Source organism: Paramisgurnus dabryanus, chromosome 4 (genome assembly GCF_030506205.2).
Source record: "Paramisgurnus dabryanus chromosome 4, PD_genome_1.1, whole genome shotgun sequence".
Lineage (NCBI taxonomy): Eukaryota > Metazoa > Chordata > Actinopteri > Cypriniformes > Cobitidae > Paramisgurnus > Paramisgurnus dabryanus.
In genome coordinates this window covers 29,591,303-29,735,481 of record NC_133340.1, presented here as the reverse complement: position 1 = coordinate 29,735,481, position 144,179 = coordinate 29,591,303, and the positions used below count along the sequence as shown (strand labels likewise).

Genomic DNA, 144,179 nt, shown 5'->3' with positions numbered 1-144,179 from the left:
AGCTCCGAGAGGAAAGAGAGATAATGTAAATATGAGTAAGAGCAGAACCTGTTCACCGCTCCAACAGAGCTCAGACACACAAACTGAACGACTGGCTGTGACTTTCCACCAAAAGACGATTGTGATAATGAATCTGGATCTATCTATACAGATCATCTATATCTATGCTTGAATGTAGGAGTCGCAAATGTGTTCGGACACCTAAAAACATCTGAATGTCATTGCATGAAGTGATTTGTGTTTGTTTGTCTGAGCGGCGAGAAATAGCAACACCTGCTTAACCAATGAAGTAGTGTGTTAACATGAATCAAGCTGTCATTTTGACTGGTTCAATAGGAGACAGTGAGTAAAAGACATAATGAAAAAGGCCTTTTTTATAACACAATTATAACATGTGGTCTAAATTAGACTAGTTTTTTCCACATGATCTCTGTAATTCAGGCCGGCTCATTCTCAGAATGAAGTCTTTAAGAAGTACAATTCAGTTTCCCCAAAGCAACAACTTTACAACAACCCTACATGTGCTCACAAAATCTCACTTCACAGTAACGTCCACTTCTTATTATAAAGAAATGTCAGTCATTTTTAATACAGGCACACACACAAGCTCGCTATCTAGATTGTATAAAATGGATCTCGCTCGTTTCCATCGGAGCGAGACTTTATAACGCCATAAAACAGCAGAGCACATGTATGAAGTCTTTGATAGCACAGCAGAGGACTTGAGCGCGCTCCAAATTCTCACAAAAGCCAAAATGGCAGAGCCTGGAGAAGACGTGCTGGTTGAGTGATAGGATCTCAGTGTGCTCCATTGGACTTTCGTAAGGCAGCAGTTATTGGGGTTATCGTGACTCATTGGTCGTCACATCAGTGTTCTTGTGAATTGCCCTGACGTTCATGTGGGAGTTTAATCTTGCCAGATCCATCGGCCCTGCAGGCGCCATGAGATGTGTGAACGTGCTGCGTTGAGAGGTAGACCGCTCTCGTTAGACTTGACCGCAATACACCAGAAAACAAATGGCAAACACACCTGATGTTATGTGCCAGAACCCAAGGGTGATGCTTGCTGAAGAATTTGCTTGGGTCTCACACCAAGCTAGATTCTGTACTTTTTGAGGGCCTGCAACTGATTTGACCATACGAGATGCTTTGTGAAATAGTCTCCCAAAAACACTGTGGTCTTGTTTTTCTTCATAGGCCTTTCTCTTCTTGTCATAATACAATTTGTAGACACTTTTTCTCTTGCGACCCTCAGACATTTTGACAAAACATGATGAGAATGCGAGCTTCAATGAATGGCTGAAACCGTAGCCTACACACATATACACCTGAAAGTGCGCATGTGCAGAAAGCTAACCTATGGACGAGCACATACGACAGCCTTACGTCAACATAACACCGGAATGATTGACAACTGGGATGACCAATAGTCTTGATGATCCACCCGGAAAAAGAAAATCTTCGACTATACCTTTAAGGCTTTCCCTTCTTCTTAGATATTGTAGAAATGTTACGGTGAATGCATCCTTTCAACTAGAATCCTTTTCTTAATTATGCTACAAGTTATGACGCTACAATTGCCTTTAGTGTGCCCACTTGTGATGTTGTTTGCATGATATTATTATTTATTTTTCCTGTGCTGAAGTGTCTCCTGTAAAGCTGCTTTGAAGCAGCACACTTTGGGAAATGCACTGTAGAAATGAAATGAAAGACAAGGGCGATCAAGAATCAGTCCCCACATGTGGCTTCCCAGAAAACCAGCTACAAGCCTCAAGATGTTGTTAAGCGGTGATGTGGCAGAGGAAAAGCCCACAACTGTGTTTGCCTGACCGCTGCGCTCTGAGTCAAGTTGATTCGTCTGCTGGAGGCATATAAAAAACACTGTTGCTATTCTTGCTGTGTAAGCAATTAAATTTTGAATTAAGTTTTGTGAAACACCTTCTCTGATTTGCTTAGAAACTGCGCCTGCAACCTCTTTCACTTCATGGGATACACTGATAGACCACCCAAGTCAACAGATACAGGATGAGGAGTCCCAGTGCCTGGGAGCTGAAGGTGGACGGGGTCTGGCATCTACAGGAAGGAAGCATTCACTGCTGTCTAATTACAGCTCTCCAGGCTCCTAACAGAAATGATGCATATGCTCATTCGCTTTTTACATAACATAGGCTACTAATCCTTAAAGAGCATTTTCTCCTTAAGGAACCAGGAGGTTATGGGATACTGCTATGACATTATCTTCAATATCTATAACTGTAGGGGCCAGTGGGATCCATTTGGTTTGTTGTGTGCATGGTGCACTAAGAAAGAGGCTGATGATGGTTGCTATGATTTGGACGATGGATGGGGGTTGAGGGGTTCCACTGTTGTCAGCACCTCCTCTTGTGTCCATTAGGGTGATAAGGCCTCCATTGAAGTCTTGCCAGAGGAAGATAATGGCAGCTCTGACAGGGCCGCTCTGTGCCTGCAGTGTTGCCCCTCTAATGGCAGCTGCCACCCCCACCCACTGCTCTTTATCTCTAACAGGCGCCCCACGTTTGGGCCGATGCCTTTCATCACCTGCCAGAACCGGTTGGAGGTCCACAGGGTTTGGGTCCGCATCCCGTTGCCAGTCGAAGCCCTTCAGGTCAGTGTGCAGCTACTGCGGCCCCGCAAAGGGAAACCCAAATGTGTTGTCCGAGAGGATGCGGAGCTATCTGTAAACAAGAACATGCTCTTGTAAACAAGAAGCACACACGAGTAAACAAATGAGTGGTTGATGTATACATTCCCCTTTTTCCTTCAGTCTTCTGCATAGATTTGTCTCATATACGACTGAACCTCACCACCCCTTTCTCCCTCCCATCACAAAACACAACACAATACACACACACACAGGCACGCACGCATCAGCTCGTGCTCATTTCCCTGAGTCAGCTGACAGTAAGCATTTTATCTGCTGTGGTGTTAAGCATGGTTTCCAGGCCTCAGTGGGTAGTGTTTCTGCATCTACTCTCCATTGTGAGCTATACTGGAGCGTATTCCTGGATCCCTTGAGGCAGCTCTGTTCACAATATTTAATATTAAAATGATGCAGTTTAACCATCATTCTATTTACTATGTCAATCATAAACCCACAAGAAAACACAGAGGCGCCACGAGTCCAGTGCAGTTAAACAAAAGATTTGGCCTGCATTTTTACTTTGTTTGAGTAGAAATAGAGTTCAGAAGAAATAAGCATTTGGACTCTTTCCCATCCTAGGAAACTACCACTCTTTTTCTCTTAAGCTACAGGAAATTTCTCTGATGGCTTTACTAAAGAGGTCACCTGATAGGCCAACCTTTAGTAACCAGGTAACTCACTAACTTTGCTGAATTTTAATATCAATCTGATTAAATCTGATCAGTGGTTGCTCCTTAAAAGCTAACTAGATATTTTAACATTCTCAGTTGTTTTTATCAGTTATCATCTTGAATCTCTCAAGCTGGGTTTCCATCACTCCGATTTTATGCCCATTTTGAAGTATCGCATAAGAAACGAGTGATGGAAACGCAAAATTTGAATAAAATGTTTTACACTCGCTTGAGTTGGTTTTTCACTTATAGGGAAATGGAAACACATTTTCCGAATAAATTTTGATGTGGCGAACATTAAACCCACGCGACTGATCATCTAGCTGTTTTCGCTGATGTTGTCTTTACCATAGATGGGGCTTGACGTCATCGCAATGCCCTTTCTGCTGGTGCCTTCATCAAAAATGCTGCAATCCTTCTTCTGTGCACAACTAGTAAAGCTGCACTGCTAATAATTTTTTAACTTGCACAGTCATAAATAAATCCAGTCCTGTCTTAAATAGTGTACCTTGTTCTATTTACAGTTGGTTGATTAGCTTGAACAACTTTGCATTTGTGTTGTTTTTTTCACATTTGGATGAAAACCCAACTTCAGATGTTTCTCCTACCCTAAGGGGGCGTGCACACAAAAACTTTTACACCCGCGGCCGACGCATGTTTTCAATTGTTTTCAATGGAAGTGTTTCAAATAAGCCAGCAGCTAGCGGTTTTCTTCCACGCTGAAAACCGGCGTTCAGCGTTTTTCCGCATTCGGCGGATTCAACTTTGGGTGAAAAGCTCCGCTCATCAATGTCAGTTCTCACACGGCCGTCTAATCACAGTTGAGGAGGGGCGGGACATTACCACAGCAACCAACCGGCTCACAGCTGAAGTATCAGAACTACCATAGCGCTGAGCTAAGGAAAGCTGGCACTCAGCTGAGAAACAGCTGGCATTTGGCGTTCTCCAGGCGTTTTCAGCTGCGTTTAAAAGTTTTGGTGTGCACAACCACTAATTGTACGTTCACACCCCCGCCAGCAAGATCATTAAAAAATGCTCTGGCTGCCCTGCCAACGACGCTATTGATAAAGATTAGTTGACGCTCTGACTAAATGGATTCTCTGGAATCCTCTCAAGTGAGGATTTCTATTGGTTTCCACCTTCCGATTGGACGCTGAATCGGGTCATAGCTCATTACCATAAAGTTAACCTGATTTCAACTCTTCTCAATGCTCAAACCGTCCAAAATACACCACAGCGGTGCTCGCCGGAGCTTATTGCCGGGTCTCATGAAAAATTAATGACTTCCGGCCACTTACTTGACGCTCTTGCTGGCGGCGATGTGAATGTCCAGTAAGAGTAAAATGACATAGATTTAATGTAAAGAGTTTATTGTGCATGGATAAGAAGTGTTTTATTATGACCTTTTTTATGACCATGTACAGAGTTTGATGGGTCAATGGATGGATATTGAATAGAAACTTTAGTGGACTAATTCTGACCTAGTTTCATTTCTGCCAACCTAACAGCCTGTGGTTTGGGTTTATTTGGTATGGTAAGTGAGTGTAAGTAATTCTGCATGGCTCCACAGTCTCTTTATGACTACAGAGTTTAGGATGCCAGATTTATAAACACGGAACATTTTTGGCAGTGTTGTGGATTTGAGAAGGATACATTTGGAGGGATATATTGTTGGGAACAGGACCTAACAGCATTTACAGCATTTATTGAAGCTAGCATTTTCTGATCTAATGGCGGATTCATCTGATATATGCTTTTCTGACCTATCCTCACCTGAGCGGGAAGCTGTGGAGGAGTTGTTTCCCGGTTTTAGCAGATCCAAGGCGAGGTACAGCGCCCACTTCACCCTGCCTTCCGACGTACACAAGCGAGCAACAAACATGCATTCCACGCGATGCAGCTTCACGGACCGTGAACGACATGAAAGCGATCGGGAAGCTGTGGAGGAACCGCTGGCCGGCCTTCGCAGATTCGGCAAGCCAAACATCACCCTGGCCCCAGACGTTCGCAGGCGACCGAAGGGTGTCACAACCGAACACCCCACGCGATGCAGCTCCGGGGACCGCGTTCGGGTAAACGAAGACGCCATCGCCCAGCATGAAAGCGGTAAGACTCCGCTTGTTATTGTAACATGTACTACTTGCCACATGTATAGTTTAGCTTCTGCTGTTAGCATAGAGGGGTTTACATGCACTAAGTGTATTGAAGTATTAAGGTTAACTGAGAAGGTTGCTGAACTAGAATCGCGGATCCGAACGCTAGTTGAGGATAGCAAAACCGCTAATGTTACTGTCGCAAATAATCTATCGAGCGAAAAGACTAATGGCTCGGTTCCGACATCAGATGCTAATATAAATATTACAAATACTGTATCGAGCGCGCATAGTGTTTATCAAAATACACATGGCTCGGTTCCGTCATCAGAGTCAAGTCGGCGGTCAAACTGGGTGACTGTTAGGCGGCATAGTCATATAAGGCGTCCTTCTAAGACCCATAACGTAACGACAATTTCTAACAGATTCGATCCCCTAAGGAGTATACCAGCTGAAACACCTTTTAAAAGTGCCCTGGTCATTGGAGATTCTATACTCAGGAACACTAACATTGAGGCTCCAAACACCATAGTCGACTGTATACCGGGAGCCAGAACGTCTGACATTAGATCCAAACTTAAAGTGCTGGCTAATGCTAAGCGGAAGTTTTCTAAGATTGTTATTCACGCCGGCACGAATGACACTAGGCTCCGCCAGTCGGAAATCACCAAAGATAATATTAAGGAGATGTGTGAAATTGCAAAAACAATGTCAGACAATGTAATATGCTCTGGTCCCCTCCCCGCCTACCGGGGAGATGAAACACATAGTAGATTAGTGTCTCTCAATGGATGGATGTTAAAGTGGTGCCCTCAGCATAATGTAGGGTTTATAGACAATTGGAAGCATTTCTGGGGAAGACCATTTCTCCTAACCCGAGATGGCCTTCATCCGTCATCGGAAGGAAGTGCTATACTCACTAAAAATCTGATCAATAGCCTTAATTCTGATATAGTATGACTATCCAGGGCCCAGGTCAGGAAACAGACGGATCGGCTTAACCGTCCATCTGTTAGCTGCCGTGATATGTCAAGACCACTTATATCCCAGCACTTCGAGTCAATCTTACCGAAATATCAGCACATTTCAACTGTATCTGTTCCCCGAACAAATAAATACAGGGCACCGCTTGTTACATCTGGTACAAATCTGATTCAAATAAAATTAGAAAACAATACATTAACAGATGAATCTCGAATCTTAAAATTCGGCCTTCTTAACATTAGATCGCTTACCAATAAAGAACCTATTGTCAATGAAATAATTACAGACCAAAACTTAGATGTACTCTGTTTAACAGAAACCTGGCTTAAAGCAGACGACTACATTAGTTTAAATGAATCCACCCCACAAGACTATTATTATAAACACGAACCTCGATTAAAGGGGAGAGGGGGTGGTGTAGCTACAATATACAACACAATGTTTAAAGTAAACCAAAAATCTGAGCTAAAATTTAAATCATTTGAAGTAATGTTGTTAAATATGGAAATAACTGATCGTAACCACAAACAGCTTTCTTTTGCTTTAGCGACAATCTATAGACCACCGGGCCACCATGCAGATTTCCTTAATGAAATAGCAGATTTCCTATCTGAGCTTGTAGTCACTGTAGATAAAGCTCTTATTGTTGGTGATTTTAATGTCCATGTGGACAACCCAAAAGACGCATTAGGACGTGCGTTTATAGATGTTCTAAATTCTCTCAATATTAGACAAAACGTGACAGGGCCAACGCATACTCGTAATCACACATTAGACTTAATTCTGTCACTCGGACTCAATATTAATGACGTCGAAATATCACCTCAGAGTGATGCAGTTTCTGACCATTACCTTGTGTCATACACTGTACTTCTAGATAGGATCACTCAATCTACAACATGCTACCGACTAGCCAGAACAATAATTTCCACCACTAAAGATAGCTTTATTAGCACTCTTCCAGACCTGTCCCAAATGAAACATGTAGCAGATAACTGTGACGATCTAGATATTGAAATAGAAAACCTAAACAATGTCTGTTCTAACACATTGGATGCCGTTGCTCCCATTCGAAAAAAGAGATTCAAAGAAAAACCGCCAGCTCCATGGTATGACCATCACACAGCAGCCCTTAAAAAGGCAGCTAGAAAAATGGAAAGAAATTATAGAAGCACAAAGTTAGAAGTATGGCGTGCAGCATGGAAACAGAGTGTTAAACACTACAGACAGGCTATTAAAACCGCCAGATCTACATATCTTAGCAAGCTTATAAATGAGAATCATAATAACCCTCGTTTCCTCTTTAGCACAGTTGCGAAACTGACTAGAAACAAAGAACAAACAGAAACCAATAGTAAACTTCAACACAATAGTAACGACTTCATGAACTTCTTTTCTAACAAAATTTCGGCTATTAGGGAAAACATCGTAGCTACCCAGGCAGCCACCACTCTACCCATTAGTTCACTTAACACTAGACTACCATACGAACATCTTGATTCATTTAAACCTACTACAATAGATGAGCTCTCTAAACTAGTCACATCATCCAAATCATCGTCCTGTATATTAGACCCCGTTCCCACAAAACTACTTAAAGAAGTATTCCCTGTAGTGTCAACCCCGGTTCTAAACATCTTTAACTCATCGCTAGAAATAGGATACGTTCCAACAGCTTTCAAACTAGCAGTTATTAAACCGCTGATTAAAAAACCACAGCTTGACCAAGGAGAACTTAATAACTTTAGACCAATCTCAAATCTCCCTTTTCTTTCGAAAATATTAGAAAAGGTAGTGGCAAGCCAGTTACGCACATTCTTGACAAATAATAGTACATATGAAAAGTTCCAATCAGGATTCAGGCCCCACCATAGCACAGAGACAGCGTTGCTTAGAGTTACAAATGACCTCCTATTAACATCCGATCGTGGTGAAATCTCAATTCTTATATTACTAGACCTTAGTGCAGCATTTGACACAATAGATCACAGAATCCTACTCAATAGACTAGAAAACTATGTTGGTATCAGTGGTCAGGCGCTAGCCTGGTTTAGGTCATATCTAACCAATCGCTATCACTTTGTTTATGTAAATGAGGAAGAGTCATATCACTCCCTGGTTAAATACGGTGTACCGCAGGGATCAGTTTTAGGTCCTATCCTGTTCTCGTTATACATGTTACCCCTAGGAGACATTATCAGGAAACACAACATAAGTTTTCACTGCTATGCGGATGATACCCAGCTTTACATCTCCTCGCATCCCAGCGAAACACACACGTTTTCTAAGCTAAAAGACTGCATTAGCGATGTTAGTGACTGGATGGCACATAACTTTCTTAAGCTCAACTCCAATAAGACAGAGGTACTTATTATTGAACCAAATCGCTACAAACATAATATGTCAGATTACAAATTGCACATAGATGGCTGTACTGTGGTGCCATCTTCCACGGTTAGGAACTTAGGTGTGATGTTCGACAGCAACTTATCCTTTGATAGTCATATCGCCAACGTCTGCCGCACAGCATTCTTCCATCTTAGAAATATCTCAAAAATACGCCATATACTGTCTACATCTGACGCAGAGAAGCTTATTCATGCTTTTATGACCTCTAGAATAGACTATTGTAACTCGCTACTCGGGGGATGCCATTCAAATCAGGTCAACAAGCTTCAGCTAGTTCAAAACGCTTCTGCAAGGGTACTTACTCGATCTAAGAAGTATGACCACATAAGCCCAATTCTGGCATCTTTACACTGGCTACCAGTTAAATATCGCATCCAATTTAAAATATCATTAATCACCTACAAAGCTTTAAATGGCTTAGCACCCTCATATCTTAGAGAATTACTATCAGAATACAATCCATCACGCACACTACGGTCGCAAAATTCTGGCCTATTGATTATCCCTAGACTATCAAAAGTGTCTAAAAGTGGAAGATCCTTTTCCTACTTAGCCCCTAAGCTCTGGAATGATTTACCAACCGATGTCCGAGAATCAGACACAGTCGATCATTTTAAATCTAGACTTAAAACTTTTCTCTTCAACAAAGCATTCGCATAATTTGTCTAGTAAAGGTTCTTAACTCGCAATAGTTATTTTCACGGAACAAAGCACTCACGGTCATAACACAGACCAACCAAATAAATAAATAAAAACCTTTTCTACATGAACACTTAAAATGAATTGCATTAAATAGTTTGCCACCGTTTGCCACTGAACCTGCATTAACGACGACAGTGGGGCTTTCGGCCTTAGTCAAACGGTTTGGCACGTATGGTCGGGTTGCGATTTTGGTGCTTTCGTGTGTCTTGTGAATAGTATGCCATACAGACCCGTTTGCCACTGAACCTGCATTAACGACGACAGTGGGGCCTCCAGCCTTAGTCAAACGGGTTGGTATGTATGGTCGGGTTGCGTTTTTCGCGCTTTCGTGTGTCTTGTGAATAGTATGCCATACAGACCCGTTTGCCACTGAACCTGCATTAACGACGACAGTGGGGCCTCCAGCCTTAGTCAAACGGGTTGGTATGTATGGTCGGGTTGCGTTTTTCGCGCTTTCGTGTGTCTTGTGAATAGTATGCCATACAGACCCGTTTGCCACTGAACCTGCATTAACGACGACAGTGGGGCCTCCAGCCTTAGTCAAACGGGTTGCGTTTTTCGCGCTTTCGTGTGTCTTGTGAATAGTATGCCATACATACCCGTTTGCCACTGAACCTGCATTAACGACGACAGTGGGGCCTCCAGCCTTAGTCAAACGGGTTGGCACGTATGGTCGGGTTGCAATTTTGGCGCTATCGTAAGTCTTATGAATAGTATGCCATACAGACCCGTTTGCCACTGAACCTGCATTAACGACGACAGTGGGGCCTCCAGCCTTAGTCAAACGGGTTGGTATGTATGGTCGGGTTGCGTTTTTCGCGCTTTCGTGTGTCTTGTGAATAGTATGCCATACAGACCCGTTTGCCACTGAACCTGCATTAACGACGACAGTGGGGCCTCCAGCCTTAGTCAAACGGGTTGGCACGTATGGTCGGGTTGCGATTTTGGCGCTATCGTAAGTCTTATGAATAGTATGCCATACAGACCCGTTTGCCACTGAACCTGCATTAACGACGACAGTGGGGCTTCCGGCCTTAGTCAAACGGGTTAACACGTATGGTCGGGTTGCGATGTTTTTTTTTGGCGTCTTCTCCTGGTCCTGTAAATGGTATACAATATAGACCCGTTTGCCACTGAACCTGCATTAACGACGACAGTGGGGCTTTAGGCCTTAGTCAAACGGGTCGTCAGGTTTCATTTTCTCTTAAAGATCGGAAGGTGACCCTTATTTACCATATATACCCTCGCATTGGGCCCCCAATTTGCTAAATCCTCAACTGTGGATAACATAATTATGCCGCAATATTTAGTCTGTCTGGAACTAAGCTGAGTTAAACCACATCACTGTGTGACACTTCAATACATATGAACGGCTGCTACGCTAATACGATTTTGTTTTTCTCTCCCTGTCTCGTCCTCGACCCGAGGACGAGACAAACAGACCCAGTCCCGGTAGATGTGAAAGTCGGCACACCTCTGATCTACTGGCCGTCCTTCAACGTTATGCCCAGCTGATACCTGACCAACGATCACCAGCAGAACCGCTTAATCTCCGCTAAATCTCCATTTCCGTTCTCCCAAGGGTTTTTCCCTCCTAGGACTTATTTTTCCTCGGATAAAAGCCCGGGGTTTTTTTTCTCCTAGGGGGTTTTTCACCCCGGGGAGGCAGCCTTTTTGGGCTTTACCTAGCTTCCTCTTCTATACGTTGCTTTAGTAATACGTGCAATTATAATATTGAGTCATAGCCGCAGCAAATTTAACTGCTCATGCTATCATGTATTCTGTTGTGCTATCTGTCGTTTTCTGTGCTTTTCACTGCTTCTATTTATGTAAAGCTGCTTTGAAACAATTGACTTTTGTGAAAAGCGCTATATAAATAAAATTGAATTGAATTGAATTGAACTATACATCAGACTACTGCAGTGTGCTATAATTCCTGCACATGGCAAACAAACCTGGATCATCACTCCATCCAAGTGTGAAGAAAACTACATGAACTTCACAACAATTTGGCACAAATCATTTATTTGGACTCGACAGACTGGAGTCTGAGAGGTAGAACTGAACTGACCTAATTTTAGAAGTCTAACAATAACACACCAAATGTCAGGATGAGATCCACTAACAACATCACAGAAAAAGTTTTTTCTAAGTTGCTAAGGTTTTCAATGGTTTTAAATGTGTTTCTGTGTGGTTTCTCACTGACCCAAATCCCCAAATCTCTATGAGGTTGTAGTAGTTAAACACAAGTTTTCTTTATCTAACCCAGTTAAAGAGAGTCGTCCCTTGTTTTAATGCTTCCTCTGTTGTACACTGCTGAGTTAGATACACTTCCAAGACACCTGAAAATAGTGACAATTCCACTGATGTTGAAGATATGTGTCCCACAGGAACCACCAACAGCCTGACATCCTTAAGAGTCTGCCAAAAGTTTCTCTTCTGTTTTCATGAAAGGTGCCAAAGAATGCATTGTAATAATTTGTTAAATAGTTCTCTGATATTTACATAAAAGGTTTGTGAGACCGTTTAACATGTCCATTTACAACCCTAGGATTTGCCTTTAGAATGAAATGGTCTATTATTACCTTATTTGAAAGGGTCATGAATAATAATGTTGAGCTCTGCTCGGATTTACATAAGACGGAGGAAACAATCGTGTTTGAGGTTTATGATATGTCATTACCATGTACAGAGCTCTTATTATTCATCTATGACTACATAAATACAGTCTTACATTCTACGACACCTTTAAAGCAAATGATCCTTCATCCTAAAACTGTTTGATTATTTTGTCCTTATTCTTGCATCTCCAAAGATTGTTTTCCATGTGACCTTCATCTCTTGCAGTTTCAGTATTATAGTACGAATACTCGAGTAACGATGAGGTTAGTGGGTTTTTGTCCCGTGCACATGGCAGCTATCTGGTTAGCTGTATGGGGTCTCAATCTCTTATGCTGTAGCTTTTAATAATCTTGCTAAGCTCTTTTCGTGGAGATTTGCTGGAAACGATCTGTTTTCAATTAACTCACATTCTCTTTGCTCACAGTTGTGGATACCAAAATGAATTGCATTAACTAATAGTGCTGTTTATTATTATGTGCTGTCTGCATTTCATTGCTTTGCAGATCTGATCTAATTGTATTGCATCATTCCTGCAAAGACAACTGAAATGATGATACCATGCATCTGACATCATGTTGAAAGAAGCTGCACCTTGGTTACACCTGGACTGGATGTGTTTAGTAAACGGACTGAAGAACTTGTTAACTCAATCTTTGTTGTGTCTTGTGTAATAAGATGCCTCGAGCTGTTGGCCTGGTGAAAATCATAATTGTCCATCCGATGACAGCTCGCACACGGCCTCGGAGTTTAAAACACTGCGTTTCCCACAGTGCCAAGACCTCACGCTTTTCAAATGAGGAGAGAGATTGATGCCAAACTCTTGTACCCCAGCACGACTGGAGGTAATAAATGAATCTGTCCTTTAGTACAGAGGGGAAGAACTAACAAATGATCATAAACATTAATAGATCTCATGTGGCTTCAATCTGTGTTATTTTGGGGGGAGTTGGGATTGCGAGCCAAGCCGGTGATGTGCATTGAAATCTGGCAGTGATTTGTAGATTTGTACCTGTGAATGAAGAGTCAGAAATGATCCGTCACAACACCTGGGGTGATTGGCTGTACGTGTAAAGATCTTTTATGCCAAGTGTTTGATCTCAGTGAAACATATGTGCTTTTAATATATTACACATAGTTTATATGGAGAGGCTTCAGGCCATTTCTTCTCATTCTGTGATGTGCAACTGTTGTGATTTGTATGGGAGAGTTTATTCTTAAAAGTTTGGGATGTGTTCACACGATAGGTCCTTGTAATTAAATGACTTCATATTAGTTACGTTTACATGGACACATTTAGCCTCAATCAGAATGAAATCATAGCTTTCACTTAATAATGTGATGGGATTGATGTGCATGTTTATATGGCACAAGATTTAAATCAGATCTCATCATTTGACATGCACACATTGCACAAACAGAGTTTCAAAATAATGCACAAGTCATGCTCCTAAAATAGTTTTTTGTCTATTTCAGGTCATAATTAATAAACGATGAGCACACTGATTAGATTTTTAATTGGTTTGGCTTTTAATTCTGATTGAGGTGTTAACATGGAGCTTTTTCATGCGGATTGAACATTTAAACCGATTACAGTTGTCCATGCAAACCCAGCTATTGTTACTCTCCTGTGAGTCCAGTTTTTGAGAAAAAGTTGACCGCTTGTAAAGAGGATCTGCAAAATCCTACCCAATCTCATGTAGATGCGTATAAATAGCAAGAAGTGTGAAAATCGTGCAATACATACGCCAAATTCCAAGCATGCATATGACACACCAGTCCTTCACTTAAACGGCACATCTTTTTTGTTGTTTTATTTATTGGTTTCTCATTTGTTTTCTGATTTTAAACCATTTTCGCTTGGGTTTAGGGTTAGATTTCAGATTTGCTTAATTAATATACAGGTTTCTCCATGTTTTTGTCTATATTTAAGCCATGGTCGCTTGGAGTTGGGGTTAGAATTGGGGTTTGGGTTAGGATGTCATCTTTTATATAACAAAAACTTGTTCTAACCCTAAACCCAAGCGAAAATGGCAAAAAAATGTAGAAACCCATAAATAAAACGACAAAAAAAGATGCGCCTTTTAAGTGAATGGGAAAGACTGGCATATCATATGCATGCCAAATTGGAATTTGGCGTATGTATTGCACAATTTCACACTTTTTATATGCACGTCCATGAGACTGGGTTCGGAAAATCATCTTTTACCTTCAACTCATCACTCGTATGTTGCCTTGTGTTATGAACTGGACTGCACGGAGGGGTTTTATTCCCTCCAGGCTCCTGTAGTTTCTGTAATAAGTCCACATATTGTAGTGATTATTGTGTTGGGATGGGAAGATAATCATGCACACACAAACTCCAGCTCAACTTATATATTTACAGTCAAAATCAAATCAGTTTTGTCACATCACCAACAGTGAATGTGCAGCGATGAGTGAAATACAATAACACATAATATGCAAATTACTACACACGGTCATTAGCTTATTTTTATAACTTCCTCATTTTTATTAATAATTTTTTACAGTGCCGAACTTAATCATTGCTAACAAATGTACATTTGCCAATAAAGTTTTACCAATTCTGATAACCTTAATAAATAGTGAAAATCTTTTTAGAGATGCTACAGTAGTAAGTTGCTTCATATGAGAGTTTTTTTGTGTTTCTGAGACCCTTTGCATGGAGAATTGAGCACAAGAACTGTTTATGTCATTTGAAGTGCAACATGATGCAGTCTTGTGTAGCTGCTTGTTGAAAGACTATAATTTTGCAATACGAGTAGAAAATGTAATGAAACAGCATCTTAAAAAAAAACCTGAAATCTTATAACCACGATACACAAAAAGTCAGGCCATTATACACGAAGGACTTTAACCACTGAGGGGAATTCAGCCAAGTCGACATCTTTGTGTCTTTCTGCCCACATTCCTGCCTGTTAAAAACAACAGCGCTGGGAAATAATGATCACCATGTGTTCAGACCGACATACCACAGTCATCAATACACCAAAACAGAGCAATGTTAGAAATCTGTGCTCATCGACAGACTCTTCTTGTGTTGTCATTTATTTATTTCAAGCGTTTAGTTTTTGGAGTTGGGTGCCTGTATGAGGAATTCTGCTCGGTCAAATCTTTTTAAACGGAGAGCCAGTTGGCCTTCTCATTGTATGTTATTGTGTTACTAATGAAGAAAAGACCTCAACGTTTTGTGCGTCAGGTGTGTTTGAAAAAACAAATGACTCAGAGCTGAAAGAAAAAATACAGAAACTCAGTTTTAAAGAGCCGCTTCACAACATTATTTAGTGTATTTGGTATAATACAATGTGATTGTGTACATTATTCTTTCTAATTTAATCCCTGTCTTCCTAAATTGCTCTGATTTTGTACAAAGTTCATTTTTCTGAAAAGGGTAGTGTCCAGATAACCATGTTGTGATTGGCCTTTTACGTCAGTCGGAAATGTGACGTATTTGGAAGATTATTGCTCAATGCAAAACTGACAGGAGTTAAAATCGTCTTTACTACCTAATCAATATGAGCTGAATCTGATCCAGAGAATGCAGATGACCAAGCTGATCCATCAACTTTATCAGCGCGGCTTGAGCAGAACCGTTTTCCAAACAGATTGGTAAGTTAAAGGTGCAGTGTGTAAATTTGAGAAGGATCTTTTGACAGCAATGCAATATAATATAGATAACTGTGTTTTCAGTGGTGTATAAAGACCTTGCAAAATGACCTGTATTGTTTTTCTTACCTAGAATGAGACATTTTTATCTACATACCGTGGGTCCCCTTACATGGAAGCCGCCATTTTGTGCCATTATGTTTCTACAGTAGCCCTAAACTGACAAACTGCTCTACAGAGCGTGTTTGTCACTACGTTGTTTCAGACGATGACATGTTTTCCTGTGACGGCTACCATAACCTCTCTATGTGCTTCGAAAGGGAGGGGTGCAATACACAACCTCCCCTCTAGATGCCGCTAAAATCTACACACTGCGCCTTTAAGGATATTTGGTAAAATGTTATTGTAGAAACCACAAACAACAAGAGCTATGTTGTGGGTTTGATTTTAAGAGAACACACATACTGATATAATGGATGACTTCAATCCACAGTAAAGCCCTATTCTGAGGTAATTGTTTCTCATGAGGATGTCTGTTAAATATATTTGCATGCCTCCTCCATAATAAATCTCATGCATTCAGATAGATTTGCGGTGGATGTGTGAGTTTATCATTTGAAAAATCTGGAAATGCTTTGCTCATGTGGTTCATTACATGATCATATATGATATGAAATACGTTTGTGTAAATGAATACATTTAAAAATTGTTATTAGAACTTTTTAAAAGTTTCCATGATTTTCTTTATATCAGCTCCCACTCGCTGAAAAATTGTGCCCATACTTCTCATTATTTCAGTTATGAAGATATCAAAGTTTCAAATGTTTGCAAAGACGCTTTACAGATGCAAAATAAACGCAAAGCGTGTGACCATATGATGCTTTTTAGTGGTGTAAAAGAAAGTGTAGAATGACTTTTACATTGATCCTCTTTTGATCCACGACGTTGGTGTTTCTAAAAAAAAAGACATTTTTAAGCTGGTGGTCAGAAAGAAGCACTGACTTTCTGGATTTGGATGGCAATAAAATCTGACTACCCCTGTAAATGCTGAAAATACCTCACGTCCCCACGAGAAACAATTACCTTCTGAATAGGGCTTAAGTCACATTAGATAAAAGCATCCACTAAATGTTTGAAGTTTAGCACAAACACACATCTCTTCAGTTTTCTCCATAAATTATTCAAGTCAAGTTTCATTGTTAATGTATGCATACTTTGAGGGATTACTATTGGGAGTTATCCTGTGGGTTTCCTGGAAAAATCTGGAAGTGGAAAATCTAGACGGATGCATTTTTTATTACCTTCTGAAAGTGATTATTTTCCTTTTGATTTGGAAACTTTGGCGTGTTTTATTAAGTCACGTGTGTACCATCAGGTTCTGGTGAAGTTTCTGGTGAACGTCACTATCACCACATTTACATAATTTCACTTGATCTGATATATGATCTGTTTATAATTCAACCTTAGGTTCATCTGTTCCTCTGCGTTTGCTATTACGCAAAAGTGTTTTGAAATTTACTTTCCATTTAGTTTTCATCTTTTTTTATTTCATAGACTCTGAATTGTATTGTTTCAAAATGTTGTTCCTGCATAGCACAAAAGACTTTGAGTTCTTAGTTATATCTCAAGTGGGAAATTGACTTAGTATCTTGGCAGACTCAACCACAATGTTGAAATCACCTCTGAAACTCAATTTAATGTCATTGGTGTAAAGGAGAAACATTGTATTATAATAAAGCGATGTGATTTGTGATGTCAGGATGAGTTTGTGCAGGTGTTTCTCGCAAATCCACCATTTTATCCTGATGTTTCTGCACGTCTCACCACGTATGTTCTCTCTCTTTTTCCACTTGTCCAGCATCAGGTCCATTCAGTCCAATCACATGTTTTCTGTGTCTCTTCATCTGCTTTGTTTGTCTTCACTGTGTGTCAGTATGAGTCTCTTTACAGTATGGGTCAGAAAAACTCTCTCTGTTTATTTCTCTGTCCTCGCATCATTGACGCCTCACCATCGTGCACAGATGCTAATCATTTTTCCTCTTGTAGACTTCAGCTAAATGCAAATTTCTCGTTGGTTCAGAATTTGCTGTATTTCAAATAATTTTGCTTTCCTAACAACAAACTTCAAACACCTTATCACATGGTAGATAGACACAGCCTTACAATTAACTGGAAACAAACAAAGATGCTCTTCTAAAATCTTGCGTCTCATATTAAGTCCCGTTTGTTGTAGTAAATCTGTTTAGACAGTTTTGAATAGGCAAAGGACATTAACAGTTTATGTAAAATAACTTGTTTAATAATTTATTCAAAGTTAAATTAACATTAAACAAGTCTTTATCTTTACAGAATAAAACTATAAAATAACAAAAAAGCCTCATGAAAATCATTCTGGGAACCAGAAATCCTCATCAACCGTTTTCTGTTTTTTTCATGAGATTTTGTTTCCCAGAATGCTATGCATAAGGCTTTTTTGTTATTTTATAGTTTTATTCTATAAAGATAAAGACTTGTTCTTGTTCATTTAACTTTGAACAAACTGTTGCCAGTAAACAACATACATTTAAATCTACAGTAAGTTACTGGAAAACAGCTGCTAATAATACTGTGCTTTCTACAGAGATTTTTTACAGTGTTCTTCAAAATTTCTTCCTTAAAGGACAAGTTCGGTATTTTAGACTTAAAGCCCTGTTTTCAGATTGTTTATGGTCAAATAGAATGGTTTTGACTGAAATTTCGACATTTTCGGCTGCCCTGAGAATTTTCGCGTGTTTGTGTTTCAGCTCAGACCTCTACAATGGGTTTATAGGTGCACTGGAACAATCCTTCCTAAAATGCATTAAACTTTCGTTTACAAAGACGTGAAACTCACAGAGTGGTCAGGGGTGTTCACTGATATGCTCACACAAAAATCGCGTTAAAAGATGCTTTCCAACAGCTGTTTTAGCATTCGTTGTTAACTTGTGGACCTATTTCCCCAAACGCCTCACACCCGTACATTCTTCCGCTTAGAGCTTGAATAATAAACACTCCAGCCCAGGTGGTGGCGCTAATCCGCCTTTGCCAATTGCAAGAATAGAAACAAAGTTCCCGGCGCGGAGTAATACCGTACCTCACAGGACGTCTAATACAGTCAATGGAGTTGGTAAAAACTACGATAAAACCTGTTGGAATGCGTCTTTTGGAGCGATTTTTGTGTGAGCATATCAGTGAACACCCCTGACCACTCGGTGAGTTTCACGTCTTTGTAAACGAAAGTTTAATGCATTTTAGGAAGGATTGTTCCAGTGCACCATTAAACCCATTGTAGAGGTCTGAGCTGAAACACAAACACGCGAAAATTCTCAGGGCAGCCGAAAATGTCGAAATTTCAGTCAAAACCATTCTATTTGACCTTATTACACGGCTCTCTGGAATGCTTGATTCTGATTGGTCAGTTGAGACATTTGCAGGTTCGTTCTTTTCGAATAATAACCGCTCCAAAATAATAACGCATAGCCGGTACTACTTTTATGAGTAAGATCGCTCCGCGCCAATAAAGATCAATAAAGATTACTGTTTGTTTGGCGCCATCTTGTGACAAACACTGGACAACCACGACAAGACACAGAGAGCTTACTGAGACTGAACTTGACAAAATAGAGCATGACAGCTACGAAGCCAACACACAAAAAAATACAGAATGGGCATTAAAACTTCTCAAAGACTGGCTAAAAGAGAAAAAAATGAAGATAGACAAGTATGAAGCAGAGGATCTTAATAAGGTATTACGATCATTTTATGCATCTGTGCAAAGTTTCGCGGAAGGATAAAAAATGTTAATTTAAAACAAATATGCCAATAAAATGTTTCAAATTCATATTCATGTCCAGTTTTTTTTCTTATGTGACAAGTAGCCGTGTAATAAGCGGGATAATGTAGAGGCAGCCGGTAGTTATCGGGAAATAAGCCCCTTCAGTGTGATACAAGACCCTCCGCTTCGCGTCGGGTCCTGATCACACTGTCGGGGCTTATTTCCCGATAACTACCGGCTGCCTCTACATTATCCCTTACATAAACAATCTGAAAACAGGGCTTTAAGTCTAAAATACCGAACTTGTCCTTTAATTTTATTAAAGTATTACCCTTAAAATTTCTCAGTTTTGGTTTCATATTCAAAAAATTTTAACAAATAGTTTTACCATTTCCCTTCTGAAACAAGTCAAATGAAATGCATTCAGTTCTGCTTGTCAGAGGCATTTCTGCTACTAATACAAGCTCATTATTGCGTGCATGTTCCTGCACCTTCTCAATGTCATGTAGTTTAATATCAGCTACACAATTCAAAGTCCACCACATCTGAATAAACGTCTGTTTGCATTTAAATCAACAGCATCCTAGAAATCATTTAGATTTTTTCTTAAATCATTATATTTCTGTTTTGTTGCTCAGAATACTCAGATCAATGCTAATGGATGGGACTCTCTTGGAGACACAGTTGTGTCCTATGAGATTTTGGGATATCATTGTTTATGAATAACTGCATAAGTGATGACTCTTCAAGATGTAGCAATAAAATTGATAGATTTGGTGTTGTACAATAGTACTACAGTATATGACAGGATAAAACCATGCCTGTGACCTACAATATATACAGAGGTTAGTAGTATTCACATGGGATTAGTATCATCTGTGGACCTTGTGTGATTTAGAAATTACCCCCACGTTTGAGGTTCGTGTGACCCATTCGTACGGCGTAAGCAAAGCGTGTGACTTTACTCAAATTTACAGACTTATTTCCCGTATATGATGTTGAGTCTTTGCATAACACTGTGTCCTATACATGCAACGCCATGCTGCGCAGTAAAAGGTACTTTTCCGTGTTAATCAGAGTTTTTGTCCTGATCGGTTGCATCACGATGCCGCGTCAAGCATCAGTTTAGAAACAGTCCTGCGGTGTTGCAGCCGACGACAACACCTGTATAGAGATCTCATTTTATAAATAAAAAAGTGCACAGCCTTGAAAAAATGATATATGATCCCAGCCAAATGATAAAAGACGATGGACCTGAGTTTTTTTTCATAAATGCAGGACCTGGGGGTGGGAAGAACCCCTGACCCACGCATCACTAGTAGTTATTAAAAATCACTAGAGGTCACCAGGTTATACCTTAAGGTTAGAGACCTTAAGATCTGACGTGCACCTTTTGTTTAAAAGCAGTTCATTTCAGTTTGGCATCTCTTGTGAATGCACTGGATGAAGTTTTCAGGTATTGTAAATGCTGTACAAGATTCAAATAGACCATCAGTCACGTGAGTTCCAGCTCATGTAAGACACAACTTCATGAATTGTCTTGTCAAGTTGTAGAAACAAGACTCTTCATACCAACATTCCTCGCTCATCTGGACCAGCTTGTTCTTCACAAGGCCAAATGTTTGAATCCAAACCATCTCATTTTTCTCCAATCACAGACCTTTAATTCTGTATAAATACAGTCAGTATACTTCAATAAAAAGAGAAGCCTTTGTTTTAATAAGAACTCGCTTAAATGTAGCTTTAGTGATTCAAACAAACGTCAAACCCATAAGTATTACGTTTCAGCGTTTGAGCTATACAGACGTGATTGATTCTCATATGATACGAGTTGTCGAGGAAAGATGTGATGTTACGTTTCTACGTGATTGAACTGAACATTTTCCCATAGTACATAATTGTATACTAGTTTTACAGTTGGCATATAAACATGTTAGAAGCCATCATAAATCAGGCGCGTTTAATAAAAACCACATGCAGGTTCCTAACCTAACCCAGGATAGAGATCCCGCCGGCCACACACATCGTCTTCATCCAACCTTCAGAAACAACCGCAATAAATAATGAAGTGTAAACCGCCCCGGACAGAGTCTATGGGTTTTGACTTTCTATGAAACTCACACAGGGGGTCGGGAGGACTCGCTGTTACCTGGCAGGTGACATCCATTCACGTCTGTGTTTTTCTAACTCTGGGCCGGTGGTCTGCTCCTAATTACATTGTTTTCTTAACAAGCTCGACATTTTGAGCAATAATGGAGTTGTGTTTGGATTGCACATAATAGCTGAAGTTGAGTTGTGTGTCAGTGAGGGTTGTGTTATTTCTTTCTTTCTTTATATGAAGGCCTTTTGTAGGCATCTATGTGAAGTTTGTTATCACATCTTCTGTTTGTTAGAGGACACAGACTTATGACTGATGGCTTTAGTTGGAGTAATGATTGTTGAATACCACACACATTTACACAGGAAGATCATCATGAATATGATTTATACACATGGCTAGAAGTCGTATATCTGTAGAATAATAGACAGAAAACCTTTATAAAACACATTGCTTGCAGACAGACTTCAGGAATGTTCTTAAAGCCAATCGGACTGAAAGTGGCCTTTCTGTGTTTATTTCAGCATTGACATACATTTACAGTTCAGGAATATGGACCATCATAGATGGACTTTATATCACATTCTTGAATATTGTAAAGTTATTTCAGTACCAGAATAAATACACAGACAGATTGCATATGGCATGTGTAGAAATCTGTGGTTTCTGTTGGTGCGTAAAAATGATTTTACAGCAAGACATTTAAAGAGTATTCTTCATAGACCTGAATTTACTGCAGTTAAACTTTAAACATCATGATAAACGTGTGCCTCTTGATGTTTATATAAGACAAAAACACAGACTTTTATATAGCTATAAACATTGTTAGTTAAAGTTAAGGTTTATTGTCAAAACTAGTCATAACTACCTTTCAGAAACCATCTGGAGAACATTTTACATACTGTAGGTCTTATAATCTGTAAAAAAAGGTTGGTGCTTTATTACAGTAAGTGCAAAAATGATCCAGAGTCAGTTTTACATGTCCATTTACAACCCTAGGATTTGTCTTGGTCTATTATTACCTCATTTGAAAGGGTCATGAATAATAATGTTGAGCTCTGCTCTGATTGGCTGTTTCTCCTTCAGTAGCTCTGTGTGTGTGTGTAAACAGATCTTATGTTTGAGTCTGTGTCAGATTTTGAGGAATAATCAATTGTTTGGAGATTGTTAATGGACGTTTCTGAGTGGTAAGTTTGTGTTTTTTTTTCATTATGGACCTGCAAAACTTAACTGTAACGTCAATAGTAGAACTTCAGCCTAAACACTAGCATATAGCATTAACTAACATATAGCATTAACTAGCATATAACATTATAAACATTAGAAACACAAATGAAGATATTTTCCAACAGCAAATCCTCTTTAAAGCAAATTTGAGACACCATTCACTTCTATAGTAGCAAAATACTATAAAGGCCAATGGTGCCTCAGATTTGTTTGGTTACAAAAGTTTTTTTTTTTAAATCTTCCTTTGGGTTTAGCAAAGCAAAGACATTTATTTGCACACTGCAAACACAGATAAATTCATTACAACAATCTTTTTTTATAGGGATTTTTGTTATGTTGCTGTATATTTAAAGTTGATGAAGAAATGCCTGTATTAGAGAGAAAGAATCCAGACATAAACAAACATTTAACATGCATTATTAATGTATTGGTTGCATTTACTGTAAGTTTCAGGAAACAGCTGTGTTATTACTGGTTATTAAACATACTGAATGAGTTTATTAAGTGAGTTCTGTGTTCTGTCAAACTTACACAAAATCAAGTCAAATGTGAGAAATACAATGATTCATAATTCATCATGTCCCCGGTGCACCTGCTGTCCCAGTCAAAACCATCATATCAGCATCATTCACAGCTGCAGTGAGGTTTGTATCATGAATGTCTCTTATCACCTTTTGACTTTTCAACCTTATAGTGACCAGAACACAACCCATCCCTTTCCTAACACTCATCATCGTTAAAACTCAAGATTCCTGGATTTACTGTATTAACCTCCTGTGACTCAGCAGACTGAGTTACCCATCAGACAATAAACTCTTCGGGATTTTTTAAGTGAGTTAAGTTTGTCTTACAGTAAAACTAAGCATGCGTGCGTAAGTGATGACGTTTACTGTGTTCACACAGAGCTTGAATCATTAAGAAAACAAAAACAGGGTCCAAGCTGGACTTTGAGTTAATCGTAATAGCAGAGATGATAAGAACTTTATGAGAACATTACAGCCGGACTCATTCAGTGACCCGGATGCCGTTTATGATTTATGACCTTCTTTCCTTCACAATTAATATTGTTTATAGTAAAAGATTAGTTTGAATGTTTTGTGTGCGATCATTCTCACATTACACTCATCAGCATACTACTACTACTACTACTACTACTACTACTACTACTACTACTACTACTACTACTACTACTACTACTACTACTACTACTACTACTACTAACAATAATAATTAGTGCCGGGAAAAGATTAATCGTATAAAAAATAAAAGTGCATTTTTGCCTAATATATGTTTCTGTACTGTATGTAATTATTATGTATATTTAAACACACACACATACATATATACATTTCAGAACATTTTTATTTATATATCTACTTTTATTGTTAATATATAATTATATATAAATATATATACACATGTAAATGTTTCTTAAATACATACATGAATGTGTGTGTATTTATATTTACATAATAATTACACACAGCTCATATATTATGCAAAGAAATCACTTTTTTGTTTGCAATTAATCGCAAATTGATGTTTTCCCAGCACTAATAATAGTAATAATAATAATAATAATAATAATACATTTATGCATTTGGCAGACATTGCATTTAGTCTATCTGGGAGTTGAACCCATGCCCTTTATGTTGCTAACACAATGCTCTTTCAGTTGAGCTGCAGGAACACATAAAGCTCTGTGTTGAAATGCTATGTGTGTTAAATATAATAATAATAATAATAATAAACTTTATTTTATAAAGCGCCCTTATAAGCAGCTTCTCAAAGCGCTGTACACAAGCTACACAACACAAACACAAATAATACAATAGCATCAACAATCAAAGGCTAATTTAAAAAAATAAGTCTTAAGTCTACTTTTAAAAATATCATAGCTCTGGACTTCCCTAAGATCACGAGGCAGAGAATTCCAAAGAACAGGAGCATATGAAGAAAAGGCCCTGTCACCCATAGATCGCAAGTGTGTACGGGGAATAACCAACAAGTTGGATTGCGAAGCTCGAAGTGTCCGTGTTGGGGTATAGGGAATTAATAATTCAGATAGGTAGTCAGGAGCCAAACCATGCAATGCTTTATATGTCAGCATCATAATTTTAAAATCTACTCTGAATCGGACTGGGAGCCAGTGTAAGGACTCCAGGACCGGAGTAATGTGATTGCAAACCCTGGACCCAGTCAATATCCTGGCGGCCGAGTTTTGCACATATTGCAATCTATTGAGTGAGGATTTTGAGATTCCAGCTAGAAGGGCGTTACAATAATCCATCCGAGAGACGACAAAAGAATTCATTAGCTTTTCAGCTACTGAAAAATTTAGCATAGGACGTAATCTTGCTATATTTCTGAGGTGAAAGAAGGACGACTTTACTGTACTCTGAACAAAAGAATCAAATGATAGCCCAGTATCAAAAATAACTCCAAGATTCCTCACCTTAGCCTGAATAGCCAAAACAGAGCCATCAAGAGACAAGGGTAAGGAACCGACTTTAGAAATCTGATGACGCGAGCCAATTAGCATAACTTCAGTTTTACCACTATTCAGACACAGAAAATTTTTACTCATCCATTCCTTTATCTCAGAAACACAGCCAGAAAGAAAATCAACATCAAGATGTTCACCAGATTTTGAGTGTATATAAATCTGCGTGTCGTCAGCATAAAAGTGATAATGGAGGCCACGCGATCGCAATAATTGACCTAGTGGTGTCAGATAGATATTAAAAAGCAGAGGTCCCAAGACTGAGCCCTGAGGAACACCAGTGAGAACAGGGCTAACCTCAGACCTGAAACCGCCCATGGAAACAAACTGCGAACGATCAGTGAGATAGGAGTGAAACCACTTCAGAGCTGTGCCGGACACACCGAAATCTTGCTCAAGACGATTGAGCAACAGACTATGGTCCACAGTATCAAAAGCTGCTCTTAAATCAAGAAGGATTAGAATAGAAATAGCACCAGAGTCAGAAGCCATCAACAGATCATTGGTCACTTTGACCAAAGCCGTTTCAGTACTGTGGAATTTACGGAAACCTGACTGTAATGGTTCAAACAGGTTATTAATTGTGAGATGGTTACGCAGATGAGAGGCAACAACACGCTCAAGAATTTTTGCCATGAACGGAAGATTTGAAATTGGTCGAAAATTATTAAAATCATCCAGAGAGACATTTTCTTTTTTTGGTACTGGAGTTACAGCAGCAATCTTTAATGCTGCTGGAACCTCCCCCATCTGTAACGAGTCATTTATAATACTGAGGACAATAGGGCTCAAAACATCGAAGCAAGATTTAAATAAACTTGTGGGAATAGGATCAAGCAGGCAAGTGGAAGATTTCATGCTTGTTACCTCCCTTTTTAGAGCCTCAAGGTCAAGATGTAGAAAATTGGTGAGAGGAAAACCAGTGAACCCAGACAAACCAGGTAGTGAAACAGTGGGAGCAGATACAGCTAAAATTTGTTTGCGGACACTATCAATTTTATCAGTGTAGAGTCAATTACACGCTAAAAGCTGTAAAATAAACACCAAACTGATGTCTGAAATATGATATAATCTATTGTGATATTAAAATGCATATACACATTGACATGGAAATGTTGATCTTAAGGCACAAGTACCATGTGTTTGTTGTGTAATCTTATACTGTACCGTTGGCTTTGACTGTAATGTAATTGGTGGAGGAGAACAGTGTGTTCACAGGAGGTCAAGAAGTGCAGATTTTTCCATCACTGTATTCTCTGCTGTATTTGGACTTTTCTGACATAAGTGTATGCAGGATTACGTAAGCATTCCACGGATGTACTGACGGACTGTTGAGAGGTTTTTACGCTAGCTCGTGTTTTTGGACGACAGAGGAACGTGAGAATCTCCAGAAGCAGGCCAGTGATCTGTCTGCGTAAATCACAACGGAGAGAGAGAGAGAGAGAGAGAGAGAGAGAGAGAGAGAGAGAGAGAGAGAGAGAGAGAGAGAGAGAGAGAAATGGGTTGCGCAGGAGAACAGAACAGTTTGGTTTGATGTTTGCTCTGTTTGGTTGAGTCTGGATGAGAAACATCAATCAGAAGAAATTCTGCTGCTATTGTCGTCATTTCTGTACTTAACACAAACTTACCAAAAGAGCTTCATTTCTTAACCCATTTATTTATATACAGATCTTACATCCAGCTTAAGAAATGATGCTGAAGGCTGCCTGACAGTGCAATAGTTCTGATGCTGTAGATTTCAACATGACACGCAATGATACCCAATCAGCAAGCTGATAACACAATAATGTAAATCCATGTTCACGCCATCTCAACCACTGTCACGGTGGGTAAATACACTGCTCTCTCTGTGTCTCGTGTATGGTGTTTACTCACCTGTGATGTCATGTGCTCGTTATCCCGATTCCCTTCACCTGTGTTGATTGTCTCACTCCAGCTGCTCATCATTACAGACTCTCCATATAAACTCACTCTGCTCTCTGTTCCTCGTCAGATCCTCACTCTTTGTTTGGCCTCCGTGTCTTTGGATTGTTTGTACAGCGCGTGTGGATTGTTTCGTGTCGTCTTCGTGTTGGATGTTCCGGTCTCCGTTCAGGATTATTTTCCACTTCAGACCTACACCACCAACGACCACCACAACCACCATCACCCGCTTTACCACCGTAGTCCTTCGTGCACCATTACCATCATCTGGACATTGTGTTTGCCTTAACCCTTGTGTTTGTCTTCATTTTATAAATAAACCTGTGTTATTTTCCTGCATCTGCTTCCAGCGTGTTCTATCGTTACAGAAGGATCTGACCAGAAATGGAAGCAGCGGGAAATCACTCCCCATCTCCTCTCGAGGAGTTTCTCCAGCGGGCGGTTCAGAGGATGGACCGTCAGGATAAGGTTATAGAGGAGATGGGTCGAGCGGTCCAAGTAATGGTGACGAAGGTGTCCGAGCTGACCCTACAACAACAACAACAACAACAACTACCTCCCACTGCGCCTCCCACACCCCCAGCTACATCTTCTTCACCAGAGGGCGCCTCCCAGTCGGAGCCCAGACTTCCCATTCCGGATAAATACGCGGGTGAGCCGAGTTTTTGCCGCACATTTTTGTCTCACTGCTCTCTCCACTTTGCTTTACAACCCAGAACCTTTTCCAGCGAGCAAACCAAGGTGGCGTTCGTGCTCTCTCTCCTGACTGGGAAGGCTGCCCTCTGGGGGACGGCGGTGTGGGAGAACCGTGACAACTGCTGTTCTTCGTTCTCCGCCCTATCTGACGAGATGAAGAGGGTGTTTGATCGCTCCGTCGCCGGGAAGGAAGCCGCGAGACGCCTCTCAGAGCTCCGTCAGGAGGATAAGACTGTGTCGGATTACGCGATCGAGTTTCGCACCCTGGCGGCGGAGTGTAGGTGGAACGAAGAAGCGCAGTGGGACCATTTCCTGCATGGGCTGGCTGACCGCATCCAGCAAGAGATCCATGTGGTGGACTTACCCACGTCCCTGAATGCTCTCATCGACCTGGCCATCAGGGTCGACGCCCGACTCTGCCAAGCAGCACGCCGGAAAGCTACCACGCCGTTACCCGTAAGACTGGATCTTCTCCAAACCAGCCAGAGCGGTGCGGTCAGCCCCTTCAACGATCTCGAGCCCATGCAGGTGGGTCGAGCTCGGCTTTCCCGGGAGGAGAAGCTCCGGCGGAGGTCCCTTGGACTGTGCTTATACTGCGGTAAAGCCGGGCATCAGATCCATCAGTGCCCGGTAAAAGACCAAGCCCGATAGTAAATCCGAGGCTACTATCGGGCGGGATCTCCTCCATGAAGACCTCATCAACATCTACGCTCCTCCCGGTGAAACTACGGTGGGGCACTCATTCTCACGACTGTCACGCACTTTTGGATTCAGGAGCTGAGGGGAGTTTCATCGATCACGCCACTGCACGTAAGCTTCAGATACCATTCACTCAGCTGACTCACCAGATTGCACCGTTTGCACTTAATGGACACAAGCTTCCTACCATCACCCACATCACGGAACCGGTCTCCCTCATCACATCGGGCAATCACCATGAGAACATTTCTTTCTACGTCACTGACTCCCCTCTCTCACCCATTGTTCTCGGACACACCTGGCTTCATCAACATAATCCGAAGATCGACTGGCGTCTTGGGACTGTTATCAGCTGGAGTGAGGGGTGTCACAAGTCTTGTCTATTGTCTGCGTGTCTAACTGTTTCTGAGTCTGTGTTTCAGGGGGAAGCAGTGGATTTATCTAACGTGCCCGCAGAGTACCATGACCTGAAGGAGGTGTTCAGTAAGTCGCGGGCTGATTCTCTACCTCCTCACCGTCCCTATGACTGTGCTATAGAGTTACTTCCCGGTACTTTTCCGCCTAAAGGCAAGTTATACTCTTTATCTGTTCCTGAGATGAAGGCCATGGAGAAATATATTTCTGATTCTCTAGCAACGGGGTTCATTCGTCCTTCCTCTTCTCCAGCGGGGGCGGGGTTCTTTTTTGTGGGGAAGAAGGATGGATCCTTGCGACCTTGTATTGATTACCGAGGGTTGAACAACATTACGGTAAAGAATACGTATCCTTTGCCGTTAATGTCTTCAGCTTTCGAGAGGTTGCAAGGAGCGTCCGTCTTCACTAAATTGGACTTACGTAATGCTTATCATTTGGTCCGCATCAGGGAGGGGGATGAATGGAAGACTGCTTTTAACACCCCTCGTGGCCATTTTGAGTACTGCGTCATGCCTTTCGGATTGACGAACTCGCCAGCGGTCTTCCAAGCACTCGTTAATGACGTGTTGCGAGACATGATAGATCAGTTCATATATGTCTACCTGGATGACATATTGATTTTTTCGTCGTCTCTCCAGGAACATGTGCAACACGTACGACGAGTGCTTCTGCGGTTGCTAGAGAATGGGCTTTTTGTCAAGGCGGAGAAATGCGTTTTTCATGCACAGTCTGTTTCTTTTCTAGGGCACATCATTTCGACTGAGGGTGTCCGCATGGATCCTGATAAGGTTAAGGCTGTGGTGAATTGGCCATCCCCAGATTCTCGCAAGACCCTGCAGAGATTTCTGGGGTTCGCCAATTTCTATAGGCGTTTCATTCGCAATTTCAGCCAACTAGCCGCTCCTCTGACTGCCTTGACCTCCCCTAGTACTGCGTTCAGGTGGTCAGACGCAGCCGAGGCTGCGTTTGCCAAAATCAAGAGCTGCTTTGTTTCAGCTCCCATTCTCGTGTCCCCTGATCGCACACGTCAGTTCATAGTGGAGGTCGATGCATCAGAGGTGGGGGTAGGAGCAGTGCTTTCCCAGCGCACACCCTCAGACGGAAAGGTTCATCCCTGCGCGTTTTTGTCTCATCGGTTATCTCCGGCGGAAAGTAATTATGACATTGGTAACAGAGAGTTATTGGCAGTCAAACTGGCTTTGGAGGAATGGCGCCACTGGTTAGAAGGTTCGGGTGTACCTTTTATCGTTTGGACCGACCACAAGAACCTCGAATACATTAAAACTGCCAAAAGACTTAACTCCAGGCAGGCTCGGTGGGCTTTATTTTTCGGACGTTTCGATTTTACTCTTTCATACCGTCCGGGTTCCAAAAACATCAAACCCGATGCTTTGTCTCGACTTTTTGAGCGTTCCGATCGCACTTCTACTCCCGAGCGTATTTTACCGGAGACTCTATTCATCTCCGCGCTCACATGGGAGGTCGAATCGAAGGTTTTGACAGCCTTAGAAGGGGTAACGCCCCCGTCTCGTTGCCCACCGAACCGCTTATTTGTGCCGGAGGAGTTACGGTCCAACGTAATCCAGTGGGGTCATTGTTCCAAGGTAGCTTGTCATCCAGGGGTGAGTCGCACTAAGTTTTTAGTCAAACAACGATTCTGGTGGCCAGGGATGGCTCGTGACATTCACGATTTTGTTTTGGCTTGCTCGGTCTGCGCCACTGGTAAGACTTCCAATCGCCCTCCTGACGGGTTACTTTTACCGCTGCCAGTCCCTTCGAGACCCTGGTCCCACATTGCGCTAGATTTTATTACCGCCCTCCCACCCTCCCAGGGGAATACGGTGATTTTAACCGTAGTGGACCGATTCTCGAAGGCGACTCATTTCATCCCCTTGCCCAAATTACCATCAGCCAAGGAGACAGCGGTTACTGTCGTAGACCACGTCTTCCGGTTACATGGCCTTCCGACAGACGTGGTCTCCGACAGGGGTCCCCAATTTGTGTCAAAATTTTGGAGAGAGTTTTGTAAGTTGTTAGGAGCGACTGTTAGTCTGTCCTCCGGGTTTCATCCCCAGAGCAATGGTCAGACCGAGCGAGCCAACCAAGATGTTGAAAGAGTGTTACGATGTTTGGCCTCCAAGAATCCTTCGTCCTGGAGCCAACATCTCTCTATGGTGGAGTACGCACACAATTCGTTGCCAGTGTCATCTACGGGCCTATCTCCGTTTGAATGTAGTCTAGGTTACCAGCCACCTAATTTTCCCAGTATGGAATCCGAGATTGCGGTTCCCTCCGCTCACGCCTATGTCCAGAGGTGTCACCGCACCTGGACTAGAGCTCGTGAGGCTCTACTCCGGGTGGGGGCGCGCACCAAGGCTAAAGCCGATCGCCACCGGTCTAAGCCTCCCGTATACGTCGTCGGTCAAAAAGTGTGGCTTTCTACTCAGAACATTCCGATGCGTTCCGTCTCGAACAAACTTGCTCCCAAATTTATTGGCCCATTCGCTGTTGCCAAGATTATTAACCCGGTAACAGTTCGCCTTAACCTCCCTCCTGCGTACAGGAGAATTCATCCTGCGTTTCACATTTCTAAGATTAAACCAGTTTTTCGTTCACGACTTAACCCGCCAGTCCCGGTTCCCCCCCCGCCTCGTCTCGTAGCAGGGGAACCCACCTATTCGGTGAATCGTATTCTGGACTCTAGGCGGAGGGGACGCGGATTTCAGTACTTGGTGGACTGGGAAGGTTACGGTCCGGAGGAGAGAAGTTGGGTGCCTGCTCGGGACATACTGGATCACTCCCTTATTGATGATTACCATCAACAGGTACAGCACGCTAGGAACGTCAGGTGACGTCCTAGGGGAGGGGGTACTGTCACGGTGGGTAAATACACTGCTCTCTCTGTGTCTCGTGTATGGTGTTTACTCACCTGTGATGTCATGTGCTCGTTATCCCGATTCCCTTCACCTGTGTTGATTGTCTCACTCCAGCTGCTCATCATTACAGACTCTCCATATAAACTCACTCTGCTCTCTGTTCCTCGTCAGATCCTCACTCTTTGTTTGGCCTCCGTGTCTTTGGATTGTTTGTACAGCGCGTGTGGATTGTTTCGTGTCGTCTTCGTGTTGGATGTTCCGGTCTCCGTTCAGGATTATTTTCCACTTCAGACCTACACCACCAACGACCACCACAACCACCATCACCCGCTTTACCACCGTAGTCCTTCGTGCACCATTACCATCATCTGGACATTGTGTTTGCCTTAACCCTTGTGTTTGTCTTCATTTTATAAATAAACCTGTGTTATTTTCCTGCATCTGCTTCCAGCGTGTTCTATCGTTACAACCACTTCATCCAAAAAAAGTCTGAATTTTTTTAAAGCAGTCGTGATTATATCGCTGGCATTTCTTTATGCCCATCATCTGTATAAAATTAACAAAAGCAGAAAAATCTTGAAATGTGTTAACATATTTTTGTTTGTTTTCAGTGACTTCAGTAATGTCCTAAAGATCTTTCTTCTTCATGTCAGTTTGATCACATGTGAAGGGAACACTGGGCACTCATGTAACCCAACATCTGTCCCAGGAATGCTGATGTGTTGAGGATAACACACCTTACACACAGCCAATCATAACACTTCACATACACTACACACATGTGAAAGGGCAGCTACACAATCTAAATGTGTAATTCATAAACATTATTGTGTCGAAAACTGGTGTTAACCAGTGAAATACATAGATAACCATATACTACCACCTCTCTCTCTCTCTCTCTCTGTGTTGTTGTGTTTCTTTAGCTGGTAAGGTTTCTCATTTCAAAGATAACAGTAAAACATAATGAACCTGAGCGACACCTGAGAAACATTTCCTGGGGTTACATTCTGACAGCTCTCAATGAGCGCGGCCCTTGTAAAATATTGTGTTTATTTTGGCCTAAACTCAGCTCAACACAAATCCATGTGTGCTCTCAGACATGAAACTGTTGAACAAGCGCTTTTATTCAGCGTTGTCTTGCAGATGAGGGTCAACTTTATTGAACCTTTTTGTTAGAATAGTCACCTTTAAATGCAGACAGATTATAATCTACAAACAGCATGTCTATTTATAAAGCTCTTTTATTTACAATGCAGCTTTGTTTCAAAGCAGCTTTACATGAATGAAAAAGAAAAAAAAATACAAAAAATATATACAGTATTATATAGAGTAGAATATATATATAATATATATATATCAGAGTCAATTATTCCTCTTATGCCATAGATATTGCTCTGGTGGTACATTTCACATGACTTTTTTAAGATGTCAAAGTAATCTTTGGTGTCTCCAGAGAACATACCTGAAGTTTTAACTCAAGATATCATATAGATCATTTATTATAAGATGTTAAAATTGCCACTTTGAAGGTGTGAGCAAAAATGTGCCGATTTTGGTTGTTTCCTTTGAAATGCAAATGAGCTGATGTCTGCACTAAATCAGTGGTTCCCAACCTTTTTTGCCCTAAGTACCCCCACAGCCCTATCAGTAAGGCTCAAGTACCCCTTCATCGAAACTAAACCTAAGTTGTGTTTTAAAGACAAATAATTAGTAATATTTATTCATTTTAAACATTAAAGTAAAAAGCACTGACTGATGAAGCATGTTTATTTCAACAAACCACTATCATTGCGATCAGTGTTTGCATTTTATCAGCTCATTTGCATTTTAAAAGACACACAAAAACAGCACATTTTGCTCAGCTCTACAAAATGGCAATTTTGACATGCTATAATTAATTTTCTGTAGGGTGCTTTGAGATAAAACTTCACATATGGACTCTGGGAACGCCAAAGACTTATTTTAAAAATTAAAAAATTTCATCATATGACCCCTTTAAGGGCCAGATTTACTAACAGCTGGCGCAAACCATCATTTTGGCGTTAAATAACGACTGAACTTACTAAAGACACGCAGTAGATATTTAGCTCTGAAAAGGTGTTATTTTTGCGAACTTATTGCATTTGCATTTGTGGAAGTTTTCCTTTTAGAAGCAACATTAATGCGAGGAGAGTATTAAATTTTGCCATAGGAACATACTTTAAAAAATATATATATAGTTTGCCAAGCCATGCTATGTTTAATTTGCTGGAGAAAAGAGGAGGAGAAGTCACGAGAAGTCGTCAAATCAGGTAGCCTATTTCAAAACTTTTACCGTTCATCTTTCGTCCTCCGGTTCTTACTTTCACTTAGCTGGAATTTCACACTCCGCAGTCCGCATTTTCATTGCGATGTCCTGCCGAGGTCTCTTATTTGCGACCGTGTACTAATTTGCGCTGCTCTAATAGATTGCAATGGTCATTATAGAAATGTGCTTATGTCATTATTGTGCCTGTGTATTTTATTTGCGCCTTTGTAGTAAATCACACGCAAATTATCCACTCCGGCGCTTATTTGGAATTGAGCTCTCACGTCCTTTTTAGTAAATGCCCTAAATTTACTAAACTCTCAATTTAAGTTACTGATAATTAAAATGTGCAAATAAGTTAAATTATTCTGTTCAAATTAAAGAGAAACAAAATGTGTTAAGACATTCTCTATAAATACAAAAGACATCATACGGGACAATATATGTTAGCCAAAAACAATGCAAACGTTTTTTGCATAATTTGAAAATGCAATGGCAGCGGGAATGAATATTATAACATTATTTGAACATTATTTATAGTTAATAAACTTTGTGTCTTTAGAAACTATTCAGGTTCATTGAAAATAGTCAGATCTTTCTTGAGTTGGACATCGCTATTGCGTTTTGGATCATGCAGCGCATTTACTCTTGACGGCTAATTATATTAATGATAAGATTCAAATTACAAAGTTGTCCTTTTCACAATGCTTTCCTCACAAAAATCAATCTTAGGTAAATGACTGGACAAACGAAAGACATTTTTATTAAAAGTAAATGAGATCAAAGCAAAATGTAAATCTTTTCGCGTACCCCCTGGAAACTCTTCACGTACCCCCTGGGGTACGCGTACCCCCGGTTGGGAATCACTGCACTAAATGACAGTGCCGTGGTTGGAAAGTGCAGATTAAGGGGCGGTATTATTATAATAAGATCCCCTTCTGACATCACAAGGGGAGCCAAATTTCAATTTGCTTTTTTTCACATGATTGCAGAGAATGGTTTACCAAAACTAAGTTACTGGGTTGATCTTTTTCACATTTTCTAGGTTGATAGAAACACTGGGGACTCAATTATTGTACTTAAACATGGAAAAAGAATCAGATTTTTATGATATGTCCCGTTTCAGACATTTGACAGTTCAGGTGTGCAACACAAAAGGTCATGGGTTTGAACCAAGGGAACACACATACTGATAAAAATATGATAAGCTTTGGTTAAAAGGTGAATAAATGTAAATGTAAATAAAGCATTAAACAGCCCTGTGGTATAAATAGTGTTATTGCTAATTTTATTGTCCTCATAAATAGATTACAATCTAATAAAATGGTAAACATTTACTCAATGAATATGCTAAATAACAGGTGTCATAACAGGTGATATGACTTTCCACATGGAAATGGCCTTTAAAAGAAGTAAAAATTTAATAAGAGGGGTAGTTTAACATTACATAAAGAACATGCAATAATACCATTAACACAAGTAATATAAATAATTACTTATAGACTTATTAGCAACAAGTTTTAACAGACAGTCACATAAATAATGTGTTTTAGTGAAGATTTTTAATTCAGTAAAATAAGAGTCATTTTTGCAGTTGACTCTTATTTTTGCAGAAATGCACGTTTCTTAATGTTTAAAGTAAAACCAACGTAATTGTGCTGGATTGACTTCACGTTATGTAGACATGGTCACTTTGATCGTGTATTGCTGCATGTGTTTACAGTAAAGTGTATCAGATCAAATGCATCTATAACACAATTATTTTCTTTGTGTAAAACACAATTTTACACTACTGTAAGTGTATTGGATGTGTACTAGCATGTTACTGTATGTGGTTGCTCAAGTGTTGCTGTAGTTTCAAGTCATGAGGTTTTTTATTAATATCATGTATATACCTTGGTAAAAATGCTTCATCATCATGGTACTGTAATATAACGTTATCAGGGAAATAAGGTAAATCCAGAATTAAAGATGGAGGGAGTTAATTCTCCAAAATGCATGACCTACATTTCTGCAACTGTATATTGACAACGTTCATCCTGTGTTTACTTCCCTTGTTTCAGATGTGTGCCGATAATAACAGACACACAACATAACCATAATTATACACACATTCACACACAAGTGTAGATTGGAAGCATTTGGCTGTACAGTATAAACACATCCGTTTCATTGATCACTGTCTTTAACACAGATCTCCTCATGTCAGACGTGTGCCACGTGTGTGTATGTTCGTCAAGTTCATACATGTAAACACACAGTACGAGTGTGTCTGCATCCACGTGTGCGTTTATGAAACGTAATGCAATACATCGACCCGTGTTTAGGAAACAGGAGTGTATGAGCGTGCAGACATACGGCATGTTCCCGCTAAGTTCAACTGATCCAGCTGGGAGATCTTGTTTCACTAAAATTAACTTGAAGGTTTAAGCGTGAGGAGGGGCGTTTTGGATGAAGGGGGTTACGGGTTCTGCTCCTCCAGCGGTTGTAATTTCCCCTCGTCTCCTGTAATCTGACTCCCTTAAGCTGGTATGAAAACAGTGGAGGGGGGTGTCGAGGCCCGGCTTGACGTCAAAAGGGTTTTCCCCTGAGGTCAATGGGACTTCATTCCCTTCAGTCCCCCACGTCAGAGGTGGGCTTTAATTCAATATTCTGTCTCTGTGTAAACACGGTTTGGCCGCATCAGTTTTTACAGTAATCCTTCCTTCTCTCAGTGAGTCCGTATACACCGCACGTGTGTCGTAGGGCCTCTATAATGACCGTAATCAGTCCCTGGAGCCCACAGGCCCATACAATACATACTGTACCTTTTATTTATGCCGAGAGCTCAATGATTTTCTTACAGCCAAACTTTCTCAGATCGGTAAGGATTTTTCTCTTACTTATGATATTTTTTCTATTTCTCAGATGACGGTCGTTTTATTTCCCAGTTGTTCTAGAAACAATGAGATTAAATGCTTTCTTCATAGCATTTATTACACAGAAGTGTTCCTGTGGCTCAGTGGTTACAGCGTTATGTTACTGTAACAACACAAAACACACATACTGATCAAAGAAATGTAAAGATGGAATGTCACAAAGTCTGCCAATGCACAAATTTAAATAGTAGTAAAAACACAGTTTGCAGTATTTTGAACGCCCTTATATTAACTCTTTCTCTGACAGTTATTTTTTGGGGCATTTTTGCCTTTGTTTGACAGTATTAGGGAGACGACAGGAAAGTACAGGACGCAGAAAGGGGTATGGGATAGGCAAAGGACCTCGAGCCAGGATTCAAACTCGGGTTGAAGGAAGTGAGTCTGCACCATATTTCGGAGCATATTTCCAGAATATATAAATATATAAACATACAATGTATCAAATGAAATAACTGTTTTTAAACAAACAAATAAAATGTTTTATCCTATCTTCATTTGTTATCTTTTATCACCTCTCAGATATGGTTAGGTTTCTTCAAAAATGTCAAACTTTTAAGCAAAAAGCTGAGATAATTGCATTTTTGTCAGATTTAGAGCAATGATAAAAACAAATACATTAGTTGTGTAATGTTGCGTTTACACCAGCCACGGTAGAGGTGGCAAAAACGTGCTATTTGCGCGTAGTTGTACATTTGAGTTCACTCGCTTCATTCGCATGTGAAATCCGCGTGTGAAATTCTAGTCATTCAAAAAAATTCACACGGAAACTCGCATCATGGGAGGGACTCCGCCACTCGGCTCGCTTCCTGTAATCACGCCACTACTATAGCAAGGTCCTGATTGGTTAATGCGGCGCGGAAATCCGGCGAAGTTCAGATTTTTCAACTCGCGCGTTTCCCACGGCAAAGCTCCACGCTGTGTCTTCTGCGCGTTCGCGTCATTCACGCCGCGCTTACCACGTGTACCACGCCACAGGATAATAATCTAGTGTAAACGCGTCTTTGCATTGACTTAACATGTAAATCAACCGCGCTTGCCGCCTCTGCCGTGGCTGGTGTAAACGCAGCATAAGAGTGCCACCTGGTGGATAATAGTGGAAATACGGATTGCAGTTACATTGTCATTGGCAGAGCAGCATTTTCTCTCAATTGATGAGACAATAACGTAAAAAGAGTTAAAGGTTATTTCACAGAATCCTTGAAAATCATTTGCATTTGAAGTGGTTTTGCAATGTTTGATTTTCTATTAAAAAGAGTTTGTTTGCATAGTAAGATCGTATCAGTGATGAAGATGATGAAGAGTCCTTTACCTCTTATGTCCTGCATGCAGATGCCTATAGAGCAAAGGTCAGGGTTTATAAACCAAGAACAAGAGACCTGAGCTGAACATCTGTTCTGAAAAATAAAAGCTCATCTCCTAAGATTTGTCTCTGGAAAAACAAATGGAGAGCAGTGGCTCTGTAATCTGTCAGGTTTCCACACCTCAGCAGCTGTTTTTTACAGGTGAAGGACGGTACTTTCATCTTAATGACAACCCTTCAGCCGAGGCTTGTCGACAGAGCTTCACACCGACTGTGTTCTGATCAGGAATGATTTTAGACCATATCTCTTTATGCCTTCAAGTGAAATGGATGTAAGTGCATCAAGTCTTAATTTGACATGCATTATCATGATGCTCTGAGAAAAAACGTGTTTTAAACAAATAAACTTGGACATAATGCTTGCTGCATCTTGACATGAACAGTTATAATGTTGTGACACTATGGGAAAAAGTGTACAAACTATTTGAGGCTACATAATAATGTGATGTGGTTGTCTAGCAACAGTTGTCAAACTTACTCAGTTGTGCAGAAGAACGAGAAGCTCTCATGAAGAACATGTTTGTCCATGATGTCCATGTTTACAGCCTCAACCCTGAACTGATGTAAACTTTGGCAAGACAGAACTATATGTTTTAATGTAACCTTTAAGTTATTGTGTGCACATGTTAAGCTTTGCATGTGTGATTTGGACAAACATGAAATAAATAAATAAAGAATACGTTTAAAACTCTCATGTGAAAGTTCTAGAGCAAAGAAGATTTTCTGTCTAAAAAGTGCTGTGATTTGTTTTTGGACTGAAACACACGCAGGAATGTAAGTTAACTCTTACACTAACAGGTGTTAGAAGTTAAAGTACAGGTACTATGTCAGAGTCAAAGGCGAACTAAATCCCCACATGGATGAATGACCGCAGTTGTGACCAATTACATTTCATTGACTTTGTAAAAAGACCAATCAGAAGTTACGGTGAGGGATTTGACTAGTTATTGTAGTACGTTTGCTAATGAAATATAATTACTTGAGTACTTTAAAATGATCACGCCAATATATTTTCACTGCTCATGCTAATGACATGAAGGCCTGAAATGTAAGATGCAAACATTCGTCCACACTTTCATGAAATGTTTGGCCAATCACTGATTCAAATTCAGGACTGAATCCAAAGACAATATCTGAAGTTTATTCTCTCAACCATCATAAAGTAAGAAAACAAACGTGCAGGATTCTTTAATACGTCCTAATGAGCAGAAACAGCTATGAAAGCAATCAGAAATCTGTAATGATGTTTGCTTTAGTCAGTCAAAACATTCTTCATCTGATTCAATGAGAAAAAAAGTCTGTCATGCTTGTTTGCAGAAGATTAACCAAAGTCAAGTCCTCGGAGACAAATGCTGATTTAATTATGGATGAATAATTCCTCATTCAAATAATTAGAAAGAGATTTATTGCCAGTTTTTATAGGAAGCAATTTTTGCCTGCAGTATGATCTGTCAAATAAAGATGCCTACAGTAGGGCACTCTTCTGTATTTAAAGGGAAGGGAATGGTCTGTTAGTTTGGATGATTGTTTAGTGTATTTGGTAGTTTGTTTTGATTATTTGGAATGTTGAGGATTTGGGAGTTTGTATTAGTGTTTTTTTTTTGTGTTTGGACATTTGTTTTAGTGTTTGTTTTAAATATTTGGGAGTTTGATTTGAATATTTAGGAGCTTGTTTAGTGTTTGTTTTAAATATTTGGGCATTTGTTTTAGTGTTTGTTTTGGGAGTTTGTTTTGAATATTTATGAGCTTGTTTATTGTTTGTTTTAAATATTTGGGCATTTGTTTTAATTGTTTTAGTGTTTGTTTTCGGAGTTTGTTTTGAATATTTAGGAGCTTGTTTAGTCTTTGTTTTAAGTATTGGGGGGTGTTTTAGTGTTTGGGAGTTTGTTTTTAGTATTTGGGAGTGTTTTAGTCTTTGTTTTGAGTATGTTGTAGCTGTTTTTACTGTTTGAGAGATTGTTTTGAATATTTGGGATTTGTTTTAGTGTTTGTTTTTGGGGAGTTTGTTTTAGTGCTTGTTTAGTGTTTGTTTTAAATATTTGGGCATTTGTTTTAGTGTTTGTTTGAATATTTAGGAGCTTGTTTAGTGTTTGTTTTAAGTATTGGGGGGTGTTTTAGTGTTTGGGAGTTTGTTTTTAGTATTTGGGAGTGTTTTAGTCTTTGTTTTGAGTATGTTGTAGCTGTTTTTACTGTTTGAGAGTTTGTTTTGAATATTTGGGATTTGTTTTAGTGTTTGTTTTTGGGGAGTTTGTTTTAGTGCTTGTTTAGTGTTTGTTTTAAATATTTGGGCATTTGTTTTAGTGTTTGTTTTGGGAGTTTGTTTTGAATATTTATGAGCTTGTTTATTGTTTGTTTTAAATATTTGGGCATTGGTTTTAGTGTTTGTTTTCGGAGTTTGTTTTGAATATTTAGGAGCTTGTTTAGTGTTTGTTTTAAGTATTGGGGGGTGTTTTAGTGTTTGGGAGTTTGTTTTTACTATTTGGGAGTGTTTTAGTCTTTGTTTTGAGTATGTTGTAGCTGTTTTTACTGTTTGAGAGATTGTTTTGAATATTTGGGATTTGTTTTAGTGTTTGTTTTTGGGGAGTTTGGTTTAGTTTTTAGTATTTGTGAGTGTTTTAGTCTTTGTTTTGAGTATGTTGTAGCTGTTTTTACTGTTTGAGAGTTTGTTTTAAGTATTTGAGGGTTTTATTTAGTGTTTGGTTGTTTGTTTTAGTATTTGGGAGTTTGTTTTTGTATTGAGTATATGGGAGCTTTGGGAGATTTTTAGTTTTTGAATATAAATAAATATAATATTTAGGAGCTTGTTTATTGTTTGTTTTTAGTGTTTGAGAGTATGTTTTAAGTATTTTCGAGTTGGTTTTGAGTATTTGGGAGCTGTTATTACTGTTTAAGAGTTTGTTTTAGAGATGGTTTTGAGTTTTAGGGAGTATGTTTTGAGTACTGGGAAGTTTTAGTGTTTATTTTGAGGTTTTGGGAGTTTGCTTTTAGTATTTGGGGATTTGATTTAGTGTTTGAGTTTTAAAGAGTTTGTTTTGAGTATTTGGGAGTTTGTTTTAGTGTTTGTTTTGAGTTTAAAGAGTTTGTTTTGAGTATTTGTGGTTTTTTTAGTGTTTGTTTTGAGTTTAAAGAGTTTGTTTTGAGTATTTTGGAGTATGTTTTAGCATTTGAGAGTTTGTTTTGAGTATTTGGGAGTTTGTTTTACTGTTTGTTTTGAGTTTAAAGAATTTGTTTGGAGTATTGGGGAGTTTGGTTCAGTGTTTATTTTGAGTTTAAATAGTTTGTTTTGAGTATTTGTGTTTTTTTAGTGCTTGTGTTGAGTTTAAAGAGTTTGTTTTGAGTATTTTGGAGTATGTTTTAGCATTTGAGAGTTTGTTTGGAGTATTGGGGAGATTGTTTTAGTGTTTATTTTGAGTTTAAAGAGTTTGTTTTGAGTATTTGTGTTTTTTTAGTGTTTGTTTTGAGTTTAAAGAGTTTGTTTTGAGTATTTTGGAGTATGTTTTAGCATTTGAGAGTTTGTTTGGAGTATTGGGGAGTTTGTTTTAGTGTTCATTTTGAGTTTAAAGAGTTTGTTTTGAGTATTTGTGTTTTTTAGTGTTTGTTTTGAGTTTAAAGAGTTTGTTTTGAGTATTTTGGAGTTTGTTTTAGCATTTGAGAGTTTGTTTGGAGTATTGGGGAGTTTGTTTTAGTGTTTATTTTGAGTTTAAAGAGTTTGTTTTGAGTATTTGTGTTTTTTTAGTGTTTGTTTTGAGTTTAAAGAGTTTGTTTTGAGTATTTTGGAGTATGTTTTAGCATTTGAGAGTTTGTTTGGAGTATTGGGGAGTTTGTTTTAGTGTTTATTTTGAGTTTAAAGAGTTTGTTTTGAGTATTTGTGGTTTTTTTAGTGTTTGTTTTGAGTTTAAAGAGTTTGTTTTGAGTATTTTGGAGTTTGTTTTAGCATTTGAGAGTTTGTTTGGAGTATTGGGGAGTTTGTTTTAGTGTTTATTTTGAGTTTAAAGAGTTTGTTTTGAGTATTTGTGGTTTTTTTTAGTGTTTGTTTTGAGTTTAAAGAGTTTGTTTTGAGTATTTTGGAGTATGTTTTAGCATTTGAGAGTTTGTTTGGAGTATTGGGGAGTTTGTTTTAGTGTTTATTTTGAGTTTAAAGAGTTTGTTTTGAGTATTTGTGTTTTTTTAGTGTTTGTTTTGAGTTTAAAGAGTTTGTTTTGAGTATTTTGGAGTATGTTTTAGCATTTGAGAGTTTGTTTGGAGTATTGGGGAGTTTGTTTTAGTGTTTGTTTTGAGTTTTAAAGTGTTTGTTTTGAGTATTTTGGGAGTATATTTTAGCGTTTGATAGTTTATTTGGAGTGTGTGTCTATTGGCAGCCATATTGAGAGGCCAGGTCTCTTGTATATTGACTATTCTAGTATCATAGTAAATCCCATCCTGTAAAGCTGTAGCAGTGATAGTGAACATTCCCTCTCCACCTCAGTCCAGCTTCACGTAGACATTCATATCTTGACATTGACGTTGACCACGTTTGCCCTTTTCTGTCTTTCATGGTCTTTCATGCGCCATTTCTGGGAAAATGTACGTCAAGGAGAGATAATTGACAGTTGAACGACCTCTTTTTGCTTTGGATTCTGCATTCTGTTCATTGAAGCTTTTTATGACTCAAAACCAAAGTATTTATCCTACGTACGACTTGAACCTGTTTTAACCTTTCACCTGTGACCTCTGAACTCTGCTTTTAACCTAGACTCTAACTCTTTATAACATGCATAAGATTGCGAAATGTGTGTTTACATTCACCTCACGTGTCTCACGTCTGGTCTGTAGCAATTTAACTAGTGTTGTGATGTATTTGGCAAATAATGGATCTCTATATTAAAAAGATGAATACAACTTTATTGCTAGTGCAGTTTATTTAGTTTGAGGGGCATTAAGACTAGTATTTAATGCAGTGACATGTAAGAATTGTGTTAGTCATTTAATTATAGTGTATACGTTTTTTTTTTCATCTAAATGTTTATAATCCCAGAAATATGCTCTTGTTGAATACTTTCTGCGAAATTCATAAGCACAGATTAATACATTTATGATGATGACAATTTAAATTTAGTCCAGATAAAAAATTCCAGAAAACAATTACTTTTCATATGTATTGATAGTGAATGTTTTTTTCATGTCTTTTGTTATTGTTGATCATCAGTGAAAAACTCAAATGCTTAAATATTTCTAAAATGAATCAGCATCAAAGATGTTACACTATATGGATTAGTGAGCAATTAAAATGGGTTCATTAGTGGATCAGGGCCATGAAGCGGTTTTTCAGGCTCAGATCTGGATTGAAACAATGGAAAAGTTGGCAAAGGTTTCATGACTTATGTGACACACACGGATGCTGGCCAATACGTCTAATTGAATGTGACACAGTATACTGATCAAAGCAATCAGTGATGTAACTTCATTGGTTTCCAAGTTATTTCGGTTCTTTTAAAGAGTCATGTGATTCTGCATGTGCATGAGAGGAAGAACGTGCATGAACACAAAAACAATCCTGTCATACACAGAAATAAAAAACTACACTTCCATAACAAACATGAATATAAAGAAGATCAAACTGTTTAATACTGCATATGATGCCTGATATAGAGTTCATATAAAAGAAACCATTCAACCCCAAAAATGACAGACGTTTTGTAGAAGACGCACTTCATTACTACATCTGATTCATACTTCTGCATGTTATAAAAGAGTTTTTATTAGACAGCTATGATGTTGTCTTAAAAACGTTTGCTGCCAATGTTGACAGTAGACAGGTTTTGGACAAGAGCTACACTGTCAAACTTCATTTTGTCTTATAAAATATGCTGTGATATATATTAATTTGGACAGAATCGTTTTTTTTTTGTTGCTTCAAAGAGGGTTCACGTGTTTATAAAATTGTGTCTGGCATGCAGTTGGTCTAATATATCCCAGCATCGCAAGCTTTAATCACGACTGTTCAAGGGCAGCAAATAAACAAACATTCACAGAAAGCATCCAACAGATCCAGGAAATGTTTTACTGTGTAATGTAAGAGAAGGGTCTCGGTCGTGACCTGGTGTTAGCGCAAGCGTCTGGTCGCAGCTGTTTGACATCTGCAAGCATGCAAAGACAACACAGACAGACAGACTCGCAGACAGACAGACGGGAGTGAGGAGAAGCTGTCTATACTGGGCAAACATTTAAAGAGTTAGACTGCCCTCTAATGTCAGAATAAATCACTGATCATGACAACACATCAATGAGCTGTCATATAGCAGTTTAGGTCCATGCAAATGTCAACATTACCATGAAGTGAAAATGTCATCTTTAATGCAAGGATTGTTTACGTTTTCAACCATTTCTAAAAATGATTTTCCAGTTAGTTAGTTAAGTGCAGCTTTCAGAAGCTTTGTATACATAACGTTGTTTCTTCCTCAGAAATGCACGCATGAAAATGAAAATAAATATTATTTGTTCGTTAAAGAGTCGTCCCTTCTCCATGTGTTGGGTATTATTGCTTCTGGTTCATGCATTTTAAATCACAGTTCCTATGTAGTCTCTAAAAACGTGTGTCCGTTTTTGTCACATCCATAGCGTATGCATGTTTTGCTCATCTATACCGGCAATCATGAGTATAGGCTGAGATTTATCTGATGTCTGGACTCTATCATCAGGGGTTTAGGAAAATATATACAGAGATGGTTGAATATATTGGTAATGAATCAGGTGACAGATATTCTCTTTACAAACATGGGGAAATGAATATGAAATGATAGGAAAAATACAAGTTTTCTGACATAAATGATTGCGTAAGAAGACAGCTGATCTGAGAACAGGCAGGTTCAAACGTGAAGTTCTGCTCACCTTTCCATGAACAAAGCTTTCTGTCCTGATTACCCATAATCCTCAGTTATTCTGTAAGAGTCAGCCAATGTGTTTGAGAATAAGGAGTCTGTCTGAAGATTAGTGCGTTCGGTCTTCTCACAAGTCTAGAAAACGATGACAAGCGTTGTACAGACTTTCATTTGGCTCTTCTATCAGCGGCTGAAATGCTTTCATGTCCGAGGCTTTGAGCGGTGATGAGGTCTTTCAAAGGACAGATTTGAAGTCTTTCTGTGGAATTACTCTCTCTGTGTGTGTGTGTGAAGGTTTAGTTTTATTTCTGAAAGACAAATATCCTCACTAACAAGACGACGACATTTTACTGCTCCACACTAGATAAAAAGGCCAGATTGTGTTGGGGTTTTATATCTGATGGCATGCACATGTTTCACTTCAAAATCAATAGAAGTTTATGCACAGTAATGACCTCACTGATAATGAAATAAACATGAGAGTAAATGCTTACTTTATGAATCTGTAGAGATCTGAGACGCTTATACAGACGTCTTAAACTTCACACAAATATCCTGATGATCTCACTGAGATCAATGTTTATTATTTAATATTGTCCTGAATTATTTAATATTGTCCACAAGTATGAGAATATACAGTATAAACTTTTTACTTTTGCAAATTTTACTAGATTACTCAAAAATATATTTACCAAATGTGAACTTAATTTAATTGAGTGAATGCAACCAAAAAATGTCTCTTTGTCCGCTTTACTTTTATTTTTTCAGCCAACATAACAGATCCTAATGGCATTATTCAATTTTTTGTCAACATTATTACATTTTTACTTTATATTTTATCAATCTGAACTGCATGATTCAGATTTATATTCTGCATCAGTCATCACAGGTTTGCTCACACTACAGGTTTTTTTAAAATCCTTAATGATTGTGAAATCTAGTTGCAGCACATGCATAAGCAGAATCTTGAAAGATTTTCTTTTTTCAAATCTAAAACCTTCGATTTGAAAATCATATTAAATGTGAGCGCTTCACATGACCTCACAGGGAAGCAGATGTATATGAATGATGATTGTGAAACATTTATTATAACTTTTAATGTTTACATCAGCTTTCTAAACTAACCCGGTTTGTTTTTTCTGGACAATTTCTCCTAAGCTATTTTTTGAGGCAACATGAAACATTTTCACAGCAGATGTATTGATTCCAGACTTCTACAAGTGTCTTGTGTTTTTTAAGTGTCCCGTCCCTTTAAAACTGTGATGGGCTCGTCTCAGATGAGTTAAACAGGAGTTTAGACCTAAACAGGTTTACAGTTTGTCTTGTCTCTGCTTCAGATATGACTGATGTACATGAACCATCTTTTCCTCTCTGGCTCAGTTTAACTAAAGAGTCTCTGTTAGAAACATAAAGTACAGCGAGAGATTCTTCCTCCTCACGCCCACCATCTGATGGCTTTACAATACCACAAAATACACACACACACACACACACACAAAAATGAGTCCAATTTCATGTGCTCTGAAGCTCAAGTTGGCACAGACATGCACAGGGTTTAAAATTAACAATTGTGAAGTACGTATAAAAATTGGATGCTTTTTATCTTTAATATTAAAATCAAACTCATTAGATGATGAGACTTTAACCTGGATTTTACAGACAGGATCACATACACAGGTACATGGGAATATCTGATCCGTCCACTTACATTGTGGACGTGAATGTATGTATCCGATTAATTTCCACATATGAATGAGGCCTGAATCTGATCAGAGAATATCATAATCGATGTGCTTTTTTCCTGTTTTGAAGCTATTATTCTAAGTATTTTATGAAGATGTGTCGAGAGCGTTCAGTTATTTTTGACATATAAAGGCTTTTGCATCCGAGTGCTTCAATTACATGTGAAACGTACATGAAAAACTTCATTTTGGACCCCACACACATACGCAGGTCTTGAGTATTTAGTGTTTCCATGTGAACAGTTCAGGTCTGTGGTGTCTCAGCAAGATCGAGGAAAGTTCTGGAAAGTTTGGGGTGATACCAGGCCAGAGAAAGGTGGAGTGTGTTGGGTTCAGGGTGTGTGTGATCTGTTCACCAGGGGCTGTACGCCCATCTACAGCATTCACTTCCTTCCTACAGGAAACCCCGCCCACTTCCTTTATTTCCAGCCAATAATGAGACCACCAGACTCCAAATTTAAAGAAGGACACGAGCCGTGCACCGCCTCAGCTTACCAACAACACCCCAGCAGGGGAGGCGCCGCTCGCTGACCGGATGAATAGGATCTTGTCTGCAGTGTCAACGTATAAGGGTGCATTTGCCAAATTGGCCGTTTTCCAGCTTTTAGAACTCAAATTGAACAGACAGGTAAGGGCTGTTTTGACGCCAGGATTGTGGACGACTGCTGTGGCCTGCGACCAGAAGACCCACTTTCCACATTTAGCCAAGAGACCACAAGAGACCTGTGTGATGCAGCGTGCACGATGAGATGGCACAGCTGTACCGACCAATAAAAACAAGAGACCTGTGTGATGCAGCACGCACGATAAGATGGCACCGCTGTACCCACCAATGAAAACAAGAGACCCGTAGCACGCACGATAAGATGGCACCACTGTACCAACCAATTAAAACGAGAGACCTGTGTTACAGTGGGCACAATGAGATGGCACTGCTGTACCCACCAATTAAAACAAGAGAAATGGGTGATGCAGCGGGCATGATGAGATGGCACGGCTGTACCCACCAATAAAAACAAGAGACCTGTGTGATGCAGCATGCACGATGAGATGGCACCGCTGTACCCAACAATTAAAATGAGAGAACTGCGTGGTGCAGCGAGCATGATGAGATGGCACCCCTGTACCCACCAATGAAAACAAGAGAACTGGGTGATGCAGCGGGCATGATGCAGCTGGCACAATGAGATGGCACTAACTGTACCCACCAATGAAAACGAGATATGTGTGATGCAGTGGGCATGATGAGATGGCACCTCTGTACCCACCAATGAAAACAAGAGAACTGGGTGATGCAGCAGGCACGATGAGATGGCACTGCTGTACCCACCAATGCAAACAAGAGAACTGGGTGATGCAGCGGGCACGATGAGACGGCACTGCTGTACCCACCAATGAAAACAAGAGAACAAGGTGATGCAGAGGGCACGATGAAATGGCACCGCTGTACCCACTAATAAAAATAAGAGAACTGGGTAATGCAGCGGGCACAATGAGATGGCACCGCTGTACCTACCAATGAAAACAAGAGAACTACATGATGCAGCGGGCATGATGAGATGGCACCATCAATCCTGATTCAGTTTAATTTAAAGCACAGAAGTTTTAGGCTCATGAGGCTCCAATATGGTCCACAATGCATTTATTTATTCAAATTTCTAGTTCATAAATAAAACATCATTATTGTGTGGGTGCCTCATGCATAACTTACACAATCACAATTTTTGTCAAGAAAAACTCCCATAATTGCTATTTCTTGGAAAATGACACATCTGAGATTCAAGGAAAGACACGCAAGTTTATTCCTTATGTAAGTGAATTTCAGCTGTGGGGATTCTCCACGGGGATAGCCCGGCTGTGTGTTTCACGACAGTCTGATTAATCTGTTTGTCTGATCTCACATACTGTATGATCTGATGGCAATGAAGGTTGAAATGAGCTTTCTGAGAAGTTGACCTCAAAGCTTCCATCGCTCTGGAAAATGAAAATGTGCGTTGGAGCCAAAGATGTGGTCTGCTGGTGAAGATCCTTGATCCATCAAATATAAGCCACTGAAGGGGAATCACATCTTGTTTTGGAGAAGAATCAGATGGTATTTTATAGATGTGATGTTGCCATCACAGTGGTCTCCAGGAGTAATTAGATTTACTTCATTGAGTTCCAGCGTGTTACGGTCACCGACTCTGTCAAATATGCTGACGGTTGCTTAAAACTGTTTTGTGAGTCACAGATGCCCCTGAACTTCTGATGTGCTCCGTTATACATGAACTGACAAAACCAGACTGGAGACGCATTTAAGTCTTGTCTTGAACATTTTTAAAGTTGCAAAATCAAGATGCTTAGTGATGCCAAAGAAGAACCATTTTTGGCCGAATGGTTCCATTACCTTTAACATCTTCTTTGTGGTGAATAAAGATTTTTCAGATTATAAAGAAATATATAACTCTTTAAAGAACCTTTAACTGAATGGTTCTCATATGGCACCTGTGATGAATCTTTATAACTGTATGCTTCGTTATTATGCATGTGCCCAAACACAGTAACCAATGTTTTGTGTCCAAGACCTTCTGGCCTTACATGAGTCCACAACTTGTTTTAACATCTTACATAAGCAACTTTTATGAAAGTCCCGCCCTAAAGTCTAGCTTGCAGTAACTATTAATCACAGGATTCTGGCTTCTCGAGTAGTGATGACGATGATGTACTTCCTCAAAGTGTTCCTGCTTCCCAAGGTTGAGCTTTCTTCAGCTTGGCTTCCTTATCCGGGTTTGTCGCAACTGTTCCAGGAACATACAGCGCCTACTCCACCTACAAACGCACATAAAAATCTATTTAATCTGTGTCGTAAGTTAGTCTGGGTGTTATTAAACAATAGGGGGTTTCCTGTCATTAGAAAAGATTTAAAGGAGTGGTAGAGTTGAAAGGAAACATGGTGACTTTGGTTGAATGGAGTGAGATGATGTGAATGTGCAGGTCATAAATGCAAGAGATATATTCTGAAGTTTCCTCTCAGCTATTCCAAAGCACGTCAGATTTCCTTCAGCTTTCACCAAGCTTTGACTTTTCATGTCTATCTGTCAGTGAAAGCTCCATGGAAAACAATGAGCACATATCACAGCATCACACAGCTGCTGGACTGCACCGAGCGATGGATGGATTCTGACAATACTAAACACAAATAATAAACCTCAAGCATGTAATGAATGACTCTTTTTATCTGTCATATATTAGACAGAGGCGAGCTGACAGGTCTCACGAACAGTAAGTTCATTTCAATGTTAGACAGATGGAATGATAATTATTTTAATACTGTTTCGGGTCAGGACTTCATATCCAATCAAATCCTGCTGTTAAACCAGTTAAAGAATCTTCAGTTTTATATCAAGGGTTCATGCAGCATTAAGATGAATTGATGCAGTCATTATAAAGAAGGGGAAAATATTTAGGCCACCTGAACGGATCTCCACACACTGTTTAGTGTCTTTCATTGACACTACATGTCTACTAAGATTATAAAACAGCACTGATTTGTTAAGAAATCCACTGCAACATGTAAATGTGACCCAGTTCTGGTCAGTTTTTCCCTGTCTGCAAATACACCAACAGGCCTTTGGCTTGGTGTTAGTTTGATTTGAGTCATTATTTGTGCTATGATTTCATCCTGCCAGAAAGGAAAATTTGTGTCAAAATGACACAAGTGACACTGCTTGAGAAATAAAGGATTTAAGCAGGGATTAATCTGGTCGTTTTTTAGGCTTTGAAATATCAGACGCGGTTGGTTCGTTCATGGTCTGATGATGGTGTCCTAAAGGGAACCTGAGACCTACAGCTAATATTGGCTCTGAAGTTTGTGCTCTAGATGTTCTCCATGGAAACAGATCACTTTTGAACATGCATCCCATAATGTTATGCACAGCTCAAATAACGCTTTCTGTCGTCTCAGCACTTCACTGCAGTTTTACATTTGCTTTTGTGCTCCCTTGGTGAACATCTGCAATAGATAAAAGCTTTTGTCATACATATGTTGCGGTCCACCGATCATTTAAAAAGTGATCACACCAAAGACATGTAGGGATGCTGCTGGTGACCTCAAATTAAAACTTACATTTTATGAAATATTATAGTGTTTTTTTTTTATAAATAATTTCTTAGTGCACTTCATGTGCCCTCATAAGATTTAATCAAAAACCTCCTCGAAATGATCTCTCTTTACTTTCTGTCACGAGGGCGGGGCTATGGGAGATTTGTTTTTGGCAGGGAAAAGATTACAGTGATTAGTAATAAGGAACATGGCTCAACGATGCAATCAGTTATCTATGGATGAAACCAAGTGCCGCCCTACCTTTTCACTCGGATACACGGCATGATATGGAAAGACAATCGCTACTTCCGACAGTTTAAGAGTTGTAATTCTCATGCTAAACAAATGCAAAACACAAACTCATGCTACCTCTTTCCTACAAATTTTAAGGTTACGTATCCCTGACCTCAAATTCCTTTTATGGGCACTTCCCCCGGAAAAGCACGCCCACATGTCAATCAAAGTGTGAGGATGCTCTTTCGCATTGTTCTTCCTTCGAGTAGAAGTCACAGTTTTATATAAAACTAAATAATGACAAGAAAGAAGAAGAAGTGTGTTTTTGGATGTAAGGAGAAGAAAGCCTAGTTCAGCTTTCCAAGAGTTTTGCTCGTGTGTTTGTTTAACACCGGATGTCATTAAAATGGGGCGGTCCCAACCAGGGCACAGGCGGTAAGTAAAACTGCATCAAATGTCTGTGTTTTGTTGGCTATTGGTGCGTAAGTGCATATAATGTAAATGACACAAACATGTAGTGAATCATAAGTCATCCAGAGATAGTGGGATAATGTTTTGTGTGTTTTGCTTGCTCATGACTTGGTTCTCTCGCTGGACCCAACCGCGACATCATGCTTTTCCAGAAACAAGCAGTAAAGCTGATCTGTCTTTTATAAATCTGATAAAACTAAAGACTCTTCTGATATATAAAGGATGTAATACTACTCTATAGGTACTCAAGATTAACATGAGATACGCAGAAAAAGGGTGAGCTTTAAGGTAAAAAGTGTATTAAAGTCACCATGAAATTCAAATGGACCCTGTTTACTTTCATAGGGCACATTTTCAGTCTTTCGGTCTGTATACCAGTGGTTATGCTTGTAAAATGATGATGATTATCTGGTATAACAGGCTTTAATGTAATATGTACACTTACCTAAAGGATTATTAGGAACACCATACTAATACTGTGTTTGACCCCCTTCAGAACTGCCTTAAATCTACGTGGCATTGATTCAACAAGGTGCTGAAATCTTGCAGTTGATGGAGATTTGTAGGATAAACATCCAGGGCACGAAGCTCCTGTTCCACCACATCCCAAAGATGCTCTAACTGTCACGGTAGGAAATCCATTGTTTCCTTCGTGTCATGTGTGTGTGTGTGTGTTTGTTTACTCTCCGCTCTGCCATGCGCTCATTTGAGTGATTCCTCTCACCTGTGTGTTGATTGTTTCGCTCCAGCTGATTATCATTACATCATCTCCATAAATACTCACTTGACTCTCTCTGCCCTGCCAGATTCTCACTCTTTGTTCGGCTCCTGTGTTGTGTGGTTCATCATGTCGTTCAGTGTGGATTACGTGTCTTCAGTTGGATTGTTTATTGTCGTCTTCGTGTGGATGTTCCCGTGTACAGTCTGGATCTACACCACTGCTCACCACTAGTGTTGTTTTTGGCAGCCTGTTTTCATTTTAGTTTTAGTCTAGTCTTTGTGTCAAGCTGTCATTTTAGTTTTTATTAGTTTTAGTCACGTCATACTTTTTTTTAGTCTAGTCAAGTTTTAGTCGACTAAAATTCTTGCCATTTTAGTCTTATTTTAGTCAGACTTATCCATTACTATTTTAGTCTAGTTTTAGTCGACGAAAACTGATGACATTTTAGTCTAGTTTTAGTCAGTGAAATTGTATTTATTCTCTTTTTAGTAATGCAATTCTATTTAACCCATAAAGTATAATGACCTAATAGTATTATAGACAAAACAATATTTTCTTTTAGCCAAACCCATTTCAAACAAAAGTTATATTATTGTTACCTTATAGACCCAAGAATACATCCATTCCAGACATGGAAGATGCTCTGATTTGAATAGATATTTATTTTACTATCCTCTCAGTGAGTGACTTGATTGTTCGTAAGAGTCTACATAAAAGTCTACATAATCAAAACAAAAGTAGTCTAAGCAAACACACACACACACACACACACACACACACACACACACACACACACACACACACAAGGTCAAATGGGTCACACACAACTATAGTATGTGTGAGAATAGAAATATGCTACTGTTAACATTTATAATTGTATTTTGAAAGCAGCACAAACTACAATCATACATATGTAATTATATATTATTATAGTTTATATTTCTGCATCTGTACGTTACCACCAGTGTACCTAATGGACTTTGGCTTAATCTAATGTGACAAAGCTGATCTTAAATGTCAGTATAAATCCAAGCAATTTTGGAGAATTACTAAATGTTTTTCTTGTAAGTAAATTAAAAGTCAGCTTTAAGAAAACATCAGATGTCTATTAAGAAAAGCAAAGGTATGTATGGTTATGTTCTCAACAGTACAGGTGTTTGATTGATTTAATACTCAAGTATTCAGCAAAGTATGTTTTGTTTATTTAAATAATAAATAAGTGTAGTTATTAAGCATATACAAAACAACGAATGTCTTTAGCATAGATATATTTACAATGTTTCAAAACGCAACGCAGCACAATGTCATTTAAACAACTGTTACATGATATAAATTTGTACATTTTATACTGGTGGTGTCAGCAATCAAAGCTATAGATTTAAACAGGCTTGTTGAACTGACCTGAAAGTGATGCACGGGATTTATTTTGGACTTTTCTTTTACATTTGGAGCCAGAATGCTGCATCTTCCCGGTCGGAATCGCCGCGCGGCTACAACTTTTCTCATGTAGTGGAAGCGTTTTGTGCAGCATTTAGTGGAAATGTGTTTATCTTCAACAGCGACTGCCATGAAGAGTCGTGTCCGTTAAAGGGAGAGGATCTTAGGTGCACGAGCAAGGCTTGTGGACCAACTCCGCTTCACCTCTGTAACCGCCCCCCCGTTTCTCCGCTTTCCGCATGTCTCGCGGTTGCCGCGTACACTGTTTGAAATTCCCATTAACGTGCAAATGGAGGCGTATGATATCAAAGCATCGCGAGAGCAGACTGCTCCGCATGCTTTCTACTCACTTGCGGTATTTTCATGTTTTGATTGATCTACGCAGCGCCAACAACACACGTGATCACCTGCAGTCAGGTGGTGGGGGCGCGGAGATGCTGAGATGGGTAAAAGACGAAATAACGTTATAACATTTCGTCTCGTCTCGTTTTGGTCAACGAAAATGAAGAGACATTTTAGCTTAGTTTTTATTTTGTAAACCACTTTTAGTCTCGTTTTTATTCGTCAACAATATTGCATTATACATTTTATTATAGTCATCGTCACATGACCAGCATTTTCGTTACGTCTCGTCTCGTTTTCGTCACGTGAAAAAGGTTCGTTGACGACTATATTTCGTCATACTTTTCGTTGACGAAAGCAACACTACTCACCACTCCACCAACGCCTCACTCAATAAACATCATCACCATCTTACCACCGTAGTCCTCGCCACCATTGCCACCAAGACCGGACATTTGCTGCCTCAGCATTTAATCTGTCTTCTCTCTCTTTGTTTATATTAATAAACATTGTCATTTTTCACCTGCATTTGCTTCCGCGCATTTCGTGTCATTACATTATTGGGTTGAGATCTGGTGACTGTGGGGGCCATTTTAGTACAGTGAACTCATTGTCATGTTGAAGAAACCAATTTGAAATGATTTGAGCTTTGTGACATGGTGCATTATCCTGCTGGAAGTAGCCATCAGAGGATGAGTACATGGTGGTCATAAAGGGATGGACATGGTCAGAAACAATGCTCAGGTAGGCCGTGGCATTTAAGCAATGCCCAATTGGCACTAAATGGGGCCTAAAGTGTGCCAAGAAAACATCCCCCACACCATTACACCATTACATTAATGAGCAATTGAACAAGTGTTCCTAATAATCCTTTAGGTGAGTGTATGTAGTGAGCTCACAGAGTTTTGATCACTACATCTTCATCAGAATGAATAGAGAAGCGTTCTCCTCTTCCTCCTCTGTTATGAGCAGCAGCTGTGTGACCGAGTTCTCAGAAAAAGAAACGCCTGCTTCCTTCGATTCTTATGCTGTCTTTATTAGCATGACTCAGTAGAAATGAAACCCTTGGGAATATCATCTCAGCAGCTTTTTTTCTGCAGTCATTGGATTCAGCTCAGATGCTGACAGACAAAACGTTTCCCTTTCTGTCCATCCACGTCATTCCCACCTGCTGTTCCTGGGGTTTGCCTTAAAACGTCTTCCTGTTCCAGTTGTTAAAGGCCAGCGAGTAGAGGAACAGGGATGGGATGGGACGTAGGTTATTCTGAGAGCCGGAGCCAGGGGTTTTTCCTTCCTGCGGTTTAATGGCCGATGGCTGGCTTTCATCTGAGCCGGGGAAAATATCTTACACAGACCTGACTACAGTACAATGTTGCACAAGGTTTGGGGAAGTCCAGGTTTGAGGTGTTGAATAAAGTGTTAAATCGATCAGGATGATGTGTTTCATCATTCAGTGTTGTGGGTGTAATGAGACATTGATGATGAATAGCTGCTGACATCTTGCTCGGGTGGTCAGTTGAAATGTGTGTTTGCATCCATGCAGCATTCATTGGTACAAATCAGACCAGATCATAAATCTTTGATATAGCTTTGGTAGTTTCTGCCTAGTTGAGATCATAAACCATCTGAAAGACTCTGCAAAACTCTATTAGATGTGAAAAGCAAAATGTGATAATATTGTTTGAAGGCGCTCTCTTAACCTGGGAAAGATTTATTAATATGGCACCTTTGTAAAAGAAATGTACATATGGATTAAAACATAGTTATAAAGTAAATGTAATAACTATATAAATACAGAAAAAATGAATTACACCGCGCGTGTGCATTACAGTATTTTCAATTAATTAAAAGGACCGGAGTCAATTATTCTGCTTATACCTATGGTTACCACAAATATTGCTCTGTTGACTATTTTTAAGACGTTTAAAGGTGCAATTTGTAAGATATTTGCAGTAAAATGTCCAAAAACCACTAGGCCAGTGTTATATATTTTGTCCAGCTGATTACTATCAATATCTGTAATGTTTTCAACTACTTGTAAATCATGAGAAAATTTCCATTCAAAACATTGACACGGGGCAGTGCAGTCTCCTGTCAATGACGTTAATATCCATGTGACCCTTTGTCACCGCCTTTACTGACGTAAAAACCACATGACAACAGTGGTCGAGCTCAAAAAAATAAAATGGCGGCCAAGGAAGCAGCTGGAGCACAAATTTAGTGAAAATAAACGTATATTTTCACTTTTTAAGCATTTTAATTGCATTTCTAGCGAGAAATTAGTATTGTAGTTTTCAAATATGTGATTAGTTATCACAAAGGCGCTCTCTGTTTATATTTCAAACACGCTGCCTTTGAAGTGCGTCGGAAAGCCTTTCTCTGAGCGGCCTTCAGGCCTCCGAAGTCATTTCCTCATTAGGCACGGAGGCAACAAGTCCTCACTGCCTTGAGTTTTCGGACGCAGCGAGCCAGTGTTGTGGACAAATGCGGAACTATGCGATAGCGCCTGTCGGACTACGCGCTTGCTTATGAATTTATGGATATCTCTGTACCGTTTGCCGCTGGTTGTGTCAGCTCCTGTAAGCGTACGGGCCAACCAAACGACCCAAGAAGAGTTTGGAACAAAACGAGGTAGGATCAATTTGTTGTTGCATTATCTGGATGGAGAGAGCTTCACGACAACATTTAACTAGACCGAGATTCTGATCCTGCTTGTGTTTTACGCGATGGGTGAGTTGTTTTGATTCGTAACCCTTCAAAAAACGTATGCTATTATATTGATCACAACATTAGTGTGTAGATTGTAATCAGCGCGTCTTCCCGCGGACGATATGCACATCAAAAGGTATTGTACAGCAATATAAATGGTCATTTTAAGACACTTGTCACACCCCGAGGGCGGACCCAACTATGCTAAGGGTCACACCCCTCTCAACTCTTCCACCTCGAGGAGTTTCCCAAGACCACCCCAATGACCAGACAGACGAGTATACTATTATTAAAACAACTTTATTAAATATTTAAAAAGGGGAAAGGGGGAAGGGAAAAAGGGAAACTTAAAACTAATGTGGCTCTTCTTTGCCTCCAGGGCCACTTGGGGAAAAGACTGGGGACCGGGGCTCTGGCCCAGCAATCCGTGGCGCGCTCCGCTTCTCCTGGAGGCAGAATCAAACACAGTCAGACCAGGGTAAGTACTCCTTTGCTACTCACAGTACTGGGGGATCCTCGTTCCCACACAGAGCTTCACTGATGCAGGTAGGTAGTTGCTATAATCACAGCACCGGTTTATCCCACAGGTTGTGTTACTCACAGTGCCGGGGGATCCTCGTTCCCACACAGAGCTTCACTGGTTCAGGTAGGTAGTTGCTGTAAGCACAGTACAGGTTTAGTTCACAGGTGGCGTTACTCACAATGCCGGGGGATCCTCGTTCCCACACAGAGCTCCACTAGTTCAGGTAGGTAGTTGCTATAAGCACAGCACAGGTTTATTTCACAGGTTGCATTACTCACAGTGCCGGGGGATCCTCGTTCCCACACAAAGCTTCACTGGTTTCAGGTAGGTAGTTGCTATAAGCACAGCACAGGTTTATTTCACAGGTTGCATTACTCACAGTGCCGGGGGATCCTCGTTCCCACACAAAGCTTCACTGGTTTCAGGTAGGTAGTTGCTATAAGCACAGAACAGGTTTATTTCACAGGTTGCGTTCTCACAGTGCCGGGGGATCCTCGTTCCCACACAAAGCTTCACTGGTTTCAGGTAGGTAGTTACTATAAGCACAGAACAAGTTTATTTCACAGGTGGCGTTACTCACAGTGCCGAGGGATCCTCGTTCCCACACAAAGCTTCACTGGTTTCAGGTAGATAGTTGCTACATACAGTGGATTTTGCTACAGTGTCAGTGTACCGTATTCCTTCGCCCTTCCAGTATGGCTGTCCAGGCGTCGTAGGGACTAGTGAGTCCGATGACCGGAGCCGAACGCTTCCCAAACTCCCCCTCCTTCTTCCACGACCGGGGTCACGAGCTGGGGCAAACTTTCGTTGAGGCTCCGTTCACCACAAGCTTCTGTTGACGAGGTCAGTACACACACCGTTACGACCCACAATCCGCACGGTACACACTTGATACTACTCACTGTGTTCTACCACTGTCTGTTCTGTGTACAAACGAAGCTCTCGTTGTCACACCCCGGGCACAGGGCTTGGTTTTCTCTCTCTCTGTAGGACTCAGGCCACAACGGATGTCGTCCTCTCGTGACTCGTCGGAGGCTCGGCAGTTTGAACGCTACAAGCACAGCATATCCACAGCAAGTAAAGCGTAAACACCATCAATCAGTGAAACTCACCCACAGCACTCTTATACAATTTCACGTGAATTTTAGATCGTCCTTGCCACCTGACTACGACGACCTCGAGAGGATGGTTGGGTAACAACTGGATCACAATTGAGGGAGAGATATGTGATGTTCACAGGCCCGGTGTGTTGGTTATCACTCCCCTGGCTCACCTGCACTTCCTTTTTCCCACAGGGCCACTGACTTACTGGTAAACGGTGCGTCGTCCGTGCTTCCGGTCAACCCGCGGCTCACCCACGCTTTCCTCTCCAGTGGGGCCAGGGACCTCAAGAAACGCAAAAAAAGCACACACCAGGACAACTCTTCATACAAGTTATGTACAGATAAGTACCACCGCGGTTACTCACGCTTTGTTTCCAATAACCTCGGTTCACTGCGTTCTTGATGGCTCTGTGTTCACTCTTTCTCACTGAAACTCCACAATATTCCTTCGTCAGCTGATTGTCTCTTTCTCTCTTCCCCAGGAGAGCGATCCAACCAGCGTGGTCCGTCTGCAAAGCAGCAACACAGCGTACACAAAGTATACCACCAGCACCGGTGTAGTGTCCCTTTAATTAGTTCCACAGCCCCGTCCTTCTCGCCTCTTCTGGCAGCCGCACTCTTTCCTTACACCATAAGTGTTTTTAGCGGATCAACGGCGCCCTTCGGCTCCTCCAGGGACGGGGCATGTGTTTGCATTTGCCCAAGGCATAAAGGGACTCCCACCCGCAAGACCAACCTCTCCTTTGTGCTTCTTGGACCTTTTTATGTGCCTGTCTTCACTCCCTCCTTCAATCGTGGACGGCCAGCCTAATTCACCCCACCTGTGGCTCATTTTCTCCTGCTCTGCGTTGCTAGGGAGATCAGGAAGCAAAGTGGTGTAGTTTAAAATCGGGCCCGGGCGGAAACCGTCTTCACGGAACCTTTATCCGCCGCTTTTGGTTCCCGCCCTATCATAGTCACCTGGTGACACACTTCACAATAAGATTTGTACTGTCAATACATTATGTGAAAAATCATTGTAGATTGTAAGTTGAAAACTTAATTCTGTGCTGTGTTTACCATCGAATTTGGACTAATACTGTAATATCAATATGACTAACAATTTCGTTTTGAACATCACATATAAACTTACATAATGAAATAAACGATGTCATCAAACGCAACATTTATAAGACTTGATTACCTTACGTGATTTCTCGTTCGCGTCTGATTGATGGCCATCAGTGGTTGAGTTAAAGACTACAAATCCCATAATTCCACGCTGCTTCAGAGCGTCAGTAAACAACATCATTGTTATTTTTTGATCTGGCGCCATCTAGCGGCGAAAATAATACAAACTGCATCTTTAAAAGGTCAGATGTGCGGTTCACAGAAAAATAATCAACACCCATGGAACATTTCTCAACCAATCAGAATAAAGTATTCAACAGAACCGTGGTATAATTAAATTTAATCAAGTGAAATTTACAATTTATTTTAACTTTCTTGACTAGTAAGGAGTTGCTATAAATTATTAAATAAATAAGTTGAATTAGCTTAGTTATTTCCACTTCATTTTAATATAATTTATAGCAACTAGTCAAGTTGATTAAACTTAAAAAGTTAAGTGCAACAAGGATTTTTTTTACAGTGTAGAAAGTTCAGACTGTATAAACTGTTGTTCTGTTGTCATCGTGACCCATTTTAAAATAATCACACAGTATGAGTCCTGATCCGCCCCTTTTGATTGTCAGGATATACTGTACTCTGCCCTGATTTTGTCTGATAGTAGGGATATTTTTATCTTCCAATAATAAGCAGATATTTCGGTGTATATCTACTTTACAGTGACTTGCAGGCTGATTTTGTAAAGAGGACGTGTATGAGTCTGTCTGCTTAAACTATTATAATGCTGAATCCATACAGTGATTTAAAGTACAGCTACTGTTACAGTCCCACGAACATATCATTATCTAAAGAGCCATCATAACACAGAAGCAGTTTTGCATCTGGTGCAAATATTGCAAGATGAACGCACAAATGTGCAGACGAGGGTAATCTGTGACTTCTTTTCTGAGGGGCGCAAATTCAAAATATGTGTTGGGAGTTTGTTGCTCATCATGTCAAAATATGAGTTCATTACGTCACTAAACTTAACACTAAACTCTGATTACACATGAGATTAAGCGAGTACTGTATCTGGAAAACTTGAGCGTCTCATTTATCATAAACTGTCTGCAGCAGACACTTATTTTGACATGATGCAAGATGCACATACGTGACGCATCGAACACATATTTAGACATGATGAACCACAGACATGACAGGCTAAACACATGTTTTGATCACATATATGGAAAAACAGTAGTCAAAACACCCTGGAAACAACCCAGAATATTGAATGCTGATGATTATTGCACGCTATATGAAAGTTACCTTTGCTTTATTTATTTTAAAATCTGCTATGTCTAAATGGAAATTTAATATAACATTTTATCTGTAATATTTTTATACTGTAGATCAGTGCATCAGCTTTCGTATGAATTTCTCCATCTGTTTCTGTTATATATGATATAGTAGTATTCTATACCAACAGGAATTTACAAATGAGTTTAACAGGTTATATTAGTTAGATATTCATGTCTAATAAACAACATAGATGTGATTTATTAGTGCTTCATTATAATCCCTTCATTCTGTAAATGCATTAAGGGATTTTCCCCCTGACCTGCTTGGCAAAGAAAACAACACTGGATTGGAAAGCGGAAGCTGTTTCTTTCACAAAAGCCCTGCATGGAGTGTTCAGACATAAAACGACTGAATGAAATTCACAACAGTGACAGCAGAGACGTCATGTAACAAGTAAACCACAAGTTACACTTTTATTTCCTTTGTACTTACATTTTGGTCCTGCTATGAAGCTTCGTAAACTAAACGTAACTTTGTATAACACTTATAACCTCCTTCAGACGAATCAGTGTCTGCTTAATGTCTAAATGTAAATGTCATGAGGATTGTTCTGCCCTTAGTGTTGTTCTGTGATAGTTGTTAAATGTTTTAAAATAATGTTAAGTTTTAAATAGGAATATTTATTTTATGTGAGCAGGTGAAAGAAGTATCATGAAAATTTTTGACAAAAGTCAAGCAATTCCATAGCGACCTAAATAAATGTTAAACATGGGTTTTTAAACTAAAGCCATGTGTAAAACAAATAGCCAGATCCAAAACATATTATCGTCAGCTAACACAGAAAGTTCATCGACTTTCATTCTGACTAATGCTGCAGTGTTATTATAAGATGACATTCATAATCTTTACTGGATTTTAATGGCAGGTGGGTGTTATGAGGTTTACAGACATAGGGCCCTATTTTAACGATCTAAGCGCATTGTCTAAAGCGCACAGCGCAACGTCTAAATGGGCGTGTCCGAATCCACTTTTGCTAATTTAACAACGGGAAAAATGGTTTGTGCGCCGAGCGCATGGTCGAAAAGGGTAGGTCCTATTGTAATGGGAGTATTTTGGGCGTAACGTGCAGTAAACCAATGAGAGTCTCAGCTCTCATTCCCTTTAAAAGCAAGTTGCGCTGGCGCTATGTCTAATCCCTATTTAGATGACGGACTTTGTAAACTGAAAAACTAAGCGGAGGAAGAAGATCCCCAGTTTAAGATTATTGTTAAATAATTATGTTGTTTTTCACTTGTATTGAAATTGTTATTTTTTATTTAAACCTTTAAAACCCGTTTTCTTTTAGTCATGGAAGTAAAAAGCAGGCTTGTAATTGCTTTAAATGTATGGCTATCCAATATCATCAACAAATAATTTACAAGCATGTAAGAAAAGGTTTGTACTCTAAAAATACTTTATTTGTAACAAACAGGAGATAAAGAATTTACAAACGGCTCTCCTAACGTTTCAGCACTTTGGACAGCGGTTTTTTTCAGAGTTTTTTTTAAGCATGACTTAAAAATGTTTCTCATCTCACCATATCCGCAGGTACAGAGTCATCATATAATAAATCCGTGAGGTAGCATTTAAAAAAAAACATTTAAAAACAGATGCATTTGTTTAAAGCAAAGCATTTATTTACCAGGCTGCAGGTGAAGCAGCTCTTTGTGCCTTCTAACGTCTCATAATTAGTCCTCATTTATGTCCAAGAGATTCAATAATAATCTTTTACATTCAATCCTTTAATCTTTCATATTTAAAAGCATTTTTGTGCTGCTGCGCATTCATGTACTTTGTGATAAGCAAACCCGCGTTGTCCTCCCGTTTATAGGCGCATACTAATGCGCTCTTTAAATAACATAAAACACATTGCGCCATTGACTTTAGACTTTAGACCAGGTTTTTGTTGGTCAATGGCGTAGTCTATTTTAGTTGCCTTAAAATAGCAACGCGCCAACAATGCGCCTGAACACACCTCATTTTCAGACCAGAACGCCCATGGGCGCAAAAGGGGGCGCAAATGCATTTGCTATTTAAACAACGCGGCGCTAAACGTGAAAATTAGGGTGGAAACTAGCGAAAGACACTTGCGTCGCGCATTGCGCTGCATTGCGCCGGGTGTAAGATAGAGCCCATAAGCTGTTTAATCTCTCACCCTAAATGTTAATATATTATTAAACATCTTCCTTTAAATTTATTTTCCTTTTGCTTGTTTTGACCTTTATTATCTTATAACACTTGTGCAGGATTTATTTAAGTACTACATTTCAATATGATCATTTTTAAAGGATAGTCATTAAGCTGATATTACAGTAGATTAGTAAAGATCCTTCTCAGTCATGTTTAAATGTTTTTATGGAGCCATGAGCTGCCGCTGTTCTCTCTTGTTTCCCAGAGGTTAAATGAAAAATACTGCTATGAATGTATTTTCATGGAATGAATATTCCACGTCAAACAGGTTTGGCTCTCTTATTTGATGAAAGAGTGGAAAAACAAAATGCAGTACGGTGATTTTTGTCTATTAGTCACTATTACACTTGTTTGCCAGACTGATTTCCGCCTTTAGAGCTACAGCATGTGGGGATTGTGGGTTCATTGCATCCTCAATGTGCTTCAGATTAAAATAAACCTTTCTGGTTGCTCAGATGGGCTGTGATGTGAGGGTCAGATCCATGTGACTCCTGAAGTAACTGAGATGTGATGTAAGGTGTAATGGGTATGAGATGTGACTTTATTGAGTGTAGTTAGATATGACAAGAGTGAGTTGTGACGGGAGTGAGATGTGATGGGAGTAAGATGTGAGATGTGATTGGTTAAGACATAACAGGAGTGAGATGTGACGGGAGTGAGATAATGGTAGTGAGATGTGATAAAAGTGAGACGTGATATGAGTGAGTTGTGATGTGATGGGGTGAGACATGACAGGAGTAGGATGATGGTAGTGAGATGTGATAAAAGTGAGATGTTATAAGAGTGAGATGTGATGTGATGGAGTGAGACATGACAGGAGTGATGGGGGTGAGATGTGACAAGAGTGAGATGTGATGTGATGGGGTGAGACATGACTGGAGTGATGGGAGTGAGATGTAATAAGAGTAAGATGTGATGGGGTAAGAAATGATGGTAGTGAGATGTGTGTAATGGGTATGAGATGTGACTTTATTGGAGTGTATTGAGATGTGACAAGAGTGAGATGTGATGGGAGTAAGATGTGAGATGTGATTGCGTGAGACATGACAGGAGAAAGATGATGGTAGTAAGATGTGATAAAAGTGAGATGTGACGGGAGTGAGATAATGGTAGTGAGATGTGATAAAAGTGAGATGTGATAAGAGAGAGATGTGACATGAGTGAGATGTGATGTGATGGGGTGAGACATAACAGGAGTGATGGGAGTGAGATGTGATAAAAGTGAGATGTGATGTGGGGAGACATGACAGGAGTAAGATGACGGTAGTGAGATGTGATAAAAGTGAGATGTGATAAGAGAGAGATGTGACAAGAGTGACATATGATGGGGCTGAGACATGACAGGAGTGATGGGAGTGAGATGGGATACAAGTGAAAAGATGGTACATGATGGTAGTGAGATGTGATGGTAGTGAGATGTGATAAGAGTGAGATGAGATGTGATGGGAGTGAGACATGACTGCAGTGTGATGTGATAGGAGTGAGATATGACAGGAGTGCAGTGTGATGTGACGGGAGTGAGATATGACATGAGTGCAGTATGATGTGACGGGAGTGAGATGTAACTGTAGTGAGATGTGATGGTCTTGTTGGGAATGAGATGTGATGGAAGTGAGATGTGATTTGTCAGGGGTAAGGTTGGAGTGAGATGTGAGTGTAGTGAGATATGACATGACCAGAGTGAGATATGTCGTGACATGAGTGAGATGCAATGTCAGTCTCATGATTGTCTTGTAAGGAGTGAGATGTGATAAGATCAAAATGTGACAGGAATGAGATGTGATAGGAGTGAGATGTGTCATTAAAGGAGTGAGACGTAACTGTTGTGAGTTGATGGTCTTCTCAGTTGGGTTCACAGGACTGCTGGTCATCTACCACATGGCCTGATTTAATCCTCAAAGAAGTCCTTTCTTGGAACTTCAGCTGCTCATGTGCTCTAGAAACTAGGTCAGACTTTTAACAAGTTTATATGAAAGGAGTCCATGTGCTCTCAATTACTGCAATGTGAAGTCTCTGTGCTTTCAGCGTGAACTCAAATACTATTCACACACTAATCTCAAATCTATTTATATCTTGACTGCATGCGTATAAACAACCATAGAAAGACATTTTTAGGATTATATATGCAGTGGTGTGACAATCATATGAAAGGAATGCTATTTTAAAAAGCACTTAGAAGACTCTTGCAGTGAAACAATAGAGCGCACAAGCTGTATAAATAAACCAACACTAACTATAAGATATTTCCCAAGATTCATGGTCAGTGTCAGCTGTATCTGATGGTAATGAAACACTTTTGAATCCATCAATACAGATCTCAGGTCTAATGGTTTATTTCTAACCCAGTAACTAAGATTCAGTAAGACTTCAATCCAGTTTGAGTGTCCTGACGTCACAGCAGAGTCGAGTTTCACTAACACGCTGCACCGAGACAAAACACTAAATCTCTTCAGAAAAGTAGGAACATGAAGAAACGCTTTATTTCTTGTCGTCACATGCGACCGCAAATCTCTCTCAGCTGCTGTAGATCTGTTCATCTGCAATGTAACAATGTTTCATATAATAACAGACCATCAGAGAGACAGATGATCTTTTAAAATGTAAAAATGTATTTTCTTACATTTCATTCATCAGGTTAATGGTGGTATAATGCACATATAAGTCCATCACAGTATATCTGGGTTTTATATACTTTTAACTTTTAATATTATCGCTCACTTGTGAGCTGGTGTATTGGCTGAAATTCATACAAACTGGTTGCTAATATTTATTTGACAAACCAAAATGTATATATAAAATTCATGTTAAGGTCTGGAGCATGTAATTAATGTATCCTGTTATTATATCACTACACACACACCACACATAAATAGCACATTTCCACAGAAACACCATGGAAATACGAAGGAAAGTGTTAATGGAAGAGAGAGAGAGAGAGAGAGAGAGAGAGAGAGAGAGAGAGAGAGAGAGAGAGGGAGAGAGAGAGAGAGAGAGAGAGAGAAAGAGCAGTGTGATAATCTCAGAAATGTGTTTATAGTCTGCAGTAAGATGACCATCATCACCACAGGTTTGTAGGAGGTCCTGATGGATTCAGAAGTAAATCTCAGACGCTCCTAAGAAATGGAGCTGTGGAAAATCTGAGATTTAATTTGAGCACAACATCAGGATTAACTTGACCGATCGCACAATGTTCCAGGAACTGAATGAGTCGTATGGAGCGTTGTTTTTCAAAACAAACTAGGTTTCATAATGTTTGTATGTCTGCACCATGACAGGATCATCCTTCATCTCATTATTCAGTCAGAGCGTTTACCAGATATTAAATCCATTTAATAAGGGACATCATATTCATGCATAACCTCAGTTGTTTAGTTGTTGGGTTATTGGTCAATGATTTTTTTTATATTGATTTTGATTTGATTTTATATTTATATTGAATGGAGAAACTCAATTTAAAGGAAAAGTTTACCCATAAATGAATATTCTGTCATTATTTACTCACTTTAATTATGTTTCAAACCTAAATGTCTTTGTTCTGATGAAGACTATATTTATTTTGATTAATAATTATAACCAATCCGATCAGAAGCCCCATAGACTTTCATAGCATTCTTACGATCATCCTACTATAGAAGTCAATGGTGCTTCTGTGAGTAAAGTGAGTAAATGGTGACAGATTCGTCATTTTTGTGTGAACTATCTCTTTAACAATGCATCTTTTTTTCTCATAGCACATACTGTACTGTATCTACCAGCGTGTATTTTGATACCGTCAGTTTATTTACCATCTACTCTCGCCATTCCAGTTGGTATGTTGGCAAAAACACTGCTGTGGGAAAACATTTGCCCTCATCACATACTTATGAAATATTTATCTGGAGAGGATAAAAACAAACTGTGTTCATTTGATTCAGAGGAAAATTTTCCACTGTTTACTGAGAGACTGCACAGTTACCCAAAATACTGATAGGTGACCTGTTCAGCTTTATGAGGTAATGATGACAATATTTACAATTATGAACACACAACGTAAACTCATAGGTGCTGTTAAATGATCAATATTTTAGCAACTCTTTCATATCTGACCTTAAAATCTCATAGGCAGCTTTACTGTTCTCGTAAGAGGCCAAAAGTCTTAAAAGCAAAAGAAAACACAGATAGCTTAAGTGTCGTCTCCCGGCGGGATTGAATTGCCACCGGGCTCGCAGCAGACGTTTGTGAGACGAATGAAAACAGAAGGCCGGCGTGGGATAAGAGCTCTCTTTGTTTACCTGCTTTGGCTTTGCACTTTAGTCCCATGTGTGTCCAGATGGCCCACGCACACTTCAGCACATCTGGAACATGAATTCAAGCAGACAAATGTACTGTATATATACAGAGATGAATGTCATACACACAACGCATGCACATCTAATTATGATTCTAAACACAATCACAAGCAGAAATGCAAAAAACACACGCGTTCACACTTTAGTGTCTGCTCAGATGTCATTTTTCCTCTCAGATGAATGATAATGTACAGACACTTTGACAAGACTCACCCTGATAACTCTTGACCAACAGGAAAAAAGAAATCTCCATATAGTGTGGATTTAATATATCACCCATTTGAGATGACTTGATCTGTTATGGGTTGAACAGGTATCATGCAGTAAGAAAGGATTTTATCTCAGATGTTAGTTTGTAGATCACTGCTGTCATTGGAAGCAAGTGTGTTTTGTCTAGCATGAAAATACTTGTTAAACATGCTGTCTTTGAATAAATCAAAGGTAGATAGGACACCTGTAACATTCATAATCTGATCTCTAGATATCTGTCGTACAGGTGCAGTGTGTTCATTTTTTTAGCATGCTTATTTACAATCTGATCTCTTGATCATCCAACACTGCAAAAAAGTACATTTATTTGTCCAAAAATACCTTTTTAATACATGCCAAATATGTTTTATAGAAAGTAAAGCTTGATTAAATATATTTTTTAATTTTCTTTCAACATTTATATATCAACATCATATACAACAGCAAAGGCAAGCAATCACAGTACAACCCATTTGGCAAGAAATTTATAATTTGACCAAAATATATTTTAAATATATGCCAAATACAAGTTCATTTTATAAAGTATATTTTTGAAGTTAAAAATATTTTGTAACATAAACACATTTTTTTTTTTTAATGGGACCTGAATATGTTTCCATGAAATACATATTCAAAATTCTTTAAAAATATATTTATGTTTAAAATATCTTTCAAAATATACAAAAATATGTATTTTTTTTGCAGTATGGGATGTGAAAGATTATGCATATTCATACATAATTCATATTCATATAAATATAACCTATAGAAGATAACCTGAGACATGTATATTTGACATAAACTACAGCCAAAATGTGGACCGTAGACAACATAAACACATCATGATAATTCAATCCAGACTCATCTGCCACACACACACACACACACACACACACACACACACACACACACACACACACACACACACACACACACACACACACACACACACACACACACACACACACACACACACACACACACACACAAACGCACACACGCAGACACACACATTCAGATAAACACCTTGAGTTATCTTTATTGGTAACAGTCAGTAAAGTTTGTCAGCATGTGAAATTGTCTGGAAAATATAAAACAGCAGCTGCACTAAATCAAGAGTATATCTCAGATCTTTGAGCTGTAGTTGGTCCCAAATCAATACAACAAACAGCACGCTTCAACACAACACAAACACATCATCAGTGGGGACGCACACTCATGTGTTTGTGTAATATCACTGTAAATTGAATATGACCACGGCGGTGAAATAATGACTGTTGGGTGTCATATTCTGGAAAATCTCGTGGATCACTGAGCTCAAATTCAAATTGTCCATGACGTTAGGACAGAAACAAGAATGTTCAGTACATTGGGTTTTCTCTCCTGCAGTGTTTGTGTGGCATTACACCAGGAAATGCTAAGTTTCAACATAACCAGCTTTATTTTCTGATAAATTAGTCTGATTAAGTTTCAGATGTTTCTCCTAAAACAGATCCAAACAGTATGAGACACTTGTTGACATACAGTATAAGTCAGTTCAGATCTAGATTTTTAACTTCGTTGCAGACTGTATACTCTTGGTATGGTTCCATAATGAACCTTCAACATCCAACATCTATAGCACAAAATGTTATTTCTTTACAAACAAATTAAATTGTAAAAAACAAATTTTAGAAACCTTTTCATAATTTAAGGGTTGTTATTTAAAATACAGTGGTTGTTTGAACCCATTGTTGGGTCAAATATTAACATTTTCTAGGTTAATTTAAGCCAACGGCTAGATGTGTCCCTTTCTCATACAATTTGGGTTCTTTAAAAGACATTTCATATACAAAACATTCAGCTGTTTGATGAAGCACAATGTAATTAACTAAATACAGCACCATACATGCAGATATTTGATATAAATGTTTCCTGTTAGTTTATTGTCTCTGTTTAGTCTCTTTACGTCTCATGTATGTGTGCTGCTTTATGGACACATTTGGCTCACACATGTTCTCCCCGAGGGTCCTGGAGGTCTGGGTGAGAACAGAACCACAAACCACAATAACACTGAACGCAGAAGAACAATCTTACTCTGAATACTGAAGCCATCCTGACATTGATAGAAAGAAAGAAAGAAAGAAAGAAAGAAAGAAAGAAAGAAAGAAAGAAAGAAAGAAAGAAAGAAAGAAAGAAAGAAAGAAAGAGATATCCTCATTTCTCATCCACAGAAGACAAATTGTAAAAGTTTACTTGAACTTTATCTGGTCAAGAGTTAAACAAGTCGTCTGTAACCGATGTGGTACTAATGAGAGAGCATCGCCCACAACTTCCCTACAGACTACTAAGAAATGAGTGAAAATGTGTCGTTCTCATCAGAGGAGCCGGAAAGAGTCTGTCTGAGGTCGACTGTTGCCTTTATTATATTGACTTTATTACTGAGAGTTCTTTTAAATATGAGCTTGTGTGAGTAATGAAATGTTTGCTGTTTTTACTAATGTCCCCCACATTCATGTGTACTCATATAACATAATGAAAAGATCAAATCGTCTGTTTACTCTTATACACATGACTGAAGAGTCTAAAATCTTTAAGTATAAAAGAGAATATTTCAAATGCATACAGTTTTTAAGTTTATATGCAATGGGTCGGTTTCCCGTACAGGGATTAGACTAGTCCTAGACAAAAAAAAAAACTAAGAGCTGTCCAAACTTAAAACTACTTGCACTGGCATATCTTAAAATACATCAGTTCAATTTCTTTTGCCTTAAAATTCACACAAATAATGTTTTTAGTAAGGCATGTTTGTTAAAACTAGTTAAATATTTCCTAATTAAACTAAGGCCTAGCCCCGGTTTAAACTAATCCCTGTCCGGGAAACCACCCCGATAAATTTGACAAGGTGAGTAGAAGTCAGTTTTATTTTAAATACACACATCAGCATGGTGGTTTGCATAGCCTCTGAATATGTAAAAACTCACCCAGTCCACATTAAACATATGGAAATGAGAAGAGACATTGAGTGATTAAAATGAAAGATCTAAAGTTGTATTTTGGCCCGAGTATCAAAACGCCCTGAATACCGCTTCCTCGACTTTCATCAACTCCAGAAAGATGACGTCTGTAGTGGTTGTGTGCTTTATTAAATTATTTCTGAAGGAAATGCGTCGTTCTGTTTCCAGATCTCATCTGTGTTCTGATATAAAGGAGTTTTCTTGATGGAAAGATCTGTGAGGAAGAGAACAGCTCGTCTCAATCTCTTAACTCTGCCAAAAGAACAGATGCAGAAAAATAACTTCAAAACAACCAATCCAAAATAAGATCATTTTAATTTATTGAAGAAATGTCAAGCAAAACACAGATACCTTTATAAAGCACACGCTATTCAAGAAATAAGACAAGCATTTATAGACCGTTCTCACAGATGCCCGTACCCGGTCAGATTTGATGCACTGAAAAATGATTAATTGAATTGAATCGTTTTTTTTTTTAAGGTAAGTGGTTGCAATCAATTTATGTAAGCTACATTTATACAAAAGTTTTATATTTTTATCATACTTTACTAATCTTTTTTTTTTTTAAATGTAGCTTAAATAAATTGATTGCAACCACTTACCTTAAAAAAATTGATTCAATTCAACGAATAATTTTTTTTTCAGTGTGTCTGGATCTTCTGATGGCTTTCCTTGAGTTTGGGTTGTGTGCATCTCAGCCCTCAACACAGAAAACTTCAGTGCCACAGGCCAAGACTTTCTCAATCCCATAAACAACCATGAGTGATCTCAGAGATTCTGTATGATCCCACACCTGTCCATATCTCCTGTGCTGGATCTTGTCTCAGATCAGCAATCATTATGGAATAATAGACATGATGTATGTTATAATCCATGCATTGTTGAGGAACAAAAACAAAGTACATTTTAATAATTCTTATGTTTATTACAATACTAGTTATCACAATTTATACTGGGCCTGTTAAATGCTTTATTCTAATTGGTTGAGAAATGTTTCATGGGTAAAATCGCCTCAAGATTAATAAACACTGCATTTAGTTTTGTTGTAAAAACTGTGAAAAATGAAAAAGAAAGGCCAATCTTTATTATCAAAGCAGACTTTCTTCAGTCCACAGAAATACTACACACTCTTACGATGAAATCATTATGTAGTATTTGCACCGTACGTTAATATTCTCTTAATTTGTTTTAAACAATGTGCTGCGCTGCCGCACGTCAAAATAAGCACGGCGATTAATGGAAAGTGAATTATTGGAGGGAGGTGAAGCCAGCGCATTAAATTTGGTGTGGCCAGTCAGATGTGTGGGTGTCCAGTGGCTCGGCACTAAAGATGACTGATGCTTTATTAAATTCAATCTCTGCTTTTCTCGAGCTCTGGTGTCAGCTGATATAAGTTGCCCAACCTCTGGCCTTACAACCCATCATTACCAATGAAAACAACACATTCTGTGGTTTATGAGTCCTGTGTTGAATGTGACTGAATCTCACTTTATAGAGGCAGTTTTAGTCGTCTCTCAGCTCTCCATTCAGAGTCTCAGTGGTAGTTTAACGCAAGCTTGACATTAACGCACCACAGCTGTGTGTCAAGAGCTGGAGGTGAGAGCGTTCAACCTCACACGAGCCTTAGACCCTATAGAGAAATAAATCTGCCTGTGTCTTCATCAAATAACTCTTCATCACTGCAGTAAGCAACAAACATAATCAGCTCAGTTAAAATTGTGATCAAGCTGATTTTTGCATCGGCAAGTGTCTGTTTTTATTAAATAAATAAATAGATATACAAAATACGCACACATCAGATTGCGTCTGTCTTTACAGTTGGGACTGCCCAGATAGCAATTTTGTTCCGGCCCAGCTCCGGCCCACACAACCAGTTTTTCCTCGGCCCACATACAACGAAGAATGACGGCCCTACAGTGGCCCAGTTCTGAATTACGGACAAAGGCCACACATGGGCCACAGCTGGCCCATGTCTCTGACAGAAAATAGCCCATAATTGGCCCAAATCTGGGCCAGAACAGGTTATAACATCGGTACCAGTTCTCAGCCATAGGTCAACCATATTAAAACCAGCATTTAACCAGAACTTCCAAAACTGAGCCATAACTCAGCCTAATCTTGCCCAAATTATATTAATAAATAAATCACACGAAAAATTACTTTCAAATTGTTTGCCTTTTTATTAATCAATAGCACACAAGTCAATAACACTACAACATTGTATGTGTTAAAACTCTTCTAGTATAAACTGCCAGCAATAAACAAAAATAATAGTTTGTTCAAATACATTATTGGCATGAATCTACCAACAACTTAAATTACAAAGCAATTTCATCCTTAGTAAACAAACAAAAGTTTAGAACAAACTGATAATAAAAAAACCTTTGTGACAGTTACATTTGTGTGTTAAACGTAGCTTGCCCAAATTGCCAGCTATACACAAATACAGAAGTTCATTGAAATTAATATATAAGCATGAATAGAAATTTAAATGAATTACCATGGGTAAATACAAGTTTAAACCAAACTGAACTTAAAAGTTAGTTAATTAGAAACTTCATGTGTATGTGAAACCAACTCTACAGCCAGCCAGCCAGCAAAGATACAAGGTCCAGTTAAAGTATTAGCATGAATCTAAGTTAGGTAATTTCAAATAAAACGAAAAATTAAAACAATACAATTCATAAAAATGAAACAAACAATCAAGCACTAATAATAATCTATGTGTATGAGAAAGTGTTCTTATTCAGGATTGTCCTCAACAAGAAGTACTGCTTTCCAGCCTATCTTTTCTTCTCAGCTCCTCTTTCCATAGATGTAAACATTACAGCAGCCCACTGTTATATAAAAGAAAACAGATGCAAATCAATAATTGTTATGAAGCAAAAGCCATATAATAAAGTAATTAAAAGCATAATGATATACTTTAAAACAAACAGTTAGATAAACAATTAGAAGATGAACCTTTTAGGATGAACTGCTTCTGTTTTCTTCCTCAAGTTGCTTTGGATGAAAATGGCTGCGTTGAATGTCTAAATAAAATGAAACATAGCTTAGACCTTAAAGACGTACTTTTCATTTAGATACAAAGCAAATGAGATATGTTCTAAGCATTTTAAAATATATTATATTAGGAATATCCCCATTATTATTTACCAAGAAAATTAAGTCAAATCAATATAAATGAAAGAGAGAAGAACCATATACTGCACGTCTAAGGTCTTCACAATTGCTGTCATACTTTATCCACCTATGAGAAATTCAGCTTTGCAGATATAATTCTAAAGATTTGTCAAGTATTGATTTTGGAAGCAAACAAATTAACATTAAATTAAATGGTGGCCCCGATGTACTGTCACTAACCTGAATGTCACCTCCTCCTGTCCTGTCAGCATCCTTGTCCCACCTCTTTACCTGAAGCAAAGACAGCAGATGATTAACAGAAAATAATTTCACAGTATTCCATATATTCAAAATATTTGTATTTTTACCATTTTCCTTTGTTTTCAACAATGCAATTCGGGTAACTAAAGTAATGTTAGGCTATGGTCAGTTCTTACTCACCTAATGAATGAAACCACTGTCCAGCCCTCTGTATTTATCTGCTTTCACTGAAATCACAATGTGACTATTTAGCCATATAGAGCAATCTTTTGATAATAAACACAAAGATGCAAACATGAGCCTCAATATTTAATTTACCTTAATGTGTCTATTGGAATATACACCCCATCATCCTTCTCTTGTCCCACTCCAGAGTCTTCATGTCTTGATGAACACAGACACACTTTCATCAAAAAAGGAAATTAAACGTTACAGAAATACATTTTTAAATATGTTTTTTATATAAATGTTCTAACATCAGGAAGACCAGATAACCAAATTCGATTACTTCATTATAATATGATCACAGTTATTCTTAACCTGATAGAAAACAGCTAATTTAATATCAATAATATAACGTTAATTGTCACACATTACGTTACACACGAATCACGTAAACGTTTGCATCCCTTTATACGTTTGTAAGACATTTAAACAAAAACATTTTTATGATTGTAAAAGTTTAAATATTTAAGTTCAGGTACTTACTATCTTTCATCCTGCTGCCTTTGAAATCTGTGTGTCCGTTATGATTGATTGACGCGGTGTAACTGCTACTCCGACGGTAACCCCGCCTATTGGTTAATTTGATTGGCCGCCGCTCGGCTTCCGTTAACAGGAAAGCTCGTCTTATGTTATGTGATTGGCCAGTGGCACTCGCCTTTTTTGATTTGATTGGCCATCTCAATCATTTTTGACAAGGTGTTCAACGTAATGCTGAGTTGTAGGAACTGGAGAAACGGATGACGTTAAAATACCGCGAGAGTGATTTGAAATCAGAATGCTGTCCATGATCTTTCGAGTCGCTCTCGCAGTACTTTGATGTCATCCGCGTGTAGGTTCTTGTTGCACTTCATAAATAAACTGCGCATCCTTAACGTAACGCGAAGGTTAACAATACATTTTGTTTATTTCTGCAGTATCTAACATTTGATTGTACACAATGATAGTTTTACTTAGTCATTGAAGTCAGAAATCTTCAGCACAGTAACGTTTATTTCTGCAGTATCTAACATCTGATTGTACACAATGATAGTTTAGTCATTGAAGTCAGAAATCTTCAGCAGGAATAAACTCCTGCTACAATGAAAATCGCGCAAAAGCAAGTTTAAATAGAAACGATCCATGGTGCTTCTCAAAGCAACGTTATAGAAACTTTTAAATTCAGAAAGAAAAACTTTTGGAAGTTCAGGGTCATTTGAACAAAATAATCTTGACCCATGATCTGAAGGCAAGTTTATGTAATTGAAATGTAGACAAACATATTGTCCAAATATATTAGTTTCTTTTAATATAAAACTAACATTTTACTTAATAAAGGTTAAATTAAGATTAAGATAGCCTGAAAATCCTTCAATTCTTCTAATTATTTATTATAAATCAGTATTTTAAATGTGGCTTACAATCACTAGACTGATCTGGGCCAGAATCACTACACTGATCTGGGCCACATACCTCCCAATCACAACTGGCCCAAATATTATCTGCCATCATGGATCCAGTGCCATCATTGCCACACCTGGCCCATACTTGGCTGACATGTTGCATGCCGTTGCCGGCAGCACGCCAGCAGTGCCATCATGAGGCCACATTCGGGCCGAGTCCGTCTGCTATCTGGGTGATTGGATTAGACATAAATCCAGACGCTCTTATGGCATCATTCTAGGCTGGGTTTCCCGATAACGATTGAACTTAGCACTTAAGAGTGCTCTCTACGAGCTACTTAACAAACATTCATTGTTCATTTACGTGCATTTCCCAAAGATGCTCGTAAAATGATTGCTCGCAGCTGGGTTTTAAGTACTACTTATGAGTCGCTATTTGTTTGTCAAGTGCTGAAATGTCACCTATAGAATGACTCGTAATTGTAGCAGAAGCTTGTTTAGTCTAATGATCTTCAGCCAATGTGCACTAATATTTTTTAAAACATTATGAATTATTGTTCAATGACTTATTAAATGTTATAAAAATTTGTGCATCATGAATTATTCGTTTTTGCATATTTAGTTAGGACTCGTCCCACTGCGCAATACCTTTCTGCATTTTGTATTATAGTTTAGATTATTATTATTATTTGTTTTTATTATCTTTGTTTATTTATTATTATGGATTTCTGCAGAGTACGGTATATTTATATTGAGCAAAACCTTTTGTCGTTATGAACCGTCGGAGAATAAATTAAGGTTTAGATCTAAAAAAAATCTACGATTTAGATCTACGATGATTTTCAAGTGCTACTGAAGTTACAAAGCTTTTGGGAAACATCCCGCAAGTCGAAGATGATTTGTGCGATCATTTTTACGATCTACTTACCTTACGATGCTTTTGGGAAAACCGGCCCTGATGAATTAATAGTATACTTTATGTTGTTCCTGTCTCTTACATTACAAACTCTTGTGGAAGTATCCCAGCCAGCATTTCAATGTTGATTCACCATTGAATCAAAGTCAAAGAGAACGTTCAACATTGAATTACCTTTAGCCTAAATTAATGCAAATTGATTCAATGTTGATATTGTGATGTTATTTCAACGTCTCACTTTCAACATGGGTGAATTAAAGCGGAATTGAACCCTAGACATTTTAGCCTGTTATCACGGGTAATTTATGTCCATTTTGCATTTGATAAAGAAATTTGCACGATTTCGATTATAAGATTGATAATGTGTTGAAGCGGAACTTTTGTAACGGTCTTTGATTGAGTCAATTAACCAGAATGCATTGCATGAAACTGAGTCATTAGCTCCACCCACTAACCACTGACTGATGCAACCTTCAGGTTTGTTCGACTTCATGCGGTGCCGCAAGAAACGACAGCCGGATGACATCAAGGTTCCGCGAGAACGATTTAAAAGCAAACTCCTCCGTATGATTTCGCGAATTGCTCTCGCTGTACTTTGACATCATCCGACTGTCTATTCTTGCGGCACCGCATGAAGATGAACAAGCCTAATAACTTCTTTTACCGCTCAACCTGCTCTCAAATCAACTCAAGTCAACTTGAAGTTAGCCAGCAGACAAACCCAACCAAACAGCAACTCCGCTTCTGAAGGGGAAATCACCAAAACCCTCGATAAAAGATAACTAGAAGAGTTTTTATTGTTTACATCAATGTAACCCTCAGCTGACACAGCACTAAAATTACTCGAAATTAGAATATGCAGCCAGCACTTTCTTCAGGAAGATTTTTAGTACTGTTTTCAGCCCAGTTTTTCCACGGACTCGGGTAATGTAAAATGGTAAAAATATCTAAAACATCATTTGGCTTAGTTGTGGCTTTTTTGTTGATCTACATTGATAACCCTTTAGCATTAACCACTGTATCGACGTTATATCAACGTTGAACAAACACCTGACATTATTTCAACCAAATTTCAACTTTGATTTTTAAGCATTTTATTAACTGTTTGCAACCGTTACGCATTAATTATATGAAGGTATATTTGGTGCAAAACAACTGCACACCTGTGACAGTGGAATTTGTATTTGTAGAGATTATTCACACATGTGTATCAGTAAATTTGAAGTCACAGATGAAGAGTTGCAAACTTGTAGATTTTTTTTCTTTCCCTCAGATACAACACAACAGTTACACATTCACAAATCCTTCAGTGCAGCTGCACAAATCCCATTTTACAAATCACAGATTAAGAAACTCACAAGCTCACGTTTTTTGCTACAATTGCTACAGTAAATATGGTGCAAAACCTACTTGAACACCTGCATCAAAGTATGTGAAGTCACACACAAATTTTGTACATTTGCAAATCAGTTTGTGCATCTGTGCGATGAGAGTTGCATGTGTGTAAAAAAAAAATTTCACAAATAATTTTTTATTTTTGAAATATTTTCTAGCACAAACACAAGTACATAAATACAACTGCTTGAATCTGCTGCTACGAGTTTCAAACACTCTTTTTTGTGTGCTCTCTGTTTTGCACCAAATATCTCGAGATAAGTGGTGCGAAAGTGATTTGTATACCTGTAGGCTATGTTCAGCACTTCCCACCAGGTGGCGCCCGACACTCACTGAAGCAGAGTTTATTAATGACCAGCAATGTTTCAGCAAGGTAAATCGCCTTTATCAAGGTATTATTTTCACCAAGTGGAGAACAATATAAATGGGAGTGCTAATTATACACAGATGAAGGTAATTACATACAATATTCCAATGATTCATTAGTAAACAAAATATAAGTTCCATTAATCTCAAACCATCAATATAAGTAGATTAAAAAATACAAGCAGCAAATACACACATAGGCAAACATTTAAATAAGATACATGCTTTTTCTTCTAATATACTAATTTGGATGATTATTTCTGTCTTTTTGAATCGGGTAACTGAACAACTAAATTGTTTTTATTATTATCTAAACAGTTGTTCTGATTTCTTAACATTTACCCTGGATGCTAACCCAAATCAAATCAGCTTTTTAGACTTGTGGGTAGCTTGTAATTTTTTACATAGGGATCCGATTAAAAAACCTACAGCTCGTCATACACTATTGAGAGTGGATTCTTATTGTCATGAGCAGGGCCGTACAGAGGATTTTATAAATCATGGGCGTAGATTTAGGGTGGGACGCTAGGGACATGTCCCTAGCAATATTCAGGGAAGACTGAATTGTCCCTAGCAATAATTTCGACCAAACAATTCATCTGTATTTATATATAACCACTAATGTCCTTCTTATTCTTGTGTTTTCTATTTTTTACTTATTATATTTTTTTCAGGAATCATTTAAATGAGACTAGAAATCTTTTGCAATCCCGTTCTGTAAAAATGACGCTCTATGTGGTACACAAACGGTTAACAGCTTTCGTTCTCTGCAATGCCCGCCTCCGTAACTCACATCGCTAATATGATTGGCTTTGCATTTCTTTAGTCCCGCCTCTCTGATCACATTGCTAATATGATTGGATTAGCATTTCTTGAGTCCCGCCTCTCTAAATCACATCACTTTATGGGCTTGTCTTTACTCGCTACGTGTGATAGGATGGTTTCACTTTGTACAACGCGCCAAAGTTCACTCAACAAGACGCGCGTGATTATTCGGGCTACAGGTAAGTGAGGAAGAAAGTATTATTATACCCACTGTAACTGTTTCATTCACAAAATACGGAACAAGTTGTGTCACATAATGATTCAAGGACAGTGTTTTCACCAATACACGACAATCCCATGTTAACCTGAGGAGTTGCAAACTTGTGTCAACCTTTTATAAATGGGGTAGCAAGGTTATTTAGGGGGTCCCTAATCCATGAAAGAAAATAACCCCAACATGGTAAAAACATGAATTCATGTCATGATTGCTGAATACTTTACATTACTGCACTGTGGTCATTACTTGCACAGATGTAGACATAATGTAAGGTTGCATTTTAAACTTAAAATTATTTTTTTCACACTGATTAACTGTCTGTTAATGAAAAGAAGATTTAATGTGAACTACAGAAACGTTAATAAACGTTGTTCAGGAAACAGCATGATATACATACCAACTTTAACACTGGGATTTTTTGGCAAAATTAAATTAAGAATTAAATATTAATTGCATATTCTTCATTGTTATAAAGTAAATATGGTTATATCTTACAATGTGATTTTCTTTTTTTTTGACAAAGACTTAAACAGTTACTGTTTATTAGGCTCTAGGACATAACAAATTGTTTTATAAATTTGGGATGGCCGGGGGTGGCGAGTCAGATGTTACTGAGTAAAGTGCATATGAGTTGTCTGTTGTTTGTGTCAAGTAAACGGTGATAAACAGTTTTTGCAATGCAACCATTTTATTTATGTCCCCACCAATGCCAGAATCAAACCTACGCCCTTGTTATAAATACCAAGGTCCATATGTATTTTTCTAGGGCATGCACCCCAGAAAAAAAGTTCTTATTTCTCTGCTCTACATATATGACTTCTAACACATCAGAAAAAAAACAATCAAATAACTATAGATGTCAAACCATGTCAGTATGCACAAGACTTGTGTTGTTTATTAGTAATACATTGAAATAATTATTTTACCATCCTGGGCACATTGTTGTGTCAGTAAAGTAAACATAGGCTAACTGAATATAGGTGAATGTAATCTAGGAGATAAATTAGTTAGATCGGACCTCTCTTCTCCATCTATACCAACAGAAACCACTTTAACACTGTCATTGTTGAAAATCATATGTAGGAAAACAAATAGAGAGTATAAAACACGCATCGTGAAACATCAGAGTGCAATAATATGCAGAGATATGAACCTTCCATTAGCACTGCATTTTGTTGAACTTAATCATCCTATAACTTCATTATTGTATATAGGAATTGAGAGGGGATTTTCATCTAGAAGGTGAGGTGAGTTGGACCAATTTTTACTTAGACGGGAGGCCTTTTAGGTATATTAAAGCCTATTAGGTAGGCCTATGTGTGTATTTGCTGCTTGTATTTTTTAATCTACTTATATTGATGGTTTGAGATTTATGGAACTTATATTTTGTTTACTAATGAATCATTGGAATATTGTATGTAATTACCTTCATCTGTGTATAATTAGCACTCCCATTTATATTGTTCTCCACTTGGTGAAAATAATACCTTGATAAAGGCGATTTACCTTGCTGAAACATTGCTGGTAATTAATAAACTCTGCTTCAGTGAGTGTCGGGCGCCACCTGGTGGGAAGTGCTGAACATAGCCTACAGGTATACAAATCACTTTCGCACCACTTATCTCGAGATATTTGGTGCAAAACAGAGAGCATACAAAAAAGAGTGTTTGAAACTCGTAGGAGGATTGTGTGAATGTGGATTTGTGAATGTGTAACTGTTGTGTTGTATTTGAGGGAAAGAAAAAAAATCTACAAGTTTGCAACTCTTCATCTGTGACTTCAAATTTACTGATACACATGTGTGGATAATCTCTACAAATACAAATTCCACTGTCACAGGTGTGCAGTTGTTTTGCACCAAATATACCTTCATATAATTATTGTATCAATGTTGTTTCAACATTGTAGCAAGAACTAGCGTTATTTTAACAATATTTCAACGTTAGAGGTCAGTCATGTAAGCTCTGTTACTCAAGCACACCTGAGTGCATCTCATTCTCAGAAACCAGAGACACAACACCTGTGAAAACCTCAATCATCTGTCTAATGGTTTTGGTGTAAAATGTTTAATTCCTTCACATGTATTCCCAGTATATTTTCCACTCTCCAGCACATCTGTCACTATAATGACGTTCCTTGGAAATCTTTGGAGATTTTGTGCAACATTTCTGGAATGTGATTGGAAGATTTCACTCATATTTCTACAGCACTGACATTTATGAACGCAGAGCTGCGATAAAGAAACTTGTCAGGGCAGACATGAGGGTCACTGGGATTTATTGTCATTTCTGGGCCCAAGTTACACTGTTAAAAGTTGGATCAACTTAAAAAAATACTTCTAAAAAATGTAAGTTATTTCAACTTAACATTTTACTTTAGTTTCACTAAAGTTGAATAAACTTAATTTTAAGTGTTGCCCTTTAAAGCAATTTTTTAAGTTGAACCAACTTTTCACTTTTTAAAGTGTACATCAAAACAAATGTAATATATATAATGTATATAATGTAAAAATATATGCAACACCAGTTTTCTTAGACATAATTAATGCAATATATCATTCTTTCTAAAATCAACGAAACTAATTGCATGTATGCTTATTGAATTAAGCATTAAACAAGTTTATTATATAAAAATACTATTTATCAAGTGTTTCTGCCTGTTGGTGTTAAAGCAATGGTGTTAATGTTATGTCAGTTAGATGAAGTAAAATACAAAGAATTGTAAATCTTACACATAACCCCAAACATGCAACATTAACATTCAGTAGGCCTACGTTCTTCAATGTCACGGGCACTTCTTGAGTTGTGAAGCGTGCGTGTTTTTATGATTGCACCAGCTGATTCTTCACTGAGAGCCGATGGTCTCTTAAGACCAGAACATCCTGAACAAAACCCTCTCACACGTCCATACAGATGGCTTCAATGAAAACTCTGATGCTATCTTCTGATGCTTGAACGTTATCGTCATTTTCTTGATTTACTTCATCAGACACTGAACATTTGGCTCAACAGTGAACAGCACAGATTCTTACAGTTTCTTACTGTTCAAGTGCACAGATGATAGATGTTTAAAACAAAAGCTCTCTCAAAAATGACAATTCTTTCAATATTTACTCATGATGGTGATTTCTGTTGCATGTTTGAACATAGAAAATGTTTTTTTTTAAATATATATAATAAGAACAATAAAGTATCATCATTAAAGTATTGTTCAAATATTACACTTGACCTGTGCACTATAAGTTCATAATGCACTACTTTAATGGGGTTAGGGTTAAGGGTTTGTTGGTACAGATATCCACCCTTGCATTGACTGTCATTGGGAAAGAGAGGTTGGGAAGTGTTGTTAAATATTTCCTCCTGTAGGTTAAAGGCAGGTCATGGTCTGTCATACAGTCTCAATCCTGAACTGATTAGAAACATGAGTCAATTTACCCCAGAAGATCATACAAGAACCCTTTAAGAAATGGGATTTTCTTTAACGCAGAACAAAAATTGTACAAAAACATCTCAGAATGAATATTAGAGCCAACATTTTGTTTGAAATTATTTGCTTAATTATTAATTCTATTTGATCAGTTTAACATGCGTAAATATGGTACTGAACACATGTTGGGTTAACCCTTGTGTGGTGTTCGTATTTTTGTTACTTAGACGATGTTTGTGGGTCTGGTGGACCCAGAGCATTATTAGTATCTTAAACCAATGCATTCATACAAATTTATGTAATATTGTTTACAGATGTTAACTTTAGCCTTATTGCAAGTAATATAGACAGAATTTATGGTTAATATTGGTCATTTACCACTGGTAGAGGACTATTTATAAACTAAAGTGCCATTCGTTTTTGTGGTAATATGAAATAAAAGAAGGAAATTCTATTCTGATCCAGATATTGGGGGGAAAATCATATTTATCTTAAATAAATATGAATGAAACAAAGTTTTTCATCACTGTTGATGTTTAATTATTTGAACTTTTTGAAATTGTACACATTTGTGTCAGTCTACACAGCTGAACAGATGCCGTATCATAAGACATCATCCACACTGAACACATAACCTGTTCATGCCAGCCAACACAACACATAAGAAGAAGATTTTTAATGTGTAGCTGTGTTGTGTATGCATTTCTTGCATTTTATACACATATACTGTGTCCATCTGATCCACACACATTGAAGTACAATGTGTTGCTATTGGCCACAACTTAGAATGATGAAAATACATGGATAATATTTTACTTTCTCTATTATTCACTCTCTCTCTCTCTCTCTCTCTCTCTCTCTCTCTCTCTCTCTCTCTCTCTCTCTCTCTCTCTCTCTCTCTCTCTCTCTCTCTCTCTCACACACATCTTTGTGGGACATTTGGTCCCCACAACGTGATAAATAGCAGGTACACACACCATAGGTTTTGTGGTAAACCCATGGTTTTACAAATGGTAATCAATATACCAAATAACCATGATTACTACTCTTTTACTACAATAAAACTATGGATTTTTTATAATGGTAAAATGTAGAATGGTTCCTGTTAGACAGAAGGTAAAGTGTTTGGGACAGTAGGTACAGACAAATGTTCATGCACAGCATATAACATGTTGTATCCTTGCGGCATTACAGCAAAAGCAGAAAGAAAAAAACTCTGACATGCATCCATCACATATGTACAGACAGATATACAAACACACTCATGCACTCACAGGAGTCCCAGGTAGGAAAAAAAACAGAGTGAAGTAACATAGCACATTCAATTTTTACACTTTTATTAACCCCGGGTCCAGTGGACCCGAACACCACATATGTAATATAAATGTGTAGGGGGGGTGTACAGTGTACATTAATTATAAAGTTGTTTATTTTTATGTTCTTCATAGAAAATGAGCCAAGGCCAATGAATCTGAGGTTGAAACAACAATTAATTGCATAATTTTTCTTTCAGTAAACATTAAAAACGGGTCCCACAGACCCGAACACCACACAAGGGTTAATAAATAAACCTACACTAAAAAAATGATTCATTCAATTGACTAATTTTTTTAAGGTAAGTGGTTGCAATCAATTTATTTAAGCTACATTTAAACAAAAGGGTTTTTTTGGGGGGTTTTTTCTATTTTTTTAATGTAGCTTAAATAAATTGATTGTGACCACTTACCTTAAAAAATTTAGTAAATTGAATCAATCATTTTTTTCAGTGTATGCTGGGTTGTTTCAATGCAGTGCTGCGTTGTTTCAACTCATGGTTGGGTTAACAACCACCCAGCATAGGGGTTATTTATAAACCAAAATCTGTCCAATATTTACCCAGCAGAATTTAAAGTGTTGTTTGTATTTCACTTGGATAGCTATGAAAATACATAAAACTTAGTAAATAAATCAAAAGAGGCAGGATTGATTTGAAAATGCAGTTGATTTGAATTATAAGAAACAGATACATACAAGAGCCATACAAATTAATATTGGCATTTACTGTAACTCACTGTCAAATATAAAATATGAACTATGAGAGAAACAGATCAATGCTGCCATCTATTGAAAGTTTAAGCCACTTGCTTCAAAGGAAAAAAAACAATTCAATTATTTATTTGATAAAAAATAAATGACATATTTAAGAGTGACTCCACCCATCTGAGCAGCTTAAGCTCCGCCCTCTTCTGTTCTGGCTCCTGTGGTCTTGTCTCGGGCCCTTAGGAGCTCCAGGAATGTCTAAATAAGTCCTTCAGCTTATTGTTCACCACATGCAGTCATTATAGGTTTTTATTGCTGCTCTTTTATAAGTCTCTTTTGTCTCAGAGCAAGCAGGATTGTTAATACGCACATTTAACAAATGCCATCTGGAATAAAGGAAACTATTCTTTTTGTTTGTTTGTTTGTATGACATTGTTATCTTCATTGAGTTCTTTATTACTTCTTCCATAAAACTTTATTCAACCTAAATGAGAAGTTTGCTGCTGTCTAATAGTTTGCCAATTCATCGTCACATGTGCAGTCAGACATAACATTACTTTATTGAGCTCTACAGTTAAATCTACAAAAGTTACCTACATTAAGTTTAAAGAAGACATATCATAAACATCTGACCTTTTTTCATGTTTAAGTGTTATAATTGGGTCCCCAGTGCTTCTATCAACCTAGAAAATGTGTAAAAGATCAACCCAGTAACTTAGTTTTCTCTGCAAGCATGTGAAAAATAGCTCATTGAAAGCTCATTGAAATTTGGCTCCCCTTGTGATGTCAGAAGGGGATCTTATTATAATAATACCGCCCCTTAATCTAACCACATCACTGCCATTTAGTGCAGAGATCAGCTCATTTGCATTTTAAAGGACACGCCTAAAAACAGCACATTTTTGTTCACAGCTACATACTAGCAATTTCAACATGTTATAATAAATTATCTATATGATATAATTCTGGGGACAACAAAAGATTTATTTGACATCTTTAAAAAGTCTTGTGAAAGTAATTTGAATTTATGTTAACTACAATTTGGGAATTATGTGAATTTTATGTGAATAAAAAATCCAAAATAAATGAAAACTGTTTCTGTGTAATTACCCCTTTGTGTAGAATTTTCAGAAATGTACTCTTATCATTTACTCAAGCAGCTTTGAGAGGTCTCACCCTCAGAATTAAAGTCTTTCACGTCTATTTTACGTCAGTGAATAAAGAAAACTTCATCTCCCACAATGCACCGCGGTACACATAACACTAACCGGAAGTAAAAATCGCCGTGTCCACGCGGTACTGTTTTAAAAATAATGCGCTGGACGCAGGGAGGGTAAGAAATTTATTATTAATAATAACTTATACTCAATGATAAAACAATTTCTATTTTTAAATATAGAGTTAGTTTAATGCTAACACGATTTGCCGTACATTTGCTCTCTGTACCATAGTAAAATGTAAAGACTTGTAACGTTATACAGATCATATATTTTGGTATTTAACTTACGTGACACTTTAAAATACTTGTAAGTTTATCATATCCTTTACCGCAGTATTTATTAAGACTCACACCATGTTTATCTTTTAGGTTGATTTAATGTCCTGGTTAGATATACTTTTGGATTCGATGATAGTATCATGGACATTTTTTGAAGCACTTTGCAATACTGTAGTTTATTATTGTAGTGGCAAGTTAGCCAAACAGAAAGTATAAATCCTAGTACCATGGTACCACCTGATACATCACTGAACTGTGGTACAGACACAATGCTCTTTTGTAAGTCAGCTTTACACATGGTTATGAATGTATGAAACTCAATGAACTCACAGGGTCATTATTGCAGAAACATGTAGAAAGATGTTTATTTGATGGACTGATTTTGTTAAAGTAAACCTCATGTGGACGTGTCAGATTTATAGACATCATTAAAACATTGTAAATTTGACTTCTCTTAGTCTTCTGGTTTTCAGGGCAGCTCAAGGCTTTTAAACATTCACACCATTGAGTGCCAAAACACAGAAAATAAAACCATAAAACCCCAAATCAACCCCAGTTGCGTGTGAACAGACATTTAAAACCAGTTTGTGCCCAGTTTGTCTGATCTGTGGTTCATTAAATATATTAGGCCACCCATACAGAGACCAGTTTATAATACACATTGTGCTTTCTTAAAATAAACACAGTTTTCTTTGTTATATTTACTATAATACTATAGTAGGTTCTGTAAGTGTTGAATTTGTTTTATAGTGCAAGTTTAACAAAACATTATTACCTGTTTTTCTGCAGTTTTTACCTCTTTCTCAGCATTTATTATTTTATATTTCTCATGTGTACGTTTTTCTGTTAGCTTAGAAACTGGTGGGTTTTGCTAGGGTGTGAGCTTTTAGATGTAAAGCTGGGTGTCATCTGCATAGCAATGAAAACGTATGTTATGTTTCCTGTTAATGTATCCTAGAGGTAACATATATAATGAGAAAAGGGTAGGGCCTAGAACTGTTCCCTGCGGGACACCGTATTTAACCTGAGAGTGACATGATTTTTTCCTCATTTACATAAAGTAATAGCAGTTGGTTAAATACGCCTGACCACTGATGCCAACATAGTTTCCATTGTGTTTGATTGTGTTCTCTATAGTGTCTATGAACTTCTTTGGTGTAGGAAAGTCAGATCATATGTCCTCCTTATGTGTCTTCATCTGAACTTCAGTGTCTTTTTCTCTTTGGTGTAGTTTTTGTCCTATCATCAGTCCCTGTCCTCATGTACCCGACACCTCTTTGCTCTCACGCGGGCCGTGGAGCTTTCGCTGATGTGTATGAACCGGCTGAAGATTCATTTCTTCTCCTTGATGCTCTGGAGAAAGATGCTGACAGACTGAAGGGAATCAGGTGAGGACCTGCATCATGTGATTCATGAGCATCATTCACACTTCATCAGAATGCTGATGTCAGTCCTGTTTAGAGGTAAATTCACTTATGAAAGAGGTTTAACGCTGTGCATTCTGACTAATTCTGATTTTCATGACTTGCAGTTTTCATTCACTTATAAAATGGCAGTACTGTAACACACATTTGAGAGAATTGAAGTAACTTTAGTGTTGATATGTACTGTGGGCTGTTTGTTGCTGTGGTTAACAGATTAGTTAGAGAAGTGGACTCAAACTGGTTTTGTCACAAAAGTGAAGTATTGTTTTGTGTTGTCAGAGCCACGGTGTGTCTGGAGGTGGGTAGCGGCTCTGGGGTCGTATCTGCTTTTCTGGCATCAGTCATTGGGTCAGACGCTGTTTATCTGTGAGTATATGAGAGAGATTTCATCAAAATTAGAGTTGTGTTGCTGTAATTGTTTGATTTTATTGTGGTGTTTTTTGTGTAGATGCACAGATCTGAACCTGACTGCGGCTTATTGTACGCTTGAGACGTCTCAACGCAACGGCTTACAGCTGCAGCCCATCGCCACTGACCTGGTGAGATAAACCCTCCTACAGCTCATATTAAATACATGAATAAACCCAGTTGAGAACACATCGCTGTGAACACACGTGACCACAGTATTTGACAGAAATCTCTTCATAAAGGGAAATACACAGAATTCCCATAGTCATGGAAAATTTCATGTAAAGCACACACCACAGAGATTTTCTAAGGCTATTCTCTAAAATCTTGATTCAGGATTTACAAATGAATGTAAAGTTCATTGATAAAATGTGTAAAAATGACGGAGGATTGGGCGTAAACCGAACATTTGCTTCATGTTATTTCACACACATTTGTCTGTCTGATGTTGTCTGTGGTGTGTTTTTGCCTTCATTGAGTATATACACGAGTGTGTTAATTGTGTTTTGTGTCACAGGTAGATTGTCTCTCGCCCAGATTAAATGGAAAAGTGGACGTGCTTGTTTTCAATCCGCCGTATGTCGTCACACCTTCAGAAGAGGTAAAGCTCTTTTAAACGCTGTCATTTTTATAATCTTATATAAGTGAAAATGTCAGTTTTGAGCAGACACACGTTATATTAATGTCATGTTTTGTGCACGCAGGTGGGCAGCCGTGGCATTGAAGCGTCCTGGGCCGGAGGTTTGCAGGGTCGAGAGGTGATGGACAGATTTTTTCCCATGATTCCACAGCTGTTGTCTGCTCATGGGTTGTTTTATCTGGTGACTGTATCTGATAATAATCCAGGTAAGGCAACACAGTATTTTCTGAACATGTTTGTACTTTTTAATTCCACTGGTTATTTTTTTATCTTTGTGTTTTTCTTACAGTTTTGATGTGTAATTGTTGTATTTTTGTTTCATCTAGAAGAGATCGTGGCTCTTTTAGGAGAATTGGGGCTAAAGGGAGAAGTGTGTTTGTCCCGTCAGGCTGGACGAGAGAAACTTTTCATCCTGCGCTTTAATAGATGAGAGAATCATTAACACATGAAGGTGAGGTTCAAAAAGTCAGAATTATGGAGTCAGAAATGTTAGTATTTGATTGAAATAAAACTGTCTGATCTCAGTGCATTGCATTGATCACAACATTTAAATAAATGTTTCTTGTATTGTAAGGTATTGTTTTATTTTTTATTATTGTAAATGTTTAGAATTTTTTTTGTCTCTGTCATGTACACAAATCCCTGAGGTGTTTGGTCATGAGTCCAAATGAAAGTAATTTTATTCAGTATTCTCTGACAGTTTATAAACCATGGAAGGACTTCACACAATACAATCCTCAACTACTATTTGAATAATTTTTTTTGGGGGGCAATTTTTTTGTAGTTATGTACTACTTAAACTTTTGTCTGTGTTTAATGTTTAAGTTAACTGCATTGCAACAATGTAAACTGAGAAAAGTGCTATATATAAAAAACAACTGCATTTACGTCAAAATTTTTGTCCAGTTGTTGTTTATATCCAAATTTTATATTTTACTGCTTCTTATTAAAATTTTGATTTAGAAAGAAACACCAATTTATTTTAATATTATCACATTTCTTTAGTTTTATAGAATTGGAAATTAATTTGTAGGTTAATAACAAACAGAACTGTTTTAACTCCCTATCATCATATTATCCAACATACTTCAGTTTACTCTTAAATCTGTGAATAAAACTCCATTGTTCTTATTATTTCAAAGCATACAGTACATATGTTTTAAATGTATTTTGAAAATATTTTTATTGACATTTTTAAATATTTCAAAATACACAAAAATATTTGTACTGATTTTTTTTTTTATATATGAAATATAATATTTTGTATTTTTCACCAATATATTTTTGTATATTTTATATTCATGGTTTATATTCATGTTGCATTGGAAGAAAAACTATGTATGTTACAAACCTGTAAACAGTTTGAAAAAAATTACAACGGCAAAAATATAATTTTATACTTTTTATAAAAAAAATTATATTTTACCCAGTAAATATTTATTTCTTGCTGTATGGGTTTTAAAATTAGAAATGTATTTGTGGCCCCCGAAATACATTTTAAAACATATATTTGAGGGTTAAAATATTTTTGAATTTGAAAATATGTTATTTAAGATTTACTTTCTACAAAATGTAAACATGTATCTAAAACATATTTGGCCAAATAAATGTTTTTTTTTTTTACCATATGGTTAGTATATCTAAGTAAGATATGATGCTCTCAGGACAACTCAAGACAAACCATGAGGCCATTCAGATTTAATGTAAAAGCAAACGTTCATCTGATTTTACATGCAGAGTTTTTCCTTTACTCGATCACAAACATTACATTCATTATTTCTGAAAACACATTTCAGTATTCATACAGAGAGATGTGAAGAAAGTTTAAGTAAATGTAACAGTATGTGATGTCTGTATCAGCCTGCATGAGAAGATAAATGTGGAATATCCATAGCACATCTGGAATGTCTGAATCAGATGACTAGATTATATAATGTGTTATGATTATAATCACATGACAGTATTGGTTTAATATTATAGCTGAAATGAATGACATTAATGTCTTATCACTGAACAGACTGATTCCACGTGATCCGTCCATCATCTCGGAGCTTCACCGCACCCCTGGCCACCAGCTCTAAGGCCGCTGGGAAGGCGTGATGCTCCGCCTCACGGATGCGCTCTGATAGGCTCTCTTCCGTGTCATTCACCAAGATAGGAACCGCCTCCTGTACGACGATAGCTCCGGCGTCCACTTCCTCCTACAGACACGATTTACATTACTGCAGTATTCACAGTCAAACTATTATTAGAAACATGTAATATAAAATCATCAGGTGGAAGTTTTCCTGTGATTTCTGATGATTCAGCCTTATGATTTACTCATGAAAGACAAAATCCTCAGTAGTTTCTATGCCGATAGATGGAAATGAAGAAATCTTACGGCCACAAAGTGCACAGTACATCCTGTGACCCGAACCCCAGCCTGGAGCGCCTGCTTTTGAGCGTTGACACCTTTAAAAGATGGCAGCAGTGACGGATGAATGTTCAACATCTTTCCTGTTTAAGAGAAGACACACGCATGTCACATGAATCATTCTAACAATGCACTTTTAAGCTCTATATACTGATGTTGAGATAAATATAGAAATCCTTTTCTTTTTACAGAAATGTTTAATCATTTAATTCGGGCAGATGTTTACCGTTCCACTTCCTGACGAATGATCCAGTGAGGATTCTCATGAATCCAGCCAGACAAACCAGTTCAACACCAAACTCCTCCAGAACTTTATCTATAGTGCTATCAAACTCTGCCCGGCTGCCATACAGCTTATGATCCACAACCTGATAGATAAACCCAATGTTAAAAACCATCAGATTAAATAATGACATCAGTTTTGGCCCTTCGCTAAGCTCCGCCTCCCGCGGCTGTTGTTGCTCGCTTCATTCATTCATTGCCAAGTGTCTATATGAAGTTCAAATAGATGACAGACAAACCCGCGTCTGAATCCCAGCCATAGAAGCTCTTTTCAGTCCCATCACAGCCGGTCTGTTGGAGATGACGACCACTATCTCAGCTGAACTGGACGGTTTCTTCGCCTGCATCATCAGGGCTTGGAGATTTGTTCCTTTTGAACATCCAACATTGACATTAAAAACATCATCTTCAGCAGTCATATCCAAAGAAACAATTGAGAAAAAACACACGCACCAGTTCCAGAGATGAGAACCGCTACTTTGGTTCTCTTTTGTGTGCTGTGGTCACCATGATGTGCTCCGTTCTGCAGACTGCTGGTGTCTGGAGGGCGACCGTGACTTTCCTTTAAACTCTGATCCAGGTTTCTGATAACCACAGCTTCTGATCCTGTACATACACAAATATTCATGTAATGACCAAAAACAATCTCATTCTCATGACTGTACAATGCCAAACTATCTCATTCTCATGATTATAGCACCAAATGATCTCAAAATTGTACAACACCAAGCTCTCATTCTCAAGACTTTTTGAGAAGACTTCTTGAGAATGAGGTAGTTGTGGCTTTAAATTCTTGACTGTACAGTGCCAAACTCTCTCATTCTCATGATTATAACACCAAACAATCTCATTTTCATGACTGTACAACACCAAACCCTCATTCTCAAGACTTTTTGAGAAGACTTCTTGAGAATGAGATAGTTGCGTCTTTAAATTCTCAGGACTGTACAGTGCCAAACTCTCTCATTCTCATGAACATTCAACCCCAAACTCTCATTCTTGATACTTTTTAAGAAGACTTCTTAAAAATTAGGTAGTTTTGGCTATCTCATGCTCATGACTGTACAGAGCCAAACTATCTCATTCTCATGACTGTACAGAGCCAAACTATTTTTAATCTCAGGATTGTACAGTGCCAAACTCTCTCATTCTCATGAACATTCAACCCCAAACTCTCATTCTTGATACTTTTTAAGAAGACTTCTTAAAAATTAGGTAGTTTTGGCTATCTCATTCTCATGACTGTACAGAGCCAAACTATTTCATTCTCATAACTGTACAGTGCTAAACTCTCTTATTCTCAAGATTTCTTGAGAATGTGATAGTTTGGTATTGTACAGTCATGAGAATGAGATAGTTTGGTATTGTACCATCATGAGAATAAAACTGTAAAGCCACAACTATCTCATTCCCATGAGTGTAAAGCTAAAATGATCTCATTCTTATGATTGTAAAGCTTAAACAGTTATTCATTAAGTCCGTACTGGAAAGTCATCATAAGTCTACCTAAGTCATTAATGTTTATATTCGACATCCTTATTAAATCTTTTCTTTAAAAGGCTCACCCGTCTGTTTATGAGTGAGCGAGCCAATGATCCACGCCTCCTCCTTGGCCTGTACGAGTCTCAGGACTCTCTGAGCGTCCTGTTTACTGACCACCAGTACGGCCCCGAGGCCACAGTTAAACGTTCGGCTCATCTCCTCTTCGGACAGACCACCTTCTCTCTGAAGCCACGAGAACACGGACGGAATACGCCAGCGAGTTGCATCTAAATATCACAACACTCTTAAAGATCTGCTTACGTTTCAAAATATCATCTACAGGTTATCGGTGCTGCTCATGCTCACCCAAATCCACCATCAGTTCTGGAGGAAGAACCCGAGGAATGTTCTCCAGAAGTCCTCCACCGGTGATATGGGCGAAGGCTTTAACCGCTCCACTGCGCAGGGTTGGTTGAAGCAGACGACTGTAGATCTTTGTTGGCGTTAGCAATACGTCACCTTAACACAACAACACAAGTGTGAAGATCTGAGAAGAAACACTCTGAAAGATGTGAACTCTCTCATATTATCATACCGATGTTTTGTCCCTCTTGTCCGAACGGAGCAGGCGAGCTGTACTGGAGGCCGGATCGTTCCAGAACTTTCCGTACCAGACTGAAGCCGTTACTGTGAAGACCTGATGAGGCCACACCGATGAGAAGATCTCCTTCCATGATGTCCTTCACTCTGGGCAGAAGAGTTCCTCGCTCAACAGCTCCAACACAGAAACCTGCCAGATCATATTCTCCTGGAGCGTACACACCCGGCATCTCTGCTGTCTCACCACCTGAACAAACACACATTCACATTCAAACACAACGTATGATATAAATGTGAAAAGATCTGTCCCATCATTAGTTCAAAGCATTTTTATGCATGCATTTGACAGACGCTTTCCTCCAAAGTGACATACAGCTATAGTTTAAATGTGTATCATCATGAAATGGGTTCCTTGGGATCAAACCCACAATGTTTCCGATTAACCTACGTGAAGAAGGTGTACGTGTGATGTATTTATGTGTAAGAAGATAAAACTATTATCACAAACTCGCCTAGTAAAGCACATCCGGCCATCTGACAGGCCTCCGCGATGCCAGCAATGACAGAAGATGCCACCTCCACATCCAGACGTCCACAGGAGAAGTAATCGAGGAAGAAGAGAGGTTCTGCTCCCTGGGCCAGAACATCATTCACACACATGGCCACCAGATCCTGACCCAGAGTGTTGTGGATGTTGCACGCTTGTGCAATCTACATTCAGCAAACAAACAGATTTTCAAGTAACTAGGTGATCTTAGGTGTGATTCTGCAATGTTGTTAGGCAGTCACAGGACTCTGGTCACTACAAGGTTCTCAGTGGTTGCTAGGGCGCTGCTATGCACTTACCAACAGCTTTTTACTGGTTGCTAATAGGATAGTTCACCCAAAAATGTAAATTATGTCATCATTTACACTTAAGTTGATCCAAACACATCATTTACTTTTTTTGCTGAACACGAAGGAAGATATTTTGAAGAGTGTTGTTTAATAACCAAAGTTCTGGGGCACCATTCACTTCCATAGTATTATTTTTCCTACTATGGAAGTGAATGGTGCACCATATCTGCTGAACACAAAGGAAGATTATTCTATATTAGATGATATTATTTAAAGGCGGGGTGCATGATTTAAAAAAAATACATTTGGAAAAGGGAGTCAGGCCGACTCCCAAAACACACTTGTAGCCAATCAGCAGTAAGGGGCGTGTCTACTAACCAACATCATTGCCTGGGTTGCGTATGTGTCGGGCGTGTCTATCAAAGGAAGGTCCAGATTCTATTGGGGTATCATTGTATCAACTTGAGGGTAAATGATGACATTTTTCATTTTTGGGTGAACTATCCCTTTAAGTGTTTAGTGGTGGTGAAGGTGTTTCAGTATAATGACATGAAGAGCGTGTCACATACCTTGAGTTTGGTGCCCACTCCATCAGTCCCAGACACCAGGATGGGATCAATGAATCCGGCTGCTTTCAGATCAAAGAGTCCTGCAAACCCTCCGAGCTCAGCGTTACACCCTTTATCACATCAGACAGAGATTCTTATGAAAACTACTGATAAAAAACCTGAACATATCACAGTTTCCTGACATTACTACTGTATATCAGACAAATGCATGAGAAGTATTGCTTTAAAAACATCATGCATTCATTCTCTAACAGTATAAACTCTTCTTAATGTTAAACAGGAGATTGTTTGAATGACCTGCTCGAGATGTTGCTTTGGCCAGAGGTTTGATCAGATCCACAAGTCTGTTTCCAGCACTGATGTCCACGCCGCTGTCTTTATAGGTCAAACCTCTGCAGGATAAACACACATGGTATCATATGTTATTATTGGATAGAGGAACATTCAACCTATTATCTTTAAAAAAAAAAATGGTACAAAAACATCAAATTAAATGCCTTTCATAGCAGGCATACAATATAATCGATGGAGCTTTATAATATGACAAATGTAAATGTTATTTGTCCAGTGTGAATGGGTTAATATTGATCTCCACACCTGGTGCGAGTGAGATAAGCGATGGCGCGGTGACCGATGTCTCTGCGGTACACGGCATCAGGAAACCCAATCGCTGCCACACCCACATTAGCACTTTGTAGTGCGCTCTCAAGTGTGGGCCGGACAGCTGTGACGGTCAAAACACGTCCACCACTTGTGATAACCCCGCCCCCTTCCTTAAGGGCGGTGCCTGCGTGAAACACCTGAACGCCCATCTCAGACACTTGAGACAAACCTAAACAAACAGCAAACAAAGGTTTATTTATTAGAGATGCACCGATATTACAGTTAACCACTGATACTGATAGCATTAAGACTGATATCTGCTAGTTTGGTGGTTATATTAACTTACATTAACTCAATTCTGAATGTTATTCATCTATAAAATGACCATTAATGTTGGACATTAAACTAGTAATGTTTCTTTAAATTGTCTATACACATTCATGGCATTTTCCTGTTCTCTTTTGATTGACAGGATATATCGGCCATGACTATCGGCTGGTTTAAAACTCTCAGTCTATAGCCAATAAAAGCATCTTGAGATTAAACTCATTATATGCAAGATTTAACTAGAAGTTTTTTAAGAAAAATGTCCAAATAAGTAAAATTATGTGAATAAGGTCATAAAATTTAGAGAATAAAGTCAATATAACGAGAATCACTCCAAACACGTCAATGTAAAAATATGACTTTAATGTAAAAACTTTATTCCTGAAACCTCACAACGTTATTCTCATTATACGGACTTTGTTTTCAAAACCTCACAACTTTATTCTTGTTATATCGACTTTATTTTCTAAATATTTAGAAAAGAATCTTGTAATTTTATTTATTTTGACTTTTTTTCTAAAAATTACTAGTTAAATCACACATTATAATGACTTTAATTTCGAGATGGTTTAATTTTAGCTTGACCGTAATCCTCCTGTGTACTGATATATTGGTGCATTGCTATTATTTATTTATCATAAACATACAAAAACACTCCTATCAATGATAAAAAAACATTTTCAAACAATCTAAAGGTAATGTTTGTAGTATTCAATCTGTTCTCATCTGACAGGAAAATTATTAAACAGGAAATGACATCATGACCACTGTAGACCCTCATTACAGTGCGTCTCAAAAATATCAGATTGAAATATTAAAATATTATTGACATCATGCTATTAGTTATATTAGTTATACAATCACCTACAATTCAATAATGAAATATAACTTATTTTATTTTCATCATCAAGCCTCTTTATTTGTCAGTATGCCCGAACTTAAAACACAACAAGCGGCACATAAAGATGTGACGTAACGTACCGGTGATCTCCAGACCCTTCTTATAGTTTGCAGGATATCCACCGCTGGCCATCACCACAGTCACAGCTGAACTCTCCTGTAGCCATTCCACTGAAACTGAACTCAAGTTTGACTCCAATGTGCTCTTCAACACTTCATATAAATCACTCTTTAACAACGGCATCAGAACCTGACAAAGAAAAGCATTACAAATGAGACTCAAGGACCACAAACTAATCGTTAAAGGGCAACTATTGTGCAAAATACACTTTTTAAAATGTTTGAACATAAATCTGTGTTGCCAGTGTGTGAACACAACCACCATACAATGAAAAAAAATCCACCTTCTTTTTAATCCCCATTAAACCAAATCAGTCTCATTAGACATGCTGTTTTGATTCTCTTATCAATGTGAGGTCACAAAGATAAAGCCCCGCCCACAGACACTGACTGACTGGTTAATAGCTGATGCTAGATACTATTTTCTCAGACAACATTCACTTAAGCTTCACTTCTATATAAGAAGATAAAATGACAAAGTCAAACATCTGAGATGACATCAGGGTGAATAAATTATAAGATCATTTTGAAGATGAAGACTTTAAGGAATAATCAATTGTTTGGAGATTGTTATTGGACGTTTCTGAGTGTGTAACATCAATTCAGCCTAAACGCCAGCATATAGCGCTAACTCAGCAGTCACAACTTTGTTTTTAACATTTTAACAACATTGTAATTAATTTAATGTTGTGGTGTACGTCACAGTTGGTGTGTTTTCCAGCGGTCTTTAGCATGCACGAGGTTTACATAAGAAGGAAACAATCGTGTTTGAGTTTTACATTCTACAGCACCTTTAAAAATGTACACACTTCAAACCATTTTAACAGTGTTTACCTGACACTCGGGGTCACCAAACCGACAGTTATACTCTAAAACTTTTAGTCCATGTTTAGTTAACATCAATCCAGCATACAGCACACCTGAGGAGGAGAAGACGACATATAACCACCAGCCCTGATCTTCAGTCAACACATACAGTCTGATAAACTCACCAACATACGGCGTCCCGTCCTCCCTCATACCATCAACTGTTTTCTGAAGAACCGTTCTCTTGATTTCTTCCAGCATTTCCTCAGAGACCTTTACAAAACAGATTGAATTTACACTTTAACATCACTAACAAAAATGCCATCATTTCTTTGGCAATGCCCCATTGTTTTATGTTTTAATGTATGCATTGAGTTTCTTTACCTGTGGTGTGGGACAATAAGCTCCCATACCGCCTGTATTTGGTCCCTGATCTCCATCCATCAGACGCTTGTGATCTTGAGCAGGTGGCATCGGTGAAACGGTGAAGCCATCAGTGAAACACAGACACTAAAGGAAACACAAGAACCTCAGATAAAGTGTGTGTGTGTGTCTGTTTATGTGTACATGTGTGTGTGTGTGTGTGTGTGTGTGTGTATTCACCTTATTTTTCACGACAACAAGGGCGGCGCCATTTCGCTCATTTTGTCAACGTTCTTCCGGCCGCATAGACGATGAGCAGCTGAGGCAGTGACTGAAGGCGACGTGTTAAGCTTAAAAAGCTCACTCGAGCGCCTTTATGTTTCTTTCTTACCAATTTTAAGCCAACTGAGGAACACCCTTATCCCAATTAATGGTTCGACTACGATGTTCCGGTAACTTTAAACCACGCCGGGTGTTGAAAAGGTGGCCAGTTTCAGGTAAGCTATCTTAGCTAACTTTGTGCTCGTTCGCTTAAGTTAGATTTGTGAAGTCCGTTCTACAAATACACTTAAGATCAGTAACGTTAGTTTATAAAATGCAACTATTTGAATGGTTTTAATTGTCCACCTATATTTTTATATTTACGATATACAACGAGATATTATAGTACATTGCATTCTTACAGTAGCCCACGTGATTCCTACAAGTTACTGAGATTTCAGATGCTAGAATGTCAGTTCATTTCTCATTCAGATATTGATAATGACCTATTAAACAACGTATTATTTAACACTGAAGTTAAAGGTTGTGTGTATAATGTTTTTGTCTCTTTTTAATGTATCTCTCTTACACACTGTTCTGTTTAAGTATGGGTGCCATTTATATATTAATTCTCATGATGCAAGTTTATTTTAAATACTAACATAAAACTGTTTATGGTTATATTGTTTTCACAGATGCATTGATGTTTAGTGATGCAGTGGACAACTGTGAGGATGATACAATCAACATGTTCCTAAACTGTGATGCAGAAACACAATGGGAGCATCTATCCATCTCTGAACACAACTACACTCTAAAATCACAACTCAACCTGAAGCAACCTACATCTGATATGGGAAAACACTGGTGCGGTTTCCCGGACAGGGCTTATCCTGGTCCCAGGCTAAAATGCATATTTGAGCTACAATAATTTAAAAACACCTTTTACTGACATACCTCAACATATATGAGTGCCATTGTTTTGTCACAAGAGCTGGCACAAATGTACATATCTCTACTGAGAAACAACCATCTTTGTCAGCTTTAAACAGGGTTGATATTGCATCCATTACACAGTCGCCAAGCACTTTACCAGTACATACACCAACAGCTTCCAGATATACGCTTGGGATCAGCTCCTGATGACTCCGATAAAGCTGTGTCTTAATTTATTGCAGGGTGGTCTTGCTTTACCTGTTGTAAAGTTACATTAAACCTTCATATGTGATCAGATGTCATGCAGTGATATTAAACATTTACAGTGTGATCAGATGTTGTGCATTTTAATTAAACCTTTACAGTGTGATCAGATGTTGTGCATTTTAATTAAATCTTTACAATGTGATCAGATGTTGTGCAATTATATTAAACCTTTACAATGTGATCAGATGTTGTGCATTTATATTAAACCTTTACAATGTGATCAGATGTTGTGCAATTATATCAAACCTTTACAATGTGATCAGATGTTGTGCATTTATATTAAACCTTTACAATGTGATCAGATGTTGTGCATTTATATTAAACCTTTACAATGTGATCAGATGTTGTGCATTTATATTAAACCTTTACAATGTGATCAGATGTTGTGCATTTATATTAAACCTTTACAATGTGATCAGATGTTGTGCATTTATATTAAACCTTTACAATGTGATCAGATGTTGTGCATTTATATTAAATCTTTACAATGTGATCAGCTGTTACCTGTCATGCAGTTATAAACATTTACTATGTGATCAGATGTAACCTGCCATGCAGTTATATAAACCTTTACAGTGTGATCAGTTATTATCTGTAAGGAATTTCTTAAACCATACGTGAGCTTTGTAGATTCCACTTAAAAGGATTTAAGTCTCCTGATTTGAAGGAATAAGTGTTGGCAAGTTTGCAAATGAATTCTATCATGGTACCACATAAAAACGAAATAGTTATTGGACTGGCTAAGGTGCACATTTGCTATAAAAAAGACCAAATCACTGTGTAAATATTGGTAGACATACTTTTAATAATTTTCAATGCTGCTCCATCAACTCCTGAAAGGACGAGGTAATTAAATATGCCAGGTTACTTGCCGCGGCCGCTTCATATCGTCTAACCACGAGACGATTGATGGGACAATATAAGACTATCCGAGCGTCGTATGAAGTTTTAACCGTGCTCCTTATTTAAAACATTTACAGCAGTAGCGATATTTGTCATTTCACTAAAGTTATAGTGAACTACAAACAATCTTCTAACCACCAAACTAACCACCGAATGCACTGTGCCATATTAGCAGCGGAAGTCGGTTGACAAAATGCGGAAGAGCGAAGAATTAAAAAGGGGCGTGGCGGAATAAGGTGAATACACACATGTGTATGTGTGTGTGTGACAACCAAAATAAACTCACAGACACTTCTTCTCCCTCCAACAGTTCCTCCACCACTACAGTCTCACCTGCAGAACCAAACGCTTTATCCTGAAACATCCACAAAATCATTTCACACATTCATTCTGCAAACAAATACTGATGCACCTAAACAGTCAGATGATGAATGGACATAACTGATCTCCAATCAGTTTTAGGACAATCAAGAAATCATTGCATCTCAAAACCAGAGTAACACAACCCAATGATCCAAACCTCAATCCGACAGGTTTGAAGTTCAATTGTTCAATACGTTTTACTTATTGAACAATTTCTATATTAGACACTAAAGCATGAACAGCGCATATAAAATAAACATTATATGAGCCTACAGACAATAAAACTAAATATGATAAACTATCATGAATCCACAACAGATCTAAAGCTTGGACTCAATATTAAGTTTGTGCAGTTTAATCCTTTGACCAGCAGATGTCCTCAATGAGGTCACTTAACTAAACCACGGGTCTTTAACAGAAAGTACAGGGACCATTGGGGGTTCTAGGTGGTTTTACCGGGGCTCCTCCAATTGTTTTTGATTTTAAAAAACATATTCAGGTGAAAATATTAAATAAATAAAAAAACTATAGCAGTTTACATTTATTGTAATAAATAAGAATCATTCAAGAAAGTATATATTTTATACATAAAATTATCACCAAACTGAGGTGTTTTACACTTTGTGGTTTTACCAACATTGGCCACTAGGTGTCCATTTTGCTGCATACTCGTCACAAATTAATAATTAACTGATTAAACTTCAATCAGTAATTCACATCAAGTATTGCATTCAACAATGATAAAAGAGAGAGATACTGACCTTCATGATGTCCAGAACAGCACGACAGGCCTCTTCTGTATCTCGAGCGACCACAACGCCCTTCCCTGCAGCCAAACCGCTGGCCTTCACCACTAGAGCTGGGAAATCTGCTCTGAATGAACAAATATTAATACACGTTTCATATCTCAATCTTCTATTAAATTGAAGTGATACTGAGGAGTCCCATCACTGCTGCCCTCTAGTGGACAAACAGATAAACTACACATCTGAACTGATGACCTCACAGAGACCCTCAAGAGGAAGAGTTGTGGGGGGAATGCTATAAATTATTTTATTTAAAATGTATTTGATAATTTCTATAGATCCATTCGTGTCATTTCAATTTACTACTATTCTTAAAAGTACAGTTTACCAGTATTATGATTTATTTTTGTTGGGATGTTTTTGTTTGAATGTTGTTATTATGATGTGCAGCAGTTACTTTCTTTAGAAAAAAGTGAGTCTGTTTGCTCACACTGGAACATCTGACACAACATCACACATTAAATGAATTAAACACATTTGACAAAGATTAACGTGAGTAATGTGGAGATGTTTTTACTCTTGGATGAATCTGCAGGCGTCCTGTGGGTCCGTGAAGGAGCTCCAGCGTGCTGTAGGAATGCCGTGACGATCCATGAAAGACTTGGAGAAACTTTTACTGGCTTCCAGTTGTGCCGCTTTCGCAGATGGACCGAAACACGGCACGCCGGCCACCGTCAGATCATCCACTATACCTAAAAAGAATTAAAATAAAAAAATTATAAACATCTTTAAACCCTCAACCGGTTATGGGGGTGAAAAGGTGATGTGCACCTTCAAATTAATATAACCCTTGACCTAATCTTGGTCTTGTCTTAAAGAAGACACTTTTAAATTTTTTCACGGAAATGTCTGCAGGTGAAAATACTAAATTAAAAGAAAATGTTTTGCAGTTTACATTTATTGTAATAAATAAGTGGTTTCAGTGGTTTTACCAACATTGGCCACTAGGTGTCCATTTTGCTGCATACTCTTGTCACAAATTAATAAATTACTGTCACTGCATTATTATTACTGCTAATAGGGTTTGAAATATGACATTTTTAAACCTTTTCCAATAATATATAATTTGTGGTGATAGATAAACATTTACATGCAAAATATTGAAGTAAACTCAGGTGTCCTGCTCACTGTACATATGAAAACTCAGATGCTAAGCCCGCTAGGTGCGCCTTCTGGCATGATTTCTTGTTAATTAGCATTTTTATCAGACTCTTAATGGTTTTGCCAACAAATCTGTATTTTTGAATGGCCTGAATATGGGACTAAGCAGATGTGATGCGAAAGTATTTGATAGATGTATAGTACACGCCGAGAGCATTCAGTTAATCTGATCTTTTTTTTTTGAGAGAGGTGGCATTTAGTGACTCAAAACTATCAACATTCAATATTGCAGAAAAACATGAACACACTCTATATGATGTCATTTCATATTATCTGAGAGTCTCATTAATATATGAATAATAAAGTCAGATTGATTTATTTTGAAGTAATAAAATAACTCACCTGCAGCTAAAGGAACTTCAGGACCCACAACCACCAGACTCACATTATGTTCTTTACAATACCGAGCCAGAATTGAGTGATTACTTACAGACACAGCTGAAAAACATCAGATCATAGAAATAACACTTTTTATAAACACGATGTACTCAAAACAACAGCTTTTGTATCAGTATTAGAGAAAGGTCTGTGAGTGTGTCATGGTACCAGAGTTTGAGATCTTCCCACATTCAGCAGTTCCTGCATTCCCAGGTGCCACCAGGACGTTTTGGACATGAGGTGACTGTGCCAGCTTCCATGCCAGTGCATGTTCACGTCCACCGCTGCCAATCACCAGCACCCGTTCGGCCATGACACCTGTTTAACACAAACTGATCATCAGTATAAACACCTGAGATTTTTAGGTAAAAGTCTAATGATCATTTACTGCATAATCATTCAGAAAATGAAGAATTCATGAACAGCTATCAGTCATCAAGATGATCTTAAACTATCAGCCGATTCACTGACCTGACAGCCACAAAAGGTCACTAAACAGCAGACGACAAGCGCAAGTTAAAATCTATTTATTATTTTTTAAAGAGGCAGTTTAATTGCATGACCTATTAGATGCATTCATGCAAGCAGATGACCTTTCAGTTCAGCTCAAGACCTTCAATTCACATCAGACATAAACATCTAGACATTCACGTGACATTAAAGATTCATCCTGACATACTCATCCTCAACACATGAATGATGAAGAAACTTTAAAACATAAATTATTCCTTATATAAAGTATCTGATGGTAATTACGAAAGCAAAATTCAAGGCTGGAAACTTTCCATGGGAATTAATGGAAAAACTGGGAATTCGAAAAAATTGTAGAGTTGCATATAACAGGGAACTTAATTGTAGTTTAAGTAAGGGATAATGTAGAGGCAGCCAGTAGTTATTGGGAAATAAGCCCCGACAGTGTGATCAGGACCCGATGCGAAGCGGAGGGTCTTGTATCACACTGAAGGGGCTTATTTCCCAATAACTACGGGCTGCCTGCCTCTACATTATCCCGCTTATTACACGGCTACTTGCCACATAAGAAAAAAAACTGGACATGAATATGAATTTGAAACATTTTATTGGCATATTTGTTTTAAATTAACATTTTTATCCTTCCGCGAAACTTTGCACAGATGCATAAAATGATCGTAATACCTTATTAAGATCCTCTGCTTCATACTTGTCTCCATTTTTTCTCTTTTAGCCAGTCTTTGAGAAGTTTTAATGCCCATTCTGTATTTTTTGTGTGTTGGCTTCGTAGCTGTCATGCTCTATTTTGTCAAGTTCAGTCTCAGTAAGCTCTCTGTGTCTTGTCGTGGTTGTCGAGTGTTTGTCACAAGATGGCGCCAAACAGACAGTAATCTTTATTGATCTTTATTGGCGCGGAGCGATTTTACTCGTGCAAGTAGTCCGGCTATGCGTTATTATTTTGGAGCGGTTATTATTTGAAAAGAACGAACCTGCAAATGTCTCAACTGACCAATCAGAATCAAGCATTCCAGAGAGCCGTGTAATAAAAATGTCTAACATGCACAGATCATTTCTTGAATCCTGCACACAAGATAATGCCAAAATGTCCAGCTTTGCATATATTCACATAAATTATAGAATTTGTTTAAAACGTCCTTGTGCGGTGTGTTCATGTTAAAATGATTTCTGAAGGGTTTTTGATCAAATAAATCCAGGTTTAATGAGCGTATCAGGAGTCACGGTAAAGCTAAATAGAGAGGCTAAAACGAAAAGCAAATCGAATAGCGAAAAGAATAAGGAGAACCATCGGGAAAATGAAAACAGAAAAGTTAAACGGAAATGCCATTTTAAATGCCTAATTTAAACCTGTATTTGTAATTCAATTTATAAATCCAGTTATTAATTTCTCTTTTTAAATCGCTTTTTGAAATTCCATTATTTAATTAAGAATTTATAAATGCAATTTAAAATGATGAACTTATTGAGTATTTTATGTTGTTTTATAAATTGTTATATTAATTTGAACTATTTATTAATGGATTAATATTTCATTTCTACGTTATTTTTATAATCTCACTTTTTATTGCCTAATAAAATGTTACATAATGATTTTTTTTGTAACTTTGTCTATTTATTTATAGATTAATTCATGAATTTTTAAACAAATCTATTAATTGCTATTTTTATTGTCCAGGTAGTTATTAAATATTGAAGTTCTTTATTACATTTTGCATGACTCTTGTGGTCCTCCATAGTCGACTTTAAAAGCTGCAGGTGTTTTTAAATTTTCTGCCATTTTTTCACTCCCGCTCACTTCTGAGACATTGGCCGAATGGCCGTATATGACAGACAACTGGTCAGCGACAACTACAGCAGTGGCAGAGGGATTTGATGGGTTCCCCAAAAAAATACCGATAGTAGAGATTGAAATATCGATACACTATCTTGGAAAATTGTATCATGATAGTTAACTGTATCGATATTTTTGCACAGCCCTAGTTAAAATTGCCACTTTGTAGGTCTGAACAAAAATGTGCTGTTTTGTGTGTGTCCTTTAAAATACAATGAGCTGATCTTTGTACTAAATGGCAGTGCTGTGGTTGGATAGTGCAGATTAAGGAGCGGTATTACTCTTCTGACATCACAAGGGGAGACAAATTCAGATGAGCTATATTTTCACGTGCTTTCAGAGAATGGATTACCAAAACTAAGTTACTGGGTTGATCTTTTTCACTTTTCTAGGTTGAGAGAAGCACTGGGGACTCAATTATAGCACTTACACATGGAAAAAGTCAGATTTTTATGTCCCCTTTAAATAATGGAGAACACTGATCGGTTGTGTTTGTCTTTAGTTGAACTTTGACTCTACACTTCAATAAAAGAAACCCTGAGCTTGTGAAACAGCAGCTGATCACTGATCCGAAATCAATCAAACACACAATCAGTCTTACAGCATCATCACAAGATTTACACAATAATTTACACCTCGTCATTTACACCACAGTCCTGCTGTACTCGTGTACTAAGGTACTTAACTACAACTACACTATAACCATGGTATAGTGACTGAATCTGACGTTATTTCAAAAATAATTTAATAAAAAGCAACGTGATTTACGCAACATGGTACTCGAAGCACAAGGCTGTACTACGGTTCTTCTGTGTACTTCTCTGTAAGTTTGTGTAAGTTACAAATACTGACAGGTCAAACACGAGCACTACTAAAAAATACACAATGCACATTTAAAACAACACATTCACTAAAACACACAATTACATGCAAAACGAAAAAGGCAGCAACATTAGGCTAAACGAGTAAGTCTGTACTATGGTAAAGTTTCGTGCGGTGTTAACTCATTTAAAATGACTTTTCTGAGAGTCTTTATTCTGAGAGTTATTTTGATAAGTTAGTTTTATACTCACTGTATGAGGGATGTGAAGCAGGACTCTGTCCAGATCCTCTGACCGAAGATCAGGAGCGCGTGTTTCTCAAACACGTGCACACGCGGCGCGCCACAACACACGAGAAACATAAGCGCGAGGAAGGTAAACACGGTAGTCTGCGGTGGGCGGGGCTACGGCCCGGAAGTTACGTATAATTGACCGGCTCAGACGAGTCTAAAATAACGATGTACATTCTTTTCATTAAGAGGACATTTCACAAGATTTTTCTAACGTGTAAATACATTTTCTGACTAAAAAAAAAAACACATTCTGATCTCACCTGATATCTTTTTAGATGAATTAGCAGCCTGAATTGACCCTGTCCATCAGTTCATCACATTCTGGGTTCTGGCACATTTCGTATCCTACCGCATGTGCATGAAGAGCAAAAACATCAGACTGCGTGGGTCCCTTAAAAATGCAAATGAGCTTATCTCTGCATTAAATGGCAGTACCTGGTTGGATAGTGCAGATTAAGGGGTGTTAATATACTAAATATGATCCCCTTGTGACATCACAAGGGGAGCCAAATTTCAATGCCCTATTTTTTCTGGGTTGATAGAAGCACTGGCGACACAATTATAGCACTGAAACTGAAAAAAAGTCATGATATTCCCCTCTTAAATTGATTCATATGTTAATTATTGTTCAGACCATTGATTAAAAAAAATCACATGACTGAAAAACACACATTTTTATCTCATCACAAGCATCACTATTTCAAAACACGACATTAAGAAAGTTTATTTACTTATATGCATTAGGCGGATGCTTTCATCCAAAGTGACTTTCATTGTGCCAAACATATATATATATATTATCACGTGTGCCCTAAAATCAAACCCACAACCTTTGCGTTGCTAATTAAATGCAATTCCAAACCCAATTTTGGAACCCAATTATAAATACATTTCAAGCAGACAACTAAATGATCCTAAGGGAATTTTCTTGTAGAACTTTAATTGAACTAAGCTGAGTTCTTTAACAACATAAAGAGCTGATTAGAGATCAGCTTCTGCAGGGCACCAGTTTTTATCCAGGATCAGTTTATTCAGTAGGAATTGATTCTTAATGTTTTGTCCAATCCCATCAGGATTTTTCCAAATTAATATAACATTCCTTTATGATTTTTGATGTTAGAGATATAAATCACCAGTTAAGCACATTGTGTAATAAATGCAAATAGAAAACCTTATAGACTTAAATAGCACAATTTATTTAAAAATGAGTTTGTAGATTGGCATTAACAGGCAGATCTTTTGTTCATATATTTTGTTGTTCTTATAAAATATCTGAACAGCCAATCATGTACATGTCTTGCAATTTGAATAAAACATGATGTTTTTAACCATTATACTTTCAAACTGCACAAAATCATGACTGAACATTCACACACAAAACATGACGAGAATAAAAAACAGTCAATAAATACTGAATCAAAGTTATTAAATAATAAGTTAAAAGGGACTAGTGATAAGATATGAGATGAATCACAGAAGAAGAAGATCTGGGCTGTTGAGAAGCTCTTGACCGACATCAGTGTCTTTCAGAGCAAATAAAGTGATGCCAGAAGTGTACGCTGCTGGAATCATCAGATGGGTCGTCTTGGGATGAGCTTCATCATCCTGGTCTTCTTCACGGACCATCTGTCTAACTTGACCTACAGAAACATCACGGTCAGTTGACCTGATATCCATTTAGATCAAGTAACAGCGTGACATCCAGGCTGAATTTACACTGTCCATCGGTTCATCACATTATGGGCACATTTTGGATCTTACAGCATGTGCATGAAGAGCAAAAGCATACAAGATCAGACCGTCAATCATCTGAAATTAACTCAGAGTTTTTCAATTATGGTCCTTGCTTTAACCCCTCTATTTAAAAACACCTAATTCAACTCATCAATGTGCCGCATGAAGTCAAACAAGACTTTTCTGGGAGAAAGCTGATGAGTTAAATCAGCAGGGTTTTTATATAGGGAGATCTCCTAGGGTTCAAGGACTTGAATTGCAATAAAGGGGACCTATTATGCAAAATAAAATAAAACTCTCTTACACAACCTCTTGATTATTTTTTAAATCTTTTAAAATTCCCTTAACACTTGAAGAGCCTCATAAATCAAGTCATTTTCATGATCTTTTCAATGTGATGTCACTTTGATTTAGCCCCACCCAACGTTGCTGACAGACACTGATTCTTGATGATTTAAAAAAAGGGCGACATACCCTTGACATCTAATGTCTTCCAGCGGGGATCTGGATGCTGATCTGAGATCTGTGATAGCGAAACATCATGTGACAGCCTCTTGAGAACATCCTCACGGCGAATGAGAAGCACCGACTCACTGCACAGACGCTCGTGAACCTCTTCTTCACTCACTGCGAAAAACAAAACCACAATTTACTACAGATATGGCAACAAAGCCCAACAATGCGTTTGAATGTGGCTCCTCCAATCAGAACTCAGAAAGATCTTTTGTACAATACCAGTCATGCCGTTTTGAATTCAGGACAGTGGCTAATACGCACCCACATCCAGAGGATTGGTCATGAACACAACGCTGGGTCCCACCCCAAAGATCAGCTGGTGGTGCCAGGCGTCAGGAATCTCCTCTCCTTCAGGCACCGCTCGCTGCATGTTCATGGTGGCAACAGGTACGGCTCCACGTCGTATCCAACGTGCCAACCACGGCACCAGCTTCACCTTCCTCCGAGGATAAAGGTTAAAAAATCGTCCCATTACTCGACCCCCGCTGGCCTGGTCAGCTCCATCTATCAGCTGCTGGTGTGTCGCACCTGGGGACAATGCATTACAGAACAAAACACAAACTTATAATATCAGTAAGGATAACAGGTAAGGCCTGGTGATAGCACTGCCAGTAACATGGGAACACAAACTAATATAATGCCTATTGAACGCACAAGTAAGGTCCTTTTAAAGGGTCCCTTAAACAACAAAAACATACTTGCAATCTAAAAAAAAAATATTGTGCATTTGTAAGTGCAATTCACCACAGCTCTAGTTTATACAGTAGTATTTGTTATTGACATGAACACAGTGGGTCGTACCAGCTTTGCTGCGCGAGTGCAGATAATCTGGTAGCGGTGCGTCGTTTCTCCTGAGACAGGTCTGCACGCAGCGATTTACTGCATCTGGTGTGACCGTGATACCCAGAGCCTGCAGAACATCAACAACTGCGGTGGCACCACAAGCTGAGACCCCGATCTGCAGCGTCTGCCTGTGAACAGCTTCCTGTATGGACCAGAGCATGGCTGTGTGGATCTCCTCATCTTCACTATTCTGTGTGGAGCTCATGGATTCAGATTCACTCTCAACCTTAGACCCGATCACCTCCATCTCTTCTGGATGATGCTCTTTCTACCGATGTGCTGGTTAAAAAAACACAATACTGAACTGGATTGATCATGCTGACATGAAAACAAAAGAACATCACATAAGATGGTTTATAAGAAAGAATTACAGATTAAAGTGCGCTGTTATAATCACATTAGGTACTGTATGCACCATTACAAGTATTTTGGTTGACACAACAGTTATGGCTGTGACGAAATTTGCACCCACACGATATACACAGAATTCAACATGTCTATGTAACGTTACTATATTATAATATATGGTACATGGGCTGGACCTCAGCTTGTTTAGCTTGGAGGTTATGATGGTGATGATCAGCTGGTTTAGTTGGAAGGTTAAGCTGGTGTTCATTAGCTGGTTTAGGTGGGAGGTTAAGCTGGTCCCCTAGCCAGCAGACTAGCAAACGAGTTAAAAATAATTTCAGCAGGAATACGACAGTGTGACTGACAGCGGTGTTTTTTACCTTGTAAGTTACCAGTTCGTGTTAACACTATTTGCGGGCGACGCGGGTCATTAAACTTCAACGCGCACGTTATATTTTTGGATGAGTGCGCGTCAAGGGAGCGTTTAAATAAGCTGCAAACACTCACATGCATTTTAAATTTAATACGAAACGTTTCCGTCGCAAACGGACTATAACTATTTTTTGACGACTGGATATTAAAAAGCCCACACACGTAACTCTAAAAGTTTGGAAAATGCTTTAATTTCGTCAAATTTACCTCAAGAAACTCGAATATCCTTCAAACATTCTCTGCTCATCGTGTTGACTGTCGCTGGTTTGGTTTGGTTTGTTATATGATTGGCTCGCAGAACTCAAGCATTGCACTCTGATTGGCTGTGAGGACTTAGTTACTGTGTTGTGATTGGTCAATGACAAGCGACACATCTGTTACGTGAGATTTATTAGGTGCGTTCAAAATTCATGCGGCGCCGAAAGATATGACGGGCAGGATGACGTCAAAGTACCGCGAGAGCGAGTCGAAATTAGCCTTCTTTGTATGATTTCTCGAATCGCTCTCGCGTTCCTTTGACGTCATTCGCCAGTCAATTCTTTTAGCCGAACAAGCTTGTTTTTTTATTTAAACGCTTAATTTAAGCTGACGCAATAAAAATATGTTATTTTGTAATTATAATTTCCATATCAATCAATTTTTTGTAATTTTTTTTTCTCTTTTCTTCTCTGGTAACATGTGAATAATTATGTGAATGATACCTCATATTTATGTGGCATTAAACAAATGTGTGTTGTAACTAATGGTGATATTCAATAATAATAATAATAATAATAATAATAATAATAATAATAATAATAATTTCCATATCAAAAGAATTATAAATCGTGATTTTATTTAATTCGGCGGGGTTCTATGGATTCATGTTTTTTATTGATTAAGAATTTTTTTTTTATTCTCAAATTTATCTCAAATTTTGACATTCAAATGCAAGATTCCTGTTCATGTTTATTTATGAGATGTAAGATTCTAAAATAATACTCAGAACTCTTGAATGAGAATGAATACAGGATGTAAAACAATAAAAGGCATTCACTTGTAAGACGTGAAACCGGAGAAAGTTTAGCGAAGTGAAAGTTGTGGATTTACTTTCGTTTTCAAATCTTTATTTCGTGATCGTCACGAGTCACTCCAGTGGTAGAACTAAAGATGCCACCTAAAGTGGTGTGAACTAAAACAAACTTAAACCAGTTGATTTTAATGAATTACGGATAGATTAAATAAACGAGAATCAGATGTCGGGATGAATTTAGTTTCTGTATCGAGATGTCTTTGTTTCAGAGGAGTTACTGTCTTACTGCTGTTTTACTCTTGCTGTGGTGAGTATGAATATAACCAGACCAGTTAATACCTAACTAATAAAATGTACCCAAAAAATTTGTTCAAAATTAATTATAATATAAATGACTGTGTTATGGAAGAATTGCAGTAATAATTGTTTCATTCCTTCTATTTCAATCACTTTTCACACTAACAGAGCATTTCTGTCATCTATTTTATTAAAATTAACAATTTGACTACAATAATAAAAAAAACATGCTTACTATAGTAAACCACTATATTTTTGCTATGGTAATCTATACGTAACATGGTTAAATTTTATATGGAATGTTTTATTGACATGCACCGTAGTAATACCATGGTATTTTATAAAGCGCTTTAGAGTACCATTAGTATCTGATACCATCACTGTGGAACCACTATGGTATATTTTTTACGATTAAATCACGTATTGGTTTGTGTTTATATGCATTTCTTCCACAGACTGCCAAATCATGATCAACATCACGGCAACATCTGGAGATCCAGCAGTCCTCCCATGTTCCTGTCCTTCAGCTCATCCTCCATTCTTCGTCTGGCAGAGTCGAAATGAGGAGCTTGTAAATTGTTACGGCAATGATGCAAAGGAGAGCCAAATAAATCAGAAGTACCAGAACAGAACCCAGGTGATCATTCAGACCGGAAACTGCTCACTTGTGTTCAGCAGTGTGAGTTTATCAGATGAGGGACTCTACAAATGTTACTACCAGGAGGAACCTTTACGACATGAAGAAATCTATCTGAAGGTTACAGGTAAATGTGTGTTCCCCATTATGCAGTATTAAACTTATTCAGTTCCTCAAATGCATCGCTCAAAAACTGAAAGGATTAGAATGCATTGATCCATTTCATTTCATCTTTATCAGCCAGCATGGAGTGTAAGAATAGCAATGGTCAATACCACTGTCAGCTCCCAGAACTTCATCCTGAAGGAAAGATTTTGTGGAGACACAACGGTAAACTTCTGCCGTTATCCGTTCAATGTACAAAAGACGCAGAGACAGGCCTGTGTGATACCAGCGACTCTATCACACTGAATGGCACAAACATCCAGAGGCTTACATGTGAGGTGACAAAATCAAGTGGGAACAATATAGTCATCTGCACACAAGGTAAGCTTGTACTGTGTTTGTGTTGGATTACCCCACAACCAAATATTATCTCAGTGTGATTTGTTTCTGCATGCTCAGATTCCGGACCGGTGACAAACAGCACTTTGATGACGTCATCATCAGTATGTGGAGTTCTCGCAGTTTTGCTTGTGATCGCTGCAGTGTTTGTGGGAATTATGTGTAGAAGAAGGAAAAGTAAGTCAACTTTACTCTTTTTAAATGTTTATATTTAAAAATGATAAATTCCATGTATATTAAAATATGATCTCTTAAATATAATGTAGTCTCTCTGTGTTTTTGAGCTCATGCCAGGTGGGTGTGATGTTCATGATGTTTTTCTGGCTTCGTAGGAGGACGCATTGCAACATCAAGAATGAACATTTAACAGCAGTTAGTAATACAAGATCTTAAAATCTCGACAGTGATTCATGAAATATATCATCTACAACTTACATTTAAGACTTTGAGAAAATTTTTTACATCTGCATTTGGCAGACGCTTTTATCCAAAGCAACATACAGTGCTTTACAACGTATACATTTCCTTTTGATCAGTGTGTCTGTTGTTACCCATAAACTGTAAAAATCTGGACGTAGTGTCCGTGACATCACCCATAAGTTTGTGAAGAGCTTTTTTGAAGCCAATAGTGGGCGGAGCCTGAGTCACCGCACATCACTTGCAAAAATAACCGAAAATGGGTAAAGAGGCGGGATGTGGGTGAAGCTGAGGTGGCTGGCAGCTGAAACCACGCCCACATAGCATGACTGTTGTGACAGCAGTGGCAGTTCACCCATCACTCAAGTGGCCACACCCTTAATTATGCAGAACTTTAAGGCTAAATATCATTTAAATGGATGAGCAACAAAATAATTCACCCCCTCACAGTTGTCATGAAGGGCAAAATTAGCTATTTAGACCAAAAACACTTTTTGTACCAGGCTGTTAAAATATTATTTTCTACTGTAAAGTTGGGCATTTAGCATGGAGGTCTATGGGAATTTACTCCCTTTTGGAGCCTCTAGTGGCCAGTCGATGAGATGCGGTTTAAGAGATATCAGAAGATTTTGTGCTGCTAATGCAATGCTCTAACACTGAGCTATACAGGAGTAAAAACATAAAAAATGCTTTTGATTGACTGCTAATACAGAAGATATAACAAAAGAACTCAACCAATGCTGTTGAAAGCTTACTCCTTTATTTATTACCTGCGTGCAACTTGATTTATCAATCACAACATTCACAAAATATGCCATTGCTACAGAATCTCCCATCTTTCACAGTGTTGTTGTTCTGAGTTATAGGTGGATCTTCATATGCATATCTTTACACATTGATGTAAACAAATCAAATATCATCATTTCTGCAAACAAGCTTATATATTCAGTGTGGGTGTTGGATTCAAACTGAATGAAACATTAATGTAAGAATGTGCTTGTCAGCCCACGATAGAGATGTTTTCTGGATGAATAATCAGTTTATTGGTTGTCTTGCGGTTGTTCATAATAACCTATAAATGGAAACACTTTGTTAATGTGAAGTTACAGAGCTTTCTCACAATGTAAATATGCCTGTATTTCTTATCGAGAAACTTTGGGTTGTATCTAAACTAAACGTGACTGTGAATTAGAGTTTGCTTACAACAATCTACTGTTTTCCAGTGTAGATAGTAATGGGAAATATTGAAATATATTTTAAGATAGTTAAAGATATTTTAAAATGATCCAATGCTGCAAAACTATATTTTCAAATATAATTTTAAAGAGCATATATTACACAGCAACAGTCCAGTGTTAAATTACCCAATTGATTTCAACACTTTTTCAGAGATTATATAACTCCACACTTATCAGAGTTTAATGAACATTTTTACGATATATACATTTTTAACTCTATGCCAGAGTTTCTTTGACTCACAAAAGTGTTAAAGGGTTATATTATGAGATTTTTGAAGATGTAAAATAAACCTTTGGTGCAATGAAACTGGACTTTAAAACCCATATATACACCAGTGTACAAGCAAAAATGTGCACTTTTGGGTGTGTACTTTACAATGCAAATGAGCTAATGAAATGCAAACGCTCGTTTAAAAGAAGAGAGAAGAGTTTAACAGATCTCAACAATATTTCTTATATTCTTACATTTTCAATATTTATTAACTACTGTATGAACTAAAAAAAGTTTTTTTTTTTGTATTTTAATTACTCATGACATGTAAAGGCAATACAGTAAAGTTTTCGTGTTGTGAGAGAATTTGGGATATTCATATTGCATTTATACTCTGTATTTGTTTTATTATCATATGGTTTCATATACTGAGTGTTTTCATATCTTAAAGTTGAATATTAAAGTGACTTCTGTCAACTGAATAGAACTATTTTGCTGTTAAGTTGCGGTTCATCATGAGAACATTTAGTGCATTGCCCTTTTAAACCAAGTTCATTGCAAGTGCATCGTTAAAGGTATAGCGGAAGATTTTCCCAAATTTTTGAAAAGAACCACCCCTCCACTTTTTAAAACAATGCACTTCGCGTGGAAAGCCCAACCTGTGCTTTTAGCGCACGCCAGTGTGTGAAATAGTCTCCCAAAAACACTTTCTTCATAGGCCTTTCTCTTCTTGTCATATAATTTGTAGACACTTTTTTTGTCTTGCGACCCTCAGACATAAAAAAACACGATGAGAACGCAAGCTTCAAGGAATGGTTGAAACCGTAGCCCACCACACATATACACCTGAAAGTGCCCATGTGCAGAAAGCGAACGAGCACGTACAACGGCCTTACGTCAACATATCATCAGATGATTGACATCTGGGATGACCAATAGTTTAGATGATGATGATCCACCCGGAAAAAGAAAATCTTCCGCTATACCTTTAAATTTCCAAGAAAAGTGCCGTTGCATTGAAACAAAAATAACTTGCTCTGTAGCAACAAAGCAAACCTAATTGCTGATTGGTGGAAACTAAAAGGTTGAAAAAAAAAAAACAGACAATTGGTCAGCTCAAATTAGCAAATGACAGACGCAGAATTAGTAGCTGATGCTATGGAAAACACTGAGTCTGGGTTTTAAAAGGTCTCCACACCAGACAAAATAAAAAACGATCCAGCCCCGGATGCTAGATCACGTCAGAAAATATAAATGTACTTGTTTAACAGACTTCTGTTAGTTAAGAGGTTGATCGATCGTTGCTAGAGAAGAACACAAGCAGGACATGAGACGAAGGTTTTGATGATAAAATAGAACAGAGTTTTATTGGTGGACAGTTTCAGTTGCAAATGTCTCAATGTTCAAACCTCGTCCAACAATCATGAATTCAACATGCACTGTTATACCAAAACTTTCTAATAGCAACATCCCACAAACCTTGAGCTTCCATAAACATTCTCTTTATCTATCTCTGTTTACACACAGACAGGACAGATCATGAAACTTCACAAATGTGAGAGAACTATAAGACGAAATCAATAAGACATATAAAGTATAAAAATATAATGAATGAGTGAATAATATAATAAAATATAGAAATATAATAATGAATGAATAAATGAATAAACATAATTAATGAATGAATGAATAAATGAATAGATAATATAAATGAATAAACAATAATGTAATGATAAAATGATAATAATGAAATTGATAATGATAAAATAATATTTAAAAATCAAATAAACAATTATATGGATAACTAATGATTCTGAAATGATTATGATGATTATGTAAATGATTCAAAATAAACCCACAATAATAAAAACATTCTGCACATGAGGATCTAAGGTAGGATTCTTTAAAGGTGTTAAAAACAGGAAATTTGTCTGTTGCAAGCTTGCAATGAAACTATAAGAATAGAAATTGGGGGTTTGGAGAGTTACTTCAGCTGTCACATTTTTTTGGTGATCACCAGGCTGAGCCAGTGTTTTATTAAATGCTGTCTGATATAATTCTTTAATAAAACAAATTAGTTTACATATCTCTCTGTATCCATTATTCCATCTGGAAAATCCACGACAATGTTTGTTAAACTTTTCTAATGAAACAATATAAGCGTGTGTCTCAATTTTTATGATTTCTGTCAATCATTAGAGATGAAAAGATTTGTTTCTTTGTTCTCTGCCTTTTACTTCAGCATCTTTGCTTGGGCTGCAGACAAAGATGGATTATCAAAAAGTTTCTTAAACTGGTCATATGAATAAAACAAAATGATTATGTTTCTGTTCTTCATACAGAGTAATTGAGTTGAATTAAACTTACCGTAAGTGTATCATACAGATCAGATGATCTGTTCTTGAGTTCAAGGGCTGTGTATGTGTCATTACTGGCATCATCATCTTTCTGTAATGAAACCAAACGAGTGATGGACACTTTAATCTACTAGCATTTGTATGAAAAGTTGTCATCTGTGATTATCTCACCTCTGGTGTTTGTTCAGAATCTTTTCTTCTTAAACTCTTTCTTCTGCTATCATAAGAAAACAGGAGACATTAACATCCTTTATCACTGGATGGGGAAATGTGATTTGACACCACTATAAATAAAAACTATTTGCTGTTGAAAGAATCAATAATGTCTCTATTATTATTATTATTAAGTTCATAAAGAGGAACAATATCAGTGGCAATTATTTTTTCATAATTTTTGAACATAAGATTATTGTCGATTGGTTTAGTTTGGTTATTCTTCTCGGTGTAAAAAGGCCTTTATACACATTTCTTACCAAATAAACATCCCAACAATTAGAAAAGCTGATGCTCCACAGACTCCAACACAAAATCCAATCCCCAAAGTTGCAGAGAAAGAGACACGACTGACAACTGAAAAGACAACAAGATAATTAGAAGTTACACACGCACACAAAATGCATATCTCAAAAGTGTGAAACTTGTGCAAGATATTTAAAGTGACAGCATCATAATATTTCTCTCACTGTCTAGCATGAATATGTTTTACTGCAGCATTGAAATCATTTAATAAAAACGTTATTTTACCTTTAACATTGACTGATACAGCGGCAGATCTCTGAGATCCGACTTCATTCTGAGCCTCGCAGTAAAACCATTCACTGTGACTGGAATTAAAGTTAATGATAGTGTACGACTGTCCAGATCCAACATGTGATGTTTCATTCACCTTAAACCAGCTGTAGTTCTGAACAGGTGGATTTGATTCACTGCTGCAGGTCAGATTCACTGAATCACCCTCCAGGATTTCACCAGATCCACCGATGGATGCTGTCACCTCCTTTGGAGGATCTAAAAGTTAAACGTTTATTAATTATGAAAATACTGTTAATATCATTTGAATAATTCAGCAACAATATTAACTCACACAAAACATTTAAAGTCACTTCTGAATATCTTGGTCCAAGTTCATTCCTGGACCTGCACAGGTATTTTCCACTGTGATCTGATCTGATCTTTGAGATGATGTAGGTGCTTCCAGATCCAAGATATGATGTTTTGTTCCCCTTAAACCAGCTGTATTTCTGAACAGGTGGATTTGATTCACTGCTGCAGGTCAGATTTACTGAATCACCCTCCAGTATTTCACCAGAAGGTTTGATGGAGATCACAGGTTTATTTGGAGCATCTAATGAAATAACATATAAGATTGGTCCTGCTTTGTATTAGAGCATCTGATCTTATGAAGTAGCTGTTGTAAAAGAGTTAAGTATGAACTTACAGACGACATTGAGATATTGATGAGGTGATATGAGTTTGTGTCCCTGTACAGCACAGCTATAGTTGCCTGTATCCTCTCTTGTTACTGACTTTAGGATGAGTTGATTGTTTCTGTCCGTTCTCTCACTTAATAACTGTGTGTTTTTAAACCAGATGAATGTTGATCTGTCAGTCAGACGGCATCTGCTTTTACATGTAAGATTCACTGATTTTCCCTCTGTCACTTCTTTACCTGAAGAATTTACCTGAAGATCTGACAACACAACACAGATACAGATATCTACATATCATTCAATACATATTATTATCATCAGTGAGTAATTCACTACCTGTGATATTAAGAGTCACTCCAGGAACACCAAGCCATTTGTTTTTATCAGTGGTGAATCTGAAATAGTATTTGTGTGAATCTGTCTGTCTCACATCAGTCAGTCTCATGGTGCAGTCGTGATGTTTATCTCCCAGATACTGAATCCTTTGCCTGTATTCAGAGTCCTCAGACAGATCTGGAGGATCACTACTGTTAATCTTTGTCCAGAATGTGTTATTGATCGGGTGTCCAGTAGGGTATTTATAAGTGCAGTTTATTATCACTGTTGAACCCTTTAGAGCACAGATGGATGAAGGGCTGTAATTCACATCACTCTCATCATCAGCACTATAAACTCCTGAAACACACAATTAATTTATCTGTTTCAAAGGGTCCTTTAACATGAATGCATTATATATTATACTTCTACATAAAACAACAGCTCATGGCAAAAGATATCATCTTTGAGAATCTTGAGTTTTCTGGGAGAATTTTGTTCACTTTGAATTTTGTCATAGGTGTTTAAGGGCACCTATGGTCCGATTCAAGATTTTACATTTCCTTTGGTGTGTAAGTGTGTAGTTCATGTTAATGATATGCAAAAGGTACAAATCCTAAAGTAAGAGTTAAAATCTCTAACGTAAATCTCTTTCCTTGGACTACAACAAACACACGGATTGTAGGCAACAGTTTACTTTCTCCTCTTCGAGTCGGTTCCGGTGTTTGTCGAATCTTCTGAGTCGGTTCTGGGATGATCGATCACGAACACTCTGCCTGGGCCAAGATGGCCGGTCCTGTTTTACCGGACCCGCCCTGACCTCCCGTTCTACCAGCTCCGCCTTGGCTTCAAAGCCCTTCCTCCCCCAGATCCACCCACCTAGACTTTTTGTTTACCCTGAGGTGTAGTGTCTGGTAGCCACTCCTTAGGGGGGAGGTTATGTCCCGGTTGTATCTGGGTGCATGGAGAGATTTTTGCTGGCGCAATCTCATTAGATACTTTCTAACCCCCAAGTTAAAATCTTTTCAGACTGGGGTAAAGGGGAGAGGTCTATGTTGGAGAACAGCTGGCAGACCACTTTTATGTTTTCTGGAGTTGTCATTTATATATATTGGCAGGAAGTAATACAAATATTATATCCATCTTTTGAGCTCTGCCCAGCTCCATGCACAGAGGGTAGACGCACATTTCACCGGGACAGCGCCACCCGGCACTCGTGGGCCAGTACAATCGACACAGTAGCCTATCGGTACAGATGTGAAGCTAAGATTCATCCAAACAGTCGCTAAGTTTGGCTAAATGGGTCTAAAAGTCGCTAGATGTAGCAATAAGGTCGCTAAGTTGGCAACACAGTCACTGAGTTGGCAACACTGCTTCAGCCAATCCCCTTTTTTTAAGCAAGTAAGCCCCACCCACTGATTAACATTGAATTTGCATACAAGTTGAAAAAAAAATGAACACGAAAATAAAAACGAAAATAAAAAATAAAACCAAAAAAAAAAACAGAACATAAAATTAAAACTAAACTTTCAATGATTCTTGAAACTTTGTCAAAAACATGTCCCACTAAGAAAAGTGCTAATTCTTTTGGATATTAATAAAATTTTCATGAAGAAAAAGAATCAATGTTATAATCAGGGGGTCCTTTGCACATATAGGTTTATTTTAATTTTTTATTAATTTAATGATTATATGCTGGCCCATTGTCTACAAAATCAGCTGTCCTCGGTTAAGAGATAATCATTTCAACTTGATTAAAAAAGCCAAAAGTAATAATTGAATTGAATAATATATTTACCACATTTGTAATATGTATTAAAAACTACAAACAGTGAGTTTTGAACAATATTTACTATTATATTGTGATTGCTCAAAATGTGTCCCACATATTCGTCACCACCGTCAGATATTTATAAAAAGCAATAAAATCAGACAACTACAGGGTCAACTGCATTCCTGAGGACCCCATTTTCAAACCTTCAGCTCTACTGCATGCTTCAAGATCACTCAAGCTCCTGTATGTTTGCTATTTTCTATTTTTTCTATACTTCTTCATATTTTTGGACACTGTTACTGTGACAACCATAACATGTCAACACTGTCATCTTTGTAAAAAAAATATTAGATTATGAAATAAATGTATCATTTTTAAGAAGAGGTCTGAAGTAGCTAGCAACAGAGGGGAAACAAGATGGCTAATGTGAACAACTCATCTATTTTTTTTAATCTATATTGGGTTTTTGTCCCCACCGTCAGGTTTTCTGTGTTTTCTATCAGGTTTTATGTATTTTAGGAAGTTATGATTTGATATTTGTTCATCACAGTGCTCAGGATTGTTATTTTTTGGACCAAATATTTACATAAAGTTTTAGCAAGAAGCCATTGACTTGAGTGGTATACATTTTGGAATAATGAGGCCAATGTCACCACCGTCAGACAGAGTTTTATTTGTTTGAAATGAATATGCTTACAATATGTTTCTTCAGTGCTGTTGAGTTATTAAATTAATAGTCTCTATTAATACAAAAATATGTTTATTAAATAAAAAAATCATTACTTTTTCTATTTAGGTTAAAAGTAAATGTTTTATGAGTTATAACTGGAAAAATGCCTATTTTATGAAAAAAAATACGAACAGGGGAGGTTGCACCAGTAAATTGTTGTACAGACCTTGGTCTATCATGATATACCTTCAGATTTTGTAACTTTTTTTTCCAAAATTTAAACCTGTTTTATCCAAATTCCCAAGAATCACTGCTTTACATTTTAATTTTGTCCCTATTATTGCTTGGGCATGAATAAAAAGTATTTTAAAAAATGTTTTTACAGATTCCTTTTCAAGTTTGCCTTTTTATTTTAATATTGGGTGTCTTGCCTCAAGATAATATGGAAAATGAAATGTCAAATCATCAATTTAATTTTATTTTTCAATTTGGCCAGAATGATGCTTCATCATGCTGAAAATGAAATAATTTAATTTAATGTTTAATTTTTATTTTAGCATTTAATTTTCAAATTTGGGACATATTTTGCTATTTAAGTTTTTATTTTATCAATTAATTTAAAAAAGACCAAAAATACCTTCCATAGAAATTGACTGCTCATTTCTAACAACTTACTTGGGTAATTTACCAACAAGTTTGAGAAAGGAGGACAAATACCTGTTTAAGACACTGTTAGCAGCCAGCAAGAAAGCTGTAACGTGAAAGTGGTTAAAACCTGACACTCCAACAGAAATGGAATGGCTGAATTTTGTAACCAGTATTCAAAGCAGGGAGTGGATGTCCTATTCCTTAAACCTGAGGATTGATAAATATTTGCAATATTGGGGAAAATGGATTGTGTTCATGGAGCCATGATGTACACTGACCACTGCATGACATGTTTTTTTCTGTTTATATAACCTATGTAAAAAGTATTGGCGGCCAAATTGTATGTTCTGTTTTTTAAAAAATAAATAAAAAATAAAGTACAAAAAAAGAAATAGGTGACATTTAAAAGAAGGTGTGAAAAGATTTACAATATCAAGTGTGAAAGCGGAACAAGACAACATCAGTCACAAAGCACAAAATGCAGCTCAAATAAGACATAATGAAAAAATAAAGCAATTCTACATTAATAAAAGTTACCAGAGAATATTTAATGATATATTTACCTTTTTTATATATATGTTTTGTTTTATATGTTTTGTTTGAAATAAGTAAAATGCTTAATAATAATAATAAAAGAAATATTTACCTTGAACAATGAGCAGAAATATCAGAGGAAGAGAAGCCATTCTGATAGACATCATCATCATCATCATCATCATCAAACTACCTACTGTATAATACAGAAATAATCATGACCTGAACAACAACACAGCATGTAAAGGTTATACACTAACTGTATAGTTATAGTTTATCACATTTTTTATTATTATTACTTCATCAGTTTATGTAAATGACACTTTTATTAAGTTATTGAGATATTTCTGTATAATGTTTTCATGTTATGTGCTCAACTTCATCTACAGAAAGAAATTACTATTTTGTAGATTTGTCTTACCGAGTTTAGTCTGTCTGATCTTCAGGAACCAAATGCTGCACTATAAGAGCACAAAAACTCTGTGGTTAACAGCTTTTTCTTTTCTATTGCGCAAAGGTTTTTCCTCCTCCAGCATCAGAGGGTACATCACTGAAAAAAAAACATCTTAAAGGGGTCAAAGCTTGAAATTCAGACTTTTGTTTAAGTGCTATTATTGTGTGCCTAGTGCTTCTATCCCCTTTACGAAAATTAACCATGGTTTTATTAGGGTAAAAGTGTAGTAACCATGTTTTTTGGTGTATTGATTACTATCAGCATTAACCATGGTTGTCAAAATAATGGTTATTTTGTCGTAACCATGGCTTTATTCCAGTAACCATGGATTTTGGTTTCAACTGCAGTAAAATCATGGTTAATTTTCATAGGGGTCAAACTAGAAAACATGAAAAAGAACAACTCAGTAATTTAGTTTTGATCAACCATTTTCTGCAAGCATGTGAAAAATGAGGTCATTCAGATTTCGCCTGTTTTGTGATGTAGCGAGTCTAATTACAATAATACCGCCCCTTAATCTGCATTATCCAACCACAGCATTGCCCTTTAGTGCAGAGAAAGAGAGAAAGAGAGAGAGAGGAAACATATAGGCTTGTTCGACTTCATGCGGCGCTGCAAGAACCGACAGCCGGATGATGTCAAAATACCTCGAGAACAATTCGAGAAACCATACAAAGTGTAATTTCGTCTCACTCTCGTGTCACTTTAACGTCATCCGCCTGTCAGTTCTAGCGGCGCCGCAGGAATTCGAACAAGCCTACTGGCTGTGTCTGAAACCGCATAGTCTCTGAATAGGTACCTAATTTTAACGAGTACCTACTTAAAGGTGGGGTGCATGATCTCTGATGTCTGAAGCCAATGTTGACATTTGAAATCATCTAACAAACACGCCCCTACCCCAATCGAATCTGGACCTTCTTTTGACAGACCCGCCCCACACATACACAACCCAGGCAATGATGTTGGTTAGTAGACACGCCCCTTACTGCTGATTGGCTACAAGTGTGTTTTGGTAGTCCCTTTTGGTAGATCCTGCCTGCCTGTCTGTCACAGTAATTCATGTGGGTACCCATGTTTTGTGTGGTAGCACATGGCCTTTATTGGGGCTGTGTGCTGCCGTGTCTGTCTCTGACCCCGCCCCCTTGTTTCCTCATTAATTATTCATTATTGATTAATTCCACTCACCTGACCTTCCCTCTTTATCTTGTATAGCTTTTCCTATTTAAAGCCCCAGTGTGTTCTGTCCTGTTCTGAATGATTTTGGTTTGTTTAACTGTTGTATAAGTAAAGTAAGTCTAGTTCTGTGTAGGTTTGCAATAGTTTGTTCATGTCATAGTCTTGTCTGTTATTGTTATCTGTTTATGTCATTTACCCCATGTGGGCTTTTGTTTCAATTAAACCCCTTTTGAGTTCTACTTTACCTGCACTTGGGTCCTGTTCCTCGTAAATCATGACAAATATACAGATGTGAAACTTAATTGTCATTTTGTTTCTCAACAGCCATATTTCTCAATAAAAACAGAAATATCTTTCTCCGTTTAAATTTTTTTCATTCTTTTATTTTAGTCCAACTTTGTGTAAATTTGTTTTAATAATTGATATTGAGTCAAGATGACAAAATACTTTAGTAACATCTGATTTGATAGACTCAAGAAAATGCTTGCAAAGTTGTTAACATAACATGCTTTTATCTCATTATATAAAAATAGATCAGATGATGTTTTTTACTTTTTCAGGCTAATCTTTCTGTAGTACATTCAGTGAAAACTGGGTGTCAGTGTTGCACCATAAGTGTAAATGAATCTGGATGCATTGCTTTTTCTATAACATCATGTTTGTAAGTCTGAGAGACGAAATTAACCATCTTGAGTAACTATATACCCAGTTAAACAATCAATCACTAAACCATCAGTAATTAAAGTCTTTAACATGTTTAGTTTGTTTTAATGTAGCACGTCTTCTGTTTCCTATATTTATCTTGTTATTTCTTTCAGTATGTTAAAAATTTATTTTGTCATCTTTAAAAAGGACATTGGCATGTTTGCCTTATTGAGATGTTAAGCAGGTGAATCTGATCTTATGAAAGTCATTGATGAAAAGTGAAACTCGATCATTTATGCGCTCGTGCAGTTCAGACAGATGAACCTGGATGAAATTTAAAGCCAAATATTATTTTCAAATTCAGAAATATATTTAATTAAGCTACTCTTTCTACAAAATGTATTTAACATTTAAAACATATTTTTGACCAGAGAAATGTATTTTTTATGGGCATCAGCATTTTTTTATCTGGATGACAAACACATTTGACAGACGCTTTGATCCAAAGTGACTTCAGTGCAAGCTAAACTGCCCTACAAAGCCAAAGCCAGTAACTACGCATGTGGTCAAAATTGAGTTAAGGGTTGAAATGGGCTTTGTGAGATCTGTTTTGTCTCCTGGTTCAATTTTGTCCCATTTCAGAGAAACGTGTGTGCCAAAATTGACTGGCTGGTGTAAAAAAAACTTTAAGGGCATTTTTCTCAGTTTCAGTGTTTGCGTAGTTACTGCACTTAGCTTTTGTAAGGCAGTATACATCTGATCAGTATCTGTCGTCTTTGGGATTGAACCCACAACCTTTCATGCTGCTAACACAATGCACTACCAACCGAGCAATGAAACACTAAACAAGTTTTTGGCCGGACGTTGGAAGTTTATAGATTAGATTGTGGTTGACATCTCAAAGCACTGCAAACGTTTGTCTAAAGAGTCTGTTTCAGTCTCACGACACCCGTCTCACTTCAGACAGAAAGACAGGTGGCCATTAGCTCATGAACGCTGTCGACACAGATGACTGCCTCCTAGTTTGGCCTTCAAATGTCATTTTCTTCGCTACATTTCCCAGAATTGGGCCTCTGTACCAATTTAGACGTCAACCTTTGACATTTTGTGGATTGTCTGCAACCCTGAGTTCCCCTCCTGCCCCGAGCCGCGTGAAGCAGGAAGAGAATTCATCTTGTGTTGGAAATGAACAGGGAGATCTTTCTCTCATCCACACGGAAAGACCAGCAGCGGTGGACAAGGGTTCATCCACACCGGGACTAAAGGCTAAAGATCATAGCATCTGCTGCCAGCATTTGATCTAAACCTGTGTGTGTGTGATCTGTAGGGTAGGACTAGTTAACAGTTAGTTAAACACAAGCTTCTGAGATTTAATGCCATGTTATTTCAGAGTGTTTGGAAACTCAGAAGAGAAGTTCAGACGCAGGTTTGTGACTTTTAGCAGATGTGCGGATGAGGATTCATCTCAGTTACATCAATCTTTATGTATTACAAACTATGAACCTGACAGCCATTATAGTGAGACACAAATGTAGGCGTCAAAACAAACAAGCATGATTCTGTGAGATAAGTTTCTCTCTCTGTGGTTGATAATGCTGATCCTGGATCTGTAATGTAATCACCACATACTGTGAAAATCTATCAGAGTTTGAGTTTGTGGGAGTTTTTGATGAATTGAAGAAATTTAAAGTAGGATTCAAGTTAAACCAACGTGATCTCATGAGAATATGTGTGTGTATTTTTATGTAAATTGTGGTTTTACCACACATACATTTACTTACGTTTTCATACACACTGAAACGTGTAATATCAACGTGTTGACAGGACTAATATGTTAATTATTTACATATTAACAATTTTTTAGACATGCAGATTTGTACATATTCATAAATATTAAAATTACGGGCATTGGTGTATTTTCTGACTTATTTATTTAAGACAGTTTACTCATTAATCTAATGAAATGTTCATGACTTTCAGAGAACAACTCAATATTAAACAAGACTACACCTTAAAACCTTAAAATGACTAACATTTCTTTAATCATTTAACCATTTTGTAATATTTAGTTTGTTTGCTATGACACAAAAAAGGCATTTTCTCCTATGCAACAAAAATTATACCAAAACACAACATAAATTCACAAAAGAATTCGGTGTAATCCACATCTTTAAAATGTATACGATTGTGAGGAACAGATCTAAATTCCGTTCTTTATTCAGCGATCTTGATCCCAGTTTTCATCAGGGACCATAAACATAAAATCTTGCGTTCGTTGTGAACGTGAATTCAAATATTGCACTTCAAGAAGCTTTACAACACATTTCTTTATGATTTACGGCAGTGATATCAAACGCTCATTGTCTCTTGTGTGCTACGTCACAGATTTCGACATGGCCGTCTTTCAGTCGATGTACTTTTAAAATTCACGTCTTAATGTTCTGGTGAATGAATAACTTTAATATTTCTCTGTACTTAAACTCCAGAGAGGGCCGGGACTGCAGTACAATATCATTTTAACTACTTTTGTACTGCTGTTGAAATTTCACACTAAATAAATGATTGTGATTGTGATTACACTTCTGTCTTTATGCTTTATACCATTTTGTATCTTTAAAAGTCACGATTAAATGTTGTAATCTACATTGTACACTTAAAAATCTGTTTTTAAAAGTTACATCTTAACAGCATACCATAGTGTCATTTACACTGACTTGTCCCCACCACTTTTTGAAAGCATTTGGTTAAAATGTTTTGAAAAATTAAGCGAAACCTGCTGCAATTGGACAAGCAAAAGTGCATACGTCTGTTTAGACCCTGACGTGGGGCTAAGCACTGGATTTTTGCATATGCACGTTTTACGATCAAATCTGTGTGTACGCACGCTTTATAAATGAGGCCCCTACTGTATTTAATGCAAGGAAGTCCGCTAAATCTGGCACAAATAACCGAAAGCTTCTCAGAATCTCCTACAGAACGATGACCGATGAAACCCATTGACCCCGGAGGAAGAAATTCCCTTCATGTGTTGCGATGATGAACGGTGGTGAGGTTGCAGTGATTCCTCTGGAGGGCAGAGAGATGCCAGAGTAATGGAAGACCACCAGCAGAACTTTTCCTTCAGGCTAATGGACCAGAGAGCAACAGTCTCATTTTTAAAGGGCCTTTTGTCGCTGCGCCTCGGGCTCTTTCGGGAAACTAATAATGACTTCTCTCCTCGCCTTAACCAACCACATCAACACATCCGTAACCTTGCTTTACATCTGTGACTTGTAATGTCGATCTGCATGAACGCTTTGATTCACGATGTCAGTAAGTTTAAAGCGCCCGAAGCAGGCACGTGTTGTGCGGGGACGGATGGTGAAATGTTAACGTGGAGGATGATCGCAACTCGTTCACATTTACATTTATGGAAATCTTCAGCACGAGATGCTTGATGTGAAATTGATGTGAAGTTTAGTTGGAATAAATCAGTAAACACATTCAGTCAAACACCTTTGAGTCCTTACAGAAGTGGAAGAAATTCACTATCGTGCTACAGCCAGCAGACAGAAAAGTGCGTTTATATATTTTTCAATGTTTTTGCCAGTGACAGACAGTGCATTTAACATGGGATTCAAACCCATGACCTTTGTGCACAATGCTCTACCCGTTGAGCTCCAGGAACGACTGTGATCTTTGTGTACATTTGGTGTTTGCATGATTGCTGTAGTGAATTGGATGCTGAAACAAACAACACAAGACAGACAGTCTAAATAAACCGCCTTCACCCCAGTGTATCCTGATCAGATTGAATCGTGTGTTGACCTTCATTCAACATGTGCTTCTGTGGTGAACATCAAATGTAAATGAGAGAAGCATCATGAAGCCTGAGGCAGAAACCGTCCCAACATCATGCATTCAGTCTCTTTGATGTCTAACTTTAATCCGAATTACACACGCATGCTGAACTCATACTAATTCCCTATCAGCTGAGGATCATCATGTAATCACAGACTGTAAAAAAGATGAACGTAGTGTCCGTGACATCACCAATAGGTTTGTAAAGAGCTTTTCTAAAGCCAATAGTAGGGGTAAAGAGGTGGGACGTGCTGAAACCACGCCCACCTAGCTCAACTGTAGTTCACCTGTCACTCAAGTGGCCACACCCTTAATTATGCAGAACTTTTAGGCTTAATACCAATGAGTTACAAAAAAAAAATAGTCGGGCATTTTATCATGGGGGTCTTTGGGAATCGACTCCCTTTTGGAGATGGGAAGGTTGCATCTTGTAAGTAATTCTGTAGATGTTCTGTACACAACACAACACAAAGAGTTTTTCTGTATGCAGTATAAAGTTGACATTTAGGTGAGACTCACAAAACATACCCAGGTCACATAAACAATGCATGTAGTGATGATCCTGTACTTGTCCTCTATCAGATTTGCATAAGAAGGGTTTTACTGCGGTACAGTCAACATCTCTGTAATGGGAAATGAAGAACAGCCACACAGGAGAAGACTGTAAAAATAATGGGTTCAAATATGAATTATTGTAAGAGATTTCTTATTAATCACGGTGAACGGTCAGTCTCTCAGTTTAATATGATTAAACAGCAACAATCTCTCTATATGTAAATCATTCATTAAACAGCCGTGAACTCTTATTACTACACATTAACAAACATTTATGAGTCATTTCAGAGTGACACGTCTGGTCATTCATTCCCCTTAATGGTAATCTATACAAAATTTTTCATACATTTTAATCACTCACTAGTCAGCCTTATCTCCAAAAATACCATCACTAAACTGCAACTTACCAAAACCAGTTAATGGGTTTTAGGTTTTTAACCCTTTACTATATTTCACTAATAATAGTGGAACATAAACTTAAAGGTACAGTGTGTAATTTTTTTAAAGGATCTCTTGACAGAAATGCAAAATAATATCCAAAACTAATATATGTATAATCAGGGGTGTACAAAGACCCTTTCATAATGAACCGTTATGTTTGTATTACCTTAGAATGAGACGTTATTATCTATATACACAGAGGGTCCACTAACATGGAAGTCGCCATTTTGTGCCACCATGTTTCTACAGAAGCCCTTAACGGACACACTTTTTTTACTAAGTTGTCTCCATCGATGTCATTTTTTTTTGGTGATGGCTACTGTAGCTTCTCTATGTGTTTCAAAAGCGAGGAAAGAGCAGTGGACTGAGCCATTGGTTGCAATTCGCAACCTCACCACTAGATGCCGCTAAAATGTACACACTGCACCTTTAAATATAATGCAAAAAAACAAACATGCGCTCTTAAAAATAAAGCTGCTAAACAGTGCAGACAGATCTCATCACTGTAAAAAATATTTGCCGCCATAAATTTATTCTTTGAATCAACTTAGATTTACTCAGAAGTCATGTCAACTTACTATTATTTATCTTGACAAGAGATGAGTGCCTACAAAATGAAATTGACAACATATTACATATAACACCTAATCTCAAGGCAAGATAAATAATAGTAAGTTGAAATGACTTGTAAAAAAATTTAAGGCAGCAAATGATTTTTTACAGTGTGCTGAAGCGAATGTTATTTGCAAGATTTAATCGTAACATTGCCACATTTTTACAGCTACAAAACAAAACATTAAGAAAGCTTTCATACATAAATATTGGAAACCTTTTAACCTCTTTTGTTCTTTTATAGTCCATTGCTGTCATGCTTAAAGTATGTAATGAAAACTCAGAAATGATTTTAAAATAAAATATTGAAGTATTGATCAAATCGTAAAGGCAGTTGTAACGTGTGTATGTGTTATTATTTTAATGCTTAGTCGAATCACAGCCACACTTCAGTCGTCACAGCTTTATTTCCATTGGGATGCTGTTTCAGAAGACTGTTTGATATCAAATCATCTGTAGGTTTTGACATGAATAAAGATGTTTAATTCTCCTGTCACTTTACCACAGAGCTGATTCTGGATCAGTAGATAAGGATTTAGCCGGTTCTGTTTGTTCTGGACTCATCATTATTTGTCGTGTAAGTACTCATTCATCTCAGTAATCCTCTACAGATGCTGGACATTCTGAACAGCTATTTCTCCTTCTCAGTGTCTGGTTTGGATGATTTTGACCCATGAGCTCTCAACAGAATCACTGATGTTGTTCTTATGTGTGTCTGTGATCCACAGGGTATAAAACAGATTTCACAATCATCAGGAGAGATGCACGAGCACATCTGAGAGACTACAGTTTTCAAGTTGATAATCAAGTTGATTTTTATTCAAAATGGAATATTGGCTTCTTTATTTTTAATGTTGGAAGATAAACTATATTTTTTATCTGTGTTGGCTGTAGGTCATTGTGATTTTGTTGTTAAAGTTTAGTTGTGGCCATGCTTTTCTGATTGTCTGCATACTTGCTGTGTTTGTGATATTTTTCTGTCTATTGTAGATATGGGGGGGGGTCTGTGGGATTTTTACAGCTCTTTAATATTCCAACAGAGTTCAATCTAAAAAGTAAGATCACACATCTCAATGATCCCTTTATGTGAGGTATTAAAGTATAAATGGGAGTATGATGTGGGATGTTTAATATGATCTGCACCTACACTTCTGTTCTGCTTCACATCACGTCGCCAGACCTTCCTACAGAAGACAGATTTCAAATTTAAATAAAAGTTTATGTATGACATTGACCCAAAAAATGCCCAATAGTTCATATGACTGACACGTAAAGCAACCAATCACATTTCGTTTCAAAAAATTATTTTGTGGCGGCTCGTTAAAACATGTATGTAGCCTGTCATGTGTGTGGCTCATCATGTCAAAATACGTATCTGCTTCAGACGCTTCAAAGGGGTTTATGATAAAAGAGACGCTCACGTTTGCCAGATATTAGCTTAATCTCATGTGTAATCAGAGTTTAGTGTTAAGTTAGTGTCTTGCGAATATTTTGTGAACGTGAGCATCTCTTTAATCATAAACTCTTTCTACGCGTGTGCAGCAGACATGTATTTTGACATGATGCACATAGGTTCACATAACACATATTTTGACATGACGAGCAACATACATGACACTCCGAACACGTGACATGACACATTTGACATGACGAGCCACACACGACACACCAAATACATATTTTCAATTCCTGCCCCACGGAAGAGAAGTCACCGACTGCTAGTGGAACAACCATCATTCACCAAAGTTAACAACAATAGCAAACACATTAAGATATATTGCATACTTTTAAACATGCAGGGCTCTATCTTACACCCGGTGCAATGCAGCGCAATGCGTGACGCAAGTGTCTTTTGCTAGTTTCCACCCTGCCCAATTATCATTTTCAGGTTTAGTACCTAGTTGTTTAAATAACAAATGCATTTGCACCCCCTTTTGCGCCCATGGGCGTTCTGGTCTGAAAACGAGGTTTGTTCAGGCGCACTGTTGGCGTGTTGCTATTTTGAGGCAAATAAAATAGATTACGCCATTGATCAACTAAAACCATTGATGCTCTAAAGTCAATGGCGCAATATGTTTTTTTTTATTTAAAGAGCGCATTAGTAATATATGCCTATAAACGAGACGGCAACTCGGGTTTGCTTATCACATACATGAATGCGCAGCAGCACAAAAACGCTTTTAAATATGAAAGATTAAAGGATTGAATTTATATAAGATTATTATTGAGTCTCTTGGACATAAATGAGGACCGATTATGAGACGTTAAAAGGCACAAAGAGCTGCTTCACCTGCAGCCTGGTAAGTAAATAAATGCTTTGCTTTAAACAAATGCATCTGTTTTTAAATGTTTTTTTTTTCTTTATTGTATATGATGACTCTGTACCTGTGGATATGGTGAGATGAGAAACATTTTTAAGTAATGCTTAAAAAAAAACTGGCGCTGTCCAAGTGCTGAAACGTGCGGAGAGCCGTTTGTAAATTCTTTATCTCCTGTTTGTTACAAATAAAGTATTTTTAGAGTACAAACCTTTTCTTACATACTTGTAAATTTTTTTTGATGATATTGGATAGCCATACATTTAAAGCAATTAAAAGCCTGCTTTTTTACTGCCATGACTAAAAGAAAACGAGTTTTAAAGGTTTTAATAAAAAATAACAATTTCAATACAAGTGAAAAACAACACAATTATTTAACATTAATCTTAAACTGGGGATCTTCTTCCTCCACTTAGTTTTTCAGTTTACAGTCCGTCATCTAAATAGGGATTAGAAATAGCGCCAGCGCAACTGGCTTTTAAAGGGGATGAGAGCTGAGACTCTCATTGGTGTATTGCACGTTATGCCCAAAATACTCCCATTACTCCTTAAAAAAATAGGACCAACCCTTTTTGAACATCCTTTTCGGCGCATAAACCATTTTTCCCGTTGTTAAATTAACAAAAGTGGATTCGGACACGCCCATTTAGATGTTGCGCTGTGCGCTTTAGACAATGCGCTTAGATCGTTAAAATAGGGCCCACAGTGTTTATTTGTTCTTGATGAAGCATATTGTCACAGATGTAAACATGAAAGCCTTTTTTACGAACAGTCGGCTTTGTGTTGTTTCCGGGTGAACCCTTAAACTAAAATCTCCAGGAAATCCTGTATAATTAAAACAATCAGACACTTCAACAACTGCTGAAGTGTTTATAGAAATGTTTTTAGCATTAACCATCTTAACCATGGTAAAAAGCATAACCTCTCCTGACATCTTTTACTTTCTGAGCTCAAAGTTTTTAATGTGTATTTCTAGTACACACAATAATAATGAATATTGTGACAGATATAACAAAATAAAAATGTGATTTGTGTAGTGAGAACTCAAGCAGTTGATGTTGACTGTATTTTAATCGGGTCACTGCAGTTTTCCCTACAGACCCTATACTACATTTTCTCTATATAAATGACCTTTCATATTGATCTTTTTTTGGTATAATATGAGTTAAAAACATATTTGCAGTTGTTGTGACCTTCATCTGATAATGATGACAGTTAATATATCAGCTGTTTAATGGAACCCAGTGGAGTCCGCTGCCCTAAATTTTGTTTTATAAAGCTGCTTTACTTTACTGTAGATAATAATAGAAAAAATATTAAAGTATTTGATCATATCTGACTTGGTGGATTATACACCTGAGCATGTACATTTAAATGAATATGTTGTGCTATTTGATAGCTGTTGTATATAAACCCTATAATATAATAATAACCATTAAAACCTTCATACAAACATACAAATGTTTAGCAGAATGAATCATCTAAAAACAAAATGTGTCATTGCTCTAAAGCCAACATTAAGATGTGATTTAAAGCTACAGAAGAATAAGAACACTTAACCCACATAGACTCTGGAACCGGAGCTGCCGACTTCGGAGCGGATTTGGGAAAATCATCATCACAGAAATGCTAAGAAAGCGTGTTTATCTCTTGAGTATGTTATCGTGGAAATGTCGAGTGCTCATTGAGAATCAACTACCGAGCAGAATGTGTTTGTTTGTCATTTTCTTTGAAAGGTTTAGCGATACTTGACTTTCAGTTTATGAGTCAGACATGTAAGGTTTGGTCATACTTAACTCATTTAACACAATAACTCGCTCATAAAACTCAGTGAGCCGCATATGTAGCATTTCAAGGGATCTCAAGTATTGGAAGAGAGGTTATGGGTTTGTACATTTGAACTTGTGGTGGGTGTGTTTTTGTTAAACTGTGATGTTTTACCCCATCGTGTGAGATTCTCTTTGGCATTACACTTGATGTTTTTTCTTTCGTGATAATTACTTCCCTTGTGATCGCAGCCTTGAAGTTCTGATCTTCAAAATAAGACGATCCAATAAAAACCAAGCATTATCCCTCACCAAAACAAAAGGCTTCTTAACCTTTTGAAAAGTTTTTTAATATTATTATAATTCTGTGAACGTGTGTTCTTGGAAATTCTCTTTGAAGCAAATGAAACCGATACGGCACGTCTGAATCCTGCTAATGTTGATGTATGATGGAGACGTGGGATTTGACAGATGGCTGTTGTGTTTACAGATGCTCTTCACGTCTAATGAAAGTAAATACGGCAGATATGAAAATCCTGAGAACCAAGGACAACAATATCTGTCATGTCAACAAAAATGAAATCGGAAGAATTTGCTCTTTGCTTTAATATATTTACCCTACAATTTGATGTTTTTTCATTGCTTTGTTTTAGTCCTTCATGATTTGTGTCTAAAGCTCGATCTGAAGGACATGTTTGTATTATTTTGGCTGTAGATGTAACTCTCTGTCTTCAGTGTGTAGGATGTCTTTTTGAAGGAATCATAAAAACAGCATAAAAAAACTTTTTCTAACAATCAAAATCTGATTGTAACTTTTAAAATCACTATAGATGGACTACACTACAATACTTTGTGCTTTTGTAGTGAAACTACACGAAGAAGTGTTTAGAAAGCATCACAGTTGTGTATGTTTATCCCGCTGTAAATGATTGTGACAGACGTTCAGCTCATCTGGCCAAAATTCTGCCACTGGTCAGATGTTAGATTTTGATGAATAGTGACACAAATCTCATGCCGCCCATCTCACCTTCACTACACAACACTTGTGTGTTTCAAGAGCATCGACAGAAACCCAGAGAGAGCGGCTAGGAAGAAAAAAGAGGAAAAAACACATTTGTGTTCTGTTACAAACCCAAGTGAGCGGCTAGGAAGCATCCAAACATACAGACGTATGAGATTTGAAAGCTGTCATCTTTGTTTCTGGACGCTCACTTCTGGTTTTTGTAAAGTGAAAAAGATTTCACTTCAAGTGTCTTCAAATGTCCTCCCACTGACCTGAGTGGATACTGAAACAATACCGCATGATGCTCCACTACCATCATTCACTTCATTCTGCAGGACTGGCTGACAGAAAAACATCATCTCTGGATCTCCTCATGGTCCAGGTTCAGAAGGTCCTGAAGAGCATCTTGTGTGCTTTAGTGGAAGCAGGAACATCTGATCATCTGTACAAAAGAGTTAACAGGTCAATGTCATTATCTGAATCTTCTTCAGCGGTATCACACACCTGTAGATATCTGCATCTACACTGTTGGGTTCATTTAGTTTAACCTATTAATGATGAGGTCTTCAGGAAGCAGAAGATCTTCTTCAACAAACTCTCCACGGCCTTCATGGCCACACAGATTTGATGTACAGGTATCTTCCACTTTTCACTGCGAAGCCCCAGCGAAACTATTTTTATATATTTCACTTGTTTTGAAGTCGAATGTTGGCTGTAATCTGAAGTCTCACATAAATCTCCACACGAGTTCTGGACATATTTAGATATTTCTAACAAAAATTGTCCTCTAGTTTAACTCTATTCTCCTTTATTTCTCTCACTGCGTCCAGATGTGAACCTCTGCTGGGCTTTATCAACACTTACCGTAGTAAATGGCCTCACAGTCAGAAATAAATGTTAGGGTTTGAAATACACATCACAGCCACGGTGGCATACTGGAGGAAAATTACAAAGATTCATGCATAGTGAAGATCAAAGCGGCGAGCGTTCTTCTGCCCTGGATCGAAGAAACCGTCGGTCTCTGTGGAGCAACGTTCACCAACAACATCAAAGAGAAGATGCTCTTCAGAGAAATCAGTCGCCTTCCAGCGTGCCAAGCTAGGCAAAAATGGAAATAGATAAATATAGAAATGTAAACATAACTAAATCCTTTACACATTTTGTAACATTCATTGAAGGTTTCTAGAGAATCTATGGTCTAAAATGATCAATGAAGAATGAGAGCGTTCATCTAAAGTCATACAGCAGTGAGATACTACAGTATATGTGTCCTCTCAACACAAACTCAAACTTCTTTTTATAGTGTTTGATTTTTTTGTCAAGTGAGAACAATGTCTTCACACACTGACCCTATTATATCAGAAACATCCCTCTGTGTTTTCTCTCTTCTCAATCTTTTATCGTGTACACTGTGTAAAAGATGAGATATCTTACTATGTAATGCTCTCTCCTGTCTGTTCTCATTCTGTCTCACAGTTTATATTTGGCTTAAACCTTCATATATTAAGATATATTTCAAAATGTATTTCGGGGGCAGCAAATAAATTTCAAATTTTATAAAATATATTTTTCCTGGCCAAAACATAAAACTTTGTATAAAATGTATAGGTATGTATAAAATATAAAATTAAAAGTATATTTTTGCAGTTGAAAATATATTTAATTTTAATATTTTTAAACCTGTTATGTTTTCTTTTAATGGAATAAAAATGTAAATGCTATTTTTTATAAATTTTAAAATACAAAAAGGCCAAAAAATGCTTGGTGTAAAATATAGTAACATATACATATGCACACTATACATATTTTTTGATATTTTTTAGTATATAAAAAAAAAAAAAAAAAAAATACATATATATATATATATATATATATATATATATATATATATATATATATATATATATATATATATATATATATATATATATATATATATATATATAAAAGATAAGAAGCCAAATAAGTTTCAAGTTTAGTTTATTTTAAGGGCGTTCTGGCGCAATATGGCTGCCATCACATCTTCCAGGTGGATGCTACACATTGGTGGTGGTTGAGAATAATCTCCCTTTAATATGTAAAGCGCTTTTAAAGGTGCAGAAAAGTGCTATATAAATGTAACAAATGATTAATTATTATTATTTATACAGCATATTTAAAACAGCATAAAACAGACTGACCAAAGTGCTTAACAAAGGAAACAGCATCATAAAATTAATGAGACAGAAGGGCAACTAATAGAAAATAACACATGGATAAAAAATACAATATGTATTAAAGTAATAATATCATAAAATTGATATGACAAAGCATCTAAAACTAACTAGAATGAATAAATAAATGATTGAAAATGAACTCCTCTTGTGTTTCGGTGGTAAAGCATTACATTAGCGTGGCAAAAGGTTGTGGGGTCGATCCCAGGGTAAGATACTGATACAAAGTATACTTTGTTATGCACTGTAAGTTGCTTTAAAAAGAAATAAAAGAGTCATCGCATTGTGTGATTATTATGGGAAATGTTTCTTCTTTAATCTTTTAGCACATAAATATTCACCTTAGCATTGTCAATTTACCTTAACTTCATTTCAGATAAAATTTCAGATGAAAATGATTCACTGACTGACTTTCTAAGTTCAAATAAAGCTAAAATACAGTCCAGCAGTCAGATGAGAATAAATCAGGTGATTTTAATAAAGTTAGAAATACATTAGAAGTGTTCTTATGAGCTCAAAATAAATGATAAACTCTCATCCGCATCCTCATGAGTTGTCATGGAAACGAGTCATTTATCTTATGAACAGTACCTGTAAAACACTATGAGAATGATAATGTCAAGTGTTGCTTACAAATCCACACCTGATGCATCAGATACATTTCATTTGATATGCATAGTAAATGAAATGTACAGTCCTGATGGAACAGTTCGCTTAGAAACGAAATATATTTTGGTGTTTACTCACACATGGTTTCTTTCTTCTGGGGCACTCAAGAAAAGATGCTTTGAATGTTGACATACAGTCATAGCATTAAAAATTTTGTAAAACCAAATTTAATTTTTTTTCTAAATGAAACAGTACATTTATGCTTACCAACTGACCTTTAAAACATAGCATCACAAAGATCACACATGACTCTTTCCTTAAAATTAATTATCAATTATGGACATTGGTTCAACATGACTGAGTCAAGTTTTATTAAAATGAAATGACCATTAATTAATGTTGATTTTATTTTAAGAAAACTTAATTCAATCATGTGCAAAAGTTTTTTTCTGTGCAAAATAAAAAAAAAATGTTTAGATGCTGTTCACATTATATATATATATATATATATATATATATATATATATATATATATATATATAGCAACTACAACCGAGGTATGCAGCAAAGCATTTGTGAAGCCATAACACGCACAACCTTAAGGCGGATGGGCTACAACAGCAGAAGAGCCCACCGGGTACCACTCATCTCCACTACAAATAGGAAAAAGAGGCTACAATTTGCACAAGCTCACCAAAATTGGGCAGTTGAAGACTGGAAAAATGTTGCCTGGTCTGATAAGTCTCAATTTCTGTTGAGACATTCAGATGGTAGAGACAGAATTTGGTGTAAACAGAATGAGAACATAAATCCATCATGCCTTGTTACCACTGTGCAAGCTGGTGGTGGTGGTATAATGATGTGGAGAATGTTTTCTTGGCACACTTTAAGCCCCATAGTGCCAACTGGGAATCGTTTAAATGCCACGGCCTACCTGAGCATTGTTTCTGACCTTGTCCATCCCTTTATGACCACCATGTACTCATCCTCTGATGATGATTAATGCCATGATCAGCTGTTAATTGTAATTGTTCGAAAAAGTAATCAAAGAGTGAATTAAACTAATAGTTTATATTTTGTTATGTTCTTCAGTCATGTTGTGTCTAGTAGTTGAATAGAGCTTACATGTTAATGTCTTGTTGAGAAAATGCGAGTGAATCGGGTGCAACCACTGTTCATGTTCAGTCAAAGAGACTTTTTTTAGTGCAGGTTAGAGAAACATCAGGTGGTTTTAATAAAGACTATCTGAGTTTGGGTAAAAAACCAAACAGCTCGATATAAAACTGAACCTGCTGAAAGAATGAACTGTGGGTGTTTGACAGGTGATTCATTATTTTCAAGAGATTGAAATGATAAATATGTTTACCAGCAAACCAGAAACAAAAAAAGTTGACAAATATACGGTGGTTTTAAATAAAAATGATGTTTGAATCCAATTACTGTACAGTACAAATAGTGAGAGTTTTTAGGCATTAACATGCAGGAACAGTCCGAACAAAAACATTACATTCACATCTTTATCTGTTATTAAAGAGACAGATAATAAACTCATTTAATGATTATTACAAAACTGATTATACAAAAGACAATAAACTTTACAAGTCTGTTATGATAAATAATAATATTTTAATGTGCTTATATTGTGTCAGTTTTATTCATCTATTAATGTTTTGCAGTTTTGTGACTTCTGAAATTGCTGGTCACAATTTTTTATCTTTATATCTGGCAGTTTTCAAGTTGTGAATAATCTGATTTCAGTGCTAATGATCTTCATGTGAATCATTAGAAATGCGACCAAATCACCTCAAACACATTTTTCATTCTTGTTTGGCTGTTGATATAGTACTGTATACACTGTCAGAAACACCACAGTAAGTCTTATTATGAACCTCCTAAGACCTGGATCTTCACATACGTGGACATCACATTTTTGTTGTTGTTTGCACCATAAAAAGACAAACCAAAGCTTGGGTCTTAGGAGGTTAAATAACAATAAAAATGTATTCATTTCTGAACAGAAATCAGCTAAACTTTTAAACTGTTTAACTTGTTTAAAGCTCAAAAATGAGCTTGAGCACAGACAGTAAATGTGCTGTTATTGGTCATTTAGTGACGACTACAGGACCTCAACTTTACCTTCACTGCAATACATTTAGGTATTATTATATCTCAGTACATGTATACAGTGTTCAAATTATGTCGAAAATTATGGGGTCCTTTAACTAAATTATGTAATAACCTGACACACATGAAGTCTGATTATAAATTTGAATGAAACCTAAAGATTTATACGCAGACTTTGTTTTTATTTTATTGCTGTTCTGTTTTTGTGTTTCTCGGAAGATCTTTGAATATTTCCTCGTGTGTTTTTCTAGTACAGCAGTGAAAACAGTGCCAGTGTGTTTTAATGCTCAGTTGTTTGTTTTGTCTCTGACAGTAAACTGCTGTGTGTGATGAGATTTAATTACAGTAAGTACAGTAAAGCAGAGCGGTTCATTATTAAGGTGCTGATGTCAGAGGAACATTACTCAACATAATGATCCTCCAGTAATCTCATTGAAGTAAGTGAGGGTACGAGTCGGTCCACACCATGATAGAAAGCTCAATAATGTGCTTAGTGTCCTACAATCCTGAGAGTCAAACCAAATCACAGATCCTCATGTAGTGCCCTAACTAGTGTTATCTACAAACAAACACTGCTAACTAACTTCACTTCACTACTGAGACTTTAATGTCAATGTGATCACAGTGAATGTACAACGCTATCTCACACCAATTCATATATTACAAGGTGTCTTATTTCTATGAATTCGTATGACCACATTTTTGTGATTTTGGGGTTAGGTGTGAGGTTTCATTATTCTTTTTTTATGATTATTGTATGTTTCTTCATATTAATTCATTAGGAATTAGCCAACTAGTAAAATATGCACTAATTCTTGTTAGATCAACCTGGAATGTATGAAGTCAGTTCAACTCAAGTTTACACAGAAAGTAATAACAAGTGTAACACCTTTACAATAAATATTGATATTATATTATCTGATGTAGTAATATTTATATTATATTATCTAATGTGGTAATTTTTTTATTTCTGTTTGTGAATTAAACATCGCTATACTGATGCCAGAAGTATGTCTAGTTATTTAATGTGAGTGTATGAAACAGTGTGTGTTTGTAGTTAAAGGTTTGTAAGAGCAGGTCTCAGAACAGCTGTATTGATTTGTTGCAGTGTTTCCTGGCAGACTGAAGGCTGAATAATTAGCACTCCTGAGAAATATCAAATCGGGGGGAAAACAACAATCTGTGAACTAAAAACAGTGACAATCTCACAGCATCAGACGATCCAAAGAAATAATTTCATCTTCCCACCATCACGTGTCTTCTGTCTGACTGCTGATGTTTGTTTCACACTAATACATAAACTGAGTCTCGTTTCAAAACGCATCCTCTGAAGGATGAGGTACACGGATGATCCTCAAACTAGAATTTAATGAGACGTCCTTTGTAGGACATACGCGCAGAAAAGGAAACAGGAAGTATCTCGTTGCTGATGCTATGCCTGCATCATTGCACCCCACACCAGTTAAATAAAGTTTTTTTTCTAAATTTGGAGTAATAAAAAAATTTGTTTATATGTTGTTTTCATATGTGCAATGTTTGAGTAACTGTGGCGTACATACAACAGATATTAAAAAGAATAAAGTTTACCCATTTTTACCAGAGATTTAAGTTGTGGGGTAATGAGACATTAATTATCTAATTAACTACATTTCAATAACTAGCCTATACACAACATCACTATACTGTACACTATATACAGTATTACTTAATATTATAGTTGATCCTACTCTCTGTAAAAGTGCTACAAAAAATTATACATTTACATGTATATTAAGGTAAAACTAAAACTTCAAACTACTTTTACATTTAAACACCAGATCTTTGCTATAGTATTTACAACAGACAATGTGCAGAATGACGTTGAGAAGTGGCGTTGTTTGCAGCGATGCAAGGAGTTGTGGGTTATTTGCAGCAGCGAAGGATACGACTCATGCATCCTCTGAATTCCTGTTAAAGAGGTTTGCATTTAAAGGTCACATTCGGAGTGTCCCACTTGCTTTTCTGAATAAGACAGCCTTATGATCTATGCAGCCTTCGAATGTGACCTCTGGAGGACGCAGCCTACCAAAACAAGACAGAGCTATAGTTTGATAGGCATCTAAGACATCCTATCATTACATTAGGACCGGTTGCATTGATTGGACGAACATTTTACAGTCCTGCATCTACTACAGAAGATAGTTATAGACCATTTTACTTAGTGATTGACATCAGGATGTCAATCTTTTAACCATCATACTTTTAACCAGCACACCAAAAAAAAAAAAAAATAATTAAATAGGCAAATGATAAAAAAAAATTCCTATGACCAAATAAGGTTAAAACACATTATTACACGGCTCTCTGGATTGCTTGATTCTGATTGGTCAGTTGAGACATTTGCAGGTTCTTTCTTTTCAAATAATAACCGCTCCAAAGTAATAACGCATAGCCGGTACTACTTGTACGATTAAAATCGCTCCGCGCCAATAAAGATCAATAAAGATTACTGTTTGGCGCCATCTTGTGACAAACACTGAACAACCACAATTAATATTTTAAAATTTTGACATTAATTTTAACATGTACGGAAAAAACAAAACATTTAAACAGTGGATAGAAGAATGAACAACGACAAGACACAGAGAGCTTACTGAGACTGAACTTGACAAAATAGAGCATGACAGCTATGGGTCCTGATCACACTTATTTCGCTTATTTCCCGATAACTACCGGCTGCCTCTACATTATCCCTTACTTACACAACACATCTGCAGGGTGATTTCTGAACTGTCTCTGAAATAAAGTTATTTTAATGAGCAAAAACACATCTGTTAATGAAATTCCTTTACTTATGATGTCAAAATAATCTTAACACTAAAAGAGACTTCTATACTTGTAAACATAACTTATTGATCGAAGAGAAACTGTTCAATCCTTCCTCATTTGTAACTTGCTTTGAATGAAATGAATAAATGTAAATGTTTATTAGTTGCACAATGATGTAACGCATCTCATGGTCCAACATTGACACAGATTCTCCAGCTGAACCTCGGCTCTGTCGAGAAATAAATCAATGAGTAACAGTGGTGACCTCAAACAGCCAAATGCGTTGAATGATTAAACTGGGTTCAACCAGCTGTTTATAATCTCAGGATATATCACACGGACAATAGCACATTACTGCACGAGAGAGAAAGTCCAGCGTGTGCAGGTGCAAATCTCTCATTAATCTCTTCTGGTCTTTCTTTGGTTTCTCAATCAATCAAATGTACATTTCATCCTCTTCTGAGGAAACCTTCATTTGTATTTCTGATAATACACTGCTATGTTTCTCAAGTTTGGACTATTTCGTGAAACACAGGGACGTGTTTGTGCTGGAATAAGAACAGGAGATTGGATTGAGCTCTGGGGAAATCTGCACTATTACATCAACACAAATTGGGAGAACGACGAAGGCGAAATCAATCGCCGAAAGCGCTCCATCTCCATTCTGCTTCGCTGAAAACTGGGCCATTTTGTCCGTCTATTAATGAGAGTAATGTGATTTTTAATTCTGTGACATCAAAGGATGGCAAAGAGATTCTTATGCAGCTCTCGCTCAACCTCAATCAAATGA

General features: G+C 37.6%; 5 protein-coding genes and 2 long non-coding RNA genes across 12 annotated transcripts; 3 read left to right on the top strand and 4 right to left on the bottom strand.

Annotated features, from left to right (window-relative positions):
* Positions 1–73,701: 73,701 nt before the first annotated feature.
* Positions 73,702–75,147, bottom strand: LOC135735445 (uncharacterized). 3 transcript variants are annotated; one of them, XR_010527596.2, is made up of 6 exons: positions 75,064–75,147; positions 74,674–74,758; positions 74,536–74,599; positions 74,335–74,385; positions 73,936–74,003; positions 73,702–73,808 (listed from the first exon to the last, which is right to left on the bottom strand). It is a non-coding gene; the product is annotated as an uncharacterized lncRNA (long non-coding RNA). The 3 variants fall into 3 exon arrangements; XR_010527597.1 differs by having other exon boundaries at positions 74,536–74,582; XR_010527598.2 differs by having other exon boundaries at positions 74,674–74,739; positions 75,064–75,126.
* Positions 75,148–86,379: 11,232 nt separating this feature from the next.
* hemk2 (HemK methyltransferase 2, ETF1 glutamine and histone H4 lysine) lies at positions 86,380–90,083 on the top strand. The gene is made up of 7 exons (XM_065253874.2): positions 86,380–86,456; positions 87,853–88,009; positions 88,325–88,411; positions 88,494–88,584; positions 88,971–89,054; positions 89,158–89,299; positions 89,420–90,083. Exons 2-7 carry the CDS (start codon positions 87,882–87,884, stop codon positions 89,521–89,523), a joined length of 636 nt encoding a protein of 211 aa, XP_065109946.1. The 5' UTR covers positions 86,380–86,456; positions 87,853–87,881; the 3' UTR covers positions 89,524–90,083.
* A 680-nt stretch (positions 90,084–90,763) lies between these two features.
* Positions 90,764–107,021, bottom strand: gart (phosphoribosylglycinamide formyltransferase). The gene is made up of 22 exons (XM_065254070.2): positions 106,868–107,021; positions 103,643–103,792; positions 103,439–103,534; positions 102,453–102,627; positions 101,891–102,002; positions 101,053–101,121; positions 98,421–98,546; positions 98,222–98,309; positions 98,064–98,149; positions 97,191–97,359; positions 95,877–96,111; positions 95,577–95,671; positions 95,280–95,389; positions 94,386–94,584; positions 93,869–94,120; positions 93,640–93,792; positions 93,357–93,560; positions 92,245–92,397; positions 92,031–92,161; positions 91,736–91,877; positions 91,477–91,592; positions 90,764–91,294 (listed from the first exon to the last, which is right to left on the bottom strand). Exons 2-22 carry the CDS (start codon positions 103,785–103,787, stop codon positions 91,100–91,102), a joined length of 3,051 nt encoding a protein of 1,016 aa, XP_065110142.1. The 5' UTR covers positions 103,788–103,792; positions 106,868–107,021; the 3' UTR covers positions 90,764–91,099.
* Positions 98,628–99,932, top strand: LOC135735632 (uncharacterized). The gene is made up of 2 exons (XR_010527665.2): positions 98,628–98,896; positions 99,356–99,932. It is a non-coding gene; the product is annotated as an uncharacterized lncRNA (long non-coding RNA).
* A 796-nt stretch (positions 107,022–107,817) lies between the features above and the next one.
* On the bottom strand, positions 107,818–111,085 carry LOC135735634 (uncharacterized). Of its 3 annotated transcripts, none has more exons than XM_065254073.2 (5): positions 110,989–111,045; positions 109,960–110,319; positions 109,420–109,686; positions 109,117–109,269; positions 107,818–108,548 (listed from the first exon to the last, which is right to left on the bottom strand). In XM_065254073.2, exons 2-5 carry the CDS (start codon positions 110,246–110,248, stop codon positions 108,379–108,381), a joined length of 879 nt encoding a protein of 292 aa, XP_065110145.1. In that variant the 5' UTR covers positions 110,249–110,319; positions 110,989–111,045; the 3' UTR covers positions 107,818–108,378. The 3 variants fall into 3 exon arrangements, with proteins under 3 accessions (XP_065110145.1, XP_065110146.1, XP_065110143.1); XM_065254074.2 differs by having other exon boundaries at positions 109,960–110,300; XM_065254071.2 differs by having other exon boundaries at positions 107,821–108,548; positions 109,960–110,280; positions 110,989–111,085.
* Positions 111,086–111,868: 783 nt separating this feature from the next.
* Positions 111,869–114,721, top strand: LOC141282034 (butyrophilin subfamily 1 member A1-like). Its single transcript, XM_073814374.1, has 5 exons — positions 111,869–112,100; positions 112,546–112,854; positions 112,968–113,213; positions 113,292–113,408; positions 113,564–114,721. Exons 1-5 carry the CDS (start codon positions 112,025–112,027, stop codon positions 113,596–113,598), a joined length of 783 nt encoding a protein of 260 aa, XP_073670475.1. The 5' UTR covers positions 111,869–112,024; the 3' UTR covers positions 113,599–114,721.
* A 266-nt stretch (positions 114,722–114,987) lies between these two features.
* Positions 114,988–123,375, bottom strand: LOC135735635 (B-cell receptor CD22-like). Of its 2 annotated transcripts, XM_065254076.2 has the most exons (10): positions 123,247–123,375; positions 122,938–123,021; positions 119,221–119,559; positions 118,893–119,144; positions 118,539–118,799; positions 118,199–118,462; positions 117,928–118,024; positions 117,626–117,671; positions 117,465–117,545; positions 114,988–117,353 (listed from the first exon to the last, which is right to left on the bottom strand). In XM_065254076.2, the coding sequence occupies exons 2-10, from the start codon at positions 123,008–123,010 to the stop codon at positions 117,336–117,338; spliced, it is 1,431 nt and encodes a 476-aa protein (XP_065110148.1). In that variant the 5' UTR covers positions 123,011–123,021; positions 123,247–123,375; the 3' UTR covers positions 114,988–117,335. The 2 variants fall into 2 exon arrangements, with proteins under 2 accessions (XP_065110148.1, XP_065110147.1); XM_065254075.2 differs by having other exon boundaries at positions 114,988–117,545.
* Positions 123,376–144,179: the final 20,804 nt, after the last annotated feature.

Bases quoted from the DNA above. Each gene is read 5' to 3' on its own strand.
- LOC135735635 (XM_065254075.2), bottom strand. From the start codon at position 123,010: ATGATGATGATGATGATGATGATGTCTATCAGAATGGCTTCTCTTCCT. The intron at 118,025-118,198 runs GTAAAATAACGT...TTGTCTTTTCAG, and splicing joins TGTATCAGTCAATGTTAAAG to TTGTCAGTCGTGTCTCTTTC. The intron at 117,546-117,625 runs GTGAGATAATCA...GTTTCATTACAG, and splicing joins ATTCTGAACAAACACCAGAG to AAAGATGATGATGCCAGTAA.
- gart (XM_065254070.2), bottom strand. From the start codon at position 103,787: ATGGCCGAACGGGTGCTGGTGATTGGCAGCGGTGGACGTGAACATGCA. The intron at 95,672-95,876 runs GTGTGGAGATCA...TTTATCCTGCAG, and splicing joins GCTTATCTCACTCGCACCAG to AGGTTTGACCTATAAAGACA. The intron at 92,162-92,244 runs GTGCGTGTGTTT...GATGTTCAAAAG, and splicing joins GGTTCTCATCTCTGGAACTG to GAACAAATCTCCAAGCCCTG.
- hemk2 (XM_065253874.2), top strand. From the start codon at position 87,882: ATGTACCCGACACCTCTTTGCTCTCACGCGGGCCGTGGAGCTTTCGCT. The intron at 88,585-88,970 runs GTGAGATAAACC...TTTGTGTCACAG, and splicing joins AGCCCATCGCCACTGACCTG to GTAGATTGTCTCTCGCCCAG. The intron at 89,300-89,419 runs GTAAGGCAACAC...TGTTTCATCTAG, and splicing joins TGTATCTGATAATAATCCAG to AAGAGATCGTGGCTCTTTTA.
- LOC141282034 (XM_073814374.1), top strand. From the start codon at position 112,025: ATGAATTTAGTTTCTGTATCGAGATGTCTTTGTTTCAGAGGAGTTACT. The intron at 112,855-112,967 runs GTAAATGTGTGT...CATCTTTATCAG, and splicing joins AATCTATCTGAAGGTTACAG to CCAGCATGGAGTGTAAGAAT. The intron at 113,214-113,291 runs GTAAGCTTGTAC...CTGCATGCTCAG, and splicing joins TATAGTCATCTGCACACAAG to ATTCCGGACCGGTGACAAAC.
- LOC135735634 (XM_065254071.2), bottom strand. From the start codon at position 110,248: ATGGAGGTGATCGGGTCTAAGGTTGAGAGTGAATCTGAATCCATGAGC. The intron at 109,687-109,959 runs GTACGACCCACT...CATTGTCCCCAG, and splicing joins GCACTCGCGCAGCAAAGCTG to GTGCGACACACCAGCAGCTG. The intron at 109,270-109,419 runs GTGCGTATTAGC...TGTTTTTCGCAG, and splicing joins GACCAATCCTCTGGATGTGG to TGAGTGAAGAAGAGGTTCAC.